This window comes from Epinephelus fuscoguttatus, linkage group LG3, assembly GCF_011397635.1.
Source record: "Epinephelus fuscoguttatus linkage group LG3, E.fuscoguttatus.final_Chr_v1".
NCBI lineage: Eukaryota > Metazoa > Chordata > Actinopteri > Perciformes > Serranidae > Epinephelus > Epinephelus fuscoguttatus.
Window position 1 is genome coordinate 9,834,517 of NC_064754.1, and position 144,179 is coordinate 9,978,695.

Genomic DNA, 144,179 nt, shown 5'->3' on the forward strand with positions numbered 1-144,179 from the left:
GTGTTCGATTCCTTTGTGGTAGGAGGCCGTTTGTTAGGCTCATGTGAAGAGAGAAGTGATTGACAATAGAAGTCTTACTGTCTCTTCTGTTTGTGTGTGTGCAGCACAATGCACCAGTCCCCCAGGGTGGCCGAGGGGCGATCCAGTTCGTAACCCAGTACCAGCACTCCAGCACACAGAGGAGGATACGGGTCACTACCGTCGCCAGGAAGTAAGACCCCTTAAAACTGCACCTTGCTCCATGTCAGCCTGGAACATTATTATTAGCGTTGTTAACTGCAGAAAAGACTGTTCAGTAAATATTCACTTAATGTACCTACATGTGTTAGTTCATGATAATACGAGCCTCACATTTTGTCAAGAAAGAAAAGTGACAGCTAGAATCAACATGAGCCTCACTAGACAGGATGTTTACATTCCTGTAATTTGTGGCGACGCCTTCAGAGATCTGTGTGCATGTGCGTCAGTCACACCACACCCATGCTCACCTGCACTTTCTCCCTCCTCACTCCCTCTTTCTTTCTCTCCCCACTAAAGCTGGGCAGATGCACAGTCCCAAATCCAGCACATCGAGTCATCATTCGACCAGGAAGCCGCTGCCGTGCTCATGGCTCGCCTAGGTGTCTTCAGAGCCGAGTCGGAGGAGGGGCCGGACGTGCTCCGTTGGCTCGACAGGCAGCTCATCCGCCTGGTGAGTGACGCTCGCACACACCAGCTCCTCCCTACTATGTGATGAGAACAATGCATAGTTGGCATTGTTAGGATTATGACGATATGAAGTTGTTCCATCATATTGTGTTACTCTTCTGTGATGTGCCAGGTTGTGTAAGATATCAGTGTTTGAACAGTGTTTTGCCTCTGTTGGTTTCAGTGTCAGAAGTTCGGCCAGTTCAACAAAGACGATCCAACATCCTTCAAGCTGTCGGAGTCTCTTTCTCTTTACCCACAGGTAAATCTGCCTCCTAGTGGAAACACATGAATATGACTTTACTAAACAGTATTTTCCCATCTATATTAGGGATGTTCCTAACTCATTTCCCTCATTTATAAACACAACTAAATTGTGTTGTAAATGTGGCTGAAATGTGTGGCACTTTGCACCATGCATTAACACTACATATTATCCTTCAAACTGTGACAATGAGAGCTGCAATGATTAATCAATTCTTTGTCAACCATTAAGTTAATTACCAACTAATCTGATTATTGATTTATTATTTTGAGTAAATTTTTAATTAAAAAAAAAAATCAAAATTCTCTGATAACAGCGTCTTAAATGTTTCTTTACTCCTCGATAGACATTACAGGACATCCTCTCAAGCTGTTTTTTTTTTTGTGTACCATTTTTGAAACCATACCATCTCATACATGAGTGTGCGTGCAAGACTGACTAAACTGTTCAGCCTAGCTAGTAGATCTCAGCACCAAGTGTGTGTCCAAGTGTCGGACATACTTTCCTCGTTACAGACAGCAGTGGACTTGCACCAGTCGCACACACTCCATCCGTTGAGTCTGACAGCCGCGTGTGTTTGTGTGTGTGAGTGAGTTTTAGGAAAAGAGGAAGGGCTATGGGTTAGTCTCGCATGCCAATCCTAACTTGTATTTCTGGCACCGACTAGTGAGGGTAGCATCATTTAACGGACTAGTTGACTAATCACACATATTCCTAATCTCTAATCTCTAATACTAGATTCACACTTATAACTGATTTGCACTGGGACTGTATGTTTTTCAAAATCCTAACATTTTCCTCCTCTCTTCTGCAGTTTATGTTCCACCTGAGGCGGTCGCCCTTCCTGCAGGTGTTCAACAACAGCCCCGATGAGTCGTCTTATTACAGGCACCACTTTGTCAGGCAGGACCTGACCCAGTCCCTGATCATGATCCAGCCCATCCTCTACTCCTACTCCTTCCATGGACCACCAGAGGTCAGCCTCACACCCTCCTCCACACCATCATTATCAGTGTCAGAGCAGCGCGAGGCCTTTCCTTCAGTCTTCAGGATGGCTTTATGTATTTGATCCTTGAATTGTTCTTAACTGTGTCCTGTTCTTTGCAGCCTGTGCTCCTGGACAGCAGCAGCATCCTGCCAGATCGAATCCTGCTGATGGACACTTTCTTCCAGCTGGTTATCTACCACGGAGAGGTGAGGCAGTGCTGCTCCAAAAATCATCATCTCCTTTATTTCTTTCTAGAAAAGACGAGCACATTGGTTGACACAGCAGGCATTTCTTAACGCTGTCATTTTCATGTTTTATTTTCCCAGACCATAGCGCAGTGGCGAAAGGCCGGCTACCAGGAAATGGCAGAGTACGAGAACTTCAAACAGCTGCTGCAGGCTCCGCTGGACGACGCCCAGGAGATCCTACAGACGCGCTTCCCTATGCCGCGCTACATCGACACAGAGCACGGAGGCTCGCAGGCTCGCTTCCTGCTCTCGAAGGTCAACCCATCACAGACCCACAACAACCTCTACGCCTGGGGACAGGTACAGTATTATAAGATGACTTACCATTTTTTTTAAACTTGTTATAGTTGGAAATAAATTGTTTTTAGAAGTCAGCAACGTTTTCAGCAGAACTCATGTGGCTTCATGCTCGTGTTATTTACAACCTCCTGCACAGCTTTCATAACCACCTGTCAGTTTAAAACGATAAATGAAAGTTTCAGAAATCTCTCATTTGCATCTTGCATCCAAATCAAGGCTTTAAAACCACAGGACTGCCCGTCCCCCTGGGTGAAAAACAATCTGTGCTTAAAATGTAACTGTCAGCAAACACAGGTTTTGCATCTGCTCACCTTTGACTCCTAAGTGTGGAAGATTGAAAGCCCAAAGTAGCGTTAATCTCTTATTTCCCACAAAGAGCCGAATTATAACCTGCAGTTTACAAACACTGCGAATCTATGGCAGTCTGAGAATGAGATTATCAAGAGAATAAGGTCTTGCATAAGCTAATCTTAGCGCTGAACCTGTTTGCTTTATTAAAGTGACCATGGGATCAGAGTTATGTCATGGAAATATTTCCGCGTAAATCACTCAACCAGTATTTTTGTCTCCCATTTGATATCATGGCAACAATATGTGCTTGCCAATTCATGCGTCTTGCTCTGTGTGTTATTTTATGCTCTGTACGGTGACCTTGGGTGTTTTCAAAGGCGCCTTTTTAAATAAAATGTATTATTATGATCTGCAGGAGACAGGAGCACCGATCCTCACTGACGACGTCAGCCTGCAAGTCTTCATGGACCACTTGAAGAAGCTGGCAGTTTCCAGCTCCTCGTAGAAGGAGTGATCCGACATTCCCTCTCCGACATAGGGATCCATTAACATTTCCCCTGTTTTTGTAAAGGAGACAGAGTCTACTGTATGTGCTTGCTTGATTGTGTCCTTTGTTGAGTCTTACGTGACATATCCATGCTACAACATGAACAGAACAAGGGAGCACATTCCCAATGAGAAAACATTTCTACTCATTGTCATTAACTTGTTATTTATAAGAAGCGGCTCCAGACTGTCCTGATGTAAGCAATATCAAACCCTCTATTCCTCTTTTATATTACCTCTGAAGAATGATTAGACTAATAATGATTATTTTTTGTTTGTTTTCTTTTTGTGTTTGTCCGAAAAATGTGTGTCCGCTGCATCAGACTTGGTTGAAGGCGCTTGTTTAATAGGATGCTTATACGTGTTTGTGTATAGCTGAAGATGCCTAGAGTTTTCTCATTAATAAATTATAATGGTATCTCTAAGAAATGTTCAACGGGCTCATCGGGCTTCACACTGATGGCATGTTAATCACAGTTTATTTGAAATTTAAAATCCTACATGGATTATACCTTTTTAAGTGTTTTCCAAGAAAATTCCCTCTGAATAATGAGGATTAATGTTCCGAGGAATTGGAGTCGATCGCATCAACTCAGCTGAGACTGACTGTGTTTCAATGACGAACATTTCGATTTATTTTTAACTTAGTATGGGCACTCTATGGTTCATCTCGCCTTCATCACCATCTGGTATTTTGCACCCGATGATTGCCCAAGTGTCTTTGTAATCAAACTTTAATATACTGTAAGACTGTATAAAAGGGACAGTTGTTTGATTTAGATCCTGTCTGGAGTCTTAATACTATCCATATAAAGCCCTGTTGGCAGGAAACACTGTCTGTGTTGTCTGTCCTCATACCAGCATGCACATCCCATTCATAAAGCGTTAAAAAAAATTAACTTAGTTTCCTGCTTTGGATTTTCTCACGGAAGTCGCAGAGGTTATCAGAGATGCTCAGTTCATACACCAGGCATCTGTTTGTTGATGTGCAGCAGAAGGAAAGGTCTTGCTCTTAACGTCTAGCGCCGCAGATTTGCGTGTCAGTGAGTGCAAGAGAGCGGCACACACACAGCGTGTTGCTACAACAGCAGGTGACACGTCGTCCATGCTCATTGGAAGCAACACTCTCCCTCAACAATTGTCTTTTTCTCATTTGCTGCTACTGTACGTAAAGCCCGGACGGCACGCAATCCCAATCATAAAACCACTCACACACCATCTACTGTCACTGTAAGCTGATTCCAGAGCACCCAGACAGTATGATTTCGAGGATCAGTGAACGGCAGATTATGAAGACTAATCCTTGGGGGCTATCTGTTTAGAGGCAAATTCTACTCTTAGCAGCTTTAAGCGGAAGTTGCCACTGAAATACAAATGAAGTCTGTGTCTATCAAGAGCTTAGGCCTAACAATGTTGCACTGTGAAGCCACATATGCTCCAAAGGTATTCAAGGCCAAGCAAAAGAATGCAACGCAACGGCTCTTAATCTCCTCTGACATGGATACTCCTGCACAATACCAAAAGCTCCTTTTAGGTCCCATGCATTTTTCAGTTTGGTGAAGGCTGCGTGACATCTGATGCCGCACTGTACATGGATATGAAATGATCTCATAAAGGGGAAAAATAATCGTGTCCTCATTTTAATCTGCGTGTATATATGTTTAGCCATCTTGATGCATGCAAAGGTTGAAGCTGTGCATGTTTGATGACGTTCAGGGGACAAAAGGACATTAGAGATTCTCCCAGCACACTATTCTTTTTTTTTTCTTCGGTGATCATTCATGATGCTCATGTCCATGTGATTCCCAGGCTTAGGCAAAGCTGTAAGGAAATGTGTTGTCTTATTATCTCCCATCAAATCCTAACGGATCAGTTGTCGTCCAGCAGCCAGAGAAATCCATTCAGGCTTGTGTCTCAGATAACTTATGTAAGATTTCTGTATGGAATATGCCATAGCAAGTTTATATAACTGACACAATACTGTAGTCAGATGATGTCGGCCATAAATAGTAAAGTTCTGTTCCTTTCAGCGATTTAGATTATAGGAGCTAAAAGTTAAGTCTGAATGTATATTAATATTGTGTGACAGTGTACATGTACCATTTTTTAATCCCACGGCAGCTCGCAGCCACAGATGTATGGCCTAATACTCCCCCTAATATGACATTAAACTCCAAAGGACCATCCCTTTTAATAATAATATTAATAATAATAATCATATTGCAGATTTCATAGGATTAAGTGCAGCAAAAAATAAAAATGGAAAGAAAAAAGTGCACAAAATAGAGCCGGGACGTACTATTGAAACAGGAAAAAAACAATGAATGTATATGTAGTAGAAAATGCCATAAGCAAGTCAGCAAACAGGTAAAAGCAAGTTAAAAGAAAACATGTTTGAAGTTTGACAGTTTACAGAAACCACCCTTAAATCTCCAGGTAGGAAACTATTACATAAAGCATGAAACTTTTCTGAACACAGTGTGACAACAACAACATAGTTTGCTGATGGTGTGTGTCAAGTACATGGTGAGAATATGGTCGCAAACCTTTACTATCAAAATAGCATTTATAAAAACATAAAAAAATAGAAAGAAAAAGGGAGGAATAAAACAAACTGAAATTAAGATATTCAAAAATAGCCGTTATTAAAATGTATAAAAGAAAGGGTTAATCATCTGCAGTCCATTGTCTTGATCCTGTTTTTTTGTTAATATTGTGTATTCTTGTGGACTTTGTTTTTGGGTTTTCTGTTTGTGCTCTTCCTTGTTTCATGTGGTTTTTGGGGAAATGGATTAACTCCTTCATAAAGTGGTCTGCCTAATCAGCAAACAGGTGAATTCGGTCCTCAAGGAATTCAATGTCAAACGCCATCATGAGACCAATTATATGTCCTTCAACAACGTAGGGTTGAACAGTTTCAACAAGACTTATCTGCCGAACTGTCAGTTTTCACAAATCTTGTTAAAAGTATTGAAAGTGTAACACAGGTGAGCTATGTGGTTGCTCACGAAATTGCAAAGCATAGTAAAGAGTTCAGTGATCGTGGGTTTGTGTGGGACTAGTTGGTGAAAGTGGCCGATTTCGTATATCCTGAATCCTACCTTGGGACTCGGTCATAAAAATTTTATTGACTCCTGATCTAAAGATTACAGTATTCCAAGATTTCATGAAGTCAGATGTGGCCCCCACTCTAAAGATTCACACAAATTTAGACTTCAATGTATACTAAATCTCACTTCATGTAGTGTTTGGTCTGTACGTAGTTCAACTGCCTCTTCTGATTCAACAAAATATGTCTAGCCCATCTTTCAAACATCTAAAGGGTGCTTTGGAAGAAGAACTGGGAATGAGGTTACCTGATAAGACCTGGCGATCCATGACTGAGAGAAAATAAGTCGTTAATTTGTGTGAGGCATCGTATACTCTAGTTCAAAGCGTTCCACCATTTACATCTCTGCAGAGGCAGACTTGCCAAACTGTACCCTAAAGCCTGATTTATGGTCCTGCGGCACACCTACGACATACCTACGTCGTTGCCGTGACGCCGTCGTGAACCCTTCGAACTTCTCCGTCACTCCATTTTGTCGCGGTGCAATTCACCGCCAGAGCGGTAGGGGGCTGCGTTCCTTTCCTGAATGGTTATTGTCGTCTCTAGTTGATTCTTTGTTTAGCTTCCGGCTTTTCCGGTCACAGTGAACAATGGCGACCGAGAGAGAGAGAATCTTGCTGGAGTTGAAGTTGTTGGATGTCAAAGAAAGTATGTTAATACTGCAGCATCTACATCGCAACAGAAGATGTTTAAAGATGGCAGGGATGGCGCAATCTAGAAATACGGAACCGGAAATGCGTTGCTACCAAACAAACCAATCATAACCCTCTCGGTCTGCACTGGGTCTGCGTCGCCTCGACGTGTAGTCACATTTTTTGGGAGGTGCACGTCAGGCTACACCGGGGCTACGGCAAGCTTCCTGCGTAGCCACGTACCCTACGACGTCAGTTGTCGTTGATTTAACGCAGGAACATAAATCAGGCTTAAGGCTGACCCCACCTGTCAGAGGTGTCATGCTGCCCCCGCTACTCTATACCACATGTTTTTCTCCTGACATTCAATTGCCACATTTTGGTCATCTACATCTGAAACTCTTTCACCGATGTTCGGTCGTAATACACCACCGGACCCTGTAACTGCTATGTTTAGAGCAGCTCCAGAGGGCTTGTCCCGTTCAAGTAGCCGATCAGACTCCATGGCTTTTGCGTCCCTTCTGGCCCGCCGACTAATTCTCCTGACGTGGAAGGACAGGGCTCCACTTTCACATGCCCGTTGGGTCAGAGAGGTGACAACACACCTAAAGCTAGAAGAGCTGAGATAGGCATGGCAGCACTTCTGGACTTCTTTAACAACCTTCCATGTGCCAGGTTGACTGAATATGGCCTTATCTACTTATGATTTGTTTATAGTTATTTATGTCTTACTTTACCTTACCTGCTTGTTCTTGTCATTACTGTTTGTCCGTGTGCTTTGTTCCTTTTGTACAGATTACCTGAACAATTCATTAAAAGCAGTTACAATAAAGAACTGAGTCTTCTGAAATGTGCCAAGCTGAATTATTCTCCCACTAAAGGCTTTGGTGGATGTGTGAACACTCATTCCCACAGACTGCAGCAAAGGACTGAAAATGTGTTAACTCGGGAGCAGGGATTAACTTCCTGTTATTGCCACGAATTCGGGAGACAGCCTATCACGCTCCTCATGGACGTCATAAGCAGTGTTTACCAGTCAGTGGCCAAGTATTCTGACTTCCAATGTGCTGCTGATATTCAATAAGACTCTTGGGCAGCTGTTGGCAGAGACCCACTGGGTGATTTCAGGACATGGGGCACTTTTTGAAGCTTTGAGATGTGTGTAAGGGTTTACTCACAGAGTGGGAAGTGACGACTTACCCCACAGTGGATTGTCTCCTGGAATCGTTTCAACTGTTCGCAAAGCAGTTCATCAAATCCCATCTGTTATAAGCCTGTATAATATGAAGCAAGTGGTGTTAAAGTGGGAGGTTTAATCCCTTGTAATTGCAGCAGCAAATGTGCCGCTCACCCCACGATCACCTTTACGTACAAGACCAAGCCAAGGTGGTAATTACCCCCAGTATCACCAGCAGCTTGTTCAGCAGTATTTGGGGCATTTTGGTGGCCTGATTTGTCAGAGCCATGTCGAAGTGCGGCTTAGCCTGTGGGGCTGAACATGAAGGCATGCTGCTGAGGTAACAGAGATGTCAGGCCTATCTTGGCCTCATTTACTCCGGGGTTGAAAACACTGTTTGCACGGAGGCTCAAACGATTGATATTTTTAGCTCATTCTCCAACAGAAGAATCGCAGTTTCAAGGGAAATGACTTTGAAATGCCAGCATTTGTGTTTTCTCTGCACTCCGGCAAAATTCAGATTAGACGACGTTCTCTGCAGACTCTCAGACTTGTGGAGTCATCTCTTCCTCTCACAGTGTGTAAAGCTCAACAGACCACCATCAGTCTGTTTAGAAGCAGCTCATCATCCTCTTCATGACCTCCCTCCTCACAGATCCACTTCTCTGGAAACAGAAACAACTCTCAGAAACAAAAGTAAGGACTAATAGAACTTCAGCTGCTTTGAGGATTTAACAAGAAATAGTTACACAGTTGCATTTTATACACTTAATTTGTATCACTGAAAGATATATGTGCCAGGAACATTTTCAGACCTTCGGCATAATGCAGAACAAGTGTCGAATACAATGTTTTTTGCTCTTCGCTGGTGGCCTCTGTTCAGGGACTACAAATGAGCTTCTGTATCTGGTGTAATAAACAACACAAATGTCAGCTCACTTGTCACCTACATTTTACAGTTAGTCTCTAAAAACCTTGATCAACTGTTAGCAGACACCTGTATCTGCTCAGGGATCAAATTACTTCATTACTGTTTGAGGGTCTAGTGCAGGATTTAATGGCATGTGTGGTGGTTTTGCATCTCTAGTCTAGTGGTCCTGCATCTTTTTGTGGTTTTGATTCTCCCTGTGGTTGTTTTGTGTCTTTTTGTAGTCGTCTGGGTCTCTTTGAGTTATTTTGTGTCTTTTTGAAGACATTTTGGGTCTATTTGTGATTGTTTTGTGTCTCTTTGTAGTCGTTTGGTACTCTTCAAGGTCATTTTGTGTCTCTTTTGGGACATTTTGTGTCTTTGTGGTTGTTTTGTGTCTTTTTGTAGTCGTTAAGGTCTCTTTGTAGTTGTTTGGAACTCTTCAAGGTCATTTTGTGTCTCTTTGGGGACATTTTGTGTCTATTTGTGGTTGTTCTGTGTCTCTTTGTAGTTGTTACGGTATCTTTGTAGTCATTTGTGTCTCTTTGATGACATTGTGGCTCTAATTGTCGTTGTTTTGTGTCTTTTTGTAGTTGTTTGGTACTCTTCAAGGTCATTTTGTGTCTCTTTGGGGACATTTTGTGTCTATTTGAGGTTATTGTGTGTCTCTTTGAAGACACTTTGGTTCTATTTGTGGTTGATTTGTCTTTTTGTAGTTGTTTGGGTGTCTCTGAAGACATTTAGTGTATCTTTGAGAACATTTTGTGTCTACTGTACTTGTGTGTTTTATGTCTCTTTGGGGTTGTTTGGGTCTCTTTGAGGACATTTTTTTTCTATTTGAGGTTATTTTTTTTCTTTGAGGACATTGTGGTTGTTTTGTGTCTTTTTGTAGTCGTTTGGATCTCTTTGAGGTCATTTTGTGTCTCTTTGGGGACAATTTGTGTCTCTTTTAGGACATTGTGGTTCTAATTGTGGTTATTTTGTGTATTTTTGTAGTCTTTTGGTATTCTTCAAGGTCATTTTGTGTTTCTTTGAGGACATTTTGTGTCCATTTGTGATTGTTTTATGTCTCTTTGTAGTCGTTTGGGTCTCTTTGAGGTTATTTCGTGTGTCTTTGATGACATTTGGCATCTATTTGTGATTGTTTTTTGTATCTTTGTAGCCACTTGGGTCTCTTTTATGTCATATTGTGCTCCTTTAAGAACATTTTGTGTCAATTTATAATTATTTTATGTCTCTTTTTGGTCATTTAGGTCTCTTTGAGGTCATTTTGTATCTGTTTGAGGACATTTTCGTCTATTTGTGATTGTTTTATGTCTAGTTGTAGTCCTTTATGACTCCTTCTGATTGTTTTTCCCCATTTTTCTGGTCATTTTGAGTCCCTTCGAAGTCCATACCTATTAATTTGATTGACAACTTGCAGGTGAAGGGCAAAGGGAGCCCCTGACACATGGAGCCCCTGGGCCTGTGCCGGATAGGCCCGTTCAGTAATCCACCCATGGTTGTAAGTGATGGAGGGAGGAGATGCATCCTATTGACAGAGAGAGAGAGAGGGAGGGAGAGACAGAGCGCATCATTAGAAAATCCCACACTTGATGCAAGCGTGCGTCAAATCCTTTGACAACGTGACATCCTATAGGCTGGACACTCGTGGGACACCGCGCGTAAAGGAGAAAAAAAGTGTGGAGATGTGAGACTTTGGCACACAGCTGAGCCCAGTGTGGAGACCAGGATCCTGCGCATCAATGGAGACGTTCATGTAGCCTAAGTGTATGGGATGGTGGCTGTAGAGTGCCAAATGGGACCTGCGCTTCACCAGGTGTGTTTGGGAATTAGCCGGGACTCGCGCATCTGCTCCACCTAGCACCCATGAACTTTTCGGTCCTTCGCGCGCCGCTGCACCCTCCTCCACACGGACAATGAAGACGAGTCGCAAATGCAGGAGCCTTCTGTCGGTTACCTTGAACTTCTTCGCCCTGCTCTTCTCCATAACCGCGTTTATAACCACTTACTGGTGCGTGGGGACCCAGAGAGTCCCCAAACCCAAGTGCAGCAAGCTGCGGACGCACCAGTGTATAGACTACGGAGTCAACGAGACGGACCCGAACAAGGTGGTGTACAGCTGGGAGACCGGGGACGACAGGTTCCTGTTCCGACAGTTCCACACCGGCATCTGGTTCTCCTGTGAGGAGAATATCCACGATGAAAGTAAGAGGAGAAGGTGTGTGTGTGTGTGTGTGTGTGTGTGTGTGTGTGTGGTGTGTGTGTGTGTATGGCTGCTGGGCTATCTTTCCTTTATACCTCACAGACACAGTTACCTGATGCTCAAGGAGACATTTTATATTCATGTCCAACTTTTAAGTGCCTGTTATTGCAGGGATAATGGTGTCCACTTCACTGGTCTGTCCAGTGAAACAGTTTTAAAGGAGATAATGAGGAAAAAGAAGCAGTTATGTAGAAAAACTGTGTTTTCATATTGACTCAAATTCATTTAATAACGTTTTATTGGCACCATTGATATGAAAATGTACCTCAAAAATCAATTTAGAGCCTTAGATAGCTACTTTCAAAGGCATAGCTTTTGGGGGTCCTCCAACAAAACATAAAAATGTTGTATTTTTTGCACCAATGTGTGATTTTCCTGCATCAATTCTTGATGTAAATGTCTTTAATGTTGTAAAAATAAAAGTTCTGTGCTATATTTCCTGCTATATCTACTTAAAAAAAATCAACTTAGAGCCATTATAGCTACTTTCAAGGGCGTAGGTTTTGTTTAAGTATTAGTGGGGACACATATGAAAGGGTGGGGGTCCTCCACCAAAACAAATAAATAAATTTGGGATTTTTCTGCATCAGTTTATGATGTAAAGTCCTTTGCTATATTTTCAATGCTGTAAATGCATATGCTGTAAACACTGAAAGGGACGTATAACCTGCATTCCTCCTGAAAACTACACTTATGTCTACTTCTTTGGGGAGTGACCAAAACTGCATCTTTCTCCTCACATTTCACTTCCTCCACTTCACTCCTTTGTTTGGACTGTGATAGAATAAATCATCATCACCATCATCATCACAAATTACTTAGTCAGACAACAGGATACTGTCTAAGCCGACATAGCATTTTAATTGATACCACTGATCTAAACATCTCGACTACAAAAAATACAATTTAGGGCCATTATAGCCACTTTCAAAGGCGTAGGTTATGTTTAAATATTAGTGGGGACACATGTGAAATGGGAGGAGTGGGGGGGTGGCAGTCCTCCACCAAAATAAATAAACAAATGAATAAATAACCAGACACTTAATTTTCTGCATTCTGGTGAAATTTATGCACCAATTTGTTCCTTTTCTGCATCAGTTTTCTGGTGTAAATGTCTTTAGTTTTGTCAAAATAAAAATGCATTATGCATAATGTATATGTTGTAAATATTGAGAGGGATGTATACCCTGCACTTACCCTGAAAACTATACCTATGGCTACTTTTTTTGCATCTTTTCCCACATATTTCACACCTTCAGTTCCACTCACAGAATAAATAATTGTCATCGTCATCATCATCATCGCAGTTGACAGACAGCAGACTATTGTTTAAGCCTACATAACATTTTTATTGATACCACTGACCTGAAACTCTACTTAAAAAAATCAATGTAGGTCCATTGTAGCTACTTTCATAGTGTAGATTTTGTTTAGATATTAGCGGGGACACATATGAAATGGGGGTGGGGTGGCAGTTCTCCACTAAAAATAAATAAATACATTTCCTGCATTCTGGGGAGATTTTATGCATCAATTTGTTCCTTTTCTGCATCAATTTATGGTTTCAATGTCTTTAGTTTTGTCAAAATAAAAGTCCCCTGCTGTATTCAATGTTTTGTTTGGCGGGGGAGACAAAGGCAGGTGTTGTAAATATTGAGGGGAACATGCACCCTGCATTCCCTCTGAAATCTGCACCTATGACTGCATCTTTTTCCTCATATTTCACTCCTTTCATTTCACTCCTTTGTTCAGACTGTTACAGAATAAAACATCATCATCACAGTTTTCTTAGACAGACAGCAGGCTATTGTCTAAGCCTATGACTCACCGTTCACATTATTGAAACGCAAACCCAAATAAATGAAAACGCTGGCCTTTAAAAATCACTTCAGTGACTTTTCCTCCCTCATTTGTCATGATGGAGCTCTCGGTTCAGCGTGTCAGCTCTCACTCACTTCAAATGGAGATTAGTCGCTCTTTTTGACTCCCTTTCATGACAATTTCAGGATAATCGCCGTCCATTTGTATCACTCTACTTATCAAATTGCAGGGCTCTGGTAGAAATTGCTTTTTATCTGGCATGAAATGCAAACAGCAGATTCAGAATTGTGTTTGGACCGGGGCTTTAAGTGGGTGGCTGTGCAGCGAGTGATAGGAGCAGTGTGATTGCTGCACAACTTAAAGCCAAAGGAAGACAAACCAGTGAATGAAGTGTGCTCAAGCTTCAATTCTTCACTCAGGGAAATGGAAAAGGTCACATTGGAGTGTAGTTATTTAATAAGAAGCTGCTAAAGGGGGAGAATAGGTTGCAAAGGTAACGTGCATCAGCAGGTCAAAGGTGTAATCAGGCGGATTAGATTAGTCCTCTCTGGTTAGCTCACATCAGCATCCATCTGCAAAAGAATAAAACACCACTCTGCCTATAACTGCGATCATGTGCTCATAATACATATTTCCATGATGCTCAGGACTAGAAATAAATCACACATTGAGATTACTCTAAAAGGAATTCCCAGCACATGTCTATCTCATCAAGTGGCTGTACGATGGAGGGGGCTGAGACAGCTTGAGTTAATAAGGATTATGTAACAGGGGCCTTGATGAGTTTTTCCTCAAAACAGCTGTTGCCACCCTCCTTCTACCTGATTAAAGTGTTCCACTTACAACAAATCCAGCGACACGCTCCGCTCGACAGATGACAGAAAGAAAACATCACATCTGCAGGAATGTGTCAAGGGTCATTTTTTTTTTCCACATCCTATTCGATTGATACAGGCTTTCATTACGCCTCGCAGTGTGTTTAAGGTTTGACAGGCACCCGTGTGATCACAGCGCATCTAATATCTCTATCCTGTCATTGTGACTCTGTGCAAAGTACCTGTAATTCAATAGGACAAGAAGCAGATGTTGAGCGGCGCTGCCAACGCGCCAGCTGGTGACACTGAGCCAGGAGCCCAAAAAGCTGCATTTCTGACATATGCCTCTTACTCAACATTCTGTTTATTCATTTTTGAACGTATGAACTCTGGATTTGTTCTCGCCGTGTGGTCATCAGCCAGGGGGTCATACTCAGTTTAAGCTGATCCAGCCAAACACACCTGGGCAGAAATTGGGAATTAAACACAGATTGGGACTTGGACTGAGGCTCCTGTCAGTTCAGTGCTAAGAGCATTTATTTATTGGTTATGTTTAATCCCAAACCGGTCCCCTCTGACCTCTTCTACAACTAGTGTCGTCCTCTGAAGTTTCCCACAAACAAATTACTCACTTATTTCTGAACTGCCACGTCATGTATTATAGAGTAGAAGCTGAAGATGCCACTGCTACACGATGTGCTAAGTAATGAAAATGTCCCTTAAACTTTCTACTCAACCCTTTGGTAGGGCACGTTTGAGTCACTACATCTTAATGAAAATGTGCGGAACTTAACTCAACCTGATTTGGCCATCTCTACCATTCCATTTAGGCATGTTATGAAAAAAGAAATCCACTACATGATGCTAGTATGACTTTTCAGTTCGCCTCCTACAGGAGGTTAGTGACAAAAAAATTCACTCCAGACATGGCGGCTCTGTGTGGTGGGATTTTTTTTGATATATTATAGTTTAAGAGGCCTTACTGAAGAGATTTTTGTGGGTTTTTACAAAAAATAAAAGTCCATTAAGGGTCAATTTAAAAACAAACAAAAAAAGAAACATGATCCACCAAACATTTTGTTTGCCCCCTTTTGGTGAGGGGAGTGAAGCTAAAACTATTTGCTATGATTTAAGGAAAAAAAAAATCTGATCATTCATTGTTGTTAAATTATATATTTAATGTCACCATTAAATATATGCTAAAAAAAATCATAATTATGATTTATTTACTGTCTAAAGCCATGCTCAACAATGGCTGAATTGCCATTTTATGGTAAAGGAAGTGATGCTATGATAATAAATGTACTTTTTTGTGACATTAAAAAAGGATGAATATTCACTACTGTTGTTTATACCATATATTTAATGTTATTCCATCATGTATTTGATGAAAAAAAAATACATCAGTATGATTTTTCACCATTTCTGAGACGTTTTTAAAGAACTGTGATGGTAAATATCCAGAATAAATATGTGGAAATAATACTAGTGCTGGCCTCTCGCCTGATGTCAGCTGGGATAGGCTCCAGCCCCCCCCCCGCGACCCTCAAGAGGATGAAGTGGTTAGAAGATGAATGAGTGAATGAATACTAGTGCTGGCAATACTACTAATTCCGTTATAACAAATTGATATATGTTGGTATACTAACATATTATTAAGTATTATAACAGTACGCTGTTCGTAATTTAGATTTTTTTTTTTTTTTTTTTACAAACACCAAGACGTGATATGTCACCCATTTGGTATCTTTTAAAAGGCCTATCTTTAAAAAACTATTGGGAAAAAACATTGATTTTTGTTAATATTGTCAAAAGAAAAATATTTTCCTTTTTTTCTCAGTGTGGAGATTATACTGATTTGTTGTTTTTCTGCTGTAGGTGAGATGTGCAGAAGCTTCATCGACTTGGCCCCTGCGTCAGAGAAAGGTGAGTGTCCACTGCTCCCCACCAGGAGCTCCAACCCTGATCCAAAGTCCTTTAATGCCACTCATGCCACACTCATGAAAAACAGTTGCTGTCTGTTCAGTAAAGGTCACATGTTTAAATGCTGCCTGAAAGAGGTTGGAAAGGTTTAATCGTATTATCGAGGCATCCTCACTGATCTTCAACAGACGTGGCTACAGGCAAAGAACACGCACATCTCTTTTCTGAATAAATGTATCATGTTTGATGATCACTTAGACAATGACAGAACAGTACAGTCTCTAAAGCCAAAACCTAACAGAGAATTTAAAGGGACAGCTCACCCAAAAATCAAAAGGACATATTTGTCCTCTTACCTGTAGTGCTATCTATCAGTCTAGATTGTTCTGGTGTGAGTTGCCGAGTGTCGGCGATATCAGCTGTAGAGATGTCTGCCTTCTCTCCAATATAATGGAACTAAATGGCACTCAGCTTGTGGACCTCAAAGCATCAAAAAAAAAAATACATCTGAAAAACTCAACAGCAATGTCCACCTAACTACACCCACTAACTGTAGCACTGCGCAGGAGGAAGTGTGCATCTACTGCTAGCTCACCTAGCACCACTGAGCTAGCTACGTTACAGCTCAACGAGGAGGACGCCATCAATGTTTACATCTCGCTATCATGAGAATGAGCCTCTTGTTCTAGAGTAGATTTGATTTAGGTGATTTTTGATTGATTCCCGGTTGACTGATTGATCCTTCTGCACAGTAATATAGTTGGTGGATGTAGATCAGTAAAAAGAAAATAGTTCCCACATAAAACTGTTCATAACAAGGTCAGTGGATTATCTTGAGTGACCAGGTCATGATTTATGTAAAGAGACATTGCTGTTGAGTTTTTAATTTTTTTTTTTTTTTTTTTTTTTGGCACTTTGAGCACCACAAGCCGAGTAGTTCCATTATATTGGAGAGCAGGCAGACATCTCTACAGCAGATATCTCCAACACTCTGCACCTCACACTAAAACAATCTAGACTGATAAAGAGCACAGGTAAGAGGAAAAATATGCATTTTGGATTTTGGGATGACTTGTCCCTTTAAATATTCATTCATTCATTCATCTTCTAACCGCTTCATCCTCTTGAGGGTCGCGGGGGGGCTGGAGCCTATCCCAGCTGACATCGGGCGAGAGGCAGGGTACACCCTGGACAGGTCACCAGACTATCACAGGGCTGACACATAGAGACAGACAACCATTCACGCTCACATTCACACCTACGGACAATTTAGAGTTATCAATTAACCTAGTCCCCAATCTGCATGTCTTTGGACTGTGGGAGGAAGCTGGAGTGCCCGGAGAGAACCCACGCTGACACGGGGAGAACATGCAAACTCCGCACAGAGGGGCTCCCACGCCCGGGATCGAACCGGCAACGCTCTTGCTGTGAGGCGAGAGTGCTAACCACCACACCACCGTGCCGCCCCTCCCTTTAAATATATATTTTCTAATTAAGTTGACCTATTGATGAATGAAGGTACGACATTAAATATTAAAAATAATGAGATTGTTACCCTATACTGTGAATAGATACATATCTTCAGTCTGCTTCTCTAACCTCCCACTTCCCAAGTTCAATAAGCACTTAACCTTCATCTTGGGCATTGCCCTTTAATATGAAACCATGGAAACGTGGATGCAGCCACATACATTTGGTGTTAACCTTTAGGTTTTTCAGCTGTGTTGTACGCTGTCATTTGAGAAGCACTCACTTCCTGTCTCACTGTGAAGGGATTGAACAGGAAGAAAGATGAGAGTCGGGCTGCAAATCGAGATGCAATTACGTTTGGCTCGATTCGCTGGAAAGCTGAATAAGATTTGGAGTCGAGCGAAGGGCTCTGACATCAGTTGAAATTCAGCATCCTGCCAGTCGGACATTTTACTGTCACATCAGCCCCTGGTAGCTGCCAGAGGAGCCACTGAGATGTTGGATTAGGTTGTAATCGTCCACTTGTCAAAAACATATCAGTGTCTGTTGATTCACACAATGTCATTATGGCCCCTTTCAACCTCGGCCACAGCAGGACATTAAGAAGGACATGCATGAAACAACTACACTGTGTACCCTCCATGTAACCTACTGTAAAATATATTAGACTATGATATAAAATATTAAAGGTCTAGAGTGGAGGATTTAGTGGCATCTTGTGGTGAGGTTGCAGATTGCAACCAACTGTAACTTCTATGTGCCAAGCATGTGGGAAAACTACAGTGGCTGACACGAAAAAGCAAATGGTGGTTGGTTGGTTTGTCCCTCATGAGCAACTATAGAAACAACATGGCAGACTCCGTGGAAAAGGACCCGCTCTGTATGTATATATAAAAAGCTCCTTTGGAGGTAACGAAAACCAAACGATTCCTAGTTTCAGGTGATTTTACACTAATGAAATCGCAATTATAAATATTATAGTTAATTTATGACACATATCCCCGTTCATCCCACATGCTTGACCTTTAACCTTTGACGTTATTGCAATCAAACGTGGCCTTTCTGCAGGGATGCTGTGGCTGTCGCTGGTGTCTGAGATGTTGTACATTGTCCTGCTGGTGGTGGGCTTCAGCCTCATGTGTTTGGACCTGGTCCACTCCAGTAACGTCATCGATGGACTCAAGCTCAATGCCTTTGCTGCTGTCTTCACTGTGCTCTCAGGTAGTCTCATTATTGTGTTTGCATGCCCTATGTGTGTAAATTAAATGCTTTTACTGTCAGTCTGTATTTGAGGAAACAAATCATCCTATTTCTGAGAAATTATTTGTGCATATTTTGTATTTGACCAACATATTGTCTGCATTATTTCAGGTCTTCTTGGCATGGTGGCTCATGTGATGTACACACAGGTCTTCCAGGTCACCGTCAGCCTCGGCCCACCTGATTGGAGGCCCTACAACTGGGACTATGGCTGGTCCTTCTGGTATAATATATTTATGCTATGTTTGTTCATCAGTATCATATAAAGCCGACTCACCCGTTAGGAGACCCATAAGAGGGAATCCATTCTGCATGTAGTAGCCCCAAATAGTGGGTTGTAGCCCAGCTCTCACCTCTCCCCAGCATCACTGTCACTAATGAAAAAAGCCCAAAGCTCTCATGTTATGGCAGGATTAGGCTTTGGTGTCCAAAGCCCCAGTACAGGCGTGATTGGAATTGCATAAGAGGATGATATTTCACTCTTTTACAATATGCACAGTATGCTGAAAATTCGTTTTAGAGGCTAAACAATTCTTGACCTTTTGTGAGCATTAACCAAACTGCGTGAAAAGTACATGAGACAATGATTTGATTGTCTGATCTCAAATGTGGCCCTGCATGCTCGAGGGGAGCGGAAGGACTTAGAAGTGATTGACACTAATCTCAGCAGACAAAAATATTGAGAGAAAAATGTCCAAATGCAATTTGAATTGTGTTCCCACACGGGTGCTCATCATTTTTCATCACCAAAGCCAACAGCAGAGTCTCCACGTGCTGAGATACAAAGTGAATTTCTCATTTTCTTTTTTTGTTGCTTCGTGTTCTATCAGCATGGCCTGGGCATCCTTCACCTGCTGCATGGGCGCATCCGTCACCACCCTCAACTCCTACACAAAGACCGTCATCGAGTTCAGGCACAAACGCAAGACCTTCGAGCAAAGCATCCGCGAGGAGCATGCGCGGGACGCTTTCGGATATTTCCGGGAACACTCCCTGCACTCCATCTCCAAGTCTGTGGAGGTTTATCCCAGCCAGACCCTGAAAAGTGGCAGGAAAACTCCCATACCTGCGGACTCTCTGGACCTGAGTGACATTGCAACATCTTTGGGGGAAGAGCAGTGCTGAGAGGGACAGGACAGCAGGTGGTGACATTCCTCTGAGTGTGACAAGCGCTGTTGTCCATATGTGGTCGGGATGGACAACCGGACAGGACTTCAGGCTGCATCATCAGCTCCACCTGATTCATTTTAACACTGCCTTAATTGTGGGGTTGTTGTTGAAGTTGATAGTCACAGAGCTTCAAGTCACACAGGAGCGTCAAACCAGCTGATAACTGGGAAAAGTGGACATGAACTACTCTCATGGATGACGGTGTTTTCTCTCTCATGTAACCTGCCGCAGTGTAGATTTAAAAATGTGAAGTAAACCCATATCAGTAGAGCGAGGGTCTCTCAGATGCTAATAGCCTTATTAAACATGCTTCAGTCAATCAATAAATCAATGCAAAGACAGGGTGACAGGCGGTCACTGGTTAACTGGTTTTCATTCATTGTGCAACAAAGCCACAAACACTTACTGCAAATGACGTGCCTACATATATAAACTGTAAATAGGTCGTGGGGTGTAAGTGTGCAGTATTTTTGTACACAGAGTGGCTGTGCAAAGTTGTGCATCTTTTCTGTTTTTCCCAATCAGTCACTTTTATTGTCTCGCGAAGCCCAAACGAGCATTTGCAACACGCTTTTCATCATATCAGGAAAAATTTATAGAGCACTTGTAATCTCACAATGATCAACAGTCAATTTTGAGCGCAGTATGTAATTTTAATTTGATGTTTCTGCTTTGACGGGAGGGAAATAAAATACAAAGCTGTGAAAATGTCTTTTTTCAGAGTGTTTCAGGTGAATATGCTGCATATTAAAGTTCCCCTCCATTCAAAAATTGTAGTTTGGTTATTACCACTTCCAGGATCTTAATTTCTAATCTGAACATATATGAGTAGAAGTCATTTTAATCATTTCAGTCAAGGTTATCACACATTTTGTGGACCATATTATTTTATATGTGTTAAGACAGGTCTGAATGGTATCTTAAATTTAACTTAAGAACTACTGGTGAAAAACAAAGTTAAGTTTGTCATTGTGTGGTAAAACTAAAACTTAATATCTGTAGCACTGTATAAACTACATTATCCCTACAGAGGGCAGTGTTGTCTTAACAGACTGCTAAATTACATTTCATTTTTGTGGTGGTGGTTGTATTTTTACTAAGTGACACTGGCTTATTTTGGCATGAATAGTTTGCTTTCAAGAGCCACTTCTTAAAATATAATCTAATACAGGAGACACTGACAAATTCATTTTTGACTTTCTTTTATCTGCTGTTCATTTCACAGAGAATAGTCCATATTAGATGTTAACAACTGGTGTTTATGATTCGGAAATTTCATTAGCAATGGCATAAGATCAAGCCAAGTTAGAGAAACATAATGTATGGGAGATTAATGCATTCCCTCAAGAAAAAAAGATTTTTTTGCCTCTGTTTTTCTGCATTAACGAGATTATCATTTCAGTTTTCTTGGAATTTTTTTTTTAATGAAAAATAATTCTGCTCTTGTTTTTGTGAATTAACGAAACTATCTCAGAATTTTGAGGGATTTTTTTTATTGACAAATGTATACTTTTGTTTTTTTCTGAATTAACAAGATTATCATCTGAGAACTATCAGAAAAATTTCCAAGACAAAAAAAATCTCTTGGTCTTCCGAATCAGAATCAGAAAAGGATTTTCACTGGTTTTCACTTACAGATAATTTTCTTTGGTCTTTTGGTGCAGACGTAAAACACAGGATAAACATATTAAGAGTAATAAAAATAGAATAATTACAGACTAGAAAAAATACAATAAAAATATGACTAAGATCATTTCCAAACATACTTTAACACTACTATATCTGAATTAACAAGGTAATAATCTCATAAATTATAATTTTTCTGAATTAATGATATTGTTGCTGATGCTGTAAAGTCCACTGAAACGTGTTTTATTGGATTATTAAAAAAAAAGAAAACAGTGCAAGTAATAAATTTGGAAAGAAACCATGAGGTATTGCTGTTGTGTTAATTGTTCTGAGGGTTTTTTTTCTTTTATTTTGATTCTTTGCTTAAAAAATAGAATTTTGTCTTACCTTTATTTTATAAACACAAAGTCTGAAAAACAATTTATATGTTTAATTTAATTCTTTGATAATTTATGTTTTCACAGGAGTGAGACAGAGAGCCCTCCAGGACAGCAGGGGGCGCAGGCGACAATTAATCCTGTGCGTCATGACGTAAAACCGGAAGTGTAAGTAGCGCAGTTGCACCATGGTTATTTTATTCTGGTGAACAATTCAACTTTAAGTTCCCGGGGAGTTTAAGTTGTTTATCTGCTTAAAAAATCCGTACACCGCCCACCTACACCTTCTCCATATAGCGGTAACGTTCTCCGGTGCTGCGTCATGTCGGGGACGCAGCTGCTCAAACTGCTGGTCAGAGAGCGACTGGCGGCGGCTGCAGAGGAAATCTTTGGACTGGTCGAGAAGACGATAGCGGAGTGTCATGGTGAAGTTGTCCGCTCCAAGAGAGAAGTCATCCAGCTGAAGCAACAGCTCGAGCAGCTGACTGTGTTAAAACCTGGAGTAGTGTTAGTCAGAGCAGGTTCGTGTTAGCATGGATGTAACGTTAGCCGGATGCTAATAGCCTTATAGCGTTGCCAGGCAACAGCTTTGCTACAGCCATTGATATTAGCAGATACAGGAGCTAGAAAGGTAGCGTTAGCGAAATAGTACTTCCTGCCTTCATGTGGAAAAATTATACTTTTAGCTGGAGGAAACTGTGCTTTATGAACACCAGTTAAACTACAACCCTTATTCCAAAAAAGTTGGGTCACTGTTTAAAACTTAAATAAAAGCAGAATCACATAATTTGTATGTCCCCTTTAAACCTTTGTTCAATTGAATACAGTACAAAGTAAAGATATTTCATGCTTGAGTTGATTGGTTTTAGTTTTTGTTGTAAATATTCACTCATACTCAATTTAATGCCTGTGACACGTTCCAAAAAAAGTTGGGGCAGGAGCAACAAAAGACTGAGAAAGTTGTGAAGTGATCTGAAAACACCTGTTTGGAACATTCAGCAGGTAAACATGTTAATTGGCAACAGATAAATCATGATTTAGTAATAAAGGGGCATCCCCAAATCACTTGTTCACAAGCAAAAAACTGTCCAAAAGTTTAAGAACAATTGCAAGGAATTTAAGGGATGTTACCATTTACAATTTATAATATCATTAACAGAGTAAGAGAATCCGGAGGAATCTCTGCAGTCAGGCTGAAAGGCAACATTGAATGCCTGTGACCTTGGACCCTTGAGGTTGCACTGCAATAACAAAAAAAAAAAAACTGTTAAAAGAATATTACTACACAGGCTCGAGACCACTCGGGAAAAGGACCATCCAGATTATTACCAGCACATTGTTTAAAGCGGTCGTCCATGATGGTATGGAGGTGTGATTGTGCTCATTGCAGCATGGGTAATAAAGCTGCACACAGGTTTTGGAGCAACATATGCTGCCACCCAGACATCTTTTTCAGGGACGTCCCTGTTTATGCCAGCAAGACAATGCCAAACCGCATTCTGCACCTGTTACAATAGTGTGGCTTTGTAGTAAAAGAGTTCAGGTACTAGACTGACCTGCCTGCAGTCCAGACCTGACTCCCATTGAAAATGTGTGATACAGTACGTAGAGCTCGGACTGCTGAGCAACTGAAGTCATACATAAGGCAAAATTGGAGGGAATTTCACTTAAAAACCCTCAGCAGTTAGTGTCCTCAGTTCCTAAACACTGACTGAGTGTTATTGTCACACAGTGGTAAACATGCTCCTGCTCCTGCTTGAAATGTGTTGCAGTCATCAAATTTATGACAAGTGTATATTTGCAAAAAACAATAACGTTTATCCATTTGAATATAAAATATCTTAAGGTTTATACTGCATTCAATAAAATGTATATCAAAAAGGATTTGCAAATCATTGCATTCTGCTTTTATTGATGTTTTACACTTACACTTTTTTGGTATAACGTTAATGGCTAAGGGCTGTAAAGACAAAGTTGATCCTTTACCTTTAGCAAATCAAAAACATCTGGCTTAAACACATCTTACTTGCACTTTTACAAATATATTTCCGTTAAATATTACTGGATTTTAAAACAGGTTACATAATGTGTGTTCTCTGTCTTAGATGCCCAGTCCGTCTCTGGGAAGGTACCTGCTTCATTGCAGCAATATAACATTAAGATGGAACGGATGCCTGTTGGGGAGCAAAAGGAGATCCAAGAGCGCCCACAGGTCAAAGAGGAGCAGGTGGATCAGTGTATCAGTCAGAACATGGAAGTTAACACTTCCAACGGTGCTGAAGCCAAGAGAGAAATGAACAAGCTGAAACTTCAGATGGAGCAGCAGACTGTTTTAGAAGATGGAGTAACACCAATCAGACCAGGTGTGTGTCATGTACAGTGTTGAGTGATTTACCCTCAAAATGTAATACATTATACTACCAGTTACCTTCATGTGAAAGTAATAAGATACTTTACAATACTACTCTGTAAAGTATTGCGTTACTTATTACACTGCTATGCGTTACTTTAACCAAATTGACCGCAGAAGAGCGACCCAGCATTATAAAGAAAAAGAGAATAATGTTGTTTCATGGCATTACACTTCATTTCAAACGCAGTGGTGGGGGATATTGCACAGCTGTATGAAGGCTCTCCTCTGGAGTGCAGGGCTTGGCCCATTCATGTGTTCACATGCAGTGGTTACCACTGTGTATTTAACTCCTCTTCTTAAATTTCTAATAGTGTGAACAATTTAATAGCCTAGATCTTTAAATAAACTGAAAGCCTTGAACACATTGACAGGCAGTTAGACAATCAAAGTCTGATAAATTATGAGCTATGGATAAATATTTGTGGGCCTGTCATATGATGTAAAACAAACAAATGCTGAGGGGAGCCCAACAAATGGATTGATGTGTAAAAAGTCACCATGACAAGCACAAATTAATACATGAGAGCTGCAGGACCCACCTGCTGGTTCCCAGTGTGCCAGTCAGCTACAACAGCACTGTAGAGAGAGTTATACAGAAGGGGACGGTCGGCATCACTCCATCGTTCTGGGGTGTGTGAATAGGAAAACATCTAATATCCTAAGGCACATTTGACAGCATGACCCAGATGTGTCGATTACCAGGATGAGGAAAAAGGCACCAAAGCCCAACTCCTTGTCCCTGCTGCTTTCAAGTAGCCTTTAGATGCAAGTGCAGAACAGGATATGTTGTAGATGTTGAAGATAGGTGAGATGAATGGAAATATTGATAATAATGTAATCTGTAATGGCATGCCAATACACAACAACTTTTGGGGCCTACTTTTTCTGGTAGTGCACTGGTGGAAGTGGTGCAATGTGATGAATGAAAAATGAAAACAGTTTATTTTGGGTCATAACACATTACATAACATTGTGAATGTAATAATATTACCCAAAATCTTGTTGGTAACATGTTATATTTGTTTGTCACTGCTAAAATTCAGTTTATTACTGTAACATGTTACCCTCAACACTGCCCATGTGTGATGAATGAATGTATGCGTGTAGCCTTGGGTCGGTTGCTGTGTAGAGTTTCAGGTTCAGGTACTGTCAGCGGTTGACGTAACCAAACACAGGAGCTAGATTTGTTGGGTAGTAGTAGTAAAAGTAGTAGAAATAGATAGTTAGCATCCTATGACCTCACAGATTGGTTATGACCTTTTTGATTGGTTGAAGAAGTATTCAGATGAATAAAAGTAGCAATACTACAGAGTTAAAATTTTGGCTAGGTTGTGTTTAAAAGGTACTTTTTTATCGATGCTTTTTACTCACCAGAAAAAACTCCCATTTGTGTCTTAAATTTATACATTTGCATAGCATAGTATGTGACTGACATATGTGACCTTCAACATCCCAGAACCTCCTCTGCACAGACATGGACTGCCTTATGATCGACCCCTTTCAGCCTGTCCTGAGAAAGACAACAAACTGCTGACTATGATGAGCGGGCTGACTCACCAGTTGACTCAGTTTGCTGCTGAGGTGAAACCACAACTGACTGCAGTGACCACCAGATTGCTATCCATGGAGGAGAGGATGGCTGCTGTAGAGGCGAGTGTAAACTGGGGCCCCAGTGTGGAGGAATCAAAGAGGAAAAGACGGGCACAGCATTCCAAAATTGTGGTAAGAATGCATTTTACTGAGAATATATTAACTAAGCTAACTGCTAGGCTAAAGTAAGTAGCAGATCTGAATATCATGTACACAGCTGAGGGATTAGTTTAAAACCACAGTTAACCATCAAGTTTCACTCAGAACGAATAATCAGCCTTTAAGCTTGAAAGAAAAAATGATTTGACATTTAGCATAGCATCATCACCCTGCTCTACGACAAAGTGTGACTGAGCAAAAGTGACTTTGGTTGTCTTGTATTTTGTAGGAAATAGTGCGTCGTTATCACAACTCCCCAGCAAACTGCAAGCACTACAAACCAGAGCAAGGGTAACTAGACCTAAAATAGACCTCGTGCATTCTGCTGTATAACAGTAAATAAAATCGTCCTCTGAAATGTTTACGTGTTGTTTTCACAGAATCAACTCACCTCACAACGAGGGAGTCACTTCGTATTTGGTCAAAGGTGTCGCTGCATGTCCGGATTTGTACAACGTTGATAATGGCGTCGTTCTGTGTAAGTAACTTTTAATTGTTTTGTTTTTTCCTTTAACTTCACTGTGACTATTTCCTTTTTTTAAAATTTAAAACGTACTCATTGAATTGTTTTCCAGATGCATGTAGGACCTACTATGAGTCAATATGCAGGAACATACGGTTCAGCTACCAGCCCAACCTTGCAGCTCAGGCTGCAGTCATGAAGACTTCAGCCCTGAGTCGACAGAGAAGGAAGAGGGCGAGTTTTATTACATCAGATTCATTAGATTAGATTCTGCTTTACTGTCACTGCACAGAATACAAGCTCTGAGACAGTGAAATACAGTTCAGCATCTAACCAGAAGTGCAATAGAAGCAGTGAAGAGCAGTGTAATGTACATATGTATAATATACTAAAGGCTGAGGTGCATTGAGCAGCACTGATTGTCTGTTCTGATTGTGTTTACAGCTGCTGGAATCCAGGCAGAAAGTACTAGCACCAGATGAAATGGACTTCTGGAGGGGCATCACGATGGATATGATGTCCGATGAGGAGGACGGCTACTCTGAGGGCGTGCCTGGGTGGATTGTGCGGCCTCCATCCTTTCGCAGCCAGGAGCTCACAGACTTGTGTGCCAGACTTCAGAAAAGACTGGAAGCCTGTCCGGAGTACACAGCTTCACATCCCAGACGTCTGCGCATCGGCCCTCCTTCGGAGAGAATGCCACTGAACTCATATGACTCAGAGGCAGCCAAAAGACATTTCAAGGCTCATCTGATGCCCCAGGCTCTGCTGTAGGATAACACTCAGTATTCTTGTGTTTTTTGATAAAATTACCATTAATCAACAGGTTCTTTGCATTTCTTTTCCTTTTCTCAATACATTAACATTCATGTCACTGATTATAGTGTCGGCCATAGGGTAACAATAACATGAATCAATACAACCTTATTACAGGAATATCTGGTCTTTAGTAACTGCAGTATTTTTGATATAAGCTTACTAATTATACACATGACTTAAAATTAATTAATTATTATTACTGTAAGGGAGGAGTTTACCCCAGCCCTTATTATGGTGGCCCAGGGTGGCCAATAGAGTGGTGCAGGATTGAGTCCAAAAACGCAGAAGTGAGTTGGCTTCTCTCACTTCCAGTCCCCTTGTCTCGAAGTCAGTTGGTTTTTGGTTCGATGCTTAAGGTTAACAAGAGCTTAAGGGATGTTCAGGTTTTGCTCTACAACATAAAATACATCAGTAAATGTCACACTTGTAAATTTTGAAGCTTTTATGCGTCTTAAAAAAGACGGTTGCTAACAGGCAGCTAAATGAGACTACAGTGAACCATCATGCCAAAAACAGCTTTACAGCCTTATTGAGGTGGTGACGTTGACATCATGCAACCGCAGTGTAGTTAATTTATAGCGTTTTTTTCTGCAGTATTTTTTGCAATAATCCAAAATCCAGTGGAAAAATCCCATTGGTTTTTGTCAAGGGCGACGCTATCCTCCAGCTCAGCCTACAAAAAATTCTCATCCCTCCAACACTCCATAGCGACAGATCTACCAACCAAACATGAGTCATTTATTCATTTTCCGTAACCACTTATCCTGTTGGAGGTCGTCGGGGGGCTGGAGCCTATCCAAGCTGACACTGGGCGAGAGGCAGGGTAAACCCTGAACAGGTCGCCAGACTATCACAGGGCTGACACATAGAGACAGACAACCAGTCACACTCACATTCACTCCTACAGCTGATGTAGAGTCACCAGTTAACCTGCATGTCTTTGGACTGTGGGAGGAAGCTGGAGTACCCAGAGAGAACACACGTTGACACAGGGTGAACATGCAAACTCCAGTTCGAACCAGTAACCCTCTTGTTGTGAGGCAACAATGCTAACCACTGCAGCATCATACCACTACCAATCACAAGTGATTTTTCTTCTAAAGTGATGGCATCCAGTGGACACTACCCAAGATGTCACCCATTGAATGTCTTTTCCATGACAGTCAATCAGTGGTTAGGGTGATCTCCAGAGTTTATGAAGCTCTGTTACCTTTTCTTTCAATTCCTGAGTCATTAAGATCAATAACTACGTGGGAGAGAGATTTAGGTGCAGAATTCCAGTATGTGGAGGGACCTATGTGACAGTGGTGTTGAAAGAAATATTCCAGACTTTATTCTCCTTGAGAAAATGGACCAGCATTCTCCATTACAATTGCTTACAATATAAAGTTTGTCAGAATGTGTGACAGTATACATGCTACATGAAATCTGTGAGCTCAGACAGGATGGTACAAAGGTGTGCAAGACTTAATTACATCTCATTCTACAAACACTTACAGAATACATACATACATATATACATATATAAGGCAGGTATATTCAAGATACAATTTATGAGTTTATAATTATACCAAGCTTGATCTATGTACTCCAGAGATTTTATTAAAATTGAGTTAGTGTCTTTTAGAAAATGGTGTAACCTCTGGACCTCACAGCGTTTTCATTTCCATGTGAAAGCCTCCTCTAGACATGGGGTTGAGAGGTCAACTGCCAAGCTTCTCAGGCTACATATATATTAATACATTTTCATTTCAAAACGCATAACTATTGCTACATTTTCAGTCATGAACAGTCGTTGACCTGCACTTGGACAGCAATTTACAGCCCTGTTTACTGAGGAAGGTCCCACTTTTCATGCAGTGTTATGGACTAAGAACTGATACTGATTCATCTATCAGTGTCAACACAAATCATAACCTGACAAGTGTGATTTCAGTCATTGAAATCACTGTTCTTTATAATCATCTGTCCGCGTGGTAAGATGAAGTCAGACCCCTCTGGTCAGTAACCGTCATCATACTCATTCTGGGCCTGCTGCCGGGCCAACATGGCCTGTATGAGAGCGCTGGAGCCTGCTGGAGCTGGGTTTTGTGGAGGAGGTGGGACCATCTGAGTCCTGTCCTCTGCCTCTGCTCTCTGCCTGGCTTGCATGACCTGCATCATAACACTTGAGACAGAGGATGGCTGATCACATGCATCATCTGTGACACCCTCTGCTCTGTGTCTGGCTTGCATCGCCCGTGTGACAGCGCTGGATGTGTTGAGAGGGTTTTCAAAAAAACCCGTGCTGTAATAGTCATCACTCTCCTGACCCTCGGCCCTCTGCCTGGCCTGCATGGCCTGCGCGAGGGCGCTGGAGGATGATTTATCTCCATCTTGGTCCTCAGCTCTCTGACGGGCCCACATGGCCTGAATCACACTGCTGGAGGTGGAGATGTCAGAGGGAATGGGCACACCACCACTACGTCTTTCTTCCTCCTCTTCAAGCTGCTGGCGAGCGAGTAAAGCCTGAACCATGGCGTTTGAGTTGGACTGGCCGCTTGAGGAGTTGTCATCTGAACGCCGTTTGGTGTGCTGAATGACAGGAGAAAATACGCAGCGAGGTTGATAACATATCTCAGGCTGAAAGGTGATTAGTTAGCATGAAGGAGTCCTCACAACAAACCTTTTTTTGATTCCTCTTTTTGGATTTTTTATCAGGATGAGATTTCTGAAGATTCTGGAGTTTGTCTAACAAGAAGGACTTGTCTTTCCCTTCCTGGTGAGAGAAAGAAAAGAGAAAACAGAGTAAGAGTGATGCAGCCATTTGGACACATACCAAGTACCAAATAAAGGCAAAAATATACAAAAGCACACACTCACATTAACAATCTGTTGTCTCAGTAGACCAATAAGCTGCTTGCGGCCCTGAGTGACTTGCCAGAAGATGTATATAATGACGCTGAGAAGGAAAACATGTAAATATTGTAAACAACATTTGCATACTGACACAAAATATGCAAAAATGTACATGAACACACACAGTCTGCATCAGTCGATGTTTTAATAGTCAAATGATTGTCAGGAAAGGCACCGCAGCATTGTGACTGAACGGCACCATGGTTACCCTGCATGTCTCAGGAAACCTTAAAATCAGTGATCTCAAAGGTTACTGCTTCAGCCATGACAGGTGATAACAATACTACATACACAACACACCTAACTGTCGACACACTGCCTCTGTTAATTCGCTTCTTACAAAGATTTCTTTGAGGGGCGGTTCACCCCAAAATCAAAGATACACATTTTGTTTCCTCTTAGCTGTAGTGCTCTGTATCAATATAGACTGTTTTTGTGTGAGTAGCTGAGTGTTGGAGAGAGATGTCTGCCTTCTCTTGAATATAATGGAACTAGACGGCACCTGGCTTGTGGTGCTCAAAGCACCAGAAAAATACATTTGATAAACTCAACAGCAATGTCTCTTTCAGAAATCATGACCCAGTTATTCAAGATGATCCACAGACTTTGTTTGGGCAGTTTCATGTTCGAACTGCACCGCTCAATAAAGTTAAGGGCACACTTAAATCACACATTAGATCTTGACAAACAAATTATTCAAGTTGAAAATCTTTAATGATGTACATTGTATAATTTATTGAGAACAAAATGACGTAACAATGTTCAATGGAAACCAAAAGCATCAACCCACTGAGGGCTGGATTTAAAATCACACTGAAAATCAAAGTATAAAATTGGCCCCTAAGTGGCTGTATACACTCCCGAAAACATCTGGGCGTGCTTCTGAAGAGTCAGCGGATGATGTCCTGGGGGGGAATCTCCTGCCAGACCTGGATCAGGGCATCAGTGAGCTCCTGGACAGTCTGTGGCAGTACTAGGCAGCATTGGATGCACTGATGCATAACGTGCCATAGGTGCTCAGTTGGATTCAGGTCAGGGGAACAAGAGGGCCAGTCAATGGCATCAGTGCCTTCATCATCCAGGAGCTGCCTACACACTCTGGCCACATGAGGCTGGGCAAGCAATCGGCCCATTCCTAACAGGCATGTTGTTAATGGCTGTTGCACTAGACTAAAAAGCAGTCATGAGCATGTCATGAAATTTTGTACAGACATACATGGTCCTCAGAGGATGAATTCACCATAAGGTCAAAATTTTAATTTGTCCAGTATTTTGGTTTAGGACCAAACACCTGCAAAACTAGTGACATTCCAATCGGCCTCAACTGTACGTCGTGTTTACTGTTGATTAGCTAATGGATTCCTGCTGCTAACGGTCCAGCCCCAACTTCACCTGAGTGCTGTGGTGGTACACGCCAATAAACGTCCAATACACAGAAAGTAAGAAGAAAATACAGGCAGAGAGAAGAGTCTCTGCAGAAACACACACTGTCACACAATTCTAGTGAGTCATGCATGATGATTGGGAGGGATTACTTCTGTGTGAGTATTTACATTGTTTTTTCAGGAAAATCCTGCACAGTGTATCTTTAATATTACTATTTATCTCTAAACACAGCTGTGCCTAAGTACAGCCTCATGAGCCACTGGCATGACTGCATAAGACACTGAATGTTTCTGCTGATAAAGATCATGTGATATGATGAAAAGCTCCTGAACAATGGACCTTGAGGTGACGTTGTTGTGTTGACATTAAGAAGAACATCTGAGCGGCACATAATAAGACAATAAGGGCCGTTTCATACTCAACACACTCAACACACGCAACTCGAGAAAACGACGCAAGCAACGCACTTCCTTTGATAGTCAACACATTGAAGGCAAGCGACGCGGGCGACACTTGAAATGCAATACATCGTTCGCACAATAGGGGGTGACAGAGTCAACGGTGCGTTCCGGCTAGCCAGTACTGCTGTAGCTAGCTAGTACCTTATTTATTAGAGTGCAGGGCACTAGAACTGTCATATAAAAGGTGGTGTGCCCGTACGGGTTTGCAAAGTTTTTCCTCCTCACCCGCCATATTTCATACCTGCTTCTTCTGTGAATAACAAAAAGTGGTTAATTTCAAGTACGTCGCTTGCATTATCACCCCTGCTGGCAACGCATGGTATTACACGCGTTGCTGCATTGCGTATCAAAAAAATGGACAACACATTTTGAGAGGCGAGTACGTATCATGACGGCCAATGCGTCTCGATGCGTCCCAATGCCTTTCACGTCTGCGTGCCTTTGCGTCGACTATGAAACTGCCCTAATTGTAGTAGTTTTTTTTCTTGTGTTTGATCTTCAGGCCCAAAATGACTCAAAAGGTGTTTTGCTAAAATTAGCTGGATTCAATTTGCATCAGCACAATAAATGTAACACACACAACATGACACTTGCAATATGCACTTACATTATGATGAGTGAGATGAGAAAGTAGAAGATTTCACTCCTGATGACATTTTCGTAGATCCAGACAGCCCAATGAGAACCAGGGATGTCCTGCAGATCATCCATCCACACTCCAACCACACTGAAGGTGCTGTTGAGTCCCCGAAAAGGACCGCACTGCTCTGAGGGAGTCAATCTACAGGGCAGGACAAAGTGGACAAAACAAGACTGAGGTGTGGTTTTGGGGGGATTTGTGCACTGGGTATGAATGCAGCACATGTCAGAGACTGGTACTGTTGAGGTTTGTGATCATTTTATTCTTGTAAAATGACTTCCTTTGACTTCATGCTGTTAATGTGATATAAAAGTTTCTAATGGTCAAAATGACCTCGTACCTCCAGGCAGTGTATGCAACCATGGACAGGGCTCCCACAAAGAAAGGGAAGAAGAGGAGGGCGATGAAGATGGTTTGCATCTGAGCTGCTCTGCCTGATCGCCGCGGAGGCTGGCAGTTCTGGGTCAGGCTGACCTGGGGGAGAGGGAATAAAACACACACACATGAACAAAAACAACACAAACCCCATTTTTCATTCATTACTGCAGTACCTCATACGATATTAAAGTTTACAAACCCATGAGGTCGTTTCAGCCTTAACATCATATCGGTTTCACTCCATAATAGAAAACCTAAAAACCTCATTAAAGCTTTGAAAAGCATTGCTTCAAAGGTCATTCAGCATGTTCATGAAACATTCAGCACCACATCCAGCCTGGGTCAAATTACCAATCATACTGAATTAATCCTCTGGAATTGATTGACCTTGCCCGGTACAGTGCAACAAAAGGTTCACTCCATAAATCCCAAACCCTGCCTGTCTTTTCCACAACACAAAATAAAGCATGTTGTCAGTGTGATGAAAGGATTTAAATAAATAATTTAACCAGGTGCACAAATAGCGTAACGTGAGCCTAAAACATTATAGAGCATCTTGGCCAGCATGTGCCTATGGCCATGTGTAAGAGCGTAGGTTTACATGTCTTTAATTTTGTAAAAGAAAAAAAGTTCCCTGCAACTTTCATGTTTTCATTTTTGGGGACACATGTACATGTGCCATGCGTCTCCCTCAAAATCTACACCTATGTTCATGTACCCTGGAAATCCAAAGTTCTCGCGAGAGCGCAATTTGAATTTGCTCAGTGAGTCACTCCGGCAATCAGTAATGATGCTCATTACCCATGCTGTTGGAGCCGAGCTGCACCAATCACATCGGTGTATCTGATACAGGCGGGCCAGAGGCAAGCTAAACAGATGACGACAGCGCTGCGACGACGAAGTCCGGAATCAGTCAGTAAACATTGCAAGATGGCTACAGATGAACACCAGTTGTTTGAAACGACTTTGGCCGCTACAATGAACGAGTTAGACTTGGCTTTTTCTCTAAAAGAGGAACAGAAGACGGCGCTCGAATCTTTCCTTTGCAAGAAGGACGTTTTTGCTGTTTTGCTGACCGGATAGGGCAAGAGTCTAATCTACCCGTTAGCTCTGCTGGTAGCTAAGCTCTGGATACGTCACCCCGTGTATTGTTCTGATTGGTCGTAGTGTTTTCCAATTGCGTGATATTTATAAATGCATGCTTTGTGCCACCCCTCGAGGTGGGCCATTTGCATTACTCATAGCCAGACCCTAAATCTTTCTAGATTTGGGTCTGGATTTCCAGGCTAATGTTCATGTATCATCATGGCTGTTTTGTTTACAATCACCACGGCCTCTAAACTTTATGAACCTGCTTTTACCTTCTTTAAGTAGAACAAAATGAAGAATTTGAGGATCTGAATGGCCGGCAGCAGAGGAGAGAAGTAGATTCCAATCCTATGGAGAGAAAATAGAGGATAAGCTTTATTAATAAATTTGCACTGAGACCAGGGGAGAAAACACAAATCCTTCAATTCCACTGAGTTATTAGATCCTTTATAAAGTGTTGAATATATTGTCCTATCTTACACATGCTCTGTTCTCTACTGGGCTCTATGGGTAATCACGAGCACTCATTTGCCCACTGAAATATGCATAAACGTAGCTGGCCACTCAGGACATGCCTACCTGATTAATAGGACTGGGTATTGTTTGATACCGATACCAATAGAGTACTAACTTTGATGCCCATAATGTAAACTTTTTTGATGACAACTTGATGCTGAACTGCCATCTTCATTAAATACGCCACGCTCAACTTCACCACACCACAGACTGTATGAGTTGTAGTACCTGCTGTCGGGGGAGGCTGAGCTCTGCGCCACGGACAGTTGTGATAGTCCGCCCAGCAGCACACATTCAGTGACAAAGCTAGCTGTTAGCATCACACGAGTAATGTTACAGTAACGATTATTAACGTAGCCATCTCATTGTTAATGTGAGTTTTTGGGAACGTTTAATGGCTGGGTGTTGGATGTTAGCTGCTGCTGTGTCTTGCTAACTGGGCAGATGTTGAACTGATGATTTGCCAGAGGAGAGTTGCTGCAGAGATGGCAGCAACAGAAAGTTTGCTGATCCATCGGGGAGTCAGGACAGTCAGAAAGAATGACACGCAGGTATTTTTTGACTGAAGACGTTTTGATACTTCTTGATACTGGATTATTTCAGTCGATACCTTAAAGGTCTCGTTTACCAGTACCCAGCTCTATTGATAATGTGTGAATCCCATAGTATATAAGGCAGCACACAACGCTGTCTGCTACCTTGTTATGTTAAGCGTTGCTGATTTGCCCACCGGTCAGGATTAATAGGGCTGGGTCTATGTTATGTCACGACAGAGCATTTAAGCATCAGGCCCGACACATTGTACTCATAGAGTCCAGTAAAGGCCGGAGCCTGTGTGACGTAGAATGAAGGTTACAATATTGTAACCCTAGTTCTATTAGCAAAGGTGGGGTCCTCTGCCTTGGGGCCCTGTCGCTCCTATGTTGCTCACTGAGGAGGGTGTAGGATAGCAGACAGTGTTTGCTGCCTTATACACACATATTCAGATAGGCGCGTCCTGATTGGCCACCTACATTTATGCAAATTTCAGTGGGTGAATGCCTGCTGGTAATTTGAGGAGAGTATTACCCAGAGTCCAGAGGGGGGCTTGTGTGTGCTAATAGAAATAGGGTTACAATTTCATAACCTTTGTTCTTACCAGGCCAGAGTCTGTGCGTAGATGAGTTCGAGGACATTTCTGGCTACGTCAAACTCTGGAACCCCCAGACGTGGTAGTAATCTCGTTCCAATTACACTGTTGTAGACAAATAATTATAATTTAGAACTGATGTTAAATTTTCCCATTTCTATGATTCTGAAGAGTACAAACAAACTGAACCTGTTTAACTCACTTGCTAAGAAACTCTCCAAAAAAGGATCCCAACATCAGGAAAAGGAAATCAAAAATGACCAGACGGTACAAAGCCTGTCCCACCATGGACTCCCAACACTGTGGAGAACACAACAAGGTCATGAATGACTGCTTATATTGATGTCTATTTAGTCTATTAATGAAACCAATAATGGTGTGTTGTAAGATGGCAATTAAAGGTTCATCTCTGTCAGACATACTGAAAACTTGTTAGCCACCACGTTCATCCAGTGATAACACAAGACAGCCAGAATGGACATCTTGAGAAACACATTTCTGTGGGAACAGAGAAAAAAAATCCAAGAGTTATTGACGCTTAAAGTAATTGTTTAACATTGTGTCTTTGCTTTTTTACTGAGAGTTAGATGAGCAGATTGACACCACTTTCAGATGTGTACATTAAGAATGAAGCTGGAGCCGGCTCCTGTTTGCTTAGGGACTGTTCATTATAACGGGGGAGAAATGGAGGAGGCACGTCATATATTAAGCACTGGGGAATTACTTTTAATTTTTGTTTTGGCTTCAGGAAGTGACATTCTACTTTTGTTTTATTTATTATTTTGAAAGGTGTGTGTTTGAAAAAAATGCCAAAATTACACCTCGTATCATAGCCAGATTTTCACATTTCTGACAATTTCTGAACATATCATGTGTGATAAACACTTCAGTCAGGAAACATACCCAGATCTAAGCTTAAAATAGTGATATTTCATCAAAATCTCTTCATTATACATGTTCCACTGATAAATAATGACATTCCCTTAGCTTAGCATAAAAGCTAGCAACATACTGAAACAGCTAGCCTGGTCCAGCACTGTTCGAACCTATAAAAGTAAGGGATCAAAATGCATATATATCCTATGTAATCATGAGCCAGTAATTTGCATGTAACCCATGCATTTGGGAAGGCTGCGATCACGTGACCAATCACAAGACATAGGAATTTCCCCCAGGAGTCTGATGTTCAGAACTGTGGGAAACCAAGGGAACTTTGAGTCATTTTAAGGTTCTTATGTGAATGTGAAGGAAAAAAAAGTTTCAAAATGACTACTTATGGTTTGGCGTGGGAGTAGTCAAGTAGTAACCACCTGTGTCATTTTTATGCTTCATTTTTACCGTACGGGTTAAACAAATGAGATATGTCTTGGTGAGTAGTGAGCTTTAGAGGAGCTGCTAGGCAGAGCCAAGCTAGCTTTTTCCTCCCATTTGTAGTCCTTATGCTAAGCTAAGCTAATCGGCTGCTGGCTCCAGTTTCATATTTAACAGACAAAGTGGTATCAATCTTCTCATTTAAGCAAGAAAGCATAGCATTTACAAGCTATATGTGTCCCTGCTATCGTACCTGACCACCAGAGCATAGATCTGTCTGCGCTGGCTGGAGTAGGGCTCAAACTTGTTGAAGAGGGAGTAGAAGAGCGGGACGACCAGGTTCATCAGAGACACCACAAAGGGAACCAGGAGAGTCTCTGCCTCCTCAAGCAGAGACCAGCTGGCGGTGTCTGTGGCCTGCTATAAAGATAACAGATGGAGGTCAGCTCAAGATAGCGCTAGACGAAGAACACTGCGTGCAATATCATTCATCAAACCCTGCGCTGCTGGTAAATGACTTGACACATTACTGTCAGTAGGTTGCAAGCTTATGACGCATGCTGATAGGGATTTTAAAGACCAGATACTACCATGCAATAAAGTACTATCACACACGTTTTCTACACATGCAGTTGATCTGCAACTGTGCAAGGAAGGAGATTTAATACTAACTGAATTGGATAATATGATTTTTTTCAGACAGTGGAAAAACTTTTTTATGTTCTCTGTCTTTATCCAACAAAAACAACTATTCCACTTTCACAGTTAAGACCAGCTATTCAATATTAGCTTGTGTACCTGCTGTTCGTATTGGCAGAGGTAATGAATGCTAGCTCCACAGCCAACAGCCAAGCCAGTGGAGAGGAGCCAGGAACCAAGATGAACTCCAAAGTGCTTCAGCTTTTCAGAGAGGGTTAGCAGCTCCCTCTGGGCCTTCTCTGACAAAGACTCCTGAAGAGGACAAACATGGCGATTAAAAAATAATGAGGCACGTCATGGGAATTAACCTCTGAGAGAGCTAAGTATCTGAAATTTGTTGAAAGCTAATTATGAAAATATAATTTGCAGTTATGAAATGTAACTGCAAAGCACAGTGTAGCAAGTTGACGAATATAAATTAGAGGATATGTACTGTATTAAATAAACATGTCATTTATAGCTTCTTCTGATGTATTTCATGACATGTAGCTGAAATGATTCTTTAGTAAAACACTTCTCTCTTTCCTCACCTGGGGTCTTGATTTACAAAAGTGGGTTTGTAACAGTGAATTACTGCTCACCTTTAGTTGGACACGTAGATTGTTCTTACGCTGTCTCACTGCTCTCTCACTGGTAATATTAAAATCCCAGCTGCACAGAAGCTGCCACGCGCTGTTTGAAGTCGAGTCTGCTAGTACGTAGTTTTTCCTGAATGAGCTGGCCATGCTGCGTGAGGAAAACATGTGATGCACATTTTTTTGTGTTTTAACTATTGTTAAACTGAAGAAAATTTTAAAAAGTCAAGGAAATGTACCATAAGCCAAAATATTGTGATTTACATTTGTATTATGCAGACAAATGGACTGACCTGAAGATAAGTGCGATTCCACACAGAACCATGTAGACTGCAATAGTGAAGAAGTAGGCTAACTGCATGTTGTACTCCACCAGACCCACCAGGGTTTCATTGCTGTAGCCACCGTAGTACATGACGGTGTAGTTGAAGTAACCCTGGAAAAAACAAAACCCATTTAAAATAGCACTTGTATTGAGCATCTGTATGTTAATTAAACATAGCCTACATTAATCGTATTTCTTTTTTTTTCTTCCTTTTTTTGCGACTTTGGAGCACATCAAGCTGTCAACAAACACACAGTTGCCTCTTTATACATCCAGCAGACACAGAGCGGCATTAATGTTCTTTCAGAGTTGTAATTCTGGCGACCTGACAAATGTAATTCCAATATTTACTCTCCTTTTAGCTCTGTTTTGGTCTCAACCAGCTGGGCAGGTAGAGTACAGTTAGCTTATCTGAGTTTTTTGGCTAAAACAGCTGGCTGCTGTATCTGTAAACAACACTAATATCAGTTGTGGGAGTGAACCAAGACGTTAAAGCAACAGTTCACCCTAAAATCAAGTAGTAGTGCTATTTATCATTCTAGACTGTTTTGTTTTGGTGTGAGTTGCAGAGTGGTGGAGATATTGGTGATAGAGATGTCTGCCTTCTCTCGAACATAATGGAAATAGATGGCACTCGACTCATGGTGTGCAGAAGGTAGCATGCATCGACTGTTGGCTCACTTAGCATTACTGAGCTAACTAACATTACAGCTTAGCTGAGAAGGACATCATTAATGTTTACATGTTGCACTGTCATGAGGATGACCCTCTCATCCATGGGTAGATGCACATTTCCTTCTGTGTGGTGACACTTGGCGGGTGTAGTTTGGTAAGAAGAAAATAGTCCCTACATGAAACTGCTCACAACAAGGCCTGTGGATTATCTTGAGTGACCATGTCATGATTTCTGAGAAGAGACATTGCTGTTGAGTTTTTCAAATGTTTGTTTTGTTTTGTTTGGAGAACTCTTCAGCGTTAAGTATAGTAAGTGCATTCATTGTAAATATAAAAATATTGATTACAGAAACTCTAAATTGCACAATGATTTGACGTGTTAAAGACCCCTTGGATTGTTGTGGCTTTACAAAATGGTATGTGGTGTGCTAAAAACCTCCACTTACAGCTCCAGTCAGTATCTCCAGCCCACTGAAGCTCACATTCGGAGGTATGTTGGGTGTGAGGTCGTAAACAAGCAGCGGGATGGTGATAAAGCCAAAGTTGACCAGGAAGGAGAAAATGTTGAACATGAGCAGCCACTTGAGGAAAACAAAGTAAGAGAGGACGCTGGTGCCAAACTTGCCACTGATCTCTTTCATGATGCCTTGCCACAGCTGCAGGGTCTGCCTAGCTGAACTTAAACTGTAGCCGCACCTGCGGAAAGACTGAGAGAACAATTTGTGACATGTCAAGCAAAATGAGTGCAGGCTATCAATCAGCTGGCTGTACTCAAGATGAGTTGTTTCAGTATGGTGTTGCAGCATATTGTTTACTTACCAGTGACACATTCTCAGAGCAATCTGCAAAACATGTGAACTGGCGAGATTGTTTGGAAGACTTGAATGCCAGCACCTGGCTCCTGTGAAGATAATTTACAACACAATTTAGTGTGATTTAGTGCCTTAAAAATATATATTACCTAATGACTTAGATGAGATGAATTAGATGAATTATGACACACACAACCACGGATGGATTACTGAACAAGCCTGCCGGGCACAGGCCCAGAGGACCAATGTGTTAGTGGCCCCCTGTCCTTCACCTGCTAAATGTCTCTCAAATGAACAAACACCAGCCATAACGACAAAAATGGGTTAAAGAATCTGACTACAGAGAGACATAAAACAATTACAAAGAGACACAAAATGACTACAAAGAGACACAAAACAACTACAAAGAGACACAAAATGACTACAGAGGATACAAAACAACTACAAAGAGACACAAAATGACTACAAAGAGACACAATATGACTACAGAGAGACACAAAACAATTACAAAGAGACACAAAATGACTACAAAGAGACACAAAATGACTACAAAGAGACACAAAACAATTACAAAGAGACACAAAATGAATACAGAGACACAAAGTGACTACAGAGATACACAAAATAACTACAGAGAGACACAAAATGACCAAAGAGACACAAAATTACCTCAAAGAGACACAAATGACAACTGAGACAAATTACTACAAAATGGCACAACATGACTACAAAGAGTCACAAAAGCAGGAATAGACGCATAACAACATCGCAAAAGGAGGTAAAACAGTTATAAAGTCTGTGTGTCTTGATTCTATGTAGGAGAGGTGATGGGGCCTTTCATATATCTGTGTCCATGGGCCCATTGTCTTACAATCCGCCCAGGGACACAACACTAAAGTTATTTTTTAAAAAAGTTGGATTTTCTGTCATTATAATAGATTGTTGTGTAATGTGCCTTGTCCCAAGTGAACAGCGTGTGTACCTGTGTGTGTTTGCGCAAATATACGTAACGTTTCCTCCAGTGATCTACATTGCAACACAGCGTCACCTTGTCTTTGTAAACAGAATCTTTATTTTATGGCTCTCAGCAGGGTGTAATGGTTAACTCAGTGCCTGGAATGACACTGACAAGGAAGCTTATCGCCTTTAACTGCTTGTCAGTCAAAACCCACCTGATATGTTTCTTCTCTTCAAAGCTCATTGGAAGGTCTCGAATGGCCCGAATTCGGTCTGTTGTTGACAGGGCAACGAGCTCTTTGACGAGGTTCTGTTCCTCTGTCACACACAAGATGACAAGATATAGCCCTCTCTGTTAGACTACCATCCAGAATGCAGATCAGGTGTCACACTTCACATCACAATGCGACACCCGCCACAGGCTCTTACCGTTCTCCATCTCACTCCTGATGGCATCCTCTGTGAGAGCTAGGTGGGCCGGATCACCGTCAGGAAACATGCTCATCCTCCTCATTGTCATTCCCCTCCATCTCATTGTCATGTTCCCTGGATGAACAAACGTAAACAGAGAATGTGTTTTGCTGTTGAGCAGTGGCTGTCATGGATTTTCTTTTAGGCGGAGCAAGGTGGCAGTCATTTAGGTTTGTAACGCCTGCACCTGCTCACACAAATATTTGCTCTCCCACAACATCCTGACAGAGATTTACTTTCTTCTCTTTGCATTTTCCTGATTAATGGAGACACATGAACTTTGTGTGTACTGTAAATGCACAAATTGAAAGTACAGCTGATAGCAGTGCAATACAGTATGAGCTGGTGTAGGTGCTATCATGCCTCTGACTACATTATCTTTACATCTGATTAAACCTATGATACTGAGGCTGCTGGCACCGCAGCCAGGCTACTGTGCCAACTGTGTTGCTTAAGTGAGATAGAATGGTAATGCTTAACAATACAGTCTGCATAATGGTATCAGTGAGTATAATAGTGGTAATAGTTAGATAATATTCTTTCAAACTCTTTTCCCTTTCTCTCTCCTTCACACATTACAAGGAAGAAAACAATTATATGTATATATGTTGTATATTGTGTATATGGTATATGTGCATTTGTGTGTAGATCATATGTATATATCTTGTGTGCCCACACCCCACAAACCCATCTCATCCCGATCTCACACACACACATCCTTGTACTTCTATCTTGGTGAGGACCCTCTTTAACACAATGCATTCCCTAGCCCCTTACCCTGGCCTTAAGCATCGCAACTAAATGCCTAACCCCAATCCTAACCTGAACCTCAGTCTAACCTGAACCTTAAAACCAAGTCTTAGCGCTCAAACAATCATTGGAAGAAGTAATGTCCTCACTTTGAAAAATGTCCTCACTTCTTTGCTAAAGTATGCTCTTTTGGTCCCCACTATGTAGCACATACAGGTACACACACATACAGAAGCATGCGTCCATCTGCATACACAGTGTGTATTGTATTCCTTGTTTTTAGTTTGTCATTTTTTGTTTCTTTGTCCCCTTTTGTTTTTATTGTATGTCTCTGACTTACTTTGTTTAATCTTTTACAGCTGTTCATGTGTTCCTGTACTTGTGTTTATTTGGTCCATTATCACTTTATTAAACATTTTAAACAAGTAAAATAAAATAAAACAATATGGCCTGCAGGTTTGATCCCGGGCGTGGGAGCCCTTCTGTGTGGAGTTTGCATGTTCTCCCTGTGTCAGCGTGGGTTCTCTCCGGGCACTCCGGCTTCCTCCCACAGTCCAAAGACATGCAGATTGGGGACTAGGTTAATTGATAACTCTAAATTGTCCGTAGGTGTGAATGTGAGCGTGAATGGTTGTTTGTCTCTATGTGTCAGCCCTGCGATAGTCTGGCGACCTGTCCGGGGTGTACCCTGCCTCTCGCCCGATGTCAGCTGGGATAGGCTCCAGCCCCCCCATGACCCTCAAGAGGATGAAGCAGTTAGAAGATGAATGAATGAATGAATGAATATGGCCTGCAAATTACAGTGTAATTAAGCTGTAACAAAACTAAGAGTCTACAGCCACGCTAGCAGCTCTGTGAGTTTGTACATACAGCTATGATTTAAGCTAAGTCCGTCCAATATTTGTCCTGCTGTTTTAGTCTGGACTAAAATGGCAAACCATCTGTCAAACTGACATAGAGTCATGCTGCTTTTGTGGCTATAACTGTGAAGATGTCTCTTGATGTTAAAGGGTAAAGATATGGTCAGTAAGTGTATACAGTTTTATACTTTTACAGACACATTTTAAAAACCTTTAGATCGTGTCCTTCAGATTAAGACAACCTTTTCCTTACAAACCCCTTCTTCTCTCTCTGTCTTATTTTCTCTGCCAACTTCTTTGTCATCTGTTTTTGTGTGGAGCCTCCATTAATAATTATCTAGTAGGACTTTGCTAAGTTGATAAATAATCAGAGTCAACAGGTCAGCAGGAGCGTCACATTTATATTAAATTATTTCCTCGTAATAGACTCAACAACTTTGTGTGTGTGTTTAGCGATACCCTAGCAACAGTATGAGAGTTTACAGTAACTGTGAAAGGAAACTGTGGAGAGAGATTAGTGTAGCTCTTACCTGATGCTGCAGAAGGAAGGTGAACAGGATGTGATCGATCGTACTGAGAGTCACCTGGGATTTGGAACGTACTGTGATCTGAATAAAAGACAGGAAATAGGGAGGACAACAGAGGTGTCACTTAGCAACACAGAGAAGCACATAGAAAACTGTAGAGACAATTGACACAGGCAAACAAGAGCTCAGCACCAAATACTGTTGCCTTTTTTTCTATGATACAAGAAGTAAAATATTGTTAGACTGTTTAATAAGCTCAGTTGTTCAGTGCTGGTCCACTCACTGTGGTCATGCTGCCATGGAGGACTCCCAGAGCGCGTTGAGACGAGGCCCATGGGGATGCTTTCCCTCCCCCTCCAGCTCTCCTCCTGCCAGCCCCCCCAGGGCACTCCCCCCACAGCATCATCCCTGCTGGTCTGACCAGTGTACGAGTTATACACATCCACCCTCTCACCCCTGGCATAGGGGTTAGCATGGTGGGTTCTGTTGGAAGACCTGTGACAGCATGAAACAAATAATATGTGAAGTGAAACTGCTTATCATTAAGGTCAGTTCATGTTTATGATACTTGAGAGCACTGGGGTTATCAGTTCAAGTTATCATTATCCTTATCTGTAGTCACAGTTTTTCTCAGTTGCTTATACATTTCTCGAATCATCCTTAATATTTGCACAACAGTAAGTGCATTTCCCCAAACAAGTTGTGCACTTTTTCAGTACATCAGCCTCAACAGTACCAAGTTACAAATTACTGTGTTTGAGAGATTGATTGCAAGAGACTGGACGGGATTCACATTTATACCTTTACTGTTTGTACCGTCATTTGTTGACTGACCATGTCATTGTGATACAGCAAAGAAAAAGACCAGACTTTTTTACAGCACCACAGAGCATGAAAGGGAAATAAAAAATAAAATTAGAAATGTAAACAAAGGAAACACCTCTTGGGCAGAGCTGCATGCAGCTCTGAACCTGTGAGCTATTTTAGAGCAGTGGTTCCCAACTGGTGGGTCCAGGTCCAAAAGCAGATTCCAGGTCCATACTGAATGGGCCGCAAGTGAATCGTGAACATGTCAAGTTTGTAAAAAACACACTTTATTTTGAAGGACAGTGAATTTTTGGCACAGAGCTCTGACTTTAAAGTGCCATTTCCTGCTGTAGAGTGCGTGACTAAAGGACAGCTACATGACAGACATATCAAACTAGCTCAATGACATGGCCAAATGCAACTATGATGGTGAATATATTGAACTGTGTGGACCTTGAGCAATGAGTGATATCTGGACCCCGTGGCTGGACCAGTTGGGAGTCACTGTTTTAGAGAGCTAGTTGCTCTAACGCTTCTTACATTAGTGAGAGTCAGGATTCACCTGAGAGTAATTCATCAACTCAGGACAAATTTACAAAACAGTAAAGTAGAAATGTGTAGAAAATATGTATGACAGATAGTGACAACTGGTTCAACCATTTTGCATTCAATGACTTATACAATGAACTAATATTTTGGGGGGTAACACTGTTCAACAGAAAACCAATATACTACAATTTCATCATCATGACATATGCAAATAATAATGGAGGAAACAGCAGTTATACATAATCATTTGCATGAATGTGCCAAAGCAGGGCTGAAAAGATGTCATATTTTACTATGTTTTTATGATGGCCAACGGAGTTAACAATAAGGATTTTATCACAATGTCTAATTTTAGACATTCCAGATCAGGCAAAAGCTTCCCCGTCAAGGGTTTTGTCACATGTAGCACAGAAAATGTCATCTATCTATTAAAATGTCCATGTGATAAAATTTATGTAGGTAAAACAACACGTATGCTAAAACAAAGGATTAGTGAACACAAGAGCTCCATCAGACAAAATGATATTAATTATCCTGTAGCTCGTCACTTTAATTTGTGTTCTCATCCTATTTCTTCTCTACGTCTTCAGGACATTGAACATATTAAACTGCCAAGAGGGGGGGTATAGATAGGAGGTTATGCCAAAGAGAGCTTTTCTGGATTGATACTTTAAATGTTCTAGAACCCACTGGTCTTAATGAAGATTTTGATATGAGTGTTATGCTGTAGATCAGGATGTTTCTATTCTTGTTGGTTTGTTTCTTTTTTGTGTAGAGCAGGGGGTCTATGATATATGACGGCTCTAGCCTGAAACCCTCCTATAGCCCCCTGCTCTATTTTTGATCTATTTTCTATCTCATTTTGGAAAAAAAATATTTTTGAAGGTATTTTTTATACCTGTGATATTTGTTTTTGTGGCACTTTTACTGTAATATACTTTGTGATTGTTTTTTGTTTTTCTGTATTCACCATGTTACACTTCTTTTTCAGTTAATTTAGGTCCCTTCAGTAGGATTCACAGCCTACACCTGAAAACTACAATCCCCAGAAGGTGGTGTGGCCTCTAACTGAGTGTACACAGGTGTTCTGCATACTGCTGATGATTAGAGCAGGAGTGACATGTTCTTAACCTGCCTGTTCATTGTGTGTGCTGTATGCTCTGACGAAGGTCTTACTGACTGCAAGCTAAGCAATATATGTGAATTTTAGTGCAAATTTAAGTGTGCGGAAATCCCCTTTTTTCATCACAATGTCTATTGAAAATTTGAAATAAAAATGAAAATAAAAATAAAATATTAATGATAATAAGGCTTTAAGTAACATTCCTCTTAACTCTATTTATTGTGCATTTTGTCTCTTTTTTTTAAATTAATTACAATCAAAATACAAGTGTCTGTAACCATAACTACACAAAATTGTAAAAATGAATAAATAAAAACTTTAAACAATTGCAAATTGATAGTGAAAAGCGACAAAGAGGCGTTGGATTATTTAAACAATATTATTCTTTCTGTGTTAACATAATTTTTTTTATTTTTAAATATATCAGTTATTGTTAATACTGGTGAATGCAAAAAAAGGGCTTTGTTTAAGAGAATAAGAATTTTCTTGTCTGATGTTCACAAGTGATGATGTGGACGCCAAAAACCGAAGCAACTGAAAACTTTAAGTGTCATATGTATGACTAATATGGAGGTGATGTTTTTCTCCTCTTGTGCAGTGGATGGTATACGCAGGTATATGAGATATACACACCTCTTTCTCTGGCCTTTACAGCATATCCACTTATCAGCCAAAATGCCATTTAGATATATAGACAAGCATACCCACTTCCTGCTTAGTAACCTACCTATCTACCTAGTTGTACACCCACCTCATCAAGTAATGCACCAACGGGTAATTATAGTGATGTAATATCCTACAAGGAAGTACAAGATTAGAGACCAGTGGACTAATGTTTTTGCCTCTGAAGTTTAGTGTAATGTTTTTTTTTTTGGAAACTTTAGACCTTAAAGTTTTTATCCCAAATTATAAAAAATAATTGAGTCATTCCTACAGCCTGGGGTATAGCCAAGATAAACTCCACTCAGCTGTGTGTTCCTTGAGGACATCCTGTCCATTCTTTCACATGCTCTTTGATTACAAGTACAAACAATACATGGCACTCACTCAAACACATTCCTGGATAAATTAAAATAAGGGAAGCTTCTGTTTTTTCAATGATAAATGACAAATCCACATTTTCCATATCACCACAAACCTTCTATCAATTTCCAGAGTATCGCTGTCATGGTAGGCAGGGTTGAAGAATCCTCCGTTGCTGTAACTTGTCATGAGATCCTTCAAATTGATCCTTTTGCTGGAGATGATCCCTCAGCTCACCCAGTCGCTCTTCAGTATGTTGGTGATTGTGTCGTCCAATTCCAGTAACACACTGTAAAACACATGCTTTTTAGTGTGCTATAATAGTGTGTTTGATTATATGCCTTAATGACATGTTGTATTGAGGCTGTAACTGCCAGCTAAGTCAACTTTAATAAAGCCTAAACATGAGGGCCGAGTGCCTCTCTGTGCTCAGAGTGACAGGTACATTGCTGGGGGGTAAGCATGTGTAATCTAATCTCTTGGTCCCATCCTCATCTGTTCATCATTAATTCAAACATCAGATATGGTTTCCACCACAAGTAGTAGCCTGGCTCTATGGTTCTCACACAGAGTCACTGAAGGATGGCAGAGTAGGAAAATCTGAATAGCAATGAACAGAAAACTACAGCCCAACAAATCATAAATGAAAGTTAGAGAGAAAAAGGCTCAACACTAGGATGACAACTATTGCATGAGTCGAACAAGGCTGTATAAAACATATTCCGTTATAAAGCCTTACCTGGTAAATGTGTTGTGATGTTGAGAGAAAACACAGAAGCAAGTCCTGATAAAACGCTGTCGAGCGGCAGGAAAGTGTTTCTTTAGAAGCCCGAGGAGTGAATGAGCCTGAGTGAGATAAAAAAAAAGTCCTGTTGTCTACCAGGAAGTGTGTGCTGAGTTCATAAAGGTAGAAGTCCACTGCTTAAAACCGGTAAAACGCTGCAACATAATGGGAACTGTAGGACACAATATTTCTGGAGTTTGAATCATTTTGCAACCAAAACTCAAACTCTGCTGCATTAGTTTTAATCATTTTATTCTTAATGTGTCATCTTTATTTTTAATGTGTCTTTCACTGTATGATAGTTGTCTCAAAAACACTGCGGTTTCATGGTATCACAGTGTTACAGAATTATTATTATTATTATTATCATCAGTCAAAATGACCCTTAAAGGAATGAAAACAGAGAGGGTTATTTTTGGTTGAACAAACATTTTATAACTATAACTGAAACCTAAACCCATTTTGTTAAAATGGAAGTTTGTGTAAAAAGTCTCCCTTTTGAAAATAACTAAAATAGAGATTCTCCATCCAGTTGCATTAAAAAAAAAAAAAAAAAAAATCTTAGATAAGCAAATGTACAGGGTATAATAACCGTCAGTTTTACTGTATATCTTGCAACCATAATGGGAACTGTAGGATACAACCAAAGCTCAAACTCTGCTGCACTAGTTTTAATCATTTTTATTTTAATGTGTCTCACAAGAATCCCAACTTTTTGTCGGAGCAATAAACACTACAGTACATTTTTAACCATTTCAGACAAGCTATTTAATTTTCTTCTTTTTTAAAAAAAAATAATCTAACACAACTTAATAGATGAGGACTTTAACATAATAATAAATAATGAATAATTTAAATTAAAACCAGCAAAGCAGACGGTCAGAAATGAAGGCACAGTTACACAGTGAGAGTAGTACTGAGGTCTGAGCTGCTCCTGATCCACATTCAGGAAGTTGTCTCTGGGAAAGGCTGTGTTGTCTTCCTGACAGCCGACAGTCAACTCCAGCTGACAAAGTCTGCCATGTTCATTTCCAGCTAATATTATTACGCAAGAAATAGTTATTGTCTGTTCAGAAACGGGAACGATGGAGGTCGACTCAGGTAAACTCGAAGTTAGCATGATACTTTTCTCTGTAGCTATTAAGTTAGCTCATTAAAACTTAGCGCAGCATTAGCTAACAGGCTAGTGGCGTTAGCTGTAAAGTTAGATAAAAAAGCCGCTGACAGCTTTGACTTGTTAGTTAATGATTTGATAAAGGGTCTAACGAAAAGCTCAGGTTACAGGTTTAAAGAGGTGTCTGGCTTTGTCGGAGTTTCTTTATCGTTACGTGTCGAAACTCCGCTGTCGGCATTTTTACCTGCTGAGTCTGGCTCTTGTCAGCCATTGTCTCCTGTTGGAGTAATAAACACAACCAGGGACACAGAGATAGTCTCTGTCAGTGTTTGTTGCTCACTTTAAAAACCCATACTTTATTTGCCACAAACAAAAACCTGACATACTGATGTTTAAACTAACTAACAGCCAGAAATGTCCCGGTGACACAACCACCAAAGATATCAAGTGAAAGGTAATTAAAACACAATTTTCAGACACCATATGCAACAGTAAAAATTTTGTTGCTACCCAATGCTAAAACAAGTATGATGCAGAAGACAGTCATGCTCAGGAGAAATTCATTGCCAGTGTATATTGTGCAAGACAATATTACAGATCACTTCAAACTTATGTCAAAACAGCATCTCCAACATTTCAATTTCAGGAATTATAAAAATGAATTGTGTTTGTAAATTATAGAAATGTGTATTAGGGCTGGACAATATGAAGATATTAAATCGTTACAGAGATATGAAACTATATATCGTCTTAGATTTTGGTTATACTAGTATCGTGATGTGGCATAAATGGTGTTTTCTCCCTCATTTTAAAGGCTGCAATATAGTAAAGTGATGTGAATGTATCAGCTTAGTGGACTTCTGTATTTGTTTTAATGCTTGTTTTAACACACTTATCCGTTATATTCGCGTTATTATGGTTATTGATCAAAAATCTAATTATGTTAACATTTTCTGGAAAAAACAAACAAACAGCAATCGTCTCCACAACTTTGTCGCATCAGAGGAGGTATTAAGACCGAAATATTGTTATGGTCTACTGTGTCTCCCAGTCCTAGCATTGATGAGTTAAAAATATAGAGATATAGCCTAATAATTATCAGGACATATCGCCCAGCCCTATGGTGTATTTATCAAATATATACGTGTATGAAAGAAGAAATCTCCTTTTGAATATAATGAGATGTGATACTTAATGCCCTATTTTCTTGGCATTAAATTAGGGGTGTAACGATACATCGATCCACATCGATACATCGATTCATTGATTAACGATCCAACTACATTGATGCAAAATTAAAACATCGATCCATATCGTCATCTTAAAGATATACCTTTATTTTGAAATTCACATAGCACGTCTGTGTCACCATTTTAGTGAACAGGTCTATTTTTATTATTTTTTTGATACAGAAGAATACTGTTTTTCATTTAAATGCCTGATACCTGGAAGAGCTCAGAAATAAAATGGTCAGATCATATTCTAGTTGTTTTTGTGAGTTGATGTAAATGATTGTGTTTGATGGGCATATGATATTGCATCATATTGATCACAGGCCCCTGAATCGAATCGAATTGAAATCGTATTGTGACGGACTTTGTGATATCGGCAAACATTGTATCGTCATCCAAACAAATCGATACAATATTGTATCGTGATGAAGCTGGTGATTTACACCCCTATATTAACTGTGTAGAAGCACGGGATGGATACTATATAATTCAAAGTCAGGCAGTTGGGATTTATGTTTATTATAAATGACTATGTATGTGTATGAAGATTAAAGTCAGGTCTGCTATGAATTCATAGGAATTGTGGCTAAATTATAATTCTGAGTCTGACTTAACTTTTTTTAAAAGTGATGATAGTTTTGTTTCTTTTTGTTGAGTTTATATGTGGTGTTGTAAGTATGTCAGTATGTATGCACCATAAAACTACAATTAATAGCCCGGCCTGCGCTATTATTTGCATATATCACTGAAATCAAGGGGCTTATATTTTGGACAGGCGTCGATATGTATCGAGATTAATTCCTTTTGACACAACACTGTTGCTCAGCAAAGATCAAGAAATAAAATCAAATTGTTTATTTAAACCAGTATGAATATTACTTGTATAAAAAATAGGCTTCAGATACCTCAATTATGAATCATTGATTTGATCTAGCTCTAACAGACAGCGCATCAGAGAGAGGGAGAGAGATAGGACACTTGAGGATTACGACACTCGGCATACTGACACAACACCACTTTATCCTTGGATTAATTTATGAAAAACCCTTTTGATTCTTTCGATCTGAGGACTCTGACGGACTAAAGGAATGTGAATAACTTACAGGGTAACTGAGGAATGGACACATAATTTTGAGGTTACCAACAACTTCTGAAGAACTTCTATTAAGAAAATGAACTGCTTGTCACTACATTTAGTAGCTAACCTCAGTCCAGTAGTGAAAGAATATTACATCTCACAGTCTGTCTGTTTTACCATATCATAACTGCTGGAAATGAAAACAGACTTGAGCACCAGGTTATCAAAAATCTTAAATCTGTAAGGTCTAATTTTGTTTATTATCCTTTTCAAGTCTTCTACACTGACAATAGTGGAAGGGTCAACAGTAACCCACTGCTGGACCAGCTCCCCAGCTACCAGTCCCTGCTGTACCGCAGGAAGTCATCGGCTGCTGGCACCAAACGTAGGAGCAGCTCCAGAGGGAGACTTGGCTCTTCAGGCAGTGGGAAGTGGGGCATTAACACATTCAGAAGACATAAGGAGAAACAGAAGAGCCTGATGGAGCAGAGACCCGTCAGGGAACTGGCCAAGACCATGGCGGATAAACGCAGAGAGAAGTAGGACAGACATTATTAATGTCTGAAAATGTTTTGTTTGTTATGTTTAAAAAGTATCATAAAGTGGAAGCTCTCAGCTAACAGTATGTCTGACTGTGACTTGTTAGAACGCAGCGCTTGGAGGATGATCGAGAGCTCAGCAGAGTGACGCAGTTGAAGCACAACACCAGCAGGTATCTGAGGAGGCTGAAGGATGATGCCCAAGAATGGGTGAACTCCCTGAAGCTCTGGAGAGGAGACATCCACCTGATAGAGGGTGAGAGATGAAAGATTAAATGGACTGTAAGAACTGTATCTTCAGCCTCAGAGGCATGTATTGATTTCTACTCAGGATGGCTGACATGAGTAAACATACTGTTGATCTAACAGAAAGTGTATCAGTTGTGGTTTTGTTGCTAAATTCTCCCTTTCCTCTCTGTTACATTCAATAGGAACGTTCGGCACAGGGATCCTGTCTTACTTCTCCTTCCTACGCTACCTGGTCATGCTCAACTTGATCATCTTCCTGCTCATGTTCAGCTTCGTCATGCTACCCCTCATCGTAGCCCCCAGCGCTTCAGGGAACATCACCTACAACCAGAACGAGGGTGAGAGGATGCTTGTTTGTTCAGCCTTGAGCACAAACCAGGCATAGAATAGTTGTAAGCTTCTGCTTCCCTGTGTTTTACTACAGGAGGTGTGTGCAGTTTTTATCCAAGCAGCGCCCGGCGAGGTCTGGTGATCTTTCATGAGCACATTACAGATCTGCTGTCCGGTGGAGTAAGTCCTTACACTTCACATTTAATGGTCCCTGGATGAAAACAAAGTGTGGTTTCCTCACTCATTTTTTGTGCTTAATGTGCAGGGTTTCCTGGAACAGACCTATCTTTTCTATGGCTACTACAAGGCGGACAAAATACACTTTCCAAAGGCTACATATAATCTGCCGCTGGCATACCTGCTGGTCACCATTGCCTACCTGTTCCTCAGTCTCATCTGGATTGTTAAAAGGTACTGAATGGAACAAAAAACACAAGGTAAACTTTGGTTTCTGGAAATGTTTTTAACTTGAAATAATCTTCCAGGTCTGCCACAGGATTCAAACGTAACCTGATTCAGGATGAGGATCGCTTTCAGAGTTTCTGCAACAAGATTTTTGCTGGCTGGGACTTCTGCATCACGAACGAGAATGCCGTGAAGCTGAAGAGAAGCAGTTTGCTCTATGAGCTCAGGGTTAGTGGATCGTCATTTGTTTGTCTCATAAATGTTTACCTGCCTTGCATTAAAATTGCATGTTCTTATGTCCCCAGACGGATTTGGAGGAGGAAAGGATCAAACAGAAAATAGCAGATCGCACTCGCAAAGAGAAGTGTCGGATTTACATCGTCCGCCTCATTCTCAACCTTTTTGTCATCTCCGTACTGGCTGGTTGCTTCTACAGCATTTATGTGGCCACCATCTTCTCCCAGAAAGTACAGATGGATAAGATAAAGGTAAAGAAATGTTTTATTATTATCCTTCTGTCCGAGCACCTGCTTGTGGCTACTAGAAACTTCATTTCAACTTAAAACCAGATTTTGTGTGAGTGACATCACATAGGTCATTAGAGGGGAAGTTCTGTTTTTTACAACCTGGACCATATTTCTGGCAGTAAATATGGTTGTTTACTCACCCAGATAAGTTTGGTGTCATTTGGAGTCCTTCGGAAGATATTTAGATCTGCGAGAGCCGCGTACATCCATATAGTGGGAGTGATCGGGGCAGCGACAATGAGGCTCTAAATAAAACATTATCTGCCGTGAAACTCGTTCATTTCACCAATATGTTTTTATGAAACGCTAGAGTTGCTTGTCATCATCATCATCCGGGTCATTTATACTGACCTACTAACCTCTGACCTGAATGATGTCAGAGGCAATTTGTAAAGGCAATCCTCTTTACCACCGAAGCATTCACCTTTCTGTTTCTCACTTTTTGTCACTGAGCACTATGTAATAATAAATTCATGTTTCGCATAAGAAGTGCCTCTGCTTTTTGTGCAGTGTGCGGGCTGTTCTACACAAGCGATGAGAAGAAACTAAAGAAATGTAAATTCTCATAGTTATTTACTTATCAAGCAAACAAATTCAATGAAAATAAACAACTTATGCATGTGTATAGACTAACGTTACTTACTCAATCTAAAGTTGCCCGTTCGGTCCTACAGGCTTTGGCTGGGTCTTCCCGTTTACTTTCGGGACACGAAAAAAGTCTCTACAACAGCCCGGTTGATCATAGAAGTGAAATCCTCTGTAGTTGACATCCAGACATGTATCGCCTGGCCACAAATCCCACTCGGAGCAATAAAGGCATTCCTCCTCTGTTGGCATAGTGAAACACTGTCCACAAGAACACCGCCAGTTAGCATCGGTTAGCTCCGACGTGCAGCGGTTTGTTGTTCTCTGGCCAGCTGTTCCTCTCTCTGCCTCCGCATCCTCCTTTCAAAGAGCTCCTCATCCGTATACTCTGGCTCAAAACGGTAAGGACATCCATCATATTCAAAGTCTTCGTCCACAACCTCAAAATCTGACAAATATTCAGCCATGTTTCAGCCTAAACAGAGCGTAAACAGAGCCTTGCTGGGTGTGCAGCGGCGTGATGACATCATCCAGGTCAGAGGTTAGTAGGTCAGTATAAATGACCCGGATGATGATGATGACAAGCAACTCTAGCGATTCATAAAAACATATTGATGAAATGAACGAGTTTCACGGCAGATAATGTTTTATTTAGAGCCTCATTGTCGCTGCCCCGATCACTCCCACTATATGGATGTACGCGGCTCTCGCGGATCTAAATATCTTCCGAAGGACTCCAAATGACACCAAACTTATCTGGGTGAGTAAACAACCGTATTTACTGCCAGGAATAAGGTCCAGGTTGTAAAAAACGGAATTTCCCCTTTAAGGAAATGTACTAAATAACGCTTGTTTGCAGGAGAATTTCATTGTGGATCTCATCTATGAGTATCTGCCCTCAATTGTTATCACCACGGCCAACTTCATCACCCCCCTCCTCTTCTCTGTTATCATCAATTTTGAGGACTACTCACCTGCCTTTGAGATCCGCTTCACTCTCATGAGGTACAGTGGACGTCCATTCATTGACCATTTACACATCCCTTCTCTCAGTGGGGATGCTAACTTGAAAAGTTATTGCATCGGGAGACAAACACTATCAGGGAAGAGTTTGTTCAATTTGGAAGCATCTATAGCCATACGGACATGTGTTTCTGTTTTGAAACACTCACTGTAATGCCACTAACACCATATGGCTGAATTTCTGTCTTTAAGACATGTAATGAATTACTTTCTGTCTTGTTTTTGTGTTTGTCCTTTCTCCTTCTTTCTTCGCAGGTGTGTCTTCATGAGGTTGACCAGTATCGGGGTCTTGCTCTTTTCTCTCTGGTATCAGATCACTAAATGTGAAACAGACCCCTGCATCTGTGGTTACAACCATAAGCTTTATTCTGTAAGTAATTCTCTTGTGTTCCAGTACAATATACAGTGATTCCTTGGAATAATACACAAGTCAAACCCACTTTTATCTGTTAGGGCTGCACATTATATTGTCTTATTTTCTTAATCGTCACTGCGATGTCAATTTTCGCAATAAAGTCTGTCTGCATAGTTGAAGGAGGAAAGGGTGACAAGATCAGAGTTTGGTGTTTGGTATTGAAACAATACCACAAGTACCTACTGAACTGAATCACAACGCAGATTTTAGTGCCTCATTTTGGTGCCGGACTGGGTCCATAGCGAGTGTGTGGTCATCAAAGAGCGACAAAGAGCATGTGTATGTGTGACAGTGACGCTTGACAGTGGGGCTGTCTCCAGTGTCAGGGTGATATATTCAAAACACTTATTAACGTGCCTGTATCTACCTCTTTGTCATTGTCCACAGTGCTGGGAGACCCGTGTGGGCCAGGAAATGTACAAACTCACCATCTTTGACTTCATCATCATTTTCGCAGTCACCATTTTTGTGGAGTTTCCCAGAAAGTAAGTCCTTATCTTAAAAAAAATCATCATTTAAATAGAATCAGAAAAGGATTTTTTTTGTCAAATAGTTTTCCCACTTACAAGGAATTTGCGTTGTTTTGATACAATACATTTAACATACAGTAAACATATTAAGAGGTTAGGAAAGGTTAAGTACTGCAACACTCAAGAGCATAAATACAGAATAGAAAAACCACAATGAAAATATGGGAAAGAGACTTTGAAAAAGTGAAGTATTTTTCTAGTTTTGTGGACAAAATGTGATCAACTGAACATTTGAAGACATTTAGATGTTTTAACTTTAAAGTATTCTGTCTCTGTATGACTGTCAACTTATATATTAGTATTTGTTTAAGCCTTTTATTTTATTCTGTGTGATTCCAATCCATTTTGTTGCCCTACCTCTGGCAATACTTTTAGGTGGAAGTCATTCTCGCCCTTTGTTCTTTAGTCATTTGTAACCGTGTCCTTGTGTTGCTCCGTACTGCTCAGGCTGATAGTGAAGCACTGTGACTGTGGCCTGGCTAAGTGGTGGGGCCAGCAAGAGTTTGCTATTCCTCAGAATGTGCTCGAGATTGTCTATGGACAGACCATCTGCTGGATCGGCACCTTCTACAGCCCGATGCTGCCCGCCATCTGCACTATTAAATACTTCTTTATCTTCTATATCAAAAAGGTGAGGTTTTCTTTCATGTTTTTTTTAAATTGGATCAAACTCAGATGTTGTGTGTCTGATGTTCTACTTCCTTTCTGCTCCTTATTTATAGGTGTCATTGATGAACAATTGTCGTCCAGCCACACGTCCGTTCCGAGCTTCCAGCTCCAACTTCTTCTTCCTGGTTGTGCTGCTGATCGGCCTGGCTCTGGCCTGTGTGCCTGTCATCTTCAGTGTGGCGCAGTAAGTAATGCAGACTGTGTTATGTTTTAACTTCAGTCTATTGGGTCATACCAATATTTGTCTCATGAATTTTACTGTTAAATGTACAGTATGTAATTTTCTGCTGCTGAGGATCTCTCAATCAAAGCAGAGCAAAGCTGTCACTACAGTCAGTTTCTCTTAGTTAGCTCACCTCTTTTGTCTGATAACTTAAGATCCAGACGTTCAGGAAGTTATTACCGGGAGCTGAAGTATCCACAGAGGTCTCCTCCTCTCCAAAACAAACAGACCTGGGGTCTCATTTGTAAAACAATGTGTAGGATTCATACTAAGAATGTACGTACAGACAAAAGCCAAAAAAGGCGTGTGTAAAAAAATATTCAACAGTTTCTAAAATCAGGCTTCCACCTCACCATCTGCGTTGCCAATTTCCCATCTCCAAAAGGTTCGTAAGCATGGGTCAATGTTTCTCTCATCAAGTCTGTTTTTAGACAAAACAACTTTTGCGTGGGAAGTGGCGTGAGCCTCTTTCAGGCCTCATTTTGTGCATACACAATGTTTATAAATGAGATCTCAGGTGATTTAAATCAGTAAAAACACTGACTAAAGCAGTTTCACGTTAAAAATCAGTGTTTCTCCCGAGCATTTCAGCAGGTCAGGGGCTGGAGCTCCACCTCTGCTAACATTTGCTCAGCTTGTTACTTTGATAACTTAAGATCCAAACATCTGATGACTTAAAATCTGGTTAATATAGTATTACATATAGTTAATAATAACCAAGATCTAAAGAGTGTACTGTAAAAACTGGAGAAAAAGTTTCTGAAGTTCTGTAGTTAGTACATTTATGACAGCTACTGGCAGATGATCACAAGCTTGGCACATGTGCAAAAGGGGATATGACACTACTGTCAGCCAGCGACGACTAAATGACACAGACCGTGACCATGATTAAAATAACAGATTTGTATTTGTTTCAACATTATAGGAAATTTCTGGAAAAATAAGATCATACAGCTCAAGAAAATATATAACATTGACCAATAATTTTTAGACATTTTATTACAGAAAGTTACATATTATATCTCTGAATGTACATGAAGACAGGATATTTGTGAGTTCTGTCCTCTGCATTTCACTGACTAAATAAATGTAGAACCACTACTGCTGACATATTTCTCTTGGCATACAGTATATACTGATTCTCCCTGCTCTCTTGTTGCACAGAATAAACTCTTCCCAAGCCTGTGGACCATTCGTTAATTACAACACCTCCTGGGCGGTGCTGCCAACTACAGTATCCACGTTACCTCATGGAATCAGAACACTCCTCTTCGCCCTCTCGTCAGAGGCCTTCGCCGTCTCCTTCTTTGTTATAACATGGTATGTGTTTTCTTCAGGTGTTGCAGCATTTTACAGCTACAGGTTACATTTGCTGAAGCTATCAACATATCCTGACAGTAGTACGTGAAACAGTTAATCTGTGAAAAAAACGATGGTCCTCTGGCTCCTCCTACTGCACCTGCTGGCATTTGCAAGAATCCACAGCACCTGAATGACAGCAACCAATCAGAGCTGGGAGCAGACTTTAGCAATCATTGCTCAAGCACACGCTGCGCAGCCACCCTCGCCTGGGGATGCTCTCACTCAGACTACACCCACACTAATACATTTTCTTTCTTTCTTTTTTTTTTTAAAATTACTTTTGCTACCGTCTGTGCTTAGCGTCCACACTGCTCAGGTGTTTTGAAACAACTCAGACGGAGATCTTTGAAAACTAAATGAGACTTTTGAAAATGATGACGCAGACGCCCACGTTCACATTCCGACTGGATCTTATCAGTTCCAACATGTCAAGTCAGTTAGGTCTGCATACCTTTTGTGATTGTATCCTTCTTTTATGGGTACTTGTCTCCCACATGGCTCCCTCCAGCGGTAGATACTGCTCCCAGTACTGCTGTAATGTGCTGCCATATTTGCTTTTAAGTGACTCCCAATCTGTTTTCCACCCCCTTGACTGCCTAATACTCATCTGTTACTTTCATTAACAGTTCCATCTTGTTGTTGGTCGAAGCAAAGAAACTCTTGTTTTATTTTTCCCCACCTTTGGTGTATTGTCTTTAATTAAGCAACCAACCACAGAGTGGAGAATCCTCTTCCTGTTTGCACCGGCATGCACATGCCCACTGTGCATGAATGGTCACGTAATATGCGTTTTTAGGGGTGTCAGTATAGATGGGGGACTATTTCTGGAATGGTGCTGATACGCTCGTTTGTACAGAGAATGTTTCATTTTAAAAAGGTGTCAAGCTCGATATCTTCAGTGCGCGTCTCCAGGAGGAGCTTTGCAAACACAATGGCAGAGACACAACCACCAGCAATGAAAAAACTGACCAACTGACAACATCAACAAGGCAAAGACAAGTAAATGGAGGAAGACTGAAAAATAGGAACAAGCTGAATAGAAAGGGTTAACCGGAGCTTGAGCCGGCATCAGTTCTGAATCCTTTCAGGGCTTGTAGCTTTCTACACTTTGGAAAAGCCTCTACGATGTTTACTCATTTTATTTTGGGCTCTGTTTGTATCTTGTTTTTTAGCCTGCTTTTCATCATCAGTCTCCTTATGTTTACTTGTTTTTGCCATGTATGCTGTCGTTGGCAGCACAGCATGTAAATGAGGAGTGACTGACGTGTTAGACTCCTCCTGCCTCTGATTAGTCATTTTCATTCAGCTGCGGTGGATTCCTGCAAATGCCATTACATGTTTCAGCATATCAAATATGACACAAAGTTATGTTTATAAAAGTTACCTGCTGTAGGTTTAACTGTTAGTAGCAATTGGTCTTTTCTTTATTTGTTTGTAATTTTAAACACTTACCTCCCGCTGCAGTTTGGCCATGTTTTATGTGATCGCACTCGCTGGAGCTCACAAGAGAGTCATCAACCAGCTAAGAGAGCAGCTAGCCATGGTAGGTTTATCTGTTTCATTTAACCCTTTTTTTTCCCTATTCTCTATTTCCTCTTGATCATTTGAGTTATTAGCAAAATTTGAGTTCTATAATTGGTGTCATTTTGTGTCTCAGGAGGGCCGAGACAAGCGTTTCCTCATCCAAAAGCTGTGCCAGGCCCAGAGGCTCTCCTCTATCAAATCCCCAGGCTCCAAACCTCAGCCCCGCAGCAGCAGCAGAAGCAGCCCCAGCTACCACACCAGCTTCTCCAATAACTTCAATGAAAGTGTGTTCCTGGCACACTCGCCTCCTGACTCCTCCACGCATGTGTGAGGCGACTGATGTTAAAGACCAAAAGAGTGGACAGACAGACTGGAGGTGAAAACCGGTCTTTTGTTATTGGTGCAAACAACCTGGGAGCTTCTACTGGCATTAACGGGTGTCGTCTTCTCTGTGTTTTTTGGTTGACAATCTGATTATTATAACACTATTATGAGGCCACAGTGTTCAAGTATTTTATACCAAAACAGTCATTGATGTTCAGGTGTTTTGTGGCATTTTCCCTCGCCGTATATACTGACATCTTTTCCTTCTGAGAAGGACCTGAAATACTAAAACCACTGGAGATGGAAAACCTTTCTGAATTGTATGCACTTTAAATATATTAACACTACTGTTTTCTTTTACAACTATCATGTTTACAAAAAAATGTGCTCATAATGCATCTTGTTTGTTTTTACATCTACTGTTTTTTATTATTATTATTATTAATATCATTATTAATAACTGAGGTGGCCTGATAGTGTAAGGAACTAATACATTTCAAAACACTAAACTGTTCTTTGTAACATTACTGTGACTTTTATTTAGATTTTCCAATACACAGTTCACATTATATACACTTACTGCTTTAACTAAGTAAAAACCTGTAACTCTAATGACAAAACACGACATTAAAACACTTTCTATCCCTCTGTATGTACGTATTGTTTGGAAATGATACTAGCTCACTCCGAATACTCATTCCTGTTCATTTTTGATGCTGCCATTTTTTTCTCCGTAAAGTTTATAGACTTTATCTTTTTTAACCTGTAAAAATACATGTATGAAAAAAAGACATTATCACCGTGATTTCATCGCTCTTCTATTGTGTTTCTAACTTCAGTACATGGTGTAGGGAAAATATTCAAGTGGCAAGGTGATACAGTTTTAGATTTGGCACATTGAATCCGCCTCCAACTTTGGAAGAAAACTTTCCTTTTAATTTATTTATTTTTCTGTGATAATAGAAGACGTTTTTTAAGCTTTTTAAATGGATTCTTCCTGTAACATTTTGGATCCATTTAATTAAGTCAGATTTCAAATTATTTAGTAACAAAATAAAAGTTGCTTCATACATCTCTTGCTTATTGTCACTAAATACACATCCCAGGTATTTATTAATAATTTGTTTGTACACCTAAATGATTTATGTGTCCTGCAACTTATTTTTTTCCGTACTGCTATTTTTTTCTCTCTCTTTCCATATTCATTGGAAAGTAAGTCATTGGAGAGTAAATCAACAACCAGTAAATGAATATGGATGTTTTTTATCTATACTGACACCTGCCACTTAAATCTTGTGTGATTGTCTCTGTAACAGGTTCTATTAAGAAAACGTGGGGAAAGTGAGACACTCAAAACTGTGACTCAGTCTTGTAACTCTAATATAACATTTGGATGGTGTGTTGCTTTATAAATAATGTGGTTAGATTTTGGGAATAAACGTTTTACTTTATTATGACGCATTGCGGTGACTGCCTTTAATAAACTGTTTACATGGCAAAATAAATATTAAAATTTGTCATTGTTTCATTTCGCAGTTCCCCTTTTTGTAATTTTTTAAAACAACTTCTAAAATTCAGATCATTATTGTCAATAGAAATTACACAGAAACAAATAATTCATTAGACAAAACAACATCAGAGCCAGAGGGAACCTTTCAAATAAACAAACAAAAAAGGTTTTTGCAGCTTTATTTTTTTTTTTTTTTAGGTACAATTTATCTTAATGTACTGATAGTTTAATTTTCAATTACTATAGGACACTTAAATTTGAATTATATATAACTATAATAAGCATCAAATTGATTAGATGTGATGATTTGGGTTGCTTTTTTTCAATCTTTATTATTGTAGATACCAAACATTACATTTTCCCAGTATATAGAAAATTCACAGTGTTATCAGCAATATACCAGGATACTTCTTTCCAAAACTTGGTGTGGGGACTGAAGGGACATTGCTAAAACAGGAGCAGCTTTGTTTCTGGATAGATTACACATTATAAACAGTTAACACAAATGCCTTCATTAAACCTGACAATATAATGGCATGCAGGATAATATCTATGATTTTGAAAGAAATTTCTGTACTTACTTTAATTTATACATATTAAATAACAAAATCAATACAATTGTATAAAGTTATAGTTACTGAGAAGAAGTATGTTATTAAAATACAGTTTCAAATTAAAGTGATGGTGATTACAAAGGGGTTACATCCAAATATATAATTCTCATTTAAAAGTTTATATGTAGCCTACATATGACATTCATTATGGGGTGGCACGGTGATGCAGTGGTTAGCATCCTGGTTCGAACCCGGGCTGGGGGAGCCCTTCTGTGCGGAGTCTGCATGTTCTCCCTGTGTCAGCGTGGGTTTTCTCCAGGTACTCCAGCTTCCTCCCACAGTCCAAAGACATGCAGGTGAATTGGTGACCCTAAATTGCCTGTAGGTGTGAATGTGAGCGTGAATGGTTGTCTGTCTCTATGTGTCAGCCCTGTGATAGTCTGGTGACCTGTCCAGGGTGTACCCTGCCTCTCGCCCAGTGTCAGCTGGGATAGGCTTCAGCCCCCCTGCGACCCCCAACAGGATAAGCAGTTACGGAAATGAATATTGATTCTGTTCCTTTGCATCTTTTAGCCATTCAGAAATGCCTTTGGTACAGCCTAGTGGTTCTAAACCTTTTCCATGTCAAGGACTCCTAAACTGATACACATTAAGTCACATTTTAAAGAGATTTCACTTCAGGGACCTCCATCTGAAAAGATTTTGGTTGTTAGATCTGTCAGCTACAGCTGAGATAAACATGGAGGTAATGAAGCCTGTGATCAGAATAGTCACATGATTCTTATTTAGGATGGTGTCACTTCTATAGGGAATTAAAAAGTGAACATAAATGATTCCCTCCTTTTTCCAGGGGCCCTGTGACTCCCTGAATGATGCTTGGGGGCTCCCTGATCGAGAACCACCAGATATTTTTCAGCACTTATTGGAAAATAAATTGGAAAATTGGAAAATAAATAAAAAAGTAATCAAATGTAGTAAACTGCATTGCTTTGATGAAGTAATCAAATTAGTAACCCTCCCTCTTCAGACCCGTCACCAGGGTCATGTTTATACCACCTCCCGGCCAGCAGAGGCCGCTGCTCCTGACACTCCGCTCGGCCACTGACAGCAGCTCAGCTGGTACGGAACCGGAGGCAGCGTGCTGTTGCTCGGCTCATCGAGAGATCTGTCAGTCAAAATGTTGAGAATTACGATACGGGCAGACGTGGGAGCCCTTTGGGTGTTATTCTGTATCACGTATTCGCAGTTTCTAACCGTGGCCTCTGATGATATAGTGGTGGCCTGCGGGGGATTCGTGAAATCCGACGTTGAGATCAATTACTCCCTGATCGAGGTGAGAGTGCAAACCTCCCGGCTAACCGTTAGCTAGCTAGCAGTTAGCTAGCAGTTAGCCGGTTTATCGTAGTAAGCTAACGGTTAGGTGGGGACTGGAGGTTTGGTTGAATGACAGTTTGAATGAAATGACCATTACAGCAGTTTGTTTTATCTCAAAGTTGTCTCTCTTTCGTCAGTAAACATAAATTAAAGCAAAAACTGTTATTTAACGTTATGTTAGCTAGCTGCTAGTTAGCTATTCTGAATGTTTTCTGTACCCACAGTTGACGTAAAATCCTAACGTTAGCATATAGCTTTGTGTCATGACTGCTCCCCCTTAAACCTGTAACCTGTCTGTAGACGAGGAAGACGGTAAGTGCGAGCCAGCAGTCCTAATCCCTGCTCATTCACAGGCTCCATGGGATTAGCCATTTGGTTAATTAGTGAAATTAACTAAATCCCAGACAGACTGGTCTGTTTGTGAATGACAGCTCATACAAATGATTCAACCAACCGATGACATTCAGCTCACAGCAACAGAGATGACACCACCATATCAGATCACGTTTAGTAATTAAACTGTATACTTAATGATCAATTTCTGTTTCCTGTCCTGCAGATTAAACTGTACACCAAACAAGGGTCCTTGAAATATCAAACGGATTGTGCTCCAATCAATGGCTACTTTATGATCCCTCTCTATGACAAGGTAAGAGATTCACTCCTGTGATTTAATTTAAATCTTTTAGTTTCCACTGATTGTGATGACTGTAATCTTTAGACTTGTCTGTTTTGCACAGGGGGACTTTGTTTTGAAGATTGAGCCTCCTCTTGGGTGGAGCTTTGGTAAGTGTTTGTATAAAAGCTGCATTTTCATGATTACTCAAACATTATTCATGACAGCTGATGTCCAGAAACTTGATTCTTCTCGATTGTCTTGTTTTTTCTTGGGCTGTAACTGTCACCAGAGCCGACCAGTGTTGACCTCCATGTGGATGGAGTGAGTGACATCTGTACAAAAGAAGAAGACATCAACTTTGTCTTCACTGGCTTCTCCGTCTCAGGAGCGGTGAGTTTATTCACTTCTTTGGATTCATTAACCACCTCTCTGTAAGCTTTTGTCTTGCATGTATCAGGCTAGGAATGATTTCATGTCATAAAATATCTCTCTCTCCAGGTTCTGAGTAAAGGCCATCTCCTTGGTCCGGCTGGAGTAGAAGTCAAACTCACCCGAGCTGGAACGGAGGAGAAACTCCAGAGTGTGGTCACACAGCCTGGAGGAAAGTAAGTGGTTCGCACTTTTATGTTTGTTAGAGCTTTACACAGGTGCTCTTGCAGTAGGTCTCTTTAATTGTTTGCCATTTTAAGTTCCTTTTTTTGGTCTTCCTAACACAGGTATACCTTTTTAAAAGTACTCCCTGGAAATTATGACATCACAGCTGCCCATCCCTCCTGGACTCTGGAGCAGGTTGGTACCTTCACTTCAGATTTCATTACATTTACATCAGTGTAATGAAAACGCAGTATCATTAGCACAGATTATACAGAGCCACGGATGTATCATATGTGATGTCACTTATACCTTGTTTTTAAAGGAACATCTGAATTTTCTTCTTCCTGTCTGCTTTGTTATTTACTGGAGCTGCAAAGGTCAAACTTGCGGTGGAGCTGTGGAGTGATAACCCAGCAAACTTCCCAGCTAACCTCTAATTTTAAGCCTTTTATCTTCTTAAAACTGGGGTAGGCAGAAACCTGGATAAGAATACACCTTCTTCCTGCAGCTCTCCCCTCTCTGTCCTAAGCCCCTCCCACCAGACAACCACAGGCATATACACACACTTCACTCAGTAACACAGTGTTTCCCATACAGTGATTTATTTAATCATATTTCATTGACTCTCTTTTAGACTCTCTTTCTGTTAAGTCCGTCTCCCTTTTTTGGGTTGCTTTGCAATGTAGGCAGTCTCTACTGTTAAGCCAGACTTTAACCAAAGTGTGGTGCACACACATGTGCATCTGTAGAACAGCAATAGGAATGCCCTCTCTGAAATGACTAACACATTATGGGCTAGATTTTCTAGGTGATGTAAAAGCCCAGTGTTCTCTCAGTCCATTTGAATTACAGTGTGCTCAAAGTTTATTACAGGATAATTTGCCCAGTGACGCCAAAATAAAACTGCCTACCCCAGCTTTAATAGAAAACTATATATTTTCTTAATTTTCACGAGGTGACACTTCAGAAGAAGGCAAAGTTGTCTAGGACCCAATTATTTATTTACTCTGTATTGTAAGAGAGCATTAAGATTTTTTTCTGCAGACCTTGATATGATGACAGATTTCTTGTAGTCATCAGAACGGCAACATGAGACACTTTTGCTCTGGCTTCAACATTTAGCTCAGCTAACTGTGTCTTGATCAAATGACTTTGCAAGATACTGTTGTCATGGTTAAATCTTTCTTTACTATCTGTGAATGCCCTCAAATGTTCCTCACATTCTCTAACAGACAGTAAAATGAGCTATTTATTCAGACAGAGCAGAAAGACCTGAGAACCAACTGTAAGGATACACTAAACCAATGATTTCCAGCTGCTGTCAGATTAAACCTGTGTTTGACATCAGGTTTTAACACACTGCTGGGTACAACTTTATGGCAGTTCTCCATCTGAGTAATATCATTAACACAGTTAGGAATGCTTGATCTCAGAGGTCTTTTTAATTCTGTGTCACTTCAGTGTGGAATACTTCATTATTCACCTACTTGCTCAGCTGATAAGGTTCCCTGTCAGGTCAGCAGGTGTAAAACTAATGATCTCCAGCAGTAATCGCACCGCTCCTGACAGGGCCATTTTTCCGACCCTCACTATAACTTCTGTGGTGACCTTTGCCGTCTTCCTATAGAGCGCTACCTCAGTACTCGTCACAAATGCCAATGCCCCGGCCGCCGACCATCTGGTAGTTGGAGGCTACGATGTCTCAGGGGAGGTCCGCAGTGATGGAGAGCCCATGAAAGAGGTCACCTTCCTACTGTACTCAGCCACAGTCAAGAAAGAGGTAAAACATTATTTAACATATTTTAGAACAGTGAGGAGTCAAACTAGGGCTCTTTCTACACGTATGCAGATACTTTTGAAAATGGATATTTTCTCCCTCAGTTTAAAAAAGCTAAAGCTACAGCTTATAACACCTACCCTTTTAATAGCACGTCATATTTAGTAATCAACAACAAAACAAGCCAAAACAAGCAAACGATAAAATAGCAACAAAGACAAAAAACAACTTACAAAAGGCGACTTACACACTTAAAGTTCCTGTACCCTGTTCTTCTACATCAGTATTACAGTCTGATCATCCATTTTCATATCTGATCAATTCATCACACTACATAGCTTCCACTCCTCATCAACAACACCACCACTGTCAGAATTTTCCCACCAACCGCTGAGATACATCAAATAACATTGGGCGCAGCAGATGCATCCGTTCAACCATGAAGTGGTGCAGCAGTATTAAGTTTAAGTGTAAAGTAATCATTAGACCAAGCAGTGCTAACAAAATTAAAAAAAAAAAACGGTAGTCGCCTCAGTCGTTTCAGTATTTCAGGAATATTACGGAATTTTCTATGAATTATTTACCACAGAACTAAGTCACATCACTCCATATTCATTTGTGTGCTTTCAGGATGTTAGTGGCTGTAACACATCCCCAGTGGAGGGGGCAGATTCTGGGGACAGCTCCCTGGTCTACCTGTGCAGCGCTCTATCCAGGGAAGACGGGACCTTCGTCTTCCCCTCACTGGCCAGCGGCGAGTACACTGTGGTAAGTTTTCTGCAAAAAAAAGCAAAAGATAACGATCCCCATTTCTAATCTGTTTTAAAGTTATCGTCCTCCAGATTTTACTCCTGATTGATCTGGTGACATCTTTGGTTACTATGGTGACAGCAAGTGTGGTTAAATAGTACAGCAAACACTCCTGGAGCAGCTACTTTGTTAGAGATTTAATAGAAGTGTAACTGGTGCTTTTGTTTACAGATGACAAAGTTCTGTTGTTTATAATTAATAAATCAGCAGGTATTTAAGAAAAATGTCGACCAAGGTACAAGTAGGATCGAAACATTGTCTTTATTAAATTTGTGGCGTGTAATTATTATGCAGGCGTTACTTTTTTCCCCTCAGTGTATGTTGTTTTTTTGACAGCCTTGCACCTATGTGATGTGGATGTAATTATTACCCCTCAGACCATTAATAGTATGGAAAAACCTGCCAAATAACTTCATGAAAACACTACATTGAAAATGGCTCTTTCTCTGTCGCACTGTCTTCAGGTGCCTTTCTACAGGGGAGAGAGAATCACATTTGATGTCGCTCCTTCCAGGATGAATTTTAAGGTGGAACACAACAGTTTGAAACTAGAGGTAAAGCGTTATATCTCAGGTTTTCAATTTTAGCCTTAACAGTTGTCATTAACTTGCAGATGTGAATACATTGCATGCATGGTACCATATTTTGACATGCAACACTGTTTCTGTTGCTTCACACGCAGCCCATCTTCCGTGTCATGGGCTTCTCCGTGACAGGCCGAGTTCTCAATAGTGTAGGTGGAGAGGGCGTTCCTGACGCCACAGTGTCCCTCAACAACCAGATCAAAGGTAGCCGTACGTGGAGACTCCACACTTTAGTTGCAGTGTCTTAAAAAACATTGAAAAAAATCATCCAGGCATTTTTTTCTGTAATGCGTAATTTGAGCATTCAGTGGTTCTCATTCACACTGTAGCTTACTTTGCTGTCCTGTCCTCACAGTCGTCAGCAAGGAGGACGGTTCTTTCCGGTTGGAGAACATGACGGCGGGTACCTACACCATCCGTGTCAGCAAGGATCTCATGTTCTTTGAGCCAATCACAGTGAAGATCGCCCCCAACACACCCCAACTTCCTGACATCATCACAGCAGGGTCTGTCTACTTACTGAATATATTTTCATACACATATCAAATTCCAGCATTAAACATGTTTTTCTTAGCTTGTTTTTTCATATATCTCATTCGTAAGTTGCTTGATCTAAATTCTGTTTTGGGTCTTACACAGGTTCAGTGTGTGTGGCCAGATTTCCATCAGCCGCTTGCCTGAGGGCATGAAGCAGCAGGGCCGTTACAAGGTCACTCTGACACACCGGGGCCAAGACAAGGCCTCCAGCAGGACCATCGACTCTGATCCTCAGGGGGCGTTCTGCTTTCAGGCCAAACCTGGAGACTACAGTGTCCATGTAAGACTCTGGCAGCATCTCGTTTTTTTATAGTAGTTAGGACTTAATCCGTGTGGCTTAATCTGCATGAGCTTTTCAATCCTTTAAAGCGAAAAAAGTGAACTCACATGCTGTGTTACTAAATGAACCTAGTCTGTGGAACACCAGTCTGTCCGTAAGATGCGCAGCTGATACTTAATTCATGGACAGTAAAGAAAGATTTTTTACTGAGATTTTATGGACATTAGATGAGTTAAATTCAACATTCAAATTCACTAATTTGACTGCAAAAATCTCAAATCCAAAAACAAAGGAAAGCCCAGTAGTCGAACTTAGTCAATAATATTATCCTACTAGATTTTGAGATGCATTGTCTGAGATATCATTGATTTCGGTGCTTATGCAGTAGTCTGATGAAAGGCTTTCTCCAAGGTAACTTGTATTTCCATGTGTTCAGGTATCTCTCCCCGAGGTGGAGGTGAAAGCAGGCCTTGCTCTGCAGCCTCAGGCCCTGGAGGTCTCCCTCGTGGACCGGCCCCTCACAGACCTACTTTTTACCCAGTTCATGGCTTCTGTCTCTGGAAAAGTCTACTGTTTAGGTTAGGAATGAGTAATTTACACTTTAAGGGATACTTTGCCAATCTTCAGCCAGCTCTGTGTCATCGCAGTGTGGGCAGAGTGAGCAGATGAATGGTGTTTGGCTTCGCCCACGTGCTATACAAAATTTGCCGGCGACGTGCTCATGGTACAGATGGGGAGATTTCAGTCTTCCAGGATGGAGGGAAGCCAAACGCTGTTCATCTGCACACACTGCTTTGACACAGAGCTGGTTGAAAATCTGCAGCGTTTCCCTTTGATTTATTTCTAGAATACAGTCTTTTGTGTGGTTGTTCATGTTTTCCCTGACCTTGTGTCCTCTGGTTGACCTCTAGCGTCCTGTGATGACCTGTCAGTAACACTTCAACCAGTGAGTCGGCAGGGAGAGAGACGGACGGTGGCTCTGTCTGGCAGCAGCGACATCCTGAGCTTCTCCTTTGAAGACGTTTTACCTGGGAAATACAAAGGTCAGGACTCACCAGCAATAACACTTTACACATAATAGTAATATTAACAGTTGTGTTATTTATTCTTTCTTTTTATGTGGGGTTAATTACAGTGATCACAAAGTAGAAATTGGTTGTTGACAATAGTTGTAGTTGTGTAGATTAAGATTTAATGAGAGCACAAATGCAGAGTCAGCATGCATGTTTTGACTGAAAGAACGCAAATTAACCGTCGTACATCAACTGATTCCTCTGTCTTGTGTATATTTCTGTGTAGAAATCACACTAATTACTCTCGACCGATTGCGGGGGAATCAATTGGTAATTACCAGCTTCCGATCACAATTGATATTTAGCGCCAGCCTTTCAGGACGCACACATTATTCAGCCAGTGTTTCTGTACCTTCTGGTGCTGCATCCATCTCACTCGCTGTTCAATACACACAATCTGTTTTGTGTGCCTGCGAGCTATCTGCACACACAGCACTCTTTTGAGGCATGTTTACTCAGCTTGTAGTGTTGCCAGGCCCGAGCTCCGCAAGAAGTTTACTTTCTTAAGCATTTGTTTAGAGATGAGATAATTATAAGATGGGAAAGTCTTCAACCTGAAGTGATCGCAGCTTCTGAGGTTTTTCCTCGTTGGCTGCTGTGACAGATTTAATCCTTTAACAATCTTGTCTTATTTTTATTTTCTTTATTTTATTATTTTATGTATCTTCTTGTTAATTGGCTGTTGCTCTCTCCTGTGTTTAGTCAGTATTACTCATGAGGAATGGTGCTGGAAGCATAAGTCCATGGAAGTGGAGGTTCTGGACTCTGATGTCGTTGGGGTGGAGTTCAGACAGATTGGCTACATCCTGCGCTGCTCCCTCTCCCATGCCATTACTTTGGTCAGTAATCAGCACCTGGTGTGTGTTGTGGCAGCTGGTGGCACGCCTGAAATTATTCTAATTCCAACTGTGTTTGTTTTTCTGCACAGGAGTTCTTCCAAGATGGCAGCAAACCTGAGAATGTCGGCGTGTACAACCTCTCTAAGGGAGTCAACCGCTTCTGCCTCTCCAAGCCAGGTGAGGCTCACTCTCCTGACCTCTTATTAGCTAAACATAGCGTGAATTAGCATACCTAGAAAAGAAAAATATCCATGTACGAAGTGTTCCCTTGTGCATAGTTAGAGTACAGTGCTTGAGCCAAAAGGTCTGTGTCAGACTTATCTAAATATAAAACTGGAGCAAAGTAATTAATCACCTAAAAATGGCTTGTCTAGGTGTTTACAAAGTCACCCCTCGCTCCTGCCACCAGTTTGAGCAGGACTTCTACACCTACGATACGTAAGTAATGAGATGCCGTGTCCATTTATTTCTGGGTTAAAGGAGTGTTCTCCCTCTGTACAACCAAATGACTGATACCCTGTGTCCTACAGCTCAGCCCCCAGTATCCTCACCCTCACCGCAGTGCGGCATCACATGACTGGGCTCATCACCACCGACAAGATCCTAGATGTCACCGTGACTATCAAGTAATGAAAACACAAAAAGGATATGCTTATTTTCTCTGTGCTAATATTAGCTGTTGTGCATCCTGTAAATATCGTGCTCATTTTTTCCCTCCCTCGTCTCCGTCAGGTCATCTATTGAGAGCGAGCCAGCGCTGGTGCTGGGTCCCCTGCGAAGTCTGGAGGAGCAGAGGCAGGAGCAGCAGCTCCAAGAGATTCAACTGCGCCGTCAGGAACGAGAGCGCCGCGCCGCTGAAGAGGATGGAGGTGCCAGGGACGACAGCCCGCCTATCCAGGAGAAGGCTGATGAACTGACGGGTCCTTTCCACTATGAGTTCTCCTACTGGGCCAGGTGAGACGCACTGCTTTTTTTCAAATTACACTTTTTGCTCTTTGCAATATTAAAGTAAGGATTTCAGTCATGTGAAGAAAATGGGCCTCTCGCACATACATACTGTAGTACATACAGTATAATAATATAATAATATGTGTTACAGCCTTGCAAAGTGGGGTGAGCTGGTGGTTTTGAGCCAATTTTCCCCATTTAATGTCTGTCCTGAAGTTTTCTTTACATAATATCCACAATGTTCCTAAACACAGGAATCTCCCAGATAATGTGACAATCCTCAGGTACACATTGTGGTTTTAGTTTGTCACAATGGATGGCTCTAAACACAACAGTGTAGTGTTGTCATGATACTGGAATTTCTAAGTTCAATACAATACCTTGAAAAGTATTGATATTCAGTGGCATTTTCAATACCACTGGGGAAAAATTGACAATGAGGGCTTAAAATTGAACATGTTTACAAGGCTACACTACAACAGCACCCATGAGCCTCGGCAGCCATTAATCTTGGTCAGATGGAGGCGTAAATTAAAGCTGTAGCAAATTCAAAAATTGTTGTCACGAATTTATCAGTTTTATAGAAAGTGCAATCTTGAACTTCCACGTGACGTTAGGTGGATGTGTAACAGATTGTTAAGCTCAGCGATGTTTATGTTTCTATGTCAAAAATATCTTGACACTAATGTTGGCTAGGTAGCTAAGGTAATGCTACGTTAACAGAGAGCTGACTACACGGTTAACAGCAGTTACAACACATGCAGTGGTAAAAGCACAACACAATCCAGGAACATTCAGTGTCCGGCCGCACAGACTGTCTCTGTTGACATGGTTTCTGAGTCACATATCATATAGTAGCTAAAGGAGTGGCAGTGACATCACCAGCATCCTTCTGAAAAGTTTATAGATTTTCAACTAGAAGCACTCTGAGCGGCTGCACAAAAGAGTCAGAGCGCTCAATTGAAAGAAGCTACGGCGCTCAGAAAAGAACACTATGTGGACACTGGACACAAGCCCTCAAACTGTCTCTGGAGAAAATTAAAAGGACGTTTACTTCCGGAATACTCAAACCCCAAATAACTCCTTTCACTTACAATGTTAATATTAGCAGCTGGTTGGCATCCACTAATAATAATCTCGCTTAGTCTTGAACTCATGAGATGATGCAGTGAGTTAATGTAGACTGTATGACTGTGCAGGGCTGGAGAGAAGATCACAGTGACACCCTCATCCAAAGAACTGCTGTTCTACCCTCCTGAGGTCGAGGCCACCATCACTGGAGGTAAGTTCCTTGCACACACTGTGGCTCTTTGTGTCTGTGGTACAGCTGTTTAAGTCTTTACAAAAGTGATTATAATATTTTAGCCCCAACATTAAACTGTATTGGGTGCATGGAGAAAGCAGATAAATAACATCCTGAAGTCCGTAGTATCAAAAAGCTACATAAAAGTAATTACACTCTCTCAACAGAGTCGTGTCCAGGTCGTCTGGTGGACATCACAGGGCGCGCAGGTCTCTTCCTGGAGGGCAAGGTGTCGCCAGAGCTACAGGGTGTGGAGATCTCTATCACTGAAAGAGGAGCTGCTGCGCCGCTCATCACTGTGGCCACCAATGAGATGGGAACATACAGGTGAGAGAGCCCAGCACTTCACATGAGAGAGAAAGATAAAGTGCTTAAATACTACAGGAAGGCTGTGATACAACTGAAACAAACATTCATTTAGGTCTTGAGCTTAAATGTGTGTCATGCAAGTCATTAATATACCAAGAGGCCAGTCCTTAAATACATTTGAACCCCTAAAGAAATATAGAAATAGCAGCACTGTGTGGGCTGTAGTTAATACCCTGGAAGTGACATAAGTTGGAGTCTGTGGCATGAAAACCATATTGAAATATTTTGCCTCGCCCTGCTTGTTAAAGCTTGCTCAGTTATTCTTATGTAGTTGTTATTCATGTCGCTCAGCACCTCGTTGGGAGGAAGTTTAGCCATGCTTGTGGTCCTAATTCAATCCTGAAGACACAGAGATGGCACAGAGGGATAGTTTGGATCTTTTAAAGGGGGGTTGTATGACGTACTTATCCATAGTCAGTGTGTAACATACAGTAGATGGTAGCAGGCGCATCCTAGTTTGGAGAAACAGGCAGGAAGTTAAGCAGCGCACTGCTGTGTTGGGGTCAGCGACAAAACATGTTTAATCCACCCAAAGAAAAGTTCCAAAAACCAATATCAGTTTAAGTGTACGCTATATTAAGAATATTTACACTGCTTTTCCTTGCTCCAGACAACCCTTTCTAATGCGGAAGCCGTTTGCAACTTCAGTTACCCATCTATGCCTCTGTCAAAGCAACCAGACTCATTAAGAAAAACAGTATTTACAGTTCGCTGAACACAGGAGCTGCTGGTCTGTCACTGCCTCCATTAGTTAGTCACTGTTATTTTAGTGACTTAGGTGAATCCAAACTAACCCTTTGAAATGCCAAAGTCACACAATTACACAAACTAACCGATGAAGCAGAGGTAGACCAGTAGCTCCTGTGTTCAGCTGTTCTTAAATCACTGTTTTTCTCAATGGAGTCTGGCTTTTATGAGGGCGAGATAAGGGCTTCAGTAACCTGTTTGACGTCGCTGTCTGACGATGAGGTAAAGCAGTGAGAACATTCTAAATATAGCTCACACTTAAACTGATAAAATACTTTTTGCTGCCATGTCATTACTCTAGCTGGCTTCTCCGAACTGGGGGCGTACTGACTGATCTCTACTCCATGTAATATACCGACTATGGATAAGTACCTCACACAGCCCTATTGCAAAAGATCCGAACTATCCCTTTAATTCTGCCAGTTTGCCAAAATGTAAACAAATATAGGCTCGTGTATAGAAATACATGCCCACAGCATAACTCATTGAATCTGTAGCAACATTACAGTTCCTGTTTCACTTTAGTTTCTAAATGTCAAAGGATAATTATCTACGTAATACAAGCACAATTAATATTAGGAGTGACAAAATCCAGTGTTATATTTTTTCATGGAGCACTATAAATATTTTTATTATGCGTCGTTAATGCCTACAGAACAGACTTTTGTAAATTTGGATGTCAAAATGGATCTGCAGGTTAATTTTCCTTCACTCTCTGCCCTCTGGAAGATCCCCTGAAGGTGTTGGGTGTCTCGAGGGTTTTTCAGCAGTTGCCTTGAGCCCTGAACAAAAAATAGTTCTTCACAGGCAGGAACACAATAGAAATCATTTTGCATTGACTGTAATATCCCACTCTCAAAAGTGAAGATGTCAAATTTGCGAAATCATCTAATGAATGTTTAGTAACGCCCCTTTTCAGTAGTATTTTCTCTTGTTTCACTATTAGAGGTTGATACTAAAAAGGTTACTTTTGATTTAAGTTGGATAAAATTCTGAACTGTTATCTGTCATTATCATATCTAATATCTCATTCTGGAAACCTGCAGTCCTAACCCCCATTTTGCTCTTCTCTTTTGCTCAGTGTGGGCCCGCTCCACAGCGACCGGCAGTACGACATCAGCGCCAGTAAAGAAGGTTTCGTCCTGAGTCCCGTCGAAGGAACCCAGGGAGATTTCAAGGCGTTCGCTCTGGCTGGTGTGACCTTCAAGGTACAGTGTGACCAATCCTCACTTGCATACATATTACGTCCCAGTAATCACCAGCTGCTTTTACATCTGCACTCATTTAGCCGACACTTTGATCCAGAGCATTGCACAATTATATCTCTTTGTTCACATTTACTACTTTGACTAATTGTGTGGTTGTAAAGTGAAAATGAAATGACATGATGAAAAGCTGTTGTCAGTTCCTGCAGTATGTTTTATCTAAATACAATTAAAAGAAAAGATCACTGATGATTAGTCGAATCACTTCTCTGCTTTGCTGTGTGCTGCCAGTGTGTTGCCTTTGTACTGCCTATGTTAAAAGGGTCTGCAATTATCTGCAGCGACCATGAGATCCTGGCACAAAGGATGAGTGTTAGTTTCCCTTTCAGACTGTGTAATAAATTGCTTTGAAATCTTCTGTAGAACGTTTACAATGAGCTTTGTGTCATTATTTATCCTTTTTTCTGGAATAAAACACTAGAGGGACTAAACTCATCCATCAGTCTGAGTATACCCACAATTTCACAGTTTGGCTGTCACAGTTCGATTTCAGGACGTCTCTGTGCTGGTTTAGCTTCATTACAATGAGCATTTAGTCTACACAGTCATTTATTTTGACCTCTAAGTTCACTAATACTTAAATCTTCTATTATTTGAATGTGGACAAGTCTGCACACACTCATGATCTATAACCTGTACTCTCCCTCTTTGTTCCCTCTGTGCTGTAGATCAAATCGGAGGATGGTCTTCCCCTGTCAGGTGTCCTCCTGTCCCTGAGTGGAGGACAGTTTCGCTCCAACCTGTTGACTCAGGACACCGGCCTGCTCACCTTTAATAACCTGGTAAGGGTCCAGCAACCTTTGTCGTTTTCTTACTGTGGTGTAAGATATCATTCCATCAAGCTGTAAAGCTGATTTATAGTTGTACCGAGGGTCTATGCAGAGTCTACACTGTAGGTACAGCGTCAGTTCAAGTCAGAAGTATATACTTTGCTTAAAGCTGAGTGTAGGGATGTTTTGACTCGTGTTGTGCTCTAGCTGATGTATATATTTTTCTGCTTCCCATTTAATGTAGTCGTTGCTTCTCTCTTCTCAGAGTCCTGGTCAGTATTACTTCAAGCCCATGATGAAGGAGTTCCGCTTTGAGCCGGCGTCTCAGATGATCACAGTGGAGGAGGGTCAGAACCTCAGTATCGATATAACTGGCATTAAGACTGCTTACAGGTATATAACATAGCTTGATGCTGTTTGTTTTGGGAGTCTAGCTCCAAAAATGTCCACAACACAAGTATGATCTGGTCTTGTGCTGTCGTCCTCAGCTGCTACGGAGCAGTGCAGTCTCTGAGTGGAGATGCAGAGAGGGATGTGGCTGTGGAGGCAGTGGGACAGGGAGAGTGTAGCCTCTATAGCGAGGACACCGTCACTGATGAAGAGGGTCGCTTCAGACTCAGGGGTCTGCTGGTGAGTATGCAGACTGCGTATGACTGAACCCAGCAAGCATATTAACTGTCTTAAATGCTATACGTTTACTGTATGTTTTAGCTTATATGACTAAATGAATATCATGTTTCCTTGCAGCCTGGTTGCAAATATCTAATTCAGCTGCGAGCTGAAGGCAACGACCACATAGAGAGGGCCTTACCACAACACAGAGCCATAGAGGTAAGACACAAACTTATTAGAGGCTTTCCTCTGTTCACAGAGTGGGTTTGTAATATGACTGTTTGTAAAACTCACAAATAGGATTTCACAACCCTAGAAAGTTACCACTGCGGCAACTGTTTAATCTTTCGTCACAACAATCAAAAGATTAAACAGTGTTAATAGTTCATGCTACAGAAGAATTAACCAGGAGGTGATTGTCATCATCTGGGAAGGTGCAGCTTCCCGATTTTGGTTCTGGTTAAACAAAAAGGATCTTACTCTCTAACAAAAAAGGTCTGTCTCTGAGGAGATCCTGAGGCAAAAACAAGCACCTTGAGTGGATGTAAACTGACAGTGCTTAGTTGCCCTCAAGGGTTACATTGCAGCCTGTTACGCTGCTGCTGGCTGCAGTGGCCTCACTCAATACTGGACCAGCTTCAAAAATTGTTTTCATTCTTCACTTAGACACAGAAAATACCAAAGTTACCCTTTAACAGCTGAGGTGATGCTGACAGCTGGCTCCAGCTTCTGATGAATGTCAAGGGGTATGATTGAAAGCTCCAGAACAGCTACTAAATGGACAGTGTTATGGGATTCTTTTCTTAGTAGCTGAAGTAACAGTAACACATTTTCAATGTCATAGTGTGTTCCTCTGTACGTGGCATTGAAAACTAGATAGGGAGGGTATGGAAAACTTTCTAATTGAATTGTTGAAATAACTGTGGGAACCCTGTGATTATGACTTATCTGCAGCCTTATCACATGGGTCCTTTCTATACGCAGAACAAAAGCAGCGGTAATCCCATTGCAACTTTAAACCTCTCGGTTCATAATTTTAGCTTGTCTGAAAAGTGCAGCACCCCCTAATCTCTCAGGCAAGGCTGGAAATGCCTTAATTCCACTTAATTCTCTGTTATTATCACACCGTGTGACTTGTACAGAGCTTTATCCACAGTTCACATTTGGCGTTTCCTTTAAGAGGCCAAGGTTGTATCTGTACATTAAGCTCTGTGTTTCCCCCCTCAGGTCGGCAGTAGTGACATTGAAGGGGTCAACATCATCGCCTTCAGGCAAATCAATCAGTTTGACCTCAGTGGAAACGTCCAGACGTCCCCTGAACATCTCGCAACGCTATCGGTAGGACTGCTTGGCTGACATTATCCCTGCATTTTGCTCCTTTTTATTGAACTTAATTACATTTCTGCAGCTCCCCTGCCCCACCCACATGGCAGGAATGTGCACTTAACATTGTTATGGTTCTCTTTCTTTGTCCAGGTGAAGCTTTACAAGAGCGACAATCTGGACAACCCAATCAACAGCGTCTCTCTGGGACAGTCCCTCTTCTTCCACTTCCCTCCTCTGGACAGAGATGGAGAGGTATCTGCCTGTAATTGTGCTCTCTTAAATGAATACCTCACCCGCAGTATGACCATTTGCATATCAGTTACTCACTGTGTGTTACCTTGCATTTGTAAAAACGACAGTTTATCACATGCCTCAATGGTGAACGGAGGATTCAAAAACGGCCAATATTGGTGACCGGTGACCCTCCAGTTCCCAACCCAAGTTCCTACAATCTACTACTATCCAGTCGTACACTCAGTACTTCCCAAACACATGGCATTCCCACGAAAACCTTACAATATGAAACCCTTCTGCATAAACAGTCTCAGGCACAGATGAGTAGCGTACCTGGGCAAGCATATGAGTTTGAACTCATATTCATCACTCGATTTTTGTATTCTTTTTTTGTTCTTAAGATGGTTGACAAGCCCACACATACACAGCTATATTTGAAACTGTAGTATGTCCTATGCATTTTGGCCTTACGTCCACAGGCAAACTGCGTTTTAGGTCAGTGAAAGAATCTTTTGTAAAATTCCATCCAGGTTAAAGATTTTCTGCAGCTCCATTTTCAGTGTTGATGTGGAAAGTTTTGGGATTGTGATGTCGCAGTGTTGCCTTTATGAGGCATCACAAATGAGGTGACATTTCATGCAATGGCGGCCATGACCAAAACAGTCCAGGTTGTAACATTTCTGATAGGCTTTGCACACTGAGTCCGTTTTTGTTTTTTGTTTTTTTTTTTTACCCAGATGTGTTTTTTTTAATCCGTCATCTGAAAAAAAAATCCATTACGCACAGACACCTTACACACTAATTCTGATTCTGTTGTATTCGTAACACTGGAATTACCCATCTGGCTGTCACTGCTCCCTCCCTGTCTTTCATTTGGCACCACAGCTGTATGAAAGGGCAGAGCTGTCCTCTGTCAGTCCTCCACATTCTGTGTGCTGTCCACAGTCTCCTGCTCTTCATCATCATCTACCTGAGTATTACTATCTGATGTTGAACGTCAGCTTTCTGAGTTATGAAATTATTCTGTGCACCCCCTTCCACTGTCTGTGTCCTGCCGCCACATTTTCTTCACTGATTCTTGGTCAGATGTCTCTAAAGCAGAAAATTGAACCTGTTCTGAAAATATTAAAGACGAATGAAAGTTTCAGACTTAGTGTGCAAACGTGAGGTCGTATTTATTTTTAGATGTGTGACATTTCAGATGAAAAAAAGGCCTAACTCTTCAACTATATTGAGAAACGGAGACGCCAGAATGCGCTACGGAGATCATTTGACTGGCCAACATCACCATCTTCTTTCTGTGTTACAGTTATATCGCTGCCTGTTGGTTTGCCATGATACTGACAGCACTTCAGTTGTGTTTTGCACTTTCATTTGGACTGAGATTTTTCTATAACAGTGTGTGTGGATGGGATTTTTTTTTTGACAATAAAGAAGAAAAAATTGTGTTTTCAAAAACAATAATGTGGACCAGGCCTAAAACCAAAAGTCATATTTTCTAGAGTACATTATTCATTGGTTAAAAGTCTCCTTTATTTTGACACGACTGTACATTTCACTGAATGTATAGACCCAGAAGCTGCTATTGTTGGATCTAAAGTCACCTTTCTCTTCCCTCTCCAGAGTTACGTGCTGATGCTGTACTCCACGCTGTCCCGCTCCCAGTATGACTTCACTCTGCCTCAGGTCTCCTTCACCTCCAGCGGCTACCACAAGCACGTCACACTCACCTTCAACCCCACTGTAAGATGCTTCTCTAACCCACAGAATATTTCAATGCTGGTGTTTCCTGTGATTTGTTTGTTTACTGAAAGGAACCACAGCTTTCCTGCTGAGGTGTATTGTGCAGGTTGTGGCAGGCTTTCTATCAAAACAGTATTGATCGAGCAGTTTCTTTTGAAATTGTCTCATCTCGGGGTGTGTGTTTATACTTGTGTCTTCCCACAGCGTAAAGTGCCTGACCAGGATGTTGCCCAGGGCTCCTACATAGCTCTGCCCCTCACGCTGCTGCTCCTGTTAGCAGCGTACAACCATGAGAAGGTACATAACCACCTTCACCTGCTCCAGACAGCATGTTCAAAGAGCTTTTCTTGCTCGACTGTTGAATTTCTGAATCTGTTTAGTTTGAATAAAACTCCGTGGAATTTGGCCTTGTCATGGCCAAGCCTAAAATTTGGAATGGCATCAAGAAAAGAGTCCTATTTTTAGTCCTATTTCAAGGCAGAAATTTTTAGTCAGGAAAGCATTTGTTTAACACCCTTTGCGGACCTGTTCTGCAGGTAATCCCACTCCTCTTACAAGTGGTGAACCGTATCCAGGGAGTGAGGAGCATGGCCCAGGTCAGCAGTGACAGCGCCGCTCTGGATGAAGCCAAACGTCAGGCCAAGAGACAGAAAGCCAGGCGCACATGAGGACCTGCAATCACGGCTCACCTCAGACCACATCTTCGCACTCTAATTGGTACACCTGCACACATGGTTACAGCCTCAGAGAGCACTGCGGGTTAGCTCATAGGACGCAGGTTCACTAGATAAACCTCTTAACGTTTGGAGTGGCTAATTGTGGGTGCAAGTGAACTGTTTAGCTCGCTAGGATGTGATTTGGCCCCCGAGTGAAGCCCAACATGAACCACTCAATACGCATTACCACCACCTCATCAGCCACTCGGATTCACTGGACTGATCGCTGACATTTTACAGGTTGTTTTCTTCTGTTGCTTTTTTTTTTAACTCCTTTTTTTCCAGAACACTCGTGTCTAAAAAAAAAAAAATGTTAATATTTGTGATAGAATATGAGCCATTTTTATACATTTGTAATTTATCTAGGTCAACTAAAATCTTTTGCTTGTGTTTTGGAAGCACTTGAATGCTTTTGATATCAGTCCTGACATAGTTTGGGACAATCAGGCAGCGTGGATGATCATGTGACTCAGATTCCAGCATTTGGGTCAATTCAGCGAATACACAAAGGAGACTGTCATCAAAGTGTGGCTGGAATTATATAAAATGTATTCATAACTACCTATATTAACTTAAAGGGACAGTTCACCACCAAATCAAAAATATACATTTTTCCTCTTACCTGTATTGCTGTTTATACATCTAGATAGTTTTGGTGTGAGTTGCTGATTGTTGGAGATATCGGCCAACTAGATGGCACTCAGCTTGTGGTGCTCAAAGCACCAAAAAGAATAGATTTTTAAAAAAAACCTCAACAGCATGTCTCTTTTCAGAATCATGACCTGGGTACTCAGGATAGTCCGCAGACCTTGTTGCGAGCAGTTTCATGTAGGAACTTTATTCTTTATACCAAAGTAACCACATCACAGCACAGAAGGAAGAGTGCATCTACTCATGAACAAGAGGCTTGTGCTCATGATAGCACAGGATGTAAACATTAATGGCGTCCTCCTCGGCTGAGCTGTGATGTTAGCTAGCTCAGTGTCGCTAGCAGTATGTGCAAACTTCCTTCTGCACCGTGATTTGGTTGGCAGGTGTAGTGCGGTAGAAAAATAGGAAGGAAGGAAAAATGTATATTTTTTTATTTGGGGTCGAACTGTCCCTTTAAGGTAATTTAAAATGTAATGGTTCCATTGATTTCTATGGATCAAATAAGGGTCAAATAACATTTAAAGCTTGTGAAACGATAATCAGAAATATTTTCAAAGCTTGTTTTGTACATCACCCTTGAGGAAAAACTCTGCATGAGGAGTTTCTGAATGTGAAGAAAAGATCTGTGTTTGTAGAAAGGCACCGTCATCAAGGCCACTGTACATCTCACAATGTTAATGAAAGGGAAAAATAATTTGTGTACCCACCCCATGATTCGGATCCGCTCCAACATTTAATGGATTCTTCCTTGGCCCATGCTCCATCCTTCCCCCAAGTTTCATGAAAATTGGCCTGGTAGTTTTTCTGTAATCCTGCCGACAAACAAACTCTCCTTGGTAGCAAGGTTATTACAGTTAATTAAAAACAAACTAAAAAGTAAAACTCTTTATAAACTTTATAAAATAATAAAAATATACTGGAAATTTGGTCAAATCTGTTAACACAACAAGTGTGAGGAGGTACTGGTGCATCTGTTTATTCAGACTGAGGTGTCTACATGACTCTGAGTCAGTTGCCCTCACAAGGTGTTGTGGTCGTATTTTAATATCTATGTATGAACTTTAATTTTACCCCTGAAAAATACCCCAATATTACATTTAAAAAAAAGTAGAACTAATACTGAAACTAATAAACACTAAACTGAAACAAGCAAACCCACTCTGGAAACTGAAACTAAACTGAATTAAAAACAAAACAAAAAAAATAAAAACTATAACAACACATTTTTCAGCATGAGGGTGATGAACAAGCTCTATATCTTTTTGACACTTACTTGACTCCGTACCTTTAATACCAAACTGCATCAGCCCCGAGCTGAATTGACTTCTATAATGCCATCACAAACGTGGGATGTGTAACTATGATTGAAAGACAGCCAAAGACTTTGACAAGCTAACAAACGCTGTATACAGTTGTCAGTCATGTCACACCACTCAAATATAAAAACACCCACCGGTTACTGTAATGCGCTCCACTTCTGATGGTATTTTATAAGCTCTTAAGTGTGATGCAAGATTGACTTTATGTCAGTTTCAGCTCAGGAAAGTGGTGGTCGATAGGATGCTGGAAATTTGGGGTTTGAATACTGTGTGAGAAGATTTTTTTTTTTTTTTGTGGGGGGGTTGACCAGGGTGGGCGGGCTGGGGAGCTATAACTGATAATTTATTAACAAATGTCTAATCAGATGTGAATGATAACCCAGTTTGTATGCTGGGGAATGTCTTTCAGAAGTGTGTGTGTTTTGAAAGATGTTCTGTCAGATGAAGTGTGCGACAAGTTAATTCAAAGAGCAACATTAAATTTAAGAAGACTGACATCCACAGAAGGGAGAATGAATGAGGATAATCTAACAGAGGGTGTGTCACGACCTTGAGTCAAACTTAAAATGATAAGACAGAATTGTAATTTCATGAGCTCTTTGTCTTATTGAGCTGTGTAATGCACTGTGAAAACTACGCACCCCAATTATTTTTTCTGTGTTTAATTCATCTGCCCTCGGTTGTGGCTGAAAGATGTAAAGGCCACTGACTATTTACTGAGTTGAAAGATATTCCAATTAGTCCACATTAAGGGGGAGTTGATTAGTTTTGGTTGGGGTGGGATAGGGAGAGGGAGGGAGGGTGAGGGAGGTGGGGTTTAATTGTCATTTGGTCAGAATCTGTTCAATTTTATTATTTTTTTTTTTTGAGATGATGAATAAAGTTTGACTGGAAGGAAATTAATTTGACTGTGTTATGGTTTTGCCTCTAGGGGGCAGTGTAACTTTAGGCATGAATATTTTCATATAGATAGAAAGAATTGTAGATATTTTCCTTAAAGTGTTAAATAACTGAACTCATGTACTGTAGTAAGTATTAAAAAGAAAAAAAAGACTCCCCTGGAAAATCAATAAATATTAGATTAATTTATCTCTTTCCCCAAGCAGCCTGTGGCATAAAATGCTTATGGGTACATTAGTGTGCAGCAAGGACGAGCTGATGTTTGACTAAGAGGGGTTAAAATGCTCTTAAAGTAGAGTTGTCTATAAAAGGCCACTTTACTATTATTCAGCTGAAATCATACTGTTATAATGTGAAAAGGAAGTGCAAATATGAAACACTAACTCCCTCTGCACTCTGTCTGGAGAGCTGTGTCCCGCAGCCGCTCTCTGCTGTCCATTAGATAATGTAAAATGTGTCAGAGAGCAGACAGCAAAGATTTTAATGAACTACAGCAGGCCCAACTCCAACTAGGGCTGGGAGGGGAGAGGACATCCAAATGTCACTCTACCACTTTGTTAGATCAGTATTCCTATAAAGCCCCCTCTCCACTGAACAGTACACTACAGTACAGGTCAGTGCGCTTTTTTCTGTTTCCACTGTGAAAAGTTGTGCATGGTACCAATGGAACCGCACTGTCCCCATTTTTTGGTCCCCCCTCTGTTGGGGTACCTAGCACACAGATCCAGTACTAAAAGGTGGAGCTGTGAACACTGCAGTCCACTGGTTGGTCAATAGCAGACGGTCACTCTGCTCAGGGCTGAGTTGTGGCTGGTTTTGAGGCTCATATAACCACTGTTTATACCATGGAGAGATTTATTAAAGGGATAGTGCATCCAAAAATGAAAATTCAGCCATCATCTACCCGCCCATATGCCAAGGGAGGCTCAGGAGTCCTCACATCCCTTGCGGAGATCCCAGGGGAGAGGGGATAGCAACACAACTCCACCTAATGGAGGCTGACAGCGCCCCCGATTCAAACATCCAAAAACACATAATTGAAACCACAAAATATCTCCATACTGCTCGTCCGTAGTGTCCGGAAGCTCCGACATAAAAAGTTGTTTGGAAAAACGTCATTTGAACTCTGTTTTTAGCCTCACTGTAGCCTGTAGCTCTAACTGCCTCTCTGTTTTTCCAAACAACTTTTTATGTCGGGGCTTCAGGACACTTGGATCACTGTGGACGAGCAGCATGGAGATATTTTGTGGTTTCAATTATGTGTTTTGGACATTTTAATCTGGGGCGCCGTCAGCCTGCATTAGGTGGAGTTATGCTGCTACCTCCTCTCCCCTTGGATCTCTGCAAGTGATGTGAGGACTCTAAAACTTCACCTGAGCCTCCCTCGGCATATGGGTGAGTAGATAATGGCTGAATTTTCATTTTTGGGTGCACTATCCCTTTAAGCCCCATTTCCACCCAACACTTTCTGTATGGTACCTTTGGAACCAACAATAACCCTTCAGACATGGTACCCAGAACCTAGCATTTCTACCTCAAACAGTACCCTTAAATGTGGGCGGGGTTATTGTCACTCACTGCTCGTCCAGGACTCACTGTATTTCCTCCTTTATCAGTCTGCACCTCGTTTATCGTCCACAGAACGAGGTTACATGCCCACATTTTCAGAACAAAATAAAACAGGCTGCAGTGAGAGTCTTTTGAAAATAGCAGGTTTGTGCATTTAGTCCTTCTCAGACAAGCTCAGGGGTTTAGTGTTGTGGGAGCCCACAAGAATGACGCTCTGCAGCGCTTTTTTTTTTCTCAGAGGATTGGGATATATCCAGTTCACATAACCTGGTCGAAATTAATATGTATAAATGTTTGTAGTCATGTAGTCATCTCATGCATTGAGTAACATTACAAGTTAAGGTTCCACCTTAAAGGAATACTCTGACGATTTGGGAGTTATGCCCTTTCTCTATCATTTTCATAGTGAGACAACATGATCGATATCTTTTTTGTGCCTGCACGTCCAGTGGCTGGGACTCAGCGGTTAGCACTGTGGCTTAGCTTAGCGAATACAATTGAAGTCTATAGGGGGTCAGTAGCCTACTCGTAAAAGTGAACAAATAAATGTTACAGAAACCCTGAAGCTGGCACTTATGCACGTGCATTTAAAATAAACATGTTTAAACATTAAATCGCAAAACGAGAGTCCTTTTTAGTCATTTCAGAAGAAGTTTGATACACGGAATTATAGTGTGTATGTCAGTATAGATGTTTGGTACCATGTCTGAAGGGTTACGGTTGGTTCCAAAGGTACCATACCGAAAGTGTTTGGTGGAAATGGCGCATAAAAAGTACATTCCAGCAGCATCAGATGAATACCAAATCTAATGGACTGGCTTCCACTGTTGGCTAATAATAGACTAAGACACATCATTCATCACTTAGTATAACCACAAAGATACATCGCAGCTTGACACTGATCTGGTGTTGGGACGCTAAAATCTAAACCACACTCATGTTTGTGCTCGCTGGAATGTAGCTGGGTGGTGTCATGACGTGGGCTAGGTCAGAGCTCAGAAAGAAGCGCCTGTTATAAACTGTATTTTAGCAACGGTAATAATGGTTTATTACTACAATACTTCCTACAGTTCCTGAACTGTTGAACTGAATCCTGAAAATTTGCTGTCACTCACTGAAAGGTTTTTCCTTCATAAAAGATGCAGCGGGTTTTTCCACAGAGGACACTTTGACAGCTCATAGCAGTGAAGCACGTGTGGAACTAATTACATTAATGATGACTTTAAGCTACAGTTGGTAAGTGATGAAAATAACGGTGTGTCATGTTTGCTGGAACTGTCCCTACATTCTCAGAGAAGTACATGAGACAGTCAGTAAAAACAAAATTTTGTAGCTCCTGTCCACCTACGGCTTCTACAGCCCAGTTCAGACCAAAAATTTGTGACGAGAGGAGTTGAAACAAACAACTATTCGCAATGCACCGTTCTGCAACGTTCTAAAAACCTGCCAGTTCACACCAATGCAACTAGATAAGACGGTGCATCAACTTTTTGTACTTCTGTTCTGATTTGCAGCTTTTTCAGGCTTATTTTGTGGCTGAATATAATTTCTATCTTCTTGAAATATGAATGAGAACAGTGATAGTGAGATACTGGCTACAGCTGCATCTGTCGTGGTGATGAAACAGCAAAAACAAAAACAAAATGAGCATCAGATGGACTGTATTCATGATAAGTACACCACAGTGGCCCACCTTCCTCTGTATCATATTGGCTTACCCTGACATACTCGGCCTAACCCTAACCAATCCCACTCATTCATTCATTAATTTTCTGTAACCACTTATCCTGTTAGGGGTCACAGGGGGGCTGGAGCCTATCCCAGCTGACATTGGGCAAGAGGCGGGGTACACCCTGGACAGGTCACCAGACTATCAAAGGGCTAACGCTGGTCTACTAGCATGCCTTACTGAGACACTTGGATAGTTTTGTCAATGCTAGTTATTACGCGTGTCTCTCAGCTGTGACATGTGAATATGTCACCTGTTTTTTACAAACAGGGGCAAAAATATTCCCAAATAAACTCACAGAAATACATCCTGAATAGCTTTTCACATTGTTGTTGTTGTTGTTGCTAACGTGTTGCTTACACATCCAGAAAGAGAGCAACTTGTGCATCCCATTGGAGATGTGGTTCAGGGTACATGGGGAGTGTGTTCATTAACACTGAAACTCCAACTCCTGAAGAAAATGTCTGGGTAAATGAAGGGGCGTTGTTCCTCATACTATCATTTACTTCCACTCTCCACTATTTAGCACTGGAGACTTAGCATATTCTCAGCTAACCTGAACTTGTTTGCTAGCAGTATGAGGATGGAAGTGAGAATGGAAACCAAAAGAATTGGATAAAAACGCCTCAAAGCTGCATGGAACTGAAATTGAATTTGGCAGTAGGAGCCACCTCTTTACAATACATGGGCACTTTGATAAAATTCCAATGTCAAACAGGGGACATGCATGTTGACTGAAGACGCTGCCCTCTTTCACTGTGGTGCAGCTCCGGTCCACATAAATAAACTGAAAATTGTATTCAAATATTGATAGTATTATGGGCATTATTTCTACTTCTGCTGCTACATTCTACGGTGCAGTATGGTACTGAACAGTTGAGTACATATTTTTTCCATTTCCACTGTGAAAAGTTGTGGATGGTACTGATGGAACCGTTCTACACTGTCCCCATTTTTGGTCCCCCCTCTGTTGGAGCACCTAGCACACAGATCTGGTACTAAAAGGTGGAGCTGTGAACACTGCAGTCTGATGATTGGTCAGTAGAGGACGGTCACTCTGCTCAGGGCTGAGTTGTGCCTGGTTCTGAGGCTCATGTAACCACTGTTCATACCGTGGAGAGTTTTGCCTGAGGACTAAATGCACACACCCACTATTTGCAGATATCAGTGTTGGCATGCAACCTTGTTCCATGGACGATAAACGAGGTGCAGACGTTTAGGAAATACAGTGAGTGCTGGATGGAGCAGTGAGTGACAACAACCCCACCCACATTTAAGAGTACTGTTTGTGGTGGAAACGCTAGGTATAGGTACCATGTCTGAAGGGTTACTGTTGGTTCCAGACGTACCATTCCAAAAGTCTTTGGTGGAAATGGATCTTTAGCCTCTGTTCTACCAGCTTCTGTTCGTTGGGATGTTTCTATCCATATACTAAGCTATCGGTATCCTGGATAATAAAATTCTAATACGTGGCATTTTAACAAAGAAAAGAAAACTGTTTGTTAGCATTCAACAGCAACACCTCCCATGAGACATCGAAGAGTGACAATGGCTAATACTCATGGGGCATGTTTACATTGTTTACCGCTGGTGAACACACTGTTGTGTGTGAGGGCCAGTGAATCTTAATCATGCTTAATAAATGACAGTATTCTGTGAAATATAACAAGAAGCTGATATCATATTCACACTCAGTACAAGTCTTAACAAACCAATACATCATATTTTATTGGAACACATACTATGATAAGTCTCCAGAAGCTAAAAAGTGTGTGTGTGTGTGTGTGTGTGTGTGTGTGTGTGTGTGTGTGTGTGTGTGTGTGTGTGCTTGTACAAGATCGATGTTTTCTCAAGTGCCAAATTCAGAAGTGGGGGCAGTGATGAGAAGGGGAGTGGAAAGAAATAAAAACTATCACTGAATGGAGCCTCTACAGATAATATTCAAGGCTGACATATTGCATTGCATCCACAAAAATAACAAGGAAATGTCGTTTTAAGCAAATTAACTTATTGAGTGTTGTGGGTTTGTAATATTTCTTGGTAAATGACTCCCCCTGAGATTGTTAAGATTAAGATGCTTTAAATGTCTGCGCCTTTTAGGTCTTTTAATCTGGAAATCAGTCTTTTCTGCTCTTCTCCTTTCTCATTTCTGCCACTTATTTCCAGTTTGAGCTTTAAAAAGTGAATTGGTGGTCCATTTTTCCCCCCATCATTATTTCTTATCTCTCTCCTCAGCATTGTTAGTGTTTGCCTTTCTCCCTCTCTTCCAGCACAGACACATTTGAGATGCCGCAGTCTTATGGAGCTTATGCGGATCTTGCACTGCAAGGGCTACCTCCTTTGTCCTCTCCTGTGAACACGAGGGCCATTGTCTGAGAGCTTGTCGCTCAATGCACAGCCTTGCAACGGTAGCTGAGACACAGCTCATCTGCTGGCATTTTGTCCTGATGAGATGCAGCCAATTAGTGTGAGCCACTCAGCTCAGTGTCTGTGTGAAGCGACCTGAGGAATGAAAGAAGCAACAACACACACCAGGGTTGGTGCTGCCATTGCTCAAGTTCATAACAAATGGCAGCTTTCTGTCGCCATGAGTCATAGTTTTCTCTTTTTTTTGACTTGTTTTCTTGAGAGAACTGTTTTGGTATATTTTTCTGTGGCAGCCATCAGCAGGGATCATTATGATACAATTTACTGACATTCTAGTCTGATTTTATGCAAACAGCTGTTTCACGACCTGTATCACTCACTGTCATTACCAAGCTTTCAAAGCACTATCTGTGTGTTTCACGCAGCTGCTAAGTAGCTTCCGAATTGTGTTTCAGGGACCTTCCAGGATCCTTCAGGGCTTTATAAGAAGTCCCATCAAAAAGTGGATTAGCGGAAGCTTTTAAACCAGATAATGTCTAGTATTTGTTGTCTCATGAGAAGTTTCCACACCGACAGTGTAACAGCTGAATCTTTATAATACAATTATAATGTATTTAAAAACAGTTTAAATGAGGGTTTCTTGTCTCACTGTGTGTGAGTCAGGGATTTTATGACATGTAACCAATTTATACTATCAGTTAATGTCCTGCGTGTAGGATTCAGGGGGATATATTGGCAGAAATGGAAAATAATATAATAAGTATGTTTCCTTTGGTGTATAATCACCTGAAAATAAGAATCTTTGTGTTTTTGTTACCTTAGAATGAGCTGTTTATGTCTACATAGGGAGCGGGTCCTCATCTACAGAGATCGTCATGTTGCACCTCCATGTTTCCACAGTAGCCCAGAATGGACGAACCAAACACTGGCCCTAGATAAGGCCATTTATGTTTTTGCGTTGGCCACCATAGTTAGCAGCCCCTCCATAAAAAGAGTGTTGGGAAAATACTGATTTTTGTAATGTGAAGCTGCTTTATTCACTGTATTTATCAGTTATAATCATCAGGTATGTTCGTTTTGGGAGACATCTGCAGACAATTCGGCTCCTGGTAAAAACCTCCCGAACGTCTTGGGCGATACTCACAAAGCGTCCTACAGTGAGTTGCTCCTAGTGATGAAATTATAAAAAATTCTTAGAATTGTGACGTTTTCTCAGAATTTCCCCTTAAAGCTACTCTTACCTTTATTGCATTTCACACTGCACTCCCACACAGCTCCCGCCTCCCTCCAAAGGCCTACCCCCCCCTCCTCTATTATGTCCTCATTAGGCGTAGGCGTTGGCAAGGTAACGTTAGATACACGGAAGAGGAGAGCGAGTGTAATGTTACAACCAAGACAGTCAAACGCAAATCCAGAGTTTTAAAACTCAACCGGACTCAGTAATGACTGAAGTGTTTTAGAATAAGGTTACAATGCTGGTGTTGGATAGTAGCGTTAGCGTTACTAGTAAGTGGAAACGCACAAGGAAGATAATGCTAATGTTTCAGAGGCTACGCTACAGTAGGGTAATGTTAGCCATTAGCAACTGGATGCTGTGTTGTCATATAACGTTATATGTTATATTAGAAGCAAACTAAACATAACGTTACCTGTTCTGCACAGTCAAACGCAACCCCAGAGTTCTGAAACTTATCCGGGGTCAGTGATGACTGATGAGTTTTATAATATAATGTAAACGGCAACACTAGATAGTACTGGTGACTGGCAACAAACAAGGAAGATAATACAGGGGCTCAGGTTACGTTAGGTTACAGTAGGCTAACCGTTAGCAACTGGATGCTGTGTTGTCATTTATAATGTTATAGCTAATATTACGCTAGTGGTTACGTCAGTCGGAGGCCTCCACTTGGGGAAGACAGACAAGACGCTTGGCCAATCATTGCGTTGATTGATCTGAGTTTTCTTAGAACCATATGAGAATGGTATAATTAGGAGTTTTTATCTCTGGTGGAATTCACTTACATTTTAGTGTGCCATCAGCTTATTAATAGCATTTTAACCTAAACAAAGAAAAGCCAGCGTCTCCAGAAAGGTAAGTGTCGCTTTAAAGTTAAGACCAGGTCCTTGTAAAGATAAAAGTTATTCACAGAGCATTTTAGACCTTAAAAGAGCTCCTAAGGTGAAAAACTGTGAGGAGTAGAGAGGAGGGCTTTTAAGAGACTTAAGAGTTTCTTAAAAAAAGGGAAAAACAAGGCGGAAACTAAAAGAGGTCACAGAAGTGTTCTCCAAATGCTGGATGACAGTGAGTAAATGAAATGCTACAGATTTTATTGTGTGGGAATAATATGTGTGGTTGATCTCATAAGGGAAACACACACATTTCCCACCTAACACTATAATGCCATAAAGTAAAATGATCATGACACTAAGATATTTGAAAAACTAGAAAGATGTAACAGTGCAGCAGTGATGAGTCTGTCTCAACCTTTCATCAGGTCTCACTAAGGTAAAAGTTTCTGTCCCTTTCTTGCTCAGAGCTGCTCTGAGAACTTTCCTAAATCACTCCTAAACTAGCCTCCTGACTAAAATGTTTAGGCATTTTAGGAGCTCTCTGAGAGTGTTCTCAAAATGTTTGTGAATATGGCCCCTGGATTTTAAGGTATCAGAGAAATAAAGGTGAGCACAGGTAAGCAGGTGCTGCTCTGCGATGCACCGAACAGCATAGGAGAAACACTGATTTTTAACGTGATGCTGCTTTAGTGTGTTTTTACTGGTTTAAATCACAGAATTTGTTTGTTTTGGAGAGGAAGAGACCTTCGCAGATAATTCGGCTCCTGGTAAAAACCTCCTGGACATCTGGAAGTAAATGGGTGGGTATACATTTGCAGGTGCTGGGTTAGGGACCCGTCTGTGACTTACCAAACAACATAGGAGAAACACTGATGTATAAAATGAAACAGCTTTATTCAGTGTCTTTGCTGATTTTAATCACTGGGTCCATTTGTTTTTGGAGAGGAAGAGACCTCTGTGGAGAATTCGGCTCCTGGTGAAAACCTCCTGAACAAAGAACACTGAAGGAATTCTAACCAGCAGAAGCTTATGCTAGTTGCAACCTGCAATCCTTGGATAGATGCCACAAAAGCCCCTAAATTTTACACACTGTTCCACACAGTTTGTACATGGATGCAGCAACCCTTAATATGCTAATGACCCAAAGACAGAGGTGGACACCTATATGACAGACAGTCTCCCCACCCCTCATTTGATACTCATCCTCTTCACTGGTGGAAAGGAACTGCAAACTTTCTGTTGCTGCCGTTACACAGAACGGTCACTTCAGCATCTGCCTGGTCAGCATGAGCTAACACAGCAGTGGCTAACATCCAACACAGAGCATAAACGCTCCCAACAAACTCACTCAACTTTCAACGTCCCTGGCGCAGAGCTGACATTCCCGTAGTGTCATGATAAATGGAGGAGGAGAGATAGAGATGGAGAGAGAGGAGGGCAAGAAAGCACTGGGTGTAGCAATACACTACCCGCAGCTCTATAATGAAATGAAAATCTAAAAAAAGTAAAGTCCACCCCAACTTGTTGGTTAATGGTTAAATGATAGTTAATGAGAGTCGACTGTTGGTCACTAAAAAATTCTGAATTAACATCCGTAATGTGAGTGTATCCAGAGTTTATTAAATGCAAATGATTGGAGAGTCTTATCCAAAATCCATCATCGTGACCGGTCCTGCGTCTGCTGTATTTGCATCAGTGTGTCACCTAATATAACCTCTCTCCATTCATGTCACCCCACACTCCAGTGGCTCGCTGCCCAGCCTGAGTCACCCCTACGAGTCATAATGCATTGGCCGGGACACAAGTCATTGTAGAGCAGAGGAGGGAGGAGGGCGGAGAGGGGCGCAGCCTGCCGTCTGTGGCACATTTATACCAGACGTTTGATGAGAAGGCCAGAGTCGGGGAGAGGAACTGAATATTCATAGGGGACAATGACAAGACAGGCAATGGTGAGGATGATGTGTAATACTATCTACTGGCTGCTTTTTGTGGGAGCTGAAGTCTGTGTGCGTGGAGACACGACCCAGACGGACTCTAAGTGCCAATTTCTATCAGAGCAAGAGGTGTGTCATGTCACCCTTTTATGAGACCTAATGCCTACTTACTGTATGCCAGATGTGCTGATAGCTGAGGTGGCTGTGTCCCCAATAATGTAATCAGAAAGATCAAAAGTGCACAGAAGGCTTTAAAAGTCTTGCATCATTCATACGTACTGTGACTCAGAATACGAATATCACTGTACTCAGGGCTTAGTCACACCACACCAGCCCCTCATTGTGTTGCACTGTGGCATGCAAATTTGTACTGTTGATGAATTGCAAACGGTCCTGACAGGGCTGACCTTTGAGGGCATGGAAAGCCAGAGAGCCCAAAATGTAGGAAAGTATCAGATTAGCTGTGTTGCACATCCAATTTTATGTAACCCTGCTCTACTGAAGGAGTCGATGGTACGAATACATTCACTTGAATTAAAGCTGGGGTAGGCAAAAATCTGGAAAAGAATTCAAAAGTATGCCCTCTTTCTGCAGCTCACCCATCTCTGCCCTAAGCTCCTACCAGATGACCACAGGCATGGGCACGCACTTCATACATTCATACTGATCAAGTGTTTCCCATACACTGATGTATTTAATCCTATTTCACTGTAGAGTTGCACACAAGACAATCACTCAGCAGCTCCTTGCCCCACTCTCTGTTTATCGGACCACAAATGAGATAAGAACTAGCAAACTAGTGAAGCTGAAAACACACCAGCGCCACTGCAACTCAGCACATCATCTAACACAAGTCAAGTGCCACACCGGAGGTGTTGCGCTGCAGTTTGTCAACAGACAACCACGCAGTTATTACTAATGTTACTGAAATATCTGTACTTCCTTTACCTGTGGATTAGTTTAAAATCATGTGTGGACAGCTCCTAATTAAACTTCAATTCTAACCTGAATCTCCAGGGCTATGACTCGACAGGCAATATTTTGGTGACTGTGAGTCACCAATGGTGAGAAGAGGAGTTGAGCTGCCATAGGAGCCGATAAAAAGAGCTGCCACAGGAGCTGGTATGTACAAGCAGAGAGTGAGTGGTGTGCATTTGATTGCCGGGGTGATGAGGCTGGACATAGGACAGTAATGTGAAGTGCCATGGGGCGGCGCATCCAGGAGTGCCGAGGCACATCTAGCCACTGCTGGTGTGGGGTTGTACGTTGAAAATAGCCACCCACGATCCCTTCGTCTCACTCCCTGCCACTGTGGACTGTTTACCCAGAAAGAGAGCTGGTAGCAGCTTAGGAGACGGACCTTCAGTCAGCATTGCCAGGTGTACGATAATTATTGTATTTGTACGATAATTTGGTCCTCTGTACGATCAATAATCCCAAAAAAGGCCAAAGGTACGATAATTTGACCATTTCATGAATGTGTAGTTGTTATCAGTATGCCGGAGTTTTTTTGTGAGCCCTGAAGGCATCTGTTCCCATGTGACATGTTTCCAGCCAATCGCACTTTGCTTAGTGTGAGATACGGGTGAGTTTGTCTCTGAACAATGAGCACGATTGGCTGAATGGTCAGCTGTACCCGCCCCCGATAGGACCTGAGGACCCCTCAGGAAGTCAAGCAAGAATGAGATTCAAAACAGAAGAAGAAGAGGAAAAACAGAAGCAATGAAAATGGAAAAAAAGTAAACCAAAAAAGTAAATACTAGAGTGACTATATTTGCCTATAGCGCATCAGTAGGATTGTTATTTTGGTTATGACGGATGTACGATAATTTCCCTCAAAATACGATAAATTTGAGTCCCAGGTACGATAATCCTACATTTCCCACCTGGCAATGCTGCCTTCAGTCAGCAGCTGAACAGCTTGAATTTCGCCAGCTGGCTGGATTTGTGATTCTTTGGCTGCTGACCTTGCTAACATTGGCTAGGCCCACATAACAGTGAACATGAGACCACAGCCTTTGTCTCCGGTTAGCAGAAGGCTAAATGATAAGCAACATTTTTACTCTATTTCTGAAACACTCCTCCAATACTGACACGTGTTTTATTTTCTTTATTGTCAGCTTCTCTTTAAGAATCCGTTGTGCCGCCATGTGTCTACAGTAGCCAAGAACAGACAAACCAAGCACTTGCTCTAGACAGGGCCATTTTTGCATTGGCCACTGTTGTCAGCAGCCCCTCCACTATGACCCAAACAGCATTGGAAAAACACTGATTTTTACATGAAACTGCTTTCTTCAGTGTTTTTTAAATCACTTTGTCCATTTGTTTTGGAGAGGGAGAGACTTCTGCGGATACTTCGGCTCCCTGTAAAGACCTCCTGAACATTTGGATCTTAAGTTATCAGAATAAATAGGTGAGCACACATTATCAGGTGCTGGGCTAGCAGCCCATCTCTGATGAGCTGAACGGCATAGGAGAAACACTGATTTGCGATGTGAAATGGCTTTATTCAGTGTTTTTACTGGTTTTAAACACCTGGTCTATTTGTCTTGGAGAGGAAGAGACCTCTGATGATAGTTTGGCTCCCACTTAAAAGCCTCCTGAACAGTGTCCACTGAAGGAATCCTAACCAGGAGTTCATACTTGGCACACAGGAGAAGTTTGTTCTAGTTGCAATGTGCAGTCCTCAGTGCTAGATGCCACTAAATCTTACACACTGATCCTTTCTAATAAAATTCAAATGGGTGAGTGATGTAAAACTTGAGCCTCCATACAGTTGTTGTAAATGGGGAAATCAGCTATAGCGGCCTAAACCCTTTTTTTCTACCAGGGTATAAACATGTTTATTTCTGCTGGAAAGATGAGCATTTTAACATGGGTTAAATGGGGATGGACTTCAAGTGGTCATTAGAGGAACTGCAGTTTTTGGTACTTCATTGTCAGCTTAATTTTTCAACTCTTGACTTACTAACTCTACAGCTGCTCCTCTAGATAAATAAATCAGTATTCAGTTTGCTTCACACTTTTGTTTCGTTGCGTCACGTTTGACAAATTGAACAAATGAGTAGGGCAATGACCATGACAACTCTGAACACCTACATCAGACACTTGAATTGTATATATGTAAATAGTGTAGACATTTTAATTTACATCACAGCCTTCCTTTAAGACACTTTTAATCCATTATGTTAAACAATGTTGATTAAAAGCCAAACTTCAGAGAAGTCAGCTTAAATTGAAAATGTTTGAAATGTATCCAATTCTGTCTTTTTTGTCTCTTCCTGCTTTTCCTGAAAGTTTTCCCCTATCATTTAGACCAGTTTTACTCAAACATATGAGACATCTAAAGCACATCTCCTTCCCTGCATGAGCCTCAGCGTCTCTTTCCCGGCAGTTCACAGTGTAAGGTGAGCCACGGACGAACACTGCCTTCTAATCCTCTGCCTGTCCACAAATCTCTCCTTGAACACGTGTGTGACACTGACCACCACCACAGGCTGTCCTCAACAGGCCGTCCATTCCCCTTCCCCTCCATCCAGCGCAGGGTCAACAAGGTGAGCCCTTCTCCCTCCAGCCCTTTCCGACCCTTGCGAGCTCTCGCTGGGCCTCGCCTGCAATGCTCAAACGCCTTGTGGATCAAAATGAGCAGGCCCGCTCTCCATTCAGCAAGGTCTCCGCAGCTGCCGACCCATTGGCTATAAGAGATTTTTGTTGGCGGGCATGGTGATAAAAGCACAGACATTATGGTAATAAAAAGGCTGACAGGCTCTGGGAAGGACTGACTCTCTTTCTCTCTCTCTATCCATCTCGTTTTGTCTCCTATCTTTTCTCCCTTCCCTCATCGCTCTCTTCAGCTCTTGGTTCCGATACACTGGTGCCGAAGTCCATACTGTCATCTGTACAATCAACGGAGCCTGACGAAAGGGGAGGAGGAGTGAGACAGAGGGGGCAGGGAGAGACAGAGGGATGTCTGGTGTGTGTATATGGGGGAGAAGTTGACCAGACTGGAGTTGCAGAAGTCCTTGAGCAAAGTCGTGTTGTGGAGGAGGACAAAAGAGGCGGGCATGGCTGCTGACACCCGGGAGGAAGCCTCAGTCCAAAGGCCTTCCATATACTGAGACCTTTCCTCAGTACATCAGTGGGATGAGCTTTGAATGTTAAATATTTAACATCAGCTTGCAGCGCTACCAGTATCGATTAATGCCCAAGCCAGCAGTCATTAAAGCTGCCCTTCCAGACCAGGTGTGGGCCTGACTTAATTCAGACTGAGCACAGTGATGGGACAAATTAACAGGTTTTGTGTGTAACGTGTGGTTTTAAATCAAAGTTTTGTTTAATTTATGAGCAAAATTATTCATTATATTCAACTGTGCTGCACATCTCGCACGGATTCCCAAAAAAATGTCCCGTGAAATGTGTGCTGTGCCTCGGTTATCTACACAGGCAGTGAATATGAAAACACTATTCTAATGAGGTTTTTATTAGTTGGCTTCGAGGCACAGCTACACCACACATTAAACAAGCAAACAAGACGCCGTTTTGGGACTCAAAGCCAGTAATTCACGCATCTGTCAGCACCGCCTGATCAAAACAAGCTATAGAATCTATAGCTGTGGTGTCAGGCTCTGAGAAGATGTCATGTTCCAAGATGATTGAGGATAATGAAAAAGGAGGAAAACCCAAAGTTTCTTCATCTCACCCTTCACACTTTGCTGAGCAGGGGGAGGATACTGATGATGCTGCCAGATACGACACACATGTTTTGATTAGGCGGATATACCTTTTCTGATTAATTGGATTAATTAAGTGGGTGAATAGTCAGCCAAGTGATAGCATAAGAGGGTTTTGTGTGCAAATTTAATTTGATAGGTGTACGCTGCATACAATTAGGAGAGCTGTGTAGATGTGGGTGTGCAGCAGAGAGGCTGTTAGTGTGAGGAAAAAAAGGGGGGAGATTGCATGTGTGTAGGTGTGTGTGTGTGTGTGTGTGTGTGTGAGGAGAGACAAATCCTCACTGACCTCCACTGTTGGTTAGCCCGAGGATGAAGAGATGACACAGTGGGAATGGGTAAGCTAGTGTGGGCGGCCTTTGGTGCAAGAGGGAAGACACATGGATGGAACACTGTCAGAATTTAAATGCGCCGAGTGTAGCTTTCACCATCAAAAAATCATTAGCACATTAATTTGGAGACTAATATATTTAGCGTGAACAATCAAAGCTAAGGCGATTGGTAGTAGCTACAAGCCACTGCATTTGCTGCATTTTAAATAATGCCCCTGCTGTGCTGAAATCTCTATAAACACAGGAATAACACACTGCATCCAGTGGGGATAGAGCTAGAGCTTCTGGAGCTGCTTACAAAGGCAGGTAGAGGAAAACAATGGACTGTCAGAAGATCTATAAAGAGAGATCAGTTAGAAATGTATGGGAAGATTTATTGAAACAGCAACAAAGGAAGATGGTGGCAACTAGACTCAATCAACATGAGGCATCCACACTGAATATGGGCCCAACTTTAGTGTGACATATCTGCACATCTGTTTACCTCCTGTCATCTCTACATTAGGCTCCTACCTTGGTGACCACAGTGCTTTCCCAATCTTAAAGACAAACTATGCAGGATTTTCCTAAAAACAAGACTCATGGGGCTCTAGTTTCCCGGCGCGGCACAGGGTGGCGCAGGGTGGCGAACCCCATGCCGAGCTAGTTTCGAGCAACGCAACCTGAGGTGCGCTCAGTTTGGTAGTTTGGCAGACCGAGGTGCGCTGAGATGGGTGTGGCGGCGCAGCAGGGGGAGGTGTCGACAGATCCAGCTTGGCGCAGTGACAGTTTCGTGCCAAAAGGCTTCGCCGAAGGTGCCCTAAAAGCTCGCCAGCTGAAACCAGGTCTACTGTCAGCGCAGGGGGAGCGCAGCCAGTGTAAGCCGAAGTTTGGCTGACCGGCGGACAGTGCGCACACATCACCAAAACCTCACAGACAGGTTTCCAGAATGTCAGGCACATTAACGATGCAATAAATAGCCACAAAACCACTATTCAATGCAACTATCTGCAATCGGCACATAAATGTATCTCTATATCGACTGTCCCGTCACATCTGATGTCAGATCAAAGGGGATTGGCACCGTTTGGCACGCGTAATGGAAACCCAACCTGATTTGATTAACACAGCTGCAAACTAATGAGTTCACATCCCTCTCAGCCAACCACAAACAGCCACAGCATCAGATAGGGAGTATATATTCAGCATCTGTCATCTTAGAAAAGTCAAAAGAAAAGAAACAGAGTGAGACTGCGAGAGAGAAAGAGAGAGAGCGCACACGCACGAGAGAAACTCAACATTGATTTACAATTGTGGTGACCTCCTCCCAGGCTACCTTTGAATCATCAGCCCGTGGAGGTCTACTCACAGTTCCGTATATTCGGACACTGCGAGCTTGGACCTCCCGGACCAAAACATCAGTTTCCTCCTGGGAGAAGTTTGGCTGTCTGACGCTGCTGCTCTCTTCTGCCATGGCAAATTGAGTGAACTCTCATTACGCCTTCGCGTGGCGCATTTAAGGGCGAGGAGAGGGGCTCATTTGATTGGTGTGATGTGTGTAAAACCCACTCCACACCTTCTCTCCTCCCTCTTTCCGACTTGCGCAGGTAGGAGGGACGGAGGTGGGAAGGAGGAGTAGCTGCTCCAGGTGCACAGTGTGCCAAACTTGCAAAATCCGCCTGGCCACACCCAGTTGGCGAAGCGCAGGTGCGCTGCGCCGCCGCCTCGCCCGGTCTGCGAAACTAGAGGCCACACTGTTTACAGGCGTGTACCCCCACAGTGCTCACGTGAGGCTGGAGCTTCATAAAAAGCTAGTGACCAGATGTCAGACCATAAGCAGCAGGCATCCAAGAGGCACAGCGCCAAAAAACACACGCATTCTGGAAACTAGAGTGTATCTAGAGTTGGATTTAACTTTAACTTTTTTTCAGCAATCCTGCATAAATTTAGGTTAGTTACTTCAATTTTCACAGCCTCCCAACATTCCTGTAAAATTCACCTAAAACACCTTTCCAAGGTCTGTCAAAAGTAAACTGAAAGCTGTCCTTGGAGAACATGCACATACATGGTCTCTTTTAAAAAAATAAAACTCTGAAACTTTTCCCTGAGAGTCAAACTTGCTACTGGCATTGGGTTAAAGAAGTCTGAGCACACTGAAGTAGAAAGTTTTTATTTCTGCCTGAAGACTTTCTTAAAAATAGATGCCTGTAGATGACTATAACTGGAACGTATTAGCTGGAGAACACTATAGGACTGTAACATAAAGCCTTAGCTAGTCAATCCATCCATTTTCAACTGCTTATCTGAGCAAAATACCCCAGACGTCCCTCTCCATAGCAATGCTTTCCAGCTACTCCTGGAGGACCCCAAGGTGTTCCCAGGCCAGATGAGATATGTAATCCCTCCAGCGTGTTCTGGGTCTGCCTGAGGGCCTCCTTCCAGTGGGATGTGCCCTTGACCAGGAGGCGCCCAAGCGGCATCCTGATCAGATGCCTGAACCAACTCAACTGACCCCTTTTGACGCGAAGGAGCAGCGGCTCTACTCTGAGCTCCCTCCAAAGTCTGAGCTCCTTACCCTATCTCTAAGGCTGAGCCCAGCCACCCCACTGAGGAAACTCATGTTGGCTGCTTGTATCCGTGACCTCATTCTTTCGTTCACTTCCCATAGCTCACAACCATAGGTGAGGGTTAGGATGCACCAGTAAATCTAAATCTTTGCCTTACCTAGTCCAATTTGAAAATAGATAACAATATCGGAGAAAATAGAATATTTACACACAGTGTGTCTCTGGCCCTTCAAAAACATTATATATATAAATAAATGAAATAAAATAAAACAAAAAAAGAGGTTAAAACAATACGCTAAATGTATGATTAAGAGTGAGTAACAAATAAACAAAGACAGACATGTCCATTTATAATTTATTTATGGTTATAACTGTCTATGTTGAAACCCAGCCTCATTCTGCATACTGGTTTTTTTGGCTATAAGAAGTGTCAGTCGTCGGCACTGCTGGTTACTATTGGCTGGATACGTACACAGATCACAGGGGCAGGCTTCTCCTTTCAACACAGGCTCTCATTGGCTATTGTAGGCTGGTCGGGACAGGGAAGCTCCTATTGGCTCAAGTTAGGTGTCAATCACAATGTCAGAGTGCAGCGGCCATTTTAAAACTTCAGTAGAACATTCACCTGTTTGAATGCTTGAGAGGATGCAGCCAGTCAGTGGTTATTTATGGATGTAATTATAATGTCACTGGACTAGGATCGTCTGGACCTTTCTAAAGTATCAGGATGGTTTCTGTTCTGTGAGGCTTCACTGGTGAGTTGTAACTTGTTTGTTTGTTTGTCGGTGGTGTGACAAAGGCATTAAATGTACCTGCTGTGGTGGTTGTATCTTGAAATGGTTTGCATCAATCGAATGATAAGAATGTTAGCTTTTAACACTATGTTGCATGAGTAACCACTTTAACACAGCAGTTAAGGTTACGTAGTATCACAAGCTGCCGGTTTTATTATTTACCCTTTGTCATAGTGTTCTGAACATTTTGATAATCACCTCAGTGTTTTAGATAACTGTTAGTGATGTTAGGTAGTCACTCAGTGTAGCACTAACATTTGCCTGATTTTGAGAACTTAAAGTGACTGATGTACACCGTCTTGTCAAAGCCAGCAGTAAAGCTCCAACGTAATTTCTGAATAATCAGTATGCACAATACTGGATTTTTTTGCCAATATGCTGATATGTAACAACTCATTGACCAATAACCGATACTGATATCGATATACCCATTTTTCCCCCACCTAATTTTAGTGATCATTGAGTCTCCTTTGTAGTGGAGTTAACATCATACCATCAGCAGATTGCAACATGTAATACAAAACTTTTCAATTTATGTAATAGTCATTCATTGTGCAGATTAAGAAAAAGCATGTCGGCCGATTAATTTTAAAGCTGATACTGGCTGCCACCAATGATGAACCAATATTATCAGCATGTTGGCCAATTTCGATCTTTCATTTTAAAGCCAATATCAGTCAGTACCAATGACATGCTGATAATATTGTGCATCCCTCCTGAATGAGGGTTTTAGCTTTAGTTAAAGTAGGCTGACCAAACGTCCTCTTTTGCCTGGACATGTCCACTTTTCACGTCCTGTCCGGGGTGTCCGGGGGGTGTTTATAAATTGATGATGATGTCCGGTTTTCCTTGTGTGTGTGTGTGTGTGTGTGTGTGTGTGTGTGTGTGTGTGTGTGTGTTAGAGTGCGGCATGGGCTGCATATTTCTGTCCGAACCCGACAGTCATTCTGTTTTGTTATGTCCGAAACTGAACCGAGCCCGATGTTATTTAATTACTTAAGCACTGAGTTTGTGTCACACAGTTGTTACGGTTACAGGCTATACAGGCCAGGCGTGCGCCATGGGTGCTCTGTGGAGAGGGAGACCTCTGTGTTTGAGACAGGAGCGGGCGGCAGGAGGTCCGAGGCTTCCAGCGAGGGGAGAGGGAGAAACATAACAAAATAAGATAAAATAGGAAAAACCTGTCTCCCTCTTTTATTTTATTTTCAGCGTTTAATCAAGGCGGAGGCGGGTGGCGGAAGGTCTGAAGCTTCCAGGGGAGAAGTAGAAACAAACAGCCAGTGTGTGTGTGTGTTATGTTCAGATGTTGTCACGTAAATAACAGTCCCCAAGCAATAAACAGGACAGACAATAGGATTTTATTTATTTTTACACTACATGTTCACTGAAAGCTGACCGAATCCGACCCGAGCCCGAATACAATTTATACATTTTTGACCAAATCCGGCCCGACCCATTGGGTAGGCCTACCGTCGGGACCCGTCGGGCTCGGATCGGGTAGCCATACTCTAGTGTGTGTATGTGTCCCCTATCTATAGGGGCCTATCTGAATTTCTGTTTTTGAGAGATATTATTTTGTAATATAACTGAATTTTCTATCCATACATATACATTTTATATATATAAAAACTATAAGGCATCTTTGAGTAAACTGCGAGTATCATTTAAGTAGGCTATCTCGTGGCTGGGCCAAGTGTCCTCTTTTTTGGAAATCAAAATATGGTCACCCTAGTTAAAGGGATGAAAAAGCACTGAGATTACTAAGGTTAGAGGCATAGGTGATGCTACTGTAGAGTTGACAGAAAGTATACATACGTGCAGTTGGTTAAACAGATATAGGTCACACTACCATTGTCCAAGTGAGGAATAGGACAGAGTCCCTCATGAGCACCAGTGGTGGTGGAGTCCAGTGAGTAGTGGAACAATTTAAAAACAATGTCATTCTGTTTCTCTATGTGGACGGTCTACTGCAAGGATAATCAACTTGCTTTGCCCAGGGGCCACTTCTGCAAAATGACAGGGGGCCAGTGGCCAGTTCATAATCAAACATTAGATATATTTATCAGTTTATATAATAAGTGAATTGCCTGTTTTCAACCTTTCAATGTTTGCTGTCCTCACTCAACTTTCCAAAAGGCAAATCCAGTCATAGCAGCTCCGCACAGGTCAGGGTGTGCACACTGTGCTTGTAGGCTTAGGTGTAGATTTTGCAGGGATGCAGGGGGCATGTCCTCCTCAATATTGAGTACATGTGTGTTTCTTCCTCCCAATAAAATCATGAAAGTAGCAGAGGACTTTTATTTTGATGAAATTAAAGATGTTTTCACCTCAAGTTGATGCAGAAAAGGCAAAACTGATGCATAAAATTCACCAAAATGCAGGAAATTAAGTGTTTGACGCCCAAAATTACCCGAGGGAGGAGGCCAAATATGCCAGATTTGGCCCACAAGCCCTAAGTTGAGTATTACTGTTCCAACATGTTTTTTTTTTTACTGAACATGTTCTCATTCTCGTCTATCTGATGATCACGGTGGTGACTGAGAGGTGGTGGGATGTGCAACAGTAGCTCACAAAAAAAGAATGACAGCATCTTGATATTTAAAGAACAGCCTCCAACAACCAATTGGCTCAAGCAACACATGCAAAAAGATGATTCACCAGACATGATGACGATGTGAGAATGTGTGAAAGAGAGAAACTCTATTGTGGGACGGCAGAAGTGACAGATAAGAAGCACGCTTTTATTCTTTTACATATCTGTTTGTGTAAACAAAAGAGATTCATGTTAATTAGAAAAAAATTACAGATGCTGGTGTGCAGATTTTTTTTACCCTTGAAAAGATGAGCTGTTTCCCCATGCTCTCAGTATTTGGCTAGCTAATACCTAACTGATTTCTGGCTATACTCATTAAGTATGCAGTCATGAGTGGTAGTGAACCTCTCATGTAACTCTCAGAAAGAAAGCAAATAAACATATTTCCTAAAATGTGGAAGTATGGCTATAAAAGGGAGATAGTAGGCTATCTTAAACATGCAGTAACTGATTTTGGCCACTTGGAGGCAGTGGAAACAAGCTGCGAATACAACACTGACATAAAGAAAAAGAATATGGCGAAGTGGTTGTTAAACATTTGCATATTTACACATTTGTGTTTCTGGACACTTGGTGAATCTAAGTCCACTATTTTCTCTTTCAAGCTCTTTTTTGGGCTCCACTGACTCCTGAGAGAAATATTTGGCTCTGTAGCTGCTAAGTGCCACTATAGATTCACCAGCTAGTTGTTAACATTGATGCTTGGTGGAGTTCTCCTTAGTCATTAGTTCAAGGTCCACACAGATTAATACACTCAGCGAAATGTTTGCGTCTGGCCATGTTGTCGAGCTAGTTTGCTGTCTCTGTCCAGTAGCTGTACGTTAGTTGTTCACTCTACAGCAGGAAATGGCACTTCAAAATATAAGCTCAGTTGCTTTTTCAGTCCACTACATACATTTTGCTGGAAATAAAATGAACTAGAAAAGCACTCAGATTCATGCATCAGATTTTGCAGCCTGCATCACAATTAGGTTATTTGCATCACTATCATCATTAGGTTATATATGCCTTCACCATGGAGACACCGTGGTGTGTTTATTTCGTTTTTATTTTGTACCAACACAGAATATGTTTTTTTGTATTTTTCACTTTCTTTTTTCCAACACAGAACATTAATATCAACTTTAGAATTACAGCAATATTTAGCAAGTAGAACAAGACGTGTTTTCCGGCCACCAGATGACGCTATTTTCACCATTTTTAGAAATTGGGATTGCTGCTGAGACTGTCAGACGATAGACTTTTTTATTATTTTATCCACTTTGCTTCAGCTGATCACCACCAAAATTTTATCATCTTTTCCTTGTCCCATTATCCACCTTTCCTAAAAATTTCATTAAAATCCGTTCATAACTTTTTCAGTTATGTTGCAGACAACCAGACAAACAGACCAACGCTGGCGAAAACATAACCTCCTTTGGCGGAGGTAATAAAGTGACATGAACAAACTGAAAACTTTTTCTTATTAGGTGATACAGATGTTGACTAAGTTTTCCTCTGGGGACATAAATTACAGTTGCCATAAATGGCAATATATCGCAGTATATTTTATCATAATAATCAGCATTTTGCACCTAATTAAAAATCGTAATAATATTGTTTAATGACTTAGGTATTGTTATAATATCGTATCGTGGAGCCTCTGTTGATTCCCACCCCTAATGAATATGACAGGCAGTTAAATGCTTTCTCTCTTTGTCTGTTTTAACTGCGTTTGTCGTTGTTACTTCCTACTTTGTTGTGCTGTAACCTACACACAAAGTTAATACCGTTAAAAGTGTGGCTGTGTTCTAGTTATTAAAAACACTTTCATCGTCATTATTATTTTATATCTATATTTTACATAGGCTACACTGTCTGTTAGCAGGAAAACTCCATTTGCTCCGTGCAGTGCGACACTTCTGAAATGCATTCCACCACTTCTCCTGGAGTCACTAAACTTGTCTAGAGTAGCCACGATCAGTCTAGACAGCCGCTTAGTCTGCACGCCGCTGAGTGCACTTTCCTAGCTCTTTTCTTTGTAGTTAATATATTCCTTAAAGCCACTTTAAAAGTGATTTGTCAGCCTTGTGTATAAGAACAGAGTTACAAAGTGAGCCTGCAGTCATATTCTTGTATTTATTTATGTTTTCCAAGAAGGTTTCCAAAAAACGACCCCAATCAAAGGAGCATTTACCGCTGAGCTCATGGTCCCAACCCTGCGCCACTGAAATCATGTTTACGCAGGATTTCGTTGGAGCCAAACACAAGAGCAGGTGATTCCACTGATTAGTTCCTCCCCTCTGACTGAAGGTGTGCTAATCAGTGAAATGAGGCTTAAGTGTTTTTGCTACAGACGCATGGCTCTCAACAGCACACCGTGATATATATTTTTTTTTTATCACCACGCTGTCTTTCATCTCACTTTTGATCTTGTTACTTAGTGTCTATCTGTCCCTTCCATCAGTTTATCTCTCTCTCACACATTCCCATCCCCCGTGCACTGTCATCTTCACATCTCTATGTCCCCTCCTTTCCTTTTTTTCCCTTCTTGCCATCCCATCTTGCTGGAGCGCATCCCTTGTCTTCATACTGCATGTGAATAATACATGGCCTCTGAAGCTTTGGATGCATAGAGAGAATAAGATCCCCGGCCTGGGCTGTTTTTCTGTCTGCTCACCTCCTGGGACCCTCACTGCCGAGAGGAATACTGAATGACCTCTTATAACGCACACACTGTCACAGTGTTATAAGCAGGTCACCCATGTATATGCAAAAACACATATGCAAAACTTTATGTATGCTCTGCATGTGCATGTGTGTGAGACCAGAATGCGAACTTCACAATGCGCTGCGTGGTTACGATACAGTTTTATCTTTCTCAGGATAATGGGCCATCATCACTTGTCGTCTTGTCTTCGGTAATTTATTGTGCAAATCCTGAAACCTTCTCCACATTGGAAACATCTGCTCACAACAAAACAACCCATAATGGAACACCGGCTTCTGGATCCTATAATGAAATGACAATTATAAATTCACAGCTAGCTTCCCGTCCCCAGAAGCCCTTTTGAAAACACGACATCATAACAGGGACAAATGAGAGCAAGTCTCCCCCTAATTGATAACCTCATTACCTATGTCTACCAAGCTATTAACAGTCCCCTGCTCTGTAGGGCCTGGGTCACTGGGTCACCACTGGGACTCACAGATGAGAGCAGCCAGCATTAAATTGGTACAAGCTGGCCAGGCCTCCGTGTGCTGCACTCGCTGTCTGCTGTCAAATGGCTCCACCGGACAGACACACATCTCAACGGGGCACCGCCTGCCACCAGCTGCTCTTTGATGATACAAACAGAACGAGGGACACGCAGGAATGTTGGACAGAGGGATCTGGCGATGGAGGTGTCAGGTGTCTGAGATTGTTATCACCAAAGCTGACAATGCCTCTGTTCTTCCACTTTGTGAGATGCCTGGATGCGCTTCAGGAGAAGTGTTTGAAGAAAAAGACTCAACAAATCATAAAGCTTTATGTCCCATATGTCTCTGTAGGTAGTCCACTGATGTGGGATAATGACGTCTGACCTGGGGCTTTTGTGTGCTCGGCCTCTGAGCTTCGTTAGTATCTTAGTGACAGCTTAGAATTTGTTTGCATAATGGCTAAATGGGCTCTGTGTCAGGCTGCCAAACACTCCTAAAATCTAATTTGGTGGGTTTACAGGCTCCAGGCATGGTTTCAGGTGCACACATTGTGACTTGGGAGCTGTATTTCACCAGTCAGTCACATAAAATAATGTGCTTACTTGATTTATTTAAATAGATTTTAATTTAATTCATCCCCGCTTTTCATCACAGGTATCGTACTTGGCTACGTTTCAAGTCGCACCAAAACAAAAGTCACATGAATCAGTCAGATAAACTGTGTGAGAATGGACTTTTTTCATAGCAGACATTTTGACTTGTCGAACTAGGAAAAGCGCAGGTGAAACTGATGACAGCAATGATGGCTCAGTAAGCGTCCCAGTGAGCTAATCAAGTAAGCCAGCATGCACAATATCAGGGCCTCCCTCAGTATGCACCTATTATTAATGTCACTGAACACACCTGTGCTTTTCCTACAATGATATCTCAAAATGTCTGCTGTGTAAAAGGTCTACAAAACAACAGAAAGGAGAGAAATCAGCAGCTGCAGCAGTAAAAAAAAAAAAAAAAAAGCTGCAGGTGTGTCTGTGGCCCAGGGCTGCTGCTGGCCATTTGGGTGTCCTCAGCATAACTGCCTATAATTGTCTAATGGTGCCGGTTATAGTTATGCTCCATCTTAGACTTAAATAGTTCATCATTATGATTCTAATTGATGATCATTAGCTGTTTGTGTGTCCCCTCCAGCACTTGATGCCCTGCGCCCCTGCAGAGCAGTTGAACCTAGAACAGACAGAGGAGGTGCACAAGACTCACAGAGTGACATTCAGACAAGTAAGTACGACAAAACACAGCACAGCTCCATGTAGTCTGCTTTGGTGATGTTTTTCTCTGCTGTTGATGAGACTGATTGATGATCAGTTGTAATTACAGGCTGCAAAGTGCCGTCTGTCGAAATAGAACATCACGTTGGTTTGGAAATAAGGGGTCATGTGGCTGATGTTGTTCACTTATGTGTATGTTGACATTTACTGCAGTTTATTTTGTATCATGAAGATGTTCTTCCTTTTCCTTTTAAAAATGTAATGCAATAACGTTTACTCGGAGTACATTAAAAGGTCTAGTGCACACCTACTTAATTGGTGGCCCATGGGACACACCCGGCCCAGAGGCAACCTCCCTGTGGCCCAGCTTGGGATGGGTCGTGAAACCTGGTCTGAAACAGGCCCCAGGGCAAATTTGTATTGATAAGCTCCACCATTATTGGTTCCTTTAGCTGTAACTTTCAAAGTTCTGGTTTTATTTCTCATCATGTCGGGGCTGACCTCCACGTAAACAAGAACACACACACAAACACACTGACAACACAGATGGAAGTCAGTAAACAGAAGAACAGAGAGGCTGCAGTCAGCCAAGTGAAACTTTTCCCATGTGTACCAAGCGTGCAGGAGAACTACGATGGCCAAGGTGAAAATGTGAATGGTCTCGAGGCAGTGTTTGGTTTGACTGTTCTGGGCTACTGTAGAAACAACATGGGGGAAGGGAACCAACTCTGTACACAGATATAAACAGCTCATTCTAAAGTAACAAAAACACAAGTGATTATACACGAATGAAAACATAGACATGAATATTATATTCCATTTCCGCCAATATATCCCGCTAACTCCTACACACTGGACCTTTAACTGACCTGTGTTTTCTTTTATTAATATGCATTTTGACACAAGTACTTTTACTTGAGTACAGTATTCCTGTTCTCTTTCCATCTCTGCCTGTGCCACACCTGCTTCCTTTTTATATCAATCATTCATGTTGCTGTAAATTGACTGCAAGGCTGCATGCCTGGCCCTGTTGATTAAGCTACAACTCAGCTGCCTTCTTCATCATTATTTTGTTAACTTTAACAGCTCTTCCTGTATGGAGCTACAGTAGGGTCAAAATCTTTGTACTTGAAAAAATAAAATTTGAAACTGAAAATTCATGTGTTGATCTTGAATTCTGAAAAATACAACGATGTATTCAAAATAAAAATAAGTGTATGAAACGTTTTTTCAGGTTAAATATAATTTTGATTCACTTCTGTAATTCTTTTGAATAAATGATTTATTCAACAGGGCCATGACGATGGAGCTGTGGAAATGTATTTTGTCACAAAAATGACCCCTTAATGTTTGTTATGATTTCCCAAAGCTTAGTTAACATTTCTCACCTGTGTGCTGGATGTATGGGCTCCAGCAGATTGACCCGACCGACCAGACGCCATCATCACAAGAGAAGTGGACACTACGCTGCGTTCACAGTGCTATGTGGAAATCGAACATATCAGCACTTAAAATGTGGCTGTTGAACTGCAAAATCTGGCATAATTTATCGCTCTTATACCGCAATTGGTGCTCAGTACTGTCTAAAACATGTTTCTAAATGGAAGTTTGTCACTGGCATCAAATTGTACACTGCCAGTCACATGAATATGCTGTATGTAAGCCTAAGTGTTGAGTCAGAATGATTTTAGTTCCTACGTTCCCTGAAGACACTGTCACTCATGATTCCACACCCCTCTCAGTTGATGCCACGCCCCCCACGCCACATCAGGGTCAGAAGTCTGAAACTGAAAAAACAGATTTGAAACTGAAAAAAAAAAAAGATCTGAATCTGAAAAGATAAAACATGCAACTGAAAAACATAAGACCTCAAATGTAAAAATATATGTGGCAGTGAAAAGTGAAAATAAATTATTCATTCAAAAGAATTACCAAAGTGAATCAAAATTATATTTAACCTGAAAAAACATTTCATATACTTATTTTTATTTTGAATACATTGTTGTATTTTTCAAAATTCAAGATCAACACATGAATTTTCAGTTTCAAATTTTATTTTTTCAAGTACAAAACTTTTGACCCTAATGTAGCTCCATATTCTTGTCCATAAAGGCAACATCAAATTCTTTTTTTTTTTTTTTTATACATTGATAATTTAAACCACGTGTTTCTTTACTCAGTTAGTACACATTATGTTCATTCACTTCCATAAGTGCTTATCCTGTTACGGGTAGGGGATGTGCTGGAGCCTATCCCAGCTGACATTCACATTCACACCTACGGACAATTTAGAGTCACCAATTAACCTACATGTCTTTGGACTGTGAGAGGAAGCTGGAGTACCCACAGAAAACTCACGCTGACACGAGGAGAGCATGCAAACTCTGCACCGATGGGCACCCTCACCCCAGAGCTCAAACCCCCCATCCTGGGTTCAAACTAGGAACTCTCTTGCTGTGAGGCGACAATGCTAACCGCTGCACAAGTGGTTCCCAACTGGTGGGTCGCGGCCCCCAGGTGGGTCATGGTTTAATTCTGAATGGACTACAAGTGAGTCATGAATGTGTCAAGCTTGTAAAAAAAAACATGCTTTATTTTGAAGTACAGTGCATGTCCGGCCCAGAGCTCTCATTTTGAAGCGCCATTTCCTGCTTTGGAGTGAGTGACTAACGAATATATTAACCCGTGTGGACCGTGAGCTAATGACTAAAGAGAAGTCTGGACCCTGTGGCTTAACAAGTTGGGAAGCACTGCACTGCACCACCGTGCCGCCCAACACATTATGTGATCACACATAACAACTGACCTTCTTTATCCTAACTAGAGAAGGCACAAGTCAATTTAGTGAAATTGATCCAAGCCGTAGTACAAAGTCACATTTAATGAAGCGTGACTTTTATCGATAGGTCTCGGTTTTCTCTGAGGACAGGATCCTCAACCTGAACTAAGCATCCATCCAACCATGCATTTTCTTAACATATACTGTATTTACCCATAACAAAACATTACGTTTTTTTTTTTTTTTTTTTTTATAGGAGTAAAGTGAAATATAGTCTGTCATTGCAAAATATTGAGTACTCGTCTGTGTTAGACATTACACATCTCAAAAAGCTGCCTAAAAGCTTAAAAGGTTTTATGTAACTTGTCTGATTCTCTCTATTTTCATCTCTTTATGATTGAAGTAGATCTAACAAGAGATTTTTGTTGTTGTGACCAATAAACTATTTGCCTCCCACAATCAACCAACAACACTGCAGAGTATCTGTATGCAGCTCTCCCTGTCTGACAGCTGTCCAATCAGGATCAATCATCAGTAGTGTTGACAGTTTATTGGTTCTCCTCAAAGGCCTTAAGATTCCAAAACTCGAATGGGAATTCATCAAAGCCGGTGCTGTCATTAGTGATGAGCTGCTGAGTGTTTCCTCCACTTTCTACACCAAAAGTTTGACTCTTTCCAGTGTTAAAGCGTTATTTAAACACTCGCACTGACAGACAGCATTGCTCCAAAGATTAAATAAATCATTGTTAAAAGAAAAACTATCCTGAAATTTTGTTGAGAGGAACTTTTTGGCTCTCAATTATGGATCTGTACCCAAAGTTAAGAATGGATGATACAAAAAGTTGACTTTTTTGCAGCTATAGTCACAACAAAGTTTAAAGTTGTGTTAACGTCAACATTTTTATATTAACAAACGATCAAATGACTGTGAATTTTGAAAGGGACTGCTCTCAAACACCAAAATCTGCATTCCCTCTAAACACTGCTGAACATTTTACTCTATTTTGGACCAAATACCACAGAGAAAGTTAGGCACGGAGCAATTAGCAGCTGAAGAGTCAGATATTTTGGGTGGTGGAGACCAAAACAGAGGTAAAAGTAGAGTAAATATAGGACCTGTATTCGTCAGGTGGTCAGGAACACAAATCCAAATTGAGTGTATAAATAAAAAATGAAAATAATATGAAAAGGGACATACAAGCCATGGGGTACCAAATGTACTAGGCCCGACACTGCTCTCGAACTCTATATGGAAAGAAAAGGAACGGTCTACAAAGGATTATTTGGATTAAAAAGATCTAAATTCATGGTCATAATTTTGAGTCCAGTACAGCCCTACTGTTTTTCCCTGTCAAAAGTTTAAAGCCTTAAATTATGTATGCTAATGTTAGCCTGAAAACTAGACTGGATTTTATATTTTGTTTCACTTTATTTGTTCAGCAGTCAGACAGTGAAACGGTGAGTGCTATCCATCCTGCCAATGTCAACGATAGCTGTGCTAAAATTAGAGGTTGCTAGGAGCAGTTAGCATTTTTCATAATGATCAAAAAAGTATGCCTGTTTAAGAGCTTTTATTGACATAGAATACTGACGACAGATGATGTTGATATTTTGTTTGTTTTAAGGTGTCGTCCAGCATCTTCCAAACATCTCATGCCAATGACATCTTGACGTAAATTACAATAACTAATTTTTGTGGCGGGATATGGAGAGCAAAACCCGATGTACGCAAATCAACACAACATGAAATTACAATGTCATTAGACATTTAAAAATGTCATCAACCTGATTCTTTCAAACGTCTGTCCATCGTAAGAGTGCAACTTCTTTCTGACATATTGACGTGTGGTGCCAGCAGCGAAGGTTCAGGTTTGCGCAGTGCCTCTTCAGGCTACACACACATATTACACAAATATTTAAATCAGAATAGAATAAAATTAGTTTAAATAAAACATATACATATACAGCTACATATGTACCTAGAGAGACTTTGGTTTATCGTGTGAATGAGGGTAGTGTAAATGGCATAACAGAAGGTTCCATGTCATTGATTAGATAGATAAGATAGACAGATAGATGGCAGACAGTTGTTAATCCCAGTAAGCTGTGATTGGTGGGAAAGGAAGCAGCTGTCAGTGGGCACAGCACCAGACCCAAACAGATCACTGAGCAAACTGGAGGTGTGGGCGGCAATTCAGACGTCTGGCACCAGGCTATGTGAGTAGCAGTAGTAGTGTAATATAAAGTTAGCCACTGGTACAACACAGATACACGACCCATTCACATGTTGACAGTGAGAGACAAGGAAAAACCTGCTAATAAAGCCAGTCTTGACCGTCCCTTCGACGTGCAGTCAGATTTGGACATCAACGGTGATGGTGGATATATACAAATAACATCAACAGGATGCTTAGCGAGTGTTTCCTGATGGACGCCCACAGGAAGGTGGACTTGAGTGGCAGTTTGGCAGCCAGTGGTGGAGAGATCCATCATGTCATGACGGCAAGGAGAGGGCTGTGACGTCTTGGCCTGCCCTGAGAGGCCAGCGCCTGTCAGCTTAATGAGGCTCCCACTGACAGGTGATGTGGTTGTTAGATTGTGTGTGTGTGGATGAACGTGTGTGGGTGTGGATTTTTCACAGAGGTTGAACAAGTGCCTCATTAGCATGACTTCCACAGTTGAAATGTCTGTTATTGTATCTCCAACAGCCTTATGTTCTTCTTTGATTTGTTTCTTAGAAGAATCACAGATGCTTTTGTCTCCATTTATATCTCTTGGACTTGGAAGATAACTAGGGGTTTGTTTACCTCTGTAGTTCAGCATGGTTCACAAGTGATATCTGTGCGGCCACTGTATCCCACCGGCATCTAAATCTGGAAAAGTATCTCAAGTTCCCTAAAGTCGCTCTAAACTGACAAAGTTACTCCAACCTGTGTGAGTGCACCGAAAAACTTTGTGTATAAATAACTGACCTCTCCATCTCTCACTTCCTTTTCCCCTCCAGTGCACCTCCCTGCCTCTGAAACTCCCTCACCTCTTCCCCTCAAACCACCCACTCATCTTCCTTTCCCCATGTGAGGGTATTGGGTTCACACAGTAGAATATAGATGAATCCAGCATGGACACTTCTATTGATTTCTCCCACACCGCAGACACCGGGGATAATGAAAGGGTTTTCCTTGCTTCCCCCCAAGTAGCCTTGCGTCATATTTCTTCAGGAGGTCTGGAAGTGGAAGACAAATTGAAAGAACCGGACTCGATACCACTGATGCGGCAGACTGTGCTTGTCTGATATGTTCACTGTTATAAGTATAAAGTGTGTGCATTGTACTGTAAACAACAATAGGGGAACAGATGATGGAAACATCTGTTTTCTATCAATTGACTGTTAGCTAAACCCTGTCCCCTTAGCTGCTGTTGTTACGCCTGTCAGTTTTTCCATCTAAACATATGCAATTTAAAATGATAATGATATGACAATGATTTACCACCTGACATTCTCTGTCATAACAAGTCCTTTTCATTTCTAGCTGGCAACTCAATTTTTTTAGCTGTTTCCAGCAGATTTCATCATACTGTATGTAGCTAGCCAGCTAATTCTGCACCATGACGCTGTCTCTGACTTTTTAGTGTTTCCACCTGACCCATATTAAATGCATTTATTGCTACATACATGATACATACATGATATCATGTTAAAAAAAACTAAAAGCTAAAGTTTATCCCTCTGGCCAGCAGCCTAACACAATTTTGCTTGGCCCTAGTATGAATATTTTATCTTGGACCTTTGCCTCATCCCAAACACATGCTCACACTTGTGTGCACACATGCATGGACACACACAACCAGGGGTTAATTGGGCCGGGGCTTCCAGGCTCCACCTGGCACATAGGCTCTAGTCGGGTGGTCCTCTGTGGTAGATCAAATCCAAATTCCAGTTTCACAGTGGGCTGGTGGCCAGCAGCACCTGTGTAATGGCAGCAACATAATGTTTGCTAATCCGGCAGTGAGTCAAGGCAGTTTGGGATCAGGCCCCCCCTGTGGTTTGTGCTGGCTAAATTCACATTGCTACTGCCACCTCCCTTGAGTTGCTTCTGCCCCTTCACTGAACAGAAAGGTGTTCCTCCGGTCCTGCAAACCAGCCTTTGACTGGCACCATGGACAGCAGCCAAAGCGCCACATTTATCAACGCTGATCTATCAGCCTGCCATGGACTTAGAGCACCATAGACTGATTTCTCCAAGCAGCAACATAATCACCCTCCTACATGGGCCCCTGACAGGAATTTGCAAATTCCTAGGATTGTGAAGAAATGACCCGTCCTACTTTCCCTAATGATTGGCTTGTACTCATTGCCTTTGCTGGTTGGATTGGTTAGGTTTAGGGTAAAAATGTCAGGATAAACCAATCAGAGGCAGAGCAGAGACAGGCTGGCTATTCCTTTGCTATCCTAGGAAGTGCAAATTCACGCCCCTGACAGCTTTTAGGCCCTGGTGTGTTGCACTTGTTCCACTGTTGACATTTGTGCCATAGCCTCATGCAAAATGTCACTATTGTCATTTGATAAACATGTACTGTTAAAGAAATGGAAATAATGGAGAAGCATCTTCTTTTGCAGTGTAGAGCTTGTAGTATTTTAAGTATGATAAGGGAAAAAGAAATCATTCTGACATGACCGTTTTGTTGTTACCTAACATACTTTTTTATATCAAACAGCATATTTTTACCTTTAAAATCACAAAAGAGAGGGCTTTTATGATAAGGAATAACTGACTATGTGTTTTGCACTGTCTTGGCTAACTTTTTTTTTTTTTTAACATATCCGGTAACCCCACAAATTAACGGCTATTTTCAACTTACGTATGTGTACAGAGACAAGGCATCTGGAAGTCCGTTCATGCCAATGGGAATCTCCTTGATATCTGATATGCCAGCGAAACTCCACTCCATAATATTTCGGGTCCAGAATTTGCCTCGGAAAAAGTTAAAAAAAAAATTGAACTTTTGCAGTGGATTTCGGAGGGAACGTACGACAATGTGCTAGCTTAGCTAACAGGCTATTTCCTTCAATTCAGTTGCCCGTGTTGATTGTCATGTGAGTTTATATAATTAAAGAGAACATGTTATCTAATTTTCTTTTTTTTTTATCTGAGTAATGTTATTCTGCAAAAAAATGTTCATAATATGTACAGTCAGATGGTCATTGTGACTTGTTTGGCCGTTCATACGTGTTTTTAATTAAACATTTCACAACACATGTCAAGTACCTGGCAGGTCCTGTTTCTGTTCCAGTCATGTTCCAAGCACATATTCCAAACTACTGGATGGCAACTAACAGACAAAATTAGCCTCTCCCCCATGGCTACAGGTATTTCTATCAGGTTCTATCCATCCATTAAGTAATGCACTTCCTTGCGTTGGACACTAGAGGCATCATCCACATATTTATGGATCTATGGACACCTTTCACATAAGCAAGTGGAAATGAGGCGTAATAAATTTAGTTAATGATAGGCTAACTCTTGGCCACAGAAGTAACACTCAGTTCCTACTGTAGGTAGTAAGCTAGTTAGCCAGACATACTAACATTTGCAGCTTATCTTAGAGACACTGTTTTGTCCAGTCCTTATAGTTTTGCTCTTATATTTCTTTGGTTTTGGAAAGGTTAGAAAAAAGAACGCCCCCTTCCAAACCCTTTGAATACTGAACATCTCTCTTATCAGAGTCCTACGGTTGTTTTTGGACCCTTGCTTAGGGAGGGCGAACAGCCAGTTTTGGGTGATGAGATTTCTTATGTGCATTAGAAGTAACATTATCTGAACCCACAGCATCTGTTCTTCAGCTAGCTGCTGCCAAGAAAGTGATAGTATCTAAAAGTAAGTTATTGTTGTCATATTTTTACAAGCAATTTATCATCCCCATAAAATACACCGAAAAGACGAGTAGCCACAAACATTTCCTCAAAAGCTCTGAGACAGTATTTCTTGTAAACGGCTTGGTGTAAATACAGTTATGTGACTGTTGTTAAGCAGCCAACTGGGAAGTTTATGTCACTTTCATACTGATTGGAGGGTGATTCAAGTCGTACACTGTAGACTGATGGACTGCCCGAAGCGATGGTGGCCATTTGGGAGCAGCGAGGGGCTGATTTCTCTTCTTTTAATCTGGTCACACTGGGCTGGGTGTGTCCTCATTTGGTTGCTCTGAGCTCTAATGGTTGCAACACTCTGGAGGACTTAATTACTACCCAAGCAGCGCTCAGAGATACGCTTGGAATGTTAAAGCCACTTGCCTTTTAATTGCTGCCATTTCGTCCCCCTCTAAGAAAAGAAGCCTCTCTTTTGTGTCCGCGTGAAAGGAGTTTGGAGAAGGCCAGGCTTGAAAAGACAAAAATAAACAATAAAACTAAAATGTGTGGGCAGATTATTTCCTACATTTCACCATGGAGTCCATTAGATCTTGATAGTTACTGAGACACATCAGATGAAATTCTCCCTGTACCATGTCAAACAGCATATGTGCCTAAATATGTTGTGTATTTATTGATTTACTCACGAAGCTCAGCTCAGATAGAATATTGAGCTATTCAGCTCCAGCTTGCTCTCCCTCTGACTTTCTGTGTCTTTGTACCCAGAAGGGCGCCTGATGTCGACGCCACTGAAGGAAAAATGTCTTATCACGGAAACATGATGAGCAGGTGCCCAGCGCGTGCAAGTGATTGGTGTCGGTGCCTGCGGGCTTGAACTCCTTTTCTGCTGTGACTCTTTATCAAAAGTGCAGACGAGAGCTGAACGGCCCTGACGAGCATGTTAATACTGATGAGCTGAGATTACGTGGGGAGATCCACGTTAAAGCACTTAATCACGTGGTTAATAGGTTTTGGTGCCACAGAGGTAAAAGATACCAAAGGCATGTAAAAGACAAGTAGTAGGGCGAAAAGCATCGCCAGTGTTTCCTGCTTATTTTCACCTGACCACATTGCACTTCAAGGGTACATTAAACTCGTCCCGCGCATTTAAAAATAGCATAAACTGTCCATGTAACCTCGTTTAATCACTTCTCTAGGGGGTTTGAAATCATGAAATGATTTATCAGACTTGACACATCAATTTCTCTGCACTCACAAATCCTGCTGCATATGCTGGCTGCATATGCTTTTGGTCATGAGATTATTTTCTTATGGATGCTGTCACAGATGTACATTTTTAACAACTCTTTTTTTCCCCTACAGTAGAGTGCTGTCACTTTTAATCAAACCAGCACATTTATCAGTTTCGAGCTTTGAATAAAAATCCAGCTCTATCTGTTACTGTACATAATTTTCATTTGTACATTAATATTCAGCGGAGGAATATGAATCTAACATTCATCAGCCGCACACTCTGAAGACAGAAGACTGACACATATGTGACAAGCATAATGAAAATCTAAGGACGTGCATATCTGCTGTTATTAAATGCAGTATATGCAGAGAATGTTTTATGGTGATATGTAAGTGAGTACACTCGCTCCCCTCTCTGTCTCTCACCTCTCTTATCGACTTCCTTTTATCTGTCTTTTGCTGCTTTTCCCAGTCAGGCGTCTCTGAGGTCTGTATAAAAGAAGTTTGGAAGACTGGAGGATTGTAGTGGGAGTTTAATTCCTCCATGGCTTTTGGTCAGCTAACTGCCCTCATTGGAAAGCAGACTGGCCACCTTTCAGTGCCACAGATTTTACAAATCCCCTCCATAATGTCAGGACTGCTGTTCCAGGAATGTGGGATTTTGCTGGAAGGTTCCACTGGCATTTTCTCAAAAGGTCACCCGAGCCACTCACTGTTCTGTTATATGACTTTTAGATTATGATTTTTAACTGATAGGTTCGATAGTATTGACACCTTATAGGTGGACTGTGTCCTTAAGTATTACAGTTATCGATTGCAGAGGAACAGGTTCAGGTGATGTCTGTGTGGCACATGTTACATTTTAAAGCTGCTTAGTTTAAATTGACACACCAAAAAAAAACTGGCTTGAATATTCTCATCAAAGGGACAATGGTTTAGGGCTAGAAATACCACATGCATGTCCATGGTTGTGCACGCAGAAATTAAACTGTGCATGTGATTCTCAGCTCTACATGCACAGGTCCACGTTACTTGGCAGCTGCCAACACATGCATTGACCATAAGACTAACGTAGGACTTTTCACCAGCTGTGAAGTTAAATTTGGATATTCGACAGATATTTACTCCATACCCTGCAGTGTCTTCTTTCTCAGTTTGACCCGATGTTGGTAGGGGGAGGATGGATAGCTCAGCTCCCAGTCCTCCATTTAACTACTGGGGGCTGACTGAGGGATCATCAATGTATTAAGCTCTTTTTCCACCAAACACTTTCAGTATGGTACCTTTGGAACCAACAGTAACCCTTCAGACATGGTACCTAGACCCTAGAGTCTCCACCGCAAATGGTACCCTTAAATGTGGGCAGGGTTATTGTCACTCACTGCTCCGTCCGGGACTCACTGTATTTCCTCCTTTATCATTCTGCAACTCGTTTATCATCCACAGAACGAGGTTACATGCCAACATTTTCAGAACACAATAAAACAGGCTGCAGTGAGAGTCTCTCTCCATGGGATATTTAAAAATAGCGGGTTCATGCATTTAGTCCTTCTCAGGCAAGCTCGGGGGTTTAGTGTTGTAGGAGCCCACAGGAACAACGCTCCACGATGCTTTTTTTTCTCGGAGTGAGGATTCATTCATTTCATTTTATAGTTACAGTGTACTAATAAAACTCTCCACGGTATGAACAGTGGTTACATGAGCCTCAAAACCAGCCACAACTCAGCCCTGAGCAGAGTGACCGTCCTCTACTGACCAATCAACAGACTGCAGCGTTCACAGCTCCACCTTTTAGTACCAGATCTGTGTACTAGGTACCCCAACAGAGGGGGGACCAAAAATGGGGACGGTACAGAACGGTTCCATTGGTACCATCCACAACTTTTCACAGTGGAAATGGAAAAAAAAGCTGACTGAACTGAACTGAACCGTACTTTCGTAGTTCTTTCGGAACATCCGTTTACTGACTTGCCAATGTTAATGACAATTTTAAGTAAAAAATTATATTTAATTGGTCTCACGTAGCACACTTATTTTCACTATTAATGTGTACATTCATTTGACATTAGCAGTCTTTTCAATAAATTCCATATAATGTGTCCCAGTGACTCAAGTATAATATCAAAATGTATCATCACATTGGACATACACTTGGATTTTAGTGCTTTTTAATCATGAGAAGTTGGTAAGTGAAGTGTAGAGGCCAATATTCAGTCTGTAATATTACCTGATTAATTAGATAATATGAATGAATAATATAAATTAGCAGACCACCAAATTCTAATATGATTAAATATTAAATTTACTGAGAAGCTGCTGTAAGTGTTCCTATGACTAAATAAAATTTAAACCAGTTTCATTGTTTATCACTGTAATTTGGGTTGGTTTTAGCCATGTTTAATGGCAGAGATGCAGACACAGAAGGGCAAACACATCAAATCAGAGCGATTAGAGGGGAAACTAGTCTTACACTAATACAGTACATTGTTGTCTGTGAGGTTCTTTGCCTTCTGTGAGTCAGTTTGGGATGATTAATTTGACCGTTGTAGTGCTTTCCTTTGTCTCTACTGGTAAATAAATTACTACACTTCTAAGAATGCTTTTGTAAAGTTAAATATTAAATGTGAGTAGATATGTGACAGCAGTAAAACTAACTTAATATTGGATTTTCTGTGGATATTCATTTTACATCACAAACAAATCAGATTACAGCAATTAGTGGAGGAAGAAGATTCATTTATAATCCCTTTTATCAATACCTAATTAGTTTTTTTAAGAGACTATGCAATCCCCAACTATACAGTGTACAATATATGGGTCTGAGATTAAAACATTTTTATACAGTATTTTTTTTTCTAAATCCATTCATTCTTTTAAGATGAAAATTGTAATTGGCTGGTCTGACTGCAAACATGGCACCAGTCAAGTTGCCAAAGGGGTTGATGGATTGATCTAACACAGGTTATTGCTGTTCACTTCCTTTTTCCAACTACCAGTCAACAATTTTTTTAACTAGGTTCCATAACTGTAACTGTGTGTTTATTTTTGTCAACGTGACACCTTAAACAAAGTGGTCATTTTAGCCCAAACCATCACATCGTGTCCCTTATGCAAAATGCAACATGCTATACTGTTCATGGATTGCTATAGACAGCTTCCTTTGTGTTGAAGTGTTTTAAGATCTTTGTTTCCTCTAAGTGTTGCAGACCGTATACAATCAGTCCTGCAGACACAGCTCACTGTATCTTGGAACAATGTTCTGCAGTGTTGCAATGAAACTTCTCAAGCTGACAATGTGTAGAGAGTGTGAACTGTGTGAGCGGATCTGCATTCCAACAAGCTCACGCATGGGAACCTGGGTAAATTTAGATCTCCATTTTCAAACATTTTCAGAAGACTTGGATAGAAATCTATATTCTGCCATGAGCATATAGTAACAATAATATAGCACAGTTGGTTTACATCTAACTATAAAGCAAGGAATCTCTGTGTGTTTGTATGGTTGTCAGTAGCATGTCTCAAACCTTCATCCGACCATCTACTTCACACTGGGCAGGTGTATCGCTGGGGACCCAAGGATGTGCAGTGTCAAAGTTGGTGCACTGTGGACATGTGACAGGCTCAGTATCAATAAACTCTGAATAAACAAGCAGGTATCACTCTGTATTGTCCCAGTCGGAATTAAACAAGCCTGGACTGATGGTCTAATGCAGTTTGTTTGTTCTAAATAACTCCATCGACCAACACAAGAGTTAAACAGGAATTAAAACAAACAGAGGACAAAACAGTGCATTAAACCATACCTTGATAGCACCAGAAAATTGCCAAATACACAATAACTCTCAACTGGTGCTAAACTCTGTAGAACTGTCCGCATTTGTCCTTATCATATCTGTATTTTCCATGCTTTTTATCAAGCATGGAGGCAACAAGGACACAGGAGTTGTTGACAAAACTGTGGGTTTTTATTTACCAAGAAGTATGCTGGAAAAATTACAAACCAAGAAATCAACAACTAAGCCTATGGAAGGGGCCAACTTAACATAATGTATGGGAACTGCCCATTGGTCCGACCATATCAAACTCATTGTTCCGAAGTCCCGTTGTTCCGAAATCATCATGATGTCCTGTGGTTAAGGTCTGGTTAGGTTTAGGCACAAAAACCACTTGGTTAGGGTCAGGAAAAGATCATGGTGTGGGTTAAAATGAAAAAGAAAGTGGCGAACATATAAGCCGTGAGCCTGCTCCGCCTCAAGCCTTTCCCAGCTGACCCAGAGCCGGTCGTGGCGCACCATCAAGGCAGAAATACGCCCGCCGGGAGCCGTTGAGCACCGCGGACCGTCGGACTAATGGGATGTCGGACCAATGACATGGACCCATAATCTATACATATATATGACATTATGTGATAACTGTATCTTTATCATTATATATGTAACATTATGTGTGTGCAGCAACAAACTCCATTAAAAGTTTCTATAGTTGTTAATAAAGCCTCCTGACAGCTGATCCGGCTGTCATGAGCTGCTGCCATCATTAGAAACAGACGTCACTTCACGTGACCCTTTAGAGGAAAGGACGTCTCATTTCTCGAAAGATATATCTCCTCGTTTCTTCTCTCCTCGCATCTCATCCTTGCAATCCCCCGTATCCTACGAGGGTGGAGCTAAGACGTGAGGAAGAGACGCAAGTGAGGGAAACATGGATGTGAGATTCAGTATTGGGATGAGTCCTCTGCCCTCAGCCATGTCTTTAGCTCCGCCAGGAAGGGACCTCCCCAAACAACCACGGTAACTCAAAGGCAAAGAAACAGGTTATTAATATCAAACAATTTGCCTGTGTAACCCTATAATGCTAAAATGTGTACGCTTAATTTAGACAAAGTAAGGTTAGGTTAAGGTTAAAAGCAAACTGATTTTAAATCGAGCCAGCTATGTGTTTAGGTATGGTTGTCCATAAATGAAAGTAACCTGTGGGCAACAAACTAATGAGTTTAAAGAATGTGAAGTGGGAAAACACTTTGACAATCACGGTGAGGCATTATCGACACAATGTACGTACATTGACTTAACATCTGCTTCAGGTGGAGCCTTCAATTTTAACATAATGCTGGATGTTTTAATGAATAATAATGCATCATTGTGTCATCGGCTTGCTCTGAACAGGCGTGTATATGAATGGGCACCGCACAAATTTTTAAACCGGAGGAAGGAATTACATATTTTTATTCAGTGCAGCCAAAAGACAGTTCTGTCTGTGCTGCATCCTGGGCCTTAGCAAAAAGTCAAAAAGGTGTTATTTTCAATGTGACTCCCACAGATATTATGTCTGGTAAAGACTTTTGGTAATGACACTGTCTGGGTCTCGCTGTTTTTTTAAATACCAGGCCTTTTACCCTTCCACAAATTTTTGGTAATTGGCAGACCAAACAAAGAACTCGGAGTGTGTGCACAGAGATGTTTTGTTGTGTGTGTGTGTGTGTGTGTGCGTGTGTGAGACCACAGTATGTCTATTCATGAGGTTTGTGTATTTATCTCCTTTTTTTTAAGCTGAATGTGAATATGTGTGATTGGACACACAAATGAAGGCATGTGCACATGAATGGATGCGCTCCAAAGTAATTGGTTCGGTCCGCAGAATCACCAGTGGAACAGCAGAGGACAGGAGGAAAGAGGAGAGAAGGAAGGGAGAGGATGCTTTGCTTCAGCTCATTAACCAACGCCTGTTAGCTTGGAAATAAATTGGGTGAGATTCCACCACTGGAGAGGCTGATTAGTTCATTTTTCTCCTCCCCCCCGACTGATCCGTCGTAGGTGTAGTGAGGCAAGGCGGCTTCTCTCTCTCCTTCTCTCTCTGTCTCACTTACACACATGCCATGTGAGCCTGAGCACTGCATACACTCAAATCAGCGGCCCATGGGTCCTGGAGCAGATGTGATTGAGACAGGTGTCAGATGACTTGCAGGCTGCCACGGCTCAAAGGTCACCTAGACCTACAGTATCTCTGTCTGGCTGGGCTCACGGCCAGTGGTCGGGGCTTCATCCAGTGGGGCTGATGGCTGACAGAAAACTTCCAGAAGCAGGCAGGGTGGTGGGGATTGCTGAGAGCACTACGAGGAAAAACAAAACTTGTCCTCTGTGATGTTGGCGGCTCTGCAAAGACGTGGTGTGCTTTGCCAGCGATGGTTCTGGTCTGCTGATCACTCCTAACATATGATTTTGAGACATCATCTAGCCTTCCCTGTCATTACGGCGGCAGTGGAAAATGCCTCTTCTGCAGTGTCGCACGCATCATAGCGGAATGGAGCATAAAAGCAGAAATTTGGATCATATCTTGTCGTTTCAAAACCCTGGAATGTGGTTAACATTATTAGCATGCTGTTCAAAAACAGCGGCTGAACACTTAACCAGGCTGAAAGGGCCATTGTCATCCTGAATGAAAGCACCTCAATTTGGCAAGAAGTGCAACACAGAATGGGGATGATTTTTCAAAATAGGTATTTGCTGCCGTAATTGACTAGATAGAATATGTGTTTAGCTGAGAAATTACCCCACTGCAGTGGAAAAGCACCACTTCACCGTCAGGCTACTTCACGCTGCCGTTCTGATGAGTTTGTCAATACACACTGTACATGCATGTAAGTTCATCCCCTCATACCCACTTACACACAGCCCGTCAGAAGCAATGAATTAATAGGCATCAATAGACATACCGCATGCATGAACGCTCAAATAAGCACAAAAGCGTGATCAGGTGCAAATTCAAATGGCTAATTTTGTGCAGAGACACATGTTGCAGAATGGACTTGTTTAAAAACTACATGCACAAATGCACACACACGCACACAAACACAGACACAGTAATGGTCAATCACAAAATGGCCTGTCATCTTTTCCCCCAACTGCTCCTCCCTCCTTAATAACATCATTAATCAGGAGTGTCAGCGCTGAGATATGGGTCGATAAACAATTTGGTGCAACATGCCTAATGGAAACCGGAGTCATTTAATATATTCACCTGCTTATAAATCCTACAGATTAGACCCTGCTGTCTGGAACCCGCCCACAAAAGGTATTATGCAATATTTTTTCAAACATGTGGAAACATAAAAGGGATTTAAAGACATCTGCACCAAACACTCATTATCTTCTCCAAAGGGTTCACTATACCTGACCTCAACACCTGTTACACACCTCACAGTCTCTCTGTGGAGCCTCTTCCAAGGTTGATTGATGTCTTTGATTCAAGTTTGATTTCAATGGATGAATTACCATTAAAAAAAAAAGAGGTCTCTTGAGTGCTTTCAGACCTAGAGTTGTCTTGCTTTGGTCTGAATCAGGGACAAATTTTCTCACAAAGTTGTATAATTGCCTAGAGTTGGTTTGTGTTCTCACGGCAGCATTTACAAGCAGACTTGATAAAATGTCTGCCGCTCATTGAGGACTATATTGCTGTCATTGTTCATTTTAGTCAAACCATACAGTTTGAAAACGAGGCGCGGCTCCAACTAGAAAACAATGTTTTGATGCATTGGATGTGCTGAATGTGCATATTAAGGCAGTACAGGAGGAGGTGCACATTAATAATCCTCCAGGACTGTAACATGCTCATGTTTAACCCAAACAATGTGTCATGTGACTGCAGTTGGTACAGATCCAGGTCAGAGCACATTCTCACCACAAACAAACTACACCAGAATTCGTTTGTAACCGAACTGAGACCACCTCTTCAAGAAGGTCTCAGTCCGGTTGTTTTGGTGCGCACCTGAGTGTGACTGCTGTGTTCACACCTGCCCAAACGAACCAAACTTAGGGGGCAAACTAACTTGAGTTTGATTAAACTGAACCAAACAGGGCAGGTGTGAAAGCACCCTTTGTCTAAATATCAATAATGTTAAGAGATGCATGATATTGGATTATATGCTGATATCCAATATGCCAATATTTAACAACTTATTTGGCCGATAACCGATACCGATATCAATGTATCCACAGATTTCCCACCTGATTTTAGTGATCATCAAGTCTCTTCTGTAGTGGAATTAACATCATATCACACATGTATGCTCTTGTGTTCACCAGCAGATGGAAACATGACATAGAATCCTTTTAAATGTATGTAATATTCCTTCATTGTGCAAAATAATAAAAAGCACGCTGACCAAATCTGATTTCTCATTTTAAAGCCGGTGCTGGCCGATACTGATGATATTACCGATATTATTGTGTATCCCTAATAATTTCTTTTCTTTTCTTTTTAACAAACTACATGCCAGTTGTTTATCAATATGGCACATAGGCAGTATTGTGGCTGTATTAACATGACAAAATTCCTCAGTCTGCAAGGTATCTCGGTTTTAACTTGTGTTCTAGTTCCTTTCTTGTGAAGACTGGAAGTACTCACATGATGACAGGGAAAGGTTATTTGAGATCACAACAAGAGGCAGGTGAAGTCCTTCTAGCTTACATTTTGCTTGGTCCATCACAGCCTCAATGTCCTATTCCTATATGTTCTCACACATTTCATGATAGATAGACAGATAGACAGATAGGTAGTTGTGTTCCCTGATATGCATTTTGTGTTCACTGCCTGTATGACACAGGGAATAAAGGACCTCTTATATATGTTCCAACTGGTTCTTGAGTCCTTTAATCGATGCACAGACGTAAGCAGCTCAAACTCTGAGTGTAATGGATGTGAGGCATCTGCAATTATATGTTTGGCCTTCCTGCGAACAGCGCTGTCGAATATATTGCTGAGTCATTTCTTCTTGTTTCTAATTACACTAATTACATTATTACACTAATGCTGCATAAACTCGAAAACTCATTGTGATCCAATCCTACGCTGCCTTCACATCACCAACAGTCTCTGCACTAAACAGCCTTACAGCCCCATACCTGTCAGAAATAACTGTATTCTGTTTACAGAAACTGTTGTGTAAACTTATCAGAACCTATATAATATGTCAAACCGACATAGACCAGATATAAATACGTGCTTAAGTGACTCTTAAAAGCAGAAACATAATAATCTCAGTCTTGACTGTAGGCCTTATTAACTGTGACAATAAAATTGTTACATTTTTAATAACCTGACAGCCAAAGTTCTTCTAGATATAGTCAATAAATAATAATCATAAATCATGTAATCCGTAATTATGTTGTAAAACGAGTGTTACATTTTTAAAAACTGTTTATTTTTTTTAACTAGAGATGTGTGTAGTCAAAAGTTAAATGAAGATATCCTGAAATTCAGTATTTTCAGTCCCATGCCATTGTTTTGACTTCCTCTTATTCCGTAACCCCAATAGTCCAAAAAATGTCTCACTGGACCAAAAGCCCATTTGTCTGACAGCCCATTGTCCAGGAAACAAACACCCATTGCTTAAGAGGCCCAGTGCTCTGAAAATATATACCCTCCCTGTCATGAGAAGGAGTCATGGCCTGTTTCGATTCAATTATTATTGTCATTATCATTATTTTTTCACTATAGAGAGAGCATGACCTGCCCTACTCTGCCTTTGATTGGCTACCCTGATATTCCTACCCAAACCTGAACCAATCTCACTCCTCATGCCTAAACCTAACCAATCAGTCCCTGTAAAAACTACAGCGCAGGGTTTGAACCTTTCTCTGGAGGTTCCGGCTTCCTCCCACAGTCCAAAGACATTCGGGTTACAGTTAATAGAAAGGCCAAGTCCCTCTCCTTCCTGTGTCCCCCATGGGACTTTATTTCAGGAATCAATAAATACAGGAATTAATTGAGAGATATCTTTGATCCATTTGAATTGTGCGATGAATTGAAAAGATAATTTTGCAAGGCAAGAAAGTTGCAGTTTGTTTACGTTTGTCAGACTACAATTTAAATTTTTGTGAAACCATTCGATGATCTACATCTCTTGTCTCGCACAATATACGTCACCAACACCAGCTAGCTACGTAGCCAGGTAACTTAGCTATGTTCCAACATGGTCGTATAAAGAGAACTGGATACAGCATTGGAGGCTGGCTCCATTCATTCCTGTTAAACTTGCTCAGTGGTGCATGAAGCCAACAAAGCTTGATATCCACAGTATGAAATTATTCATCTTTTTACAGGTAACTTCTGGTTTAGCCCTCCACTGACATGAATGGGGATAAAATGGTGCAGCACTTCTAGACTTTCAAAATGTTGTTAGACTGAATGGATCAAATCCTGAGAGTAAAACGAGTCAGTTCATGGGGGATGTAACCTCAAAAATGTATCCAGTGATCTACAAACATCTCTTTCATAATATTTATGAGAGAAAGTCTTTGGTTGATCTTGATCTTGTCCTCTGCTTGGAGGGTAAGGAGCTCCGGCTTCTCAGTGTCTCCCCAGTTTGCAGACATTTTCCACAGCTATTCTCCTTCTTTGAGTTAGCTGCTAACTGCTACTACTGCCGCACAACACATCATCAATGTGTCGCACCCATCCCATCCATAGTCCCGTCCTGCCAGCTGTCCCTTTTATACAGATGTCAGTTCTATGCTGTTACTACCTCCACTGCCATCATAAGGGCAAGACAGCTCTGTCCCCCATTCCTCGATCATACCTTTTATATATATATATATATATATATAAAAAGACGAGGTGGAGTACTGGTGTGATATTTCTGCCTTGAACAGGCTGTGTAAAAGGGGCTGATGCATCAGCCCAGTGATTCACTTGTGAACTGTCCAAGGTGTTCCCCCGCTTCTCGCCCAACGTTAGCTGGGATCGACTTCAGCTCCCCTCGAGTCCCACAACCATAAAGGTACAGCTAATGGATGGATGGACTACAGCACAGTAACAGTGAATAATGTATAACATATTTATCAATACAAGCATTGGTCTCTTATTCATCAAAAAAATCAGTACGGAAAGAAAAAAAAGACTTTCAGAACTTTGTTCAAGAATTTCGGCAGCATCTGTGGTTGATGATTAATTTCAAACACATGCACAGGCAGCAGCCCTGATGGGAATAGAATCACACTTTTTATTTGCCCACATCACACCCTCGAAAATGGATGTACAAAGTTGTGCACATAAACCACCATGGATTGAGAGAGGCCAAACTGGAGGCTGTCTTCATTGTAAATGGCTCACTCACACACACATACGCACATGCACACACACGAAAGCAGAGCATCCAACTTTGTGGGTAACTGGACGACACACTCATGCCAGACTGGTGGGGGAAGAGTGTTAACTGGATTAGTCATGCATACACAGTTTCATCTCTGTGTGTACGGTTTTATGTCCATACACACACATCCATGGCTGCCGCCGGAAGCGTCACTCGCTGTCACTACATCAGCCTGCTGGGCTGCAAGGCTGCCATGTACGGTTCCTTCATGTTTGATAAAAGCTGTAAAATATTTCGCTCCTCAGAAGCCTGATGTTGCTAACTGTTGTGTTGTTATTGCCTTGTTATCTCTACCTGGATGGCTTTATCTCTTCTGTTATTTTCACCAGCTCTTATCTGTTTTTTAGCTTCTATAATGAAGAAGGTAGAGATAAATGCATGCATGCATGTATACATTAACATACACCCCAATGTGGGCTGTATTCCTGGCTGAGCCAATCTTGAGCTGGCCGCCTCTTTCTCGTCTTTCTGTGTCAGCTCCCCTGAGTGACATGCAGCCTGAGTGGACATGGCACCGTCATCTGACTGGGATCAAATGAGCCATGAGTAATGACAGGGGATACCCAGCCCATTGGCTAATTGTCCTGAATAATGAGCCTGGTTCTCCTCTCTGATTGGTGTTGGAGGTGGGAGGTTGGCGGTTGGCAGGTCCATCCACAGTACCCAGCGCTCTGTCGCTAAAGTGGATTTGTCGGATGACTGCTGAGGTGGCAGGAGTCAAACCTCCATTTTCCATCCACCCACTGCAACACAAACTCCATGCGAGGAATAAGTCCTCGTAGTCTGCTGCTCAGCTTCTCTGCAAAACAAGAATATCCCTCAAAGACAGCTTTTGTCTCAGGCTTGGCTTCAGTGGTCTTACATTCTGAGTCTTAGCTGTTTTATAGAGCCCAGGCAGTTTGCTTCTGTGGGCTGTTGTGATAGCGCTGGTTTATTCTCGCTGCCCACATAAGAAATTGCATGTACCTGTACCGAAACCACCTGTTCAGCTTCAGACCTAATTTCAAGAAAAATAGCTACCATTTGTTCAGCATCTGTAGCTCAAACACTGGTATTTTTCAGATGTCATGCAGCCCAATCCTGCACCACAGAACAAAAACAACCTGGGAAAAAGTGGTTTCACTAGTACTACAGAAATATGAGAGGGGGGATGTGGGTGTGTGGGGGTACTGTAGTTGCCTTTTGATACACTGGCCCTGATTGTAGGTTCACTGCTAACTGGACTGTAATACCATTTTGAGTGTGTCTAGCTGCTGCTGGTTTCCCGCTGGTGCTCTTGATTGGGTTGTCAGATTGTAGCTGGCCGCTGTGTGACATGCACAACACAGACCTGATTGCACTGGAAACCAGCACTGACAAAAAGTCGAGGAGGGGCGGGGGCGGGGGCGGGAGAGGGGAAAAAAAAAAAAAAAACGTGACAGAGGACAGGGCTTCGTGAGCTCAAAGATCTTGCTCTGGGTTCATGTATTCCACTTGTTTTGATATGAAATGATGATCTGAGACCGTCTTTCTCCGTAGTGGGATATATTAGGGAACAAAGCAATAAACACAGGAATGCTGAAATGAAAGGTTGAACTTAAGTCCACAGAAACAAAGAGGAAAAGACAACACTGCACAGCATGGAGGACCTTTTATTAACAGTGGGTCACATGACTACATATATCGGTGGTAATAATAATAATGATAACAATAATAATGAAGGGGGGTTGCTTATAGGGTCCAACTAACTGAGAGAATTATCACCAACCTTGCATTTCCCCTCACCTCTTAGAGCTTTAATTAAGTTAGCATCTTACGACTCTTTCTTCTTCTATTTCTGTTGGTTTTTCAGCCTGCAACTTTAATGTTTTGGTTCACATTTGTCAGATGGCCAGAAACAAGACTCCACTGAGGTGATGTTCTTGCTCTGTGTCTGCTGGATGTGTTACGAAACACTGACTATGTTTCAACATCTAATCCCAAATTCATTCTTTTTAAAACAACACTCTCACACCTAAGCTACACAGTAGGCCATTTTCCAATGACTTCCAAGACAACATATATTACTGTCCAAATGGTTGTGGCTTTAAACACGTCCTTAACGTTATGAAATGGTCGCCATTACACTATAAAACTTTCTGGTTAGTTTTAGGCGACAAAACTTGGGGGTTAGATAAAAAACATCACGGTCTGGCTTTAAATAAATACTTTTGTCACTAGCATTACATCACATGTATGTGTATGCTATGTAACAACTGACACACATCATTACCATAGTATGCTACATATACTATCATATTATGCTTAGTTGGTATTGAAAAAAGTCATCATTGATTTCAGGCCACGAACACTAGTATCCTGGGTGAAAGTCCTGTGCTTGTTTGACCCACCTACCCAGTAGGGACTTCCATCTTTATACAACATTACATAGACTTTGCCATCTTGTTATACTACTCCCATGATAATTACTACGGCTTCTAGAGGGTGATGCCTCTAAATAAATGTAAGTACGGGTCCTAATAAGCGGCTTGCACAGTTTTTTTAATGAGAGCAGCTTGTTCTAAAATATCTGCACATGGCAAAGATTAGGGTTTAAGTAGAGATAGTTGTTACGGCAAATAAATTATGGTTAAGTTATGATTAAGGTTAGAGGTTAATTAAACACTTGGTTATGTTTAAGGAAAGATTGTGACTGTGGTCTAAGAAAAGAAAAAAAATTATTGCAGATCAATGAAAGGTTATGAACTTTGGTCGCCCACATCCAAGTCCGGCTACTCTCCAATCCACCACCCTGACCATCGTGTCCTTAAATTCCACCTTGCTAAATCAAGGGCACACATGTTGCTGCACTGCCACTGAAGGTTACGTGGGGATGTTAGTCATGTGGTATAGGAATAGTCTAATGATTGTAACACTGGATACTGTTTGTTTTTAAAAGTTAGAACTGTCTAAACTGACTTGTTACGAGGGGGAAATCCTTTTTTTATTTCTTGAATTGATAACTAAAATGCATGAGAAGCTATCGCTTTTATTGTGTTAATCTACAAGTAATGTGATGTCATGTCCTTTTCAAGAAAAACAAAGCTTAAGTGAAGAAGCAGAAAAAGGAACTTACTGCTGAATCAGCAAACTTTCTGTTGCTGCCATTACACAGGTTAGACCCAGCCTGCTAGGAACCCCTACGCTTGGCTTTGCACCTGCTTAACTGGAGACTCTACAGCTGCCATTTTGAATAATCAGGAAGTAGTGGTCAATGCTGATATTGCAGCAGCTGCAACAATGTATGTGCAACAGTGCAAACCTGAGCAGTTTTAAGTTTACTTCTACTTAATCTTCAGGTTTCCAGCTGTCCCCACCCCCCAAAAAAGACATAAATGGGTCCACAGTATGTGGGTCTCAGAGGATTAATTGTGTACTGCCATTTTGTTTCTTCAACCACACTGTTGTAGCGGCGCCACACTGATTTGAACAACATAAATCCAAAAGTCAAGACCATAAAATAAATTTACGTGTATTCATTTGATTCCCACGGTGGCCAAGAGAGGTCACAACACACGCAAACTCCACACAACACACGCACATTAAGAAAACACCACCAAATTCACAAAACACATTCATCGATTTTGCAACTCATACGCTGCAAATCCGAGTTTGCGTGCGTTGTGACCTCCCTCAGCCACTGTAGGTTCCCAGTCAAAACACTGGTAAATTTGCCTCACGTTGTTTTATTTATTTTAGTTTATTTAATATAGCACCTTTTACAGAGCAAGGTCAAGGAAGTGCCTAACTAATAAAATTATTTAAAATAAGACAATAAAAACAGTTCATATTTTGTAAACAAAATCACAAGAAACCATAATATATAATTGCAATACCTGTAGAATCGCAATACATTTCAAATTGGCACCCAAGCATTGTGATGGTATCAAATCTAGAGATAAGCATATCATCCCAGCCCCACTTGTTACGAGGGATAAATGACACCTACAGTTATAAAATATTCAAAAACAGGTAGGAAGGAGAAGGCTTTCATCTAGCTATAAACATGGCCTGATATCGGAGTACCTTTAATGTGTACCTTTCCCGTCCTTTGTGCCAAGCTCAAGCTCAGCCCCTGACAGCAGATTTATTTGACAGATTTTGGTAAATAGATGCAGAACTGAAGACAGCTGTCTCTGCGTTGCTTTTTTTCGTGGCTGGTAATGGTTTGTTCCCTTCATGGTGAATCAAAGTGTCTGTGTCGTAGATGCCTGGTGCAGCGCGTTAACGAAAATATGCATTCTGTCAATTACCAAAATATCGAGTCATGGCATTTGACAAATGTATCAGTGAGTTGCTGTCATACGGGATGTCTTTTATGTCATGCTGCTGATTTTGGCCCCTGTCTCTCTCTGGCTGTCATCTCCCCCCCTCACTCTTTTTCTCGCCCCCGCTGTGCTAAGGCTTGCTGGGACTTCACGCAGCCCACTCACAGTCTGCTCATCAAGTTCACTACACACACACACACACACACACACACACACACACACATAAATACTCACACACACACGTTTTCATGCCCCTCGCCATTCCACGGCACCTTGCAGCACAGCAGGTCGCCTTCGCCTGTCTGTCAGCGCCTCCCCCAAAACATACCCAGAGCAGCAGTAGTATTACTCTATCAGCAGCCGGGCTGAGGCTGGCGAGCTCTGCTCTCGCAACCCCCCCCCACCCCCACCCAGCCCCCCACTGAGCCGACCCACTGGAGCGTGACCACACCAGGTGGGAGACAGCCGCATAGTGCCAACTCTGAGAGGAAGTGGTTTGACTCATTCCTAAGTCTACAGTTATGGATTTTTATCTTAAAATATCTAAAGATTGTTACAGAGACACCTGGGTTCAAGTTCAAGCTGGTCTGATCTGTTCTCATTCTAAATACAACTCAGGTATGCAAGTCTGCGTATGTGCGAATATAAGTGGGACTGTGTTAGCTGTGTGATCTCGCAGTGTCAGACTCGCTTCTAATTTTGCATTGAAGGGTTCGTATTATACAATAGGTGAAAATAATGTTCCAGGTTGTGTTAGTTTCTGAAACATTTGGAGATATGAAGTTGAGATTTTGCATATTTTACCAGTTAAGCACAAATCACATATAGTTTATATCAGATATCCACTTTACATTTCATGCTGCTGGGTTTTGAAAGTGTGTTTTGTAGGTCCAGTCATCCATTGATTTAATTTACACTCCCAACAGTATGAAATCCTATTAAAGGGGTAATCCAGCTATTAAAGCCCCGTTTCCACCGAGCAGTACGGTTCAGTTCAGTTCACTTTTTTTTCCATTTCCACTATGAAAAGTTGTGGATGGTACCAATGGAACCGTTCTGTACCGTCCCCATTTTTGGTCCCCCCTCTGTTGGGGTACCTAGCACACAGATCTGGTACTAAAAGGTGGAGCTGTGAACACTGCAGTCTGATTGGTCAGTAGAGGACGGTCACTCTGCTCAGGGCTGAGTTGTGGCTGGTTCTGAGGCTCATGTAACCACTGTTCATACTGTGGAGAGTTTTATTGGAAGAAAGTACAAGGATGTTTTGCTGCCTCTTGCAGCAGCTGGAGTCTGAAAAATAATTGAATTCACAGGGCCAACTGCCGGCACCTTTAAAGGTGGAACGCCCACTTGTAATGTTACTAATGTGCATGAGTGAATCCATCAGCACATCTTAAATTTCAATATGACAACTGCATCGCAGAGTGTAGTTCCTGTGGGCTATTGAACACTATAAACCCCTGAGCTTGCCTGAGAAGGACTAAAAGCACAAATCCGCTGTTTTTAAATATCCCATGGAGAGAGACTCTCACTGCAGCCTGTTTTATTTTGTTCTGAAAATGTTGGTGTGCAGCCTTGTTCTATGGACGATAAACGAGGTGCAGACTTGTCTGTGTCACCGCTGATGAGGAAATACACTGAGTGCTGGACGAAGCAGTGAGTGACAACAACCCCGGCCACATGAAAGAGTGCTGTTTGCGGTGGAAACGCTAGGGTCTAGGTACCATGTCTGAAAGGTGACTTTTGGTTCCAAAGGTACCATACTGGAAGTGTCTGGAAACAAGGCTATATTATTGTACTTCCATAATGTTGGGGGACTCCAATCAAAGCAACAGAAGCTGAGATATCCTGAGTTTTAGTCCTAGTATGCTCCATGTACACCAGATCCTACATTTCCCATAATGCAACTTTATATCTTGTATCATTTTTTGAAGCATTGGAAAGCCTTTTCTTTAAAGTCAGAGTACCTTCTACATCTGTCCTTTACATGCAGTCATATGTCTTGTGATAAGTACATGTGTAAAATTGGCGCAGTACGCCTTTATCACACTCTTGTAACTTGCTTGAGCTGTGTAATCCATCACAGTGACCACCGAGTCTGCATTCATTTTTGTCAAAGCTACGCCATCATTATGCCGTGCAGATGTTTCAAATCCATCTGCATATCCACGCAACGATCATGTAACTGAAAAAAAATTAATGCCGACTCGATGTTCACTGTGATGGATTGCACAACTCAAGCAGGTCTCAGGAGCTAATTGATTTTCATGCTGTAAGGAAATTAATGGAAACCATTGACTGCTCGTAATTAGAGGGGGGAGAAAAGGTGCTAATATCTGAACTTGGCATCTGAAAATCATCAGCAAAATGATGAAATTAATGTACATGACTCATGTTTGAAGCTGTAGTTGGTATTTTTATAAAATAACTTTTCGTCATATTTGCTTTCACTATAACCACACAGTACTACATGAGACAGATAATCTGTGAAAAATATCATGTTCCTCCCTCTCCTCACTACAAGTGGCACCCTATACATTACACACAACTGTAAAAACATTAGGGGTCCACTTGTAGGGTCCTTTAAGAAGTAACTTAAAGGACAACATCAGTATTTTTCAACTTGTACCCCATCTTCTCAAGTTTTGTCTCCAAGAGACTGGGGAAAACAATTTTTGAAACTGGTCCAGTATTTAGCAAGTCAGTGGCAGCAAAAAAAAAGGCTGCAAAGTAACCACACAGGGAATTTGGCACCGTCAATATATGTCCACTGAAAGTGCTTGTTTTTGCCACTGACAGGATCAGATTGTTATTCCAAGTGTCTGACAGCATTATGGAAAGGATCCCCACGGAGACAGATCTTTTTGTTCAAGAGTAAGATCCTTTTTGTTGAGCTAGAAACAGCCCCAAAATCTCTATCACCAAACCCACCAGACTCCATTTAAATAAACACTTATTTAAGTGTGTATAGAGCCAGCAGATTTTCACATCTAAGTGTGTAAATTAGGGGTTTATTTCAACCAAACCGGAGTTGGTGATTGTTGGAGCAGTGGACAAATTTTTTTTTTTTTTTTTACGATGATGAAATTATTGTTTATTTAAATGGAATCTGGTGGGTTTGGCGACAAAAAAGAGGGTAGACAAAAAGGTCTATCTCTGTAGGGATCCTTTCCATAATGTAGTCAGACACTTAGAATAATTATCTGATCCTGTCAGTGGCAAAAACAAGCACTTTTATTGGATGGATGGATGGATGGATAGACAGTCTCACTCAATACTGGACCAATTTCAGAAATTGTTGTTCCCACTAGTTACTCAGACACACAACTGTGGGTAAATAGGATCCAGGTTCAAAAATACCAGAATTTCCTTTTAATAAACCCCGAACATCCTGTTTTTAAAAGCAATTTTAATTCCACAAGATGAGCCTCACAGTCCAAAACTTTGTCGATCTGCTCAATGAACTGGTCAGCCAGTGGGAGGCTCAGGCTATTACTGCAGTTTTCATTCAGTGTGATTCTGTAATGGGCTGAAAACTTGGTGAGTTCTGACACTTAGTGACTCTAATTAGCAACAAGTGGGTAAAGCCAGCTGATTAATTCTGAGTGACTACATTTATAGGCACAAAATATCCAGTTTTTTGCCCTTATTCTGAAAAAAAAGACACTATTTCTACGAAGCTGTTTACATGGCTGATATGAATATTCCACTAATATTCCTGTTAACACTTTGCCCACCAGAGTATTATTTTCAAGTTGCCAGCTACTGCCAGCATTTTTGATCATATTCACTCTTCTTTCAAGACCCAGAGTAATTTGTTCTTTGAATATGTAAACAGTCTATACATCAAAATATAGAAGAGACCTTCTGTTTTTATACAGAAAAAAAAACCATTTTATTCAATCTTATCCCATTTCTTTTTTACCAACACTTGAATTTCAGCATTTTCATTAAAAAAAAAACAAAACAAAAAAACACACACACACACGCACACAAAAAACATTTTGGACAAAAAGCTAAGAAAAATGCTTTTTTTTGCAAAGAATATAATTTCCAAGTATAAAATCAATTTCACATTTACATTTTTGTGTTTTCTGCTTCCCATCAGTTTGAATTGTATAAATAATTAAAAAAAATTATAATAATGGAAATATAGTCTGTTTGAGGTACATCGGAACACATAATGTTCAGTGTTGATACTGTTGTCACTTTGACTTTGACACTTTGTATAATTAATGTGGAAGTGGCATCAGCTGTTTTTGATCATGTGACTACTTACCTATTTAAAGATGGCGTCTCCCATTGTCCTGTATGACCTGATGAAGAGTGGTAGCTCGAAACGTCGTCATTTTACTCTGTGAATAAATTGCACTGAAGAGGAGCCCTGCAGTGTGCGAGCCTTTTCTTTACCTGCTCAGCTTTCCACATTTTTGAGCTCCGCACCTGCACAGTTTTGTTGGTGGATGTGCGTGCTTTTTGCTGCTTTGTCAGTATTGTTGTCTCCCTCTCCTCTGTGGTCATCTTGTCAGTGTATCACTGTCACCATCATGGAGATCCCATTTCGTCCCACCAAACTCATTTGCTTCTTCGTCCACATTGGATTCAGAATGTAGATCAAAACAGGAATTGTCAGAGTCTGAGTTCATCAACATCTCCACGGCTTGTGCAACTGCAAGCTTATCCATCTGCGCCAGCATTTCCGTGCAGTTTACAAGCTGCTACATCTCTGTAAACAACAACTTTTTTCAGTTTCTAACGGATCTTCTTCATTTGTTTTTGGACATGGCAGTGCTGTTCTATTTTACAAGATGCGTAACAACGCTCCCCATCTTATAACAGTGAAAACGCAGATGTTTCATCAAAGGCAGGGATAGTGTTGACATACAGCTGTGTATACTCAGATTAACATGCCCTAACATGATGTCTATCACGTCAAAATATGGAGAAGTGGAATGATTAGTGCTGCTTGTGCCATTTTGGTTGTTTGCATCAAAATGTGTTTTTTTCAGAGTTTTCTGTCAGCGGCAGATGAATTGGACCATGTCAACAAAGCCTTCCTGTTTCATTCCTTGAACCAACCATTTGAAAAGATCGTGGTTGTGATATTTGCTCGTAGCCAAAAACCTGTTGATATCCAAGTATTTCATTTTGTTTGAAAGTAGGTTTGTTTCTCCCTCTGACCAGAAATGTGGGCTTTTCTTTTGGACATGTCTCTGCACCACAGCCTTGCAAACTGATGGTTAGTTGGTTTGTGTACAAGGCAGCCATGACAACAAACAGAGCTGACTGTAAACAAGCAAGAGACTGTGTGTAAAAAGCTGTGGTAAAACCCCCAGATGAGATGCATATTCCAAATGTGCAGTATACATTTCCAAAGAATGCTCCTAAAACCTGAATAATATCTATATATCCCACATGTCTTAATCAGAAAATGCTTCATTTGGACTCCCTAACCCTGTATCAACTTTGGAATATTGTCACATTCAGAATAATAGTGGACCATTAGTGTGCATGTGTAGGTACCCAGTGATGAAGTGAGAGTGGGGAGACCACCCCACAATGCTTTGCCATCAGCCTGTATCTCCATGTATCTGTGGGTTTTCCCACTCTGTGCGTTTGGGTCACCTCCATGCCCAGCTCGACTTGTCTGGATAATTAGCTGCCCAGCCCTCGCTGCCAGACTGCGCGCCCCATGGATTTATGATGGTGATGGCTGGCCCGGTCCCGAGAGGGGGGGGGGGGTTGGTGTGTGTTTGTGTGTGGGTATGTGCCAATGAGGCCAAGGGAGACATGGCTGTCCTACTAATGAGGGGACACAAGGTTATTTACGGCAGGCTGGACCAGTGTCATGGATATGGAGATAAGGCAATACCTGGGTAATAAATCATTAAGAATATGTGTGAGTTTGGAGGTGTGTGTGTGGTCTAAAATCACACTGAAATCGTCACAGATGGTTGTGCTTTTCATTATCAGCCTCTTTCTCACACTTCTACTGCAAGGACAAGGGAATCTTCATCTTTATAATATCGCTAGAGCTCCTCTCTACTTACTCTGACACTTATATTCAGTAAAATACATATCTGTCACAGGCATCTCTTTGCATCATGTATCACACTTTTTATTTGCTTTGCTGTGAACAAAACTGAAAAGCTCTCTCCCCTCCTCCACTGTAGTGACTCATCTTTTCTTTATTCTCCGCGCATTATGGTGCCATTCAGAGCGGAGACCGAGCGTCCACTGGCTGCAGGTCAATGGGAGACGGGTGCTGTGATGAATACAGCTTGCTTTTTAAAATGTTGTTCCTGCAACATTTAGGTAAACATTTACACCACTTGCATCAGAGAAGCTATTAGTGTGGTTTATCTCCTTTTTTTCCCACTTTTTTGTGTCACAAAAGGGAAACAGAGGCATTTCAAGGGCGTCAGTGTCGTCAGCATGCGATGGAAGCATCAGTGGTCGAGAGTGTAAACCAGAAGACCACTTTACTCTGATCTACGGGTTATGAAATGTACTTTTGAAGGCTTTAAAGCATGCCCTGTAGACAACAGTTTAATCGACCAGCCTACAAAAAAAAGCCTGCTGTCTTCTAAGAGCACTTACACGGTAGAAATTAAAAGTTCTCTGTTGGAGAACTCCTTGAGTGTCTCTGTCCAGACAAGCTTGACCTGTCTGACCTGTTGGAGGTTTGTTTAAAACATCTCATCCAGCACTGAGAAGATTAAAGAAACAGCTCTTTTTACAATGTGTGCCTGTTGCCGCGTGGATATTTTTCTCTCGTTAAAAAAAGCAGTACATTTTAAATGAAGCCGTGACAATTTTCTTGGCCAGTGATTTGACCTTTTGGATAGGCGTCTTTTATTAAAGTGGAGTGCATGTCTGGCTGCGGATTGGCTGCACTGTCGGGTCTGCCTTCTGCCAACCTTGTTAACCAGAGAGCTGACCTTTGTTCTCACCTCAGTCTTTTTCCTGCTTCGAGCCAAATTTGTCCTCCAGCAGAAATGCAGACCTTTAACCCCGTGTGCTTTCGTAATTTATGTTCTCTTCAGTCTGACTGTTATGCCACGGTGTTTTTGTTTCATGCTACAGAGACTTTCTCTCCCAGTGTCAGAGTCGGACGCCCACGAGGAAAAATCACCTTGTCAGAGCTAACATAAAACAGTAGCTATTTACACTCCACTTGTATCTACCTTACTGGCCACCTACACTTCCTATTTCTTTTGCACTTGACAGTTTGTACTGTCAGACCTCATTAATTGTATTATGCAACACTTGTTGTCATTAGATCACTTATATTTGTGGGCTTGTTCAGAGGCCTGTCGCTTTCCAAATTGCACCCATTCATATTCGGTAACTTAAATTTAAAGTATATTCAAGTTGCTCACAAACTTTGTCAGACAATCTCAGACTGATTCATCTACACTGTTCACTAACAGCACTTTGCAAGCACTGTAGTTTTCATGCCTCTGCACAAGCTATAGCTGAGGCCAGAGGGAAGGTTTTTTTTTTTTTTCTTCCAGATTTTGTCCAAATGTTCACTTGGACTCAAGGATGATCTGATTAAATGTTGATGGTCAAAGGCCACTGTGACCTCACAAATCACTCTTATGGACATAACTCAAGGATTTATTCGCTAATTATGACAAAATTTCACACGAAAATGATAAAGTGGTGACATTTTATATCTAAAAGGTCGAGGATCAACTTCACTGTGACATCATAATGTTCTGCAAAAACACTTCTGGCCATTATTTAACATCATAACTGAAGAACAGGAGGGAGACATTAGGTCAGATACTGAATTGTTGACACTAATCTTGGGTGTCCATCTTGAAACTGTGGTGGTTGTACAGATTTTTTGAAAATGTGTGTGAAACATCCGTGTTTTGCCAGAAAAACTTATCACTTATTACTCTTCAAAGTACTACATAATATATCAGTCCCTGCAGGATCTTGCCAGGTGTTTTGGGGATTGTTGCAGCCTGAAACACCTGATTTCACAGCAGCTTTTCTAAAAAAACTCTGATGCATTTTCCCAGATAGCACACATACATCTGGCCTACGTTGGCTCAGTGTATCAAGTTTAGATTGTTAAGACGTAGCAGGGAGAGCGTTTGCTCATTGCCAATATGTCACTGAGATGTCGGCCTGTAATCGAAAATGACCACCACGCGACGTTCAAACGATCAATAAAAGAAGCTGCGCTCAGTGGGCGCTCCTTCATTAATATTCCTATGCTTCGTTAACTATGACTTTTATTCATTTAGGTCAGACCTTTCAAACTACAACTATTTCACCATTCAATGTGAGAAATCAATGCTAACATTCAAAAATAGCTGACTGTTACCATATTTCGTGTCTAAGTGTGCACAATCCAGAGACAAAAGTCAATTTGACAAACTTTATTTTCAAATTTCTACAAACAATATCTGATGGCCAGTCTGCTTCTCCTGGCAGCCTGCAAGAGACAGAAAAGACGATGAGCACATAACATCAAGAAACGAATCCCAACTTCACTACTGAATTTTTTTTAGCATTTCAGCTGTTTTTTAGGCAGATTTAAGGCTTTGGGTCCATCACTCTGCTTAATTTAGTGTTGAAACGATTAAATAACGGGATCCGGCATTGACTCCGTTAACTGTTAACAGCAGCTCAACAATCAGTCCTTCATTTGGAAAAACAGTGGCTTCAAAACTGCGCTATTACCTGTAGCCACCGGGTCAGTTTGCTTTGCAGAGGAGGAGACCTCGACTGATAAATTGCCCATAAAATCACATTAACAACATATCGAAGGCATCCTTAAACTTCACTATTTGACCTCCGCGCTCCTCTCACCCACACTTGAGCACCCGTTCTGGGATACACAGTGTCGGCCCGCCCGGCCTGACCTCCGCAGTCCTCTCCGCTCCTCTCACCCACACTTGAGCATCCATCCAGGGAGGGCAAGCGGAGGTCAGGCCGGGCAGGATCGTAGGTGAGTGGATCCTAAGTCTCGAGCCCTGCCCAGGACCACAGGTGGCAGCTCCGGGCACTTCCACTTTAACCCAAAACGAGTGCTCACGATAACCAGATGAGCAGATAACATCAGCTAGGGAAAATAAAATGAAAACACCACAGTTGTAGCCTGTTAGCTAACATGAGCTAAACTAGCTAACAGCTAACGAAAGATAACGTTAGCTGGTGGGGACCTGTGCTCACCCAGTCGTACCTCACCACTCACCAGGAACCTCTTTTAACGGTCACATAATAAACAACATAGCTAGTGTTTATCCAGTTAGCTTACCTGAAACCAACTGCGATGAGATGCTGTGTCCTGCGAGCTCAGTTCCAAACAAACACCGCGGAGATGAGATTCCACCTTCTGTGGCGACTTCCCTATGTGGGCAGACATTCTACGGCCCTGGGCCGACCCAAAGCCGACGTAACAGAGACGTTTGATGAGCTGGGACAAAAGAGTATTAAATTAAAAGATATCCGCCCATGCGGCCGACGCTTGTCAGACGTTATAAATTCAAGGACGATGTGTTGTCCTCAGGCAGACGTCGGCCAGATGTATGTGTACTATCTGAGTTATTTACATTTAAATTACAAAAAACAGATTCTTAGCGGTAATCAATCTATTTTCATTGTGAATTAGAAAATGGTTGGCGGACCACTGGACACCTCTAGCCTGTGGGCCGTAAGTTGCTATGAAACTTCAATTAAATGCCCAGTCCCTTTTAATAATCCACTGTGGCTACACATTTCAACAAATAAATGCCTGGTCTGGTGCCAAGCAGTTCATTTTTTTTTGTAGAAGTTCTTCAGATGTATAAAACCGGGTTATTGGCTACCCCAAAATATGTGTCTATTCCTTGATCACCCTCTAAATTATTCATATTCCTTTAGTCTATAAGGGTCCTTAGATCAAAAGAATCAGAATAGTTTTTCATAAAAATTAACCCAAGTTGTGAGCATTGTTTGAACAGGATAAGGTGGTGTTGTGTCGGTATACCTGGTGTCGTAACTCTCTCTTTCTCTGATGGTCTGTCGGAGCTAGATCAGATGAATGATTCATAATTGACATATTATCCAAAGCCTAATTTTTAATAGTAATAGTAGAAGTAA

The 144,179-nt window shown here is 41.4% G+C and overlaps 5 protein-coding genes across 5 annotated transcripts in view; 4 read left to right on the forward strand and 1 right to left on the reverse strand.

Annotated features, from left to right (window-relative positions):
- The window catches only part of sec23b (SEC23 homolog B, coat complex II component), a 13,157-nt gene extending 9,001 nt beyond the window's left edge, over positions 1-4,156 (forward strand). Inside the window, exons 13-19 of the mRNA XM_049571675.1 lie at positions 105-211; positions 538-691; positions 872-949; positions 1,767-1,928; positions 2,060-2,146; positions 2,267-2,488; positions 3,195-4,156. Coding sequence (XP_049427632.1) covers positions 105-211; positions 538-691; positions 872-949; positions 1,767-1,928; positions 2,060-2,146; positions 2,267-2,488; positions 3,195-3,284 — 900 coding nt within the window. The 3' untranslated portion in view covers positions 3,285-4,156. The remainder of the gene's footprint in view (positions 1-104; positions 212-537; positions 692-871; positions 950-1,766; positions 1,929-2,059; positions 2,147-2,266; positions 2,489-3,194) is intronic.
- Positions 4,157-10,883: 6,727 nt separating this feature from the next.
- On the forward strand, positions 10,884-20,598 carry LOC125885755 (germ cell-specific gene 1-like protein). The gene is made up of 5 exons (XM_049571516.1): positions 10,884-11,358; positions 15,931-15,978; positions 18,514-18,666; positions 18,817-18,928; positions 19,536-20,598. The coding sequence occupies exons 1-5, from the start codon at positions 11,070-11,072 to the stop codon at positions 19,828-19,830; spliced, it is 897 nt and encodes a 298-aa protein (XP_049427473.1). The 5' UTR covers positions 10,884-11,069; the 3' UTR covers positions 19,831-20,598.
- A 1,455-nt stretch (positions 20,599-22,053) lies between these two features.
- On the forward strand, positions 22,054-27,331 carry LOC125886485 (uncharacterized). The gene is made up of 7 exons (XM_049572732.1): positions 22,054-22,402; positions 23,987-24,244; positions 25,751-26,016; positions 26,273-26,334; positions 26,424-26,521; positions 26,619-26,740; positions 26,951-27,331. The coding sequence occupies exons 1-7, from the start codon at positions 22,204-22,206 to the stop codon at positions 27,278-27,280; spliced, it is 1,335 nt and encodes a 444-aa protein (XP_049428689.1). The 5' UTR covers positions 22,054-22,203; the 3' UTR covers positions 27,281-27,331.
- Positions 27,332-28,645: 1,314 nt separating this feature from the next.
- Positions 28,646-48,137, reverse strand: tmc5 (transmembrane channel like 5). The gene is made up of 21 exons (XM_049572733.1): positions 48,026-48,137; positions 47,402-47,575; positions 44,068-44,279; positions 43,788-43,865; positions 41,606-41,722; positions 41,392-41,494; positions 40,227-40,308; positions 39,854-40,114; positions 38,701-38,843; positions 38,414-38,558; positions 37,932-38,084; positions 37,387-37,553; positions 36,245-36,320; positions 36,025-36,122; positions 35,832-35,927; positions 34,450-34,525; positions 33,051-33,184; positions 32,678-32,851; positions 30,188-30,266; positions 29,991-30,083; positions 28,646-29,899 (listed from the first exon to the last, which is right to left on the reverse strand). The coding sequence occupies exons 2-21, from the start codon at positions 47,473-47,475 to the stop codon at positions 29,327-29,329; spliced, it is 2,934 nt and encodes a 977-aa protein (XP_049428690.1). The 5' UTR covers positions 47,476-47,575; positions 48,026-48,137; the 3' UTR covers positions 28,646-29,326.
- An 891-nt stretch (positions 48,138-49,028) lies between these two features.
- nomo (nodal modulator) lies at positions 49,029-83,530 on the forward strand. The gene is made up of 47 exons (XM_049570885.1): positions 49,029-49,171; positions 51,769-52,033; positions 52,141-52,289; positions 52,465-52,620; positions 52,707-52,792; positions 52,878-53,023; positions 53,098-53,245; positions 53,323-53,505; positions 54,989-55,134; positions 55,408-55,522; positions 55,955-56,052; positions 56,545-56,728; positions 56,820-56,950; positions 58,154-58,309; positions 59,816-59,894; positions 60,009-60,200; positions 63,372-63,596; positions 64,197-64,286; positions 64,378-64,423; positions 64,546-64,646; positions 64,755-64,861; positions 64,973-65,045; positions 66,478-66,630; positions 67,258-67,395; positions 67,902-67,991; positions 68,120-68,225; positions 68,377-68,527; positions 68,661-68,838; positions 69,275-69,416; positions 69,750-69,881; positions 70,614-70,750; positions 70,840-70,927; positions 71,125-71,188; positions 71,281-71,376; positions 71,483-71,704; positions 72,898-72,980; positions 73,169-73,328; positions 75,199-75,325; positions 76,051-76,164; positions 76,418-76,545; positions 76,641-76,782; positions 76,900-76,983; positions 77,992-78,102; positions 78,241-78,342; positions 79,948-80,067; positions 80,272-80,364; positions 80,604-83,530. The coding sequence occupies exons 1-47, from the start codon at positions 49,156-49,158 to the stop codon at positions 80,733-80,735; spliced, it is 5,985 nt and encodes a 1,994-aa protein (XP_049426842.1). The 5' UTR covers positions 49,029-49,155; the 3' UTR covers positions 80,736-83,530.
- The last annotated feature ends 60,649 nt before the right edge of the window (positions 83,531-144,179 follow it).

What these genes read in the sequence shown, in the direction of transcription:
- LOC125885755 (XM_049571516.1), top strand. Translation starts at nt 11,070, where the DNA reads ATGAAGACGAGTCGCAAATGCAGGAGCCTTCTGTCGGTTACCTTGAAC. An exon ending in TGTCTTCACTGTGCTCTCAG is followed by an intron (nt 18,667 to 18,816) that starts GTAGTCTCATTA and finishes GCATTATTTCAG; the next exon opens with GTCTTCTTGGCATGGTGGCT. An exon ending in GACTATGGCTGGTCCTTCTG is followed by an intron (nt 18,929 to 19,535) that starts GTATAATATATT and finishes GTGTTCTATCAG; the next exon opens with CATGGCCTGGGCATCCTTCA.
- tmc5 (XM_049572733.1), bottom strand. Translation starts at nt 47,475, where the DNA reads ATGACAAGTTACAGCAACGGAGGATTCTTCAACCCTGCCTACCATGAC. An exon ending in TGGAGATACTGACTGGAGCT is followed by an intron (nt 38,844 to 39,853) that starts GTAAGTGGAGGT and finishes TGTTTTTTCCAG; the next exon opens with GGTTACTTCAACTACACCGT. An exon ending in AAAAGAGGAATCAAAAAAAG is followed by an intron (nt 29,900 to 29,990) that starts GTTTGTTGTGAG and finishes CCTGTCATTCAG; the next exon opens with CACACCAAACGGCGTTCAGA.
- nomo (XM_049570885.1), top strand. An exon ending in TAAGAGAGCAGCTAGCCATG is followed by an intron (nt 59,895 to 60,008) that starts GTAGGTTTATCT and finishes TTTGTGTCTCAG; the next exon opens with GAGGGCCGAGACAAGCGTTT. An exon ending in CTTCTGCCTCTCCAAGCCAG is followed by an intron (nt 70,928 to 71,124) that starts GTGAGGCTCACT and finishes TGGCTTGTCTAG; the next exon opens with GTGTTTACAAAGTCACCCCT.
- LOC125886485 (XM_049572732.1), top strand. Translation starts at nt 22,204, where the DNA reads ATGTCGGGGACGCAGCTGCTCAAACTGCTGGTCAGAGAGCGACTGGCG. An exon ending in CACTACAAACCAGAGCAAGG is followed by an intron (nt 26,335 to 26,423) that starts GTAACTAGACCT and finishes TTGTTTTCACAG; the next exon opens with AATCAACTCACCTCACAACG. An exon ending in TGATAATGGCGTCGTTCTGT is followed by an intron (nt 26,522 to 26,618) that starts GTAAGTAACTTT and finishes ATTGTTTTCCAG; the next exon opens with ATGCATGTAGGACCTACTAT.